Here is a 119,246-nt window from a genome sequence, read left to right as displayed (position 1 = left end):
TAAAGCAGCTTCCTCAACCGGCAGTCCAGGAATTGAGCTGTGACAAGGGAAACGTACCCAGAGACGCGAGTGGGGAGAGGTCAGGCTGGCAGAAGCACAGACGCCGAGCCGGCTCATCGGCCACTGGCCGCGTGTGCTGCTGGTTCCTCCGTCCCCTCAGCCCTCAGGTCAGGGCTGGGGGGCTTCCCATGAGACCTGCTCCTTTTTGTTTGCCCACACTACCAGGTCCGTTTGTATGCGGAGGGACCTGTGATGAGCAAACAGATCCTTTCTGGCCTGAACTAACATGAAAAAGACAGTGGTCACCCCAGAATGACAGGTGGGGAAAGGAGAGGAGATGAAAAAAAAAAAGGAAGAATAACTCCTGGGATGTTGCAGGAACTGTGCATGGCCACTGGTTATGTCTAGAGAGGGTTTTGAAGCCTTCCCTGTACTTCGTTCCCACACAGGTGGGCAAACTGCTGGGAAGTTCCCACAGGATATCAAACCCTAATGAGCAATTAATTGTTTAGGGAAATAAAGAGATAGTATTATGTGTCCTAAAAAAGAATTGAGGGTTCAAGTGCTTGCTGTATGGTCAGCAGACATCCTTCCTGCAAGCCTATGTTACCATGTTCAAAAGGTGTAAGATTTAACACCAGTCCCCTGCAGCCTTTGAAAGAAAACCTGGTATAGAAACAGGGAATAATCCCATCAGTGGTTTCTCCAGGAAGAGCCCATCCAGTCCTCTCTATCACAGTTGTGGCATTCTTCATCCCTGGGCTTGAAAAATAACAATAATAAAAAAAAATAATATTGTGATTTTTCACGCTGTTTCTGTCCTTACTGTCACTCTTTCTGGTTTAGCTTCCTGGTGCCAGGATTAAAATGGGTTTTTCTTGCCTTTTTAGCAGAATTGAGTGAAAAAAGCAAATTGAAACGAGCTGTTTACAGAAATTGTAGACTTTTACAAGTCAGAAGTGAAGCTGTACGTGATAATTTACAACAAAATAAGACACCAGCCCAATAACTGCAAAACCACTTCAAAAAAACCCCTTGAAGATGTGGAAAAAAAAAAGCGTCAAATTGAGAGAAGGGAACTGAGAACAAAAACAGTGAGACAGACCTAAACCAGAGCAGGATTCATGCTTTCATGCCTAGAGTCTAGTAGCTGATCTCCACTTGGTTATCAGTACAAATCCGACTGGGGAGAGATTTGCGAGAATCACTGTCAATAATGTTCTGCATACATAGGGGAGACTCAAATCCAGGAATCAAAGCACTTAAGCATTCAAAACCTTGATCAAGTGTTGCAGGCTCCTTCGAGGCATGAACAGTTATGGCTGCAATCAGTCTGAGATGAAACCGGGACTCGCTGGGTGCCTGCCCAGGAGAACGGAGTGCAATTACAGCTCGTTTGTCTGTCTAACATGATTAAACACCACACTTCTGCAGTACAGCAATTGCAGTTTATATCCAAGGTGCCCAGAGAGCTTAAAGGCAATTTCCAGCCTCAGCTGAAGTTGTACGAGCATCTGTTACAGCACTCACACCTGCATTTCTCTTGTCTAGGTAGGCAGTAGGAGTCACCGAGAACAGACAGCAAAGCCAAGGTTCGAATCCAGAATTCCTTCCCCTCCATCTCTAACTGCGAGAAGAATCGTTCCTGACAGCAGTGGGCTTATTGAACACCGCAATCGCCTGTCCCCTTTCCCGACAGGAAGCAATTTAGCAGAAGTAGTGCCGTGTATGTTATATGAGTACTGAATTAAAGATGTGGAGCATTATACCCAGTTCGGTGGAGATGCTACCGTGAGGCAATGCTAACAGGCTGAAGATGGTTTCTGCTCACGGTGAGATCCAAAACAATAACAACAAACACATTCCTAGTTCACGTGAGCACAAAATCTGTAATGGACTGAAGAGAGCAGTTTGCAATCTCATGCTTCCAAGTGCAATAGGTTTCCAAAGGGAGATACTGAAGCCTAATGACTGCAGTAAGCTTTACCTGCTACTGAAGAGGTGCTGCAGGTCACTGGCACACATCAGCTATCTCGCAGTAAAATCCTGGAAGGGCCTAGCTCTGTAGTTTTTAACGCAATACAGTTCAGAGACAAAAGAACTGGATTGTTTGTGCTAACTATTGCACCCACGTGTCATCTCCACAGCACTGCTTGAGCCAAAACACTAGTGCATCCTTGTTACTTTGCTATGAAATCCTGCCCTTCCTCAGCAGAGGAGACAGTTTGTGGTACAAAGCATTGACGTAAATGAAAGTTATTCAATACTTGCACTCAAAAATCCCAGAAACCATTACTAACAAACTTTGCACTCTGGATTAATTTTTTTTTTTCCTTAAGTGTATAAGGATATACTGATAAATTAACATGCATGGACAAAAGTGGATTAGTTAAATGGCATTAAGCCCACACAAAGACATGCTTATTCAGAATTAATGTGATCTTAAGTCACTGTAGCTTAATTCACATTGAAAGTTAAATTACTGTACCTATAAATTACCCTTATTGACTAATTGAATCAACTGTGGCAGGATTACTGAGCAGGGTCATGTCAAGTTATCCAAGAGCAAAGTGGAAATTACATCAGTTTGCCTGGAAAAACAAGTCATACCTGCAGTGAGAGGCAGACAGTTTTCCTTTTCAAGCAGGAGAAAACACGTGCTGGACTGGAAGATTCTTCCTGGAGCTTTTCCTATGATCAGCCCTTACAAACCTTTGCTGGTGCAAAAGTGGTTTTACACTTTTCTCTTTGGTCACATTTATCCAAGAGCAACTTAAACATAAAATCTAGGGCTAATATTTTAATTTCTGCCAGTTGTGGAGGGATGTGGCTTCAGATTGGTTCCATCTTCTGGTACAAGACATGGAGAGACTCACTCAAACCACCATCCAGCAGTGCTTTCATGCAGACAGTGCTAGAAGCCTGAGCCTTCCCCATGGCATATACCACCTAAAGCTTCACCTACACTCCAGGAAAGCACTTCTCCCCATTTCCTTACAAGGTTATCTTGTCTGTAAACAACCTTTCTCAGTGCCCCAGGCACAGGATTCTTCCAAGGGATCCCTTTGTCACAAATGAAGCATTTTTTGCTACCGCTTTTTCTTGTTAGAAAGTTGGAAGAAGAAAAGATAGATTCCAAGTTCTTTTTAATGCTTTTCATTTCTATTTGCCATAATCTATGTGAAGCTAGAAACCCATAACTGCCTCTCACAGTTGTAAACGGAGGCATGCAAGTAAGTCAGTTTGCATGCATTGCATGATGCATTGGCATAACCAGCAGCCTTACAAGGTGGGGGGAGCTGAATTCACAGCCTGGATAATTGCGTAGTTTGAAGCCCTGATCACAGTCATAAAAAACATGTGCTACAACAAATACTGCTGCTGCTGGGTGGCACTTACTAGATACAAAAAAAGAGTAAGAACTACTAGCAATTTGCAACCAAGGGTAAGACCGTGTGTTTTTCAATGTGTCTGCAGGCAGGCGGTGGCAGGGAGGGTAAGAGGGACTCCTGGTGGCAGCGCTCGTTCCAGCTCATCCACCTCGGCAAGCACATAACCTGCACCAATCCTCGTCTTGAATCGGTGATGAGGAGTATTTTTCTCAATATTGCAGCAGTTAGGACTGCTGGGAACGCTTTCCAGTTCAAAGGATGGAAGGAGAGGTAAGCAAAGGAGCAGAGCAAGGACAGTGCAGTCTTAACAGCCCTGTGTCAGCACAGGGTTTTTAGACTGATGGCCGATCTGAAGGCATTTTGTTTAAGTAGCCTTTGCTAAATTGAGAAAAAATCCAAAATAGCTTTTTTTTCTTTTTAAATGAAAAGCAAAGCCTGCCTAGCTGGGAGTTTAGGACAAAGCCTGGGAGGAAGAAAAGGAGAAATAAACCATCACTGACTCCTTGAGACAGGGTAGGCACAGAAGCTGGTCTGCAAGTGGAGTACTTATAGCTGGTGAGAAATGAGAAGACACACCGCGGGACAGGTGAGAGACCTCATCAAATGCCTGCTTTGAACTGGGCAGAGAGAGGGTCTGAACCCGGCTCCCCATAGCCCAGGAAAACATAGTGGTCATCAACACATCCCCCCTTCTCCGAAGCTCCCTCACTCCCAGGTTTATCGCCACACAAGTGTGCGTGTCTCGGGGTTAACCTCCCCTCGCAGGGCTCTAGACCGGCTCCACCTGCCCCGAGGTTAAGGGGGAAACAGGGTTTTCCCACTTCTGCTCAAAGCTGCTGTGCATCAGTGCAACACAATGCTTTGAAGGGCAGCTCCTCTTTCCTTCCATACAGCAAGCTGCCGTGGCCTCCCATCTGTACCAGGGTTTGGTTTTACTTTGATATTTTATCCCTCTAAAGCTCTATTAATCTGTTTTATTTCTGTCTATCATAGGAATAATCCTTTATGTAAGCACAGCTTCTACAGTTGAAGTCCTCACTTTGCTTGAAGCAGATTAGCTTTGCAAGACTATCCCGCATGAAGCACAGGTGATTATTTTTTTTTAAACCCTTGTTTAGTTCCTCCAGAAGCTTCCCCCCCCGCCCCTAAAGTTTAGCTGCTACACAAACATGAGACTTTTGTCTTTCACAGGAAGCTAACCTCAATCACGTATGTAGGTTAGTCCTTTGAAAGGGTATTTAGGTGCATAAAGCTCTTAAGAAGCTAAAAGTCCTCTGGATTCCTCTAGGAGTGAAGGACTTTGCCTGTCAAATTGCTTTTGAACAATCTCACAAGGTGCCTGGTTTGTATTTTAACATCTAAATACCTTTCAATATTTACCCTTTGGGGCCTGCTCCATGCTATGTACCTGTTGTTATATTTCAGTTTTGTAGGTCAGAAGGTTTTTGGGATGATAAAAATCTAACAGTTACATTAATGCAAAAAAATCCCCAAAACAAAAAAAAAACTTTAGAGCAATCTTTTTTAACCCAGGCTTCTTAATAACTTTTACTAAGTGTATTTTTGTGGTGAGATAAAAGCATATTTTTGAGAACTACCCAATACAGAAGAGAACCTTTGCCTACTTGATTTTACCTGCAGAACAAACCAAACAGCAAACAGCAGAGCCGTGGTGATGTCAGAGGTCACAAAGCATGAGTCAGACTCTCAAAAAAAGCCTGGTTTTTCTTGAAGAGAAAAACAAACTGAAGAAAACAACTCCCTCGCCACGATGCAATGTTTTGGATTTGCCTCTTCATTTCCTTGTCAGTCCCCTGTGGGTGTGGGAGACTCCCCAGCTCCCAGGCACCCCACGGGAGATGGCTCAGCCCCCCCAGAGGGGACCCCTGTCCTCTGCCTCCAGCAGTACAGGCACCCTCAGCGGTCCCCACACCACCCCGGATCACCGGCCTGCGCCCACATCTACCCCCCCACGGGAGGAGCCAGGGCACCCCCACCACAGCTGGAGGAAGAAGGAGCCCCAGGGGTCCAGGAGCTTGCACCCACTTGCCAAACGAAGCACACAAGAAACGGAGGAAGCAGACGGCCAACTCCAGCGAGCCCAGCAGCAACGGCACAACAAGCTGTTGGGCTGTATCTGCTCCATCTTCCTCGTGGGAGGGTTTCGGGTCCTGCTGAGGACCTCCAGGTGGGCGTGCTGGCTCATCAGGAGCTCCAGTTAGCTGCTCTCTGTCGGAGGCGTTGGTAGCCAGCGAGCCGTGGGTGTCAAGCAGGCATCGGGCTCCTGGTCCCGGCTGCAGCCCAAGGAGCAGCGGGGCTGAGAAAGGGCTGCGGCAGGAGCGTGCAAAGGAGCCGGGTTTCTCGCAAGGCCGGTCTCTTGAGGAGGTCCCTCTCCTGCACCTGGTCCCTGATGCTCATGTCCCTTGCGGGCAGCTCTGCCGGCACCACAGGGGCTGGTCAGTGTTCAAACGGTGCCTGCTGGGCATTTGTTCAGGAGGTCTTCATGTGCTCAGAGAAGATATTTTACCCTTGAAGATGACACCTACTCATTTGGGTACACACCCTTAGCTGCAACACACCCTGTCTTTGCCAATAATTACTGTTATTTACATACACCTTGAGAATAGGTAGCAGATGAAAAGCACAGACGGCCTTCAAAACCCAAGGCTGTTGCACAGGTAAAAGCTGTTGCACAAGCAGCGTTTGCAGCACCGGAGGTGCAGAGTCTCCTCCTGCTCCTGCACCAACCGACTCCACCTGAGCCCCTGTGTGGTCAGGCCCCCAGTCCAGGCAGCAGCTGGTATCATTTAAGAAATCAAAGCTTTATGTTGGCAGGAACAATCACTCAAGAAAATTATTTTTCAAAATAGCAAAATGCAGTAAATAGATCTTCAGATGTGTAGCTCAAGATGTAAAGCAATCTCTGTATTGTCAAAATGCTTTGTTAAAGGGAGCTCAGCTGATGGGAATACCACTTCCATTAGCTTCCTCAAGATGTATTTTTCTAAAAGCAATCCTTTTAATTGCTGGAAATGGAAACTCCTAAAATGCAGTTTAACTAGTACAACTGCAAGTGCTTAAACATAATAGCAAGAACAACTTGCTCACTCTTCCAAGAAACTGAAATTTTGAATTTAAAATTACTTTAATTTTTAAGCAGGTTTCACTGCTTCCATTTTTTAAAACCCAAATTAAGGAGCAGCCGTGGTTTCTGTTTCCTCATAAGAGGGTTCTTTTTGTGTCCACCTTTGCCAAAAAACACGTTAGTATCGGAACTCCTACTTTTACTTAAAAGATGAGGAAAATACAAGCCTTCCCACGTACGTATCTCATTGTGTGACAGTGCTCATCAGAGGAAGGCTGCCATTGGTAATTTTCTTCCTGATTTCTATTGTGTTTTGCAACAATCCTTTCAGCAGCAGTCACTGGCAGATAAAAGTGACCGCGTGTTTGCAGATGTGAGTAAGCTGTAACCTTGTCTGTAGGAATTGATTTGATTGTCCACATCTACGTTCTCCTTCAGCACCTGAACAGGCACGTTCAGATTTGCCCACTGGGGAAAAGAAGGTGCAGTGCAGAGCCTGGCACGCATTTGTTCAGGGGGGTGATAGTCTTAATATCTACAGTAAGCATTTAAATTATTCTCTAGAATTACACTAAATTATACTATTGCATAGAAAAACCAGCACACTCTAAGAACTAGAGCAGGCACTTGAACAAGGAACTTCCACTTAGCACCAACTGCCGAAAGGTTTACTTGGAGTATGAAATGAAATTGTAAACTATGAGGCAGAGACTCTGAAGAAGCTGTTTAGTGCGTGTACGAGTGCCTGATTTAATAACTGCTTCCAAGCAGAAATAAAGGCCCAAATCAGCTCATGAAATCTTGTGAACTCAGGGAGAATGCAAAACAGTTAATCAGCAGAGAAAGTTGGCTTCAGATATTAAGTATTTGGACAATTGCATCTTCCTCTCTGTGTCTTGCAACTATAATACTTTTTGTAAATTCCAACCTCTCAGCCCTTTAGGTAGGAAATTTTACTTGGCTTAAAGTAGCATGAAAATTATTTCTGATAGATTGGAGGAAAGTGGTTAAAAGCTCACAGGCAAAGAGACTACAAGCTTACTAATACTTGCACTATTTCCTCTACAAATTCTCCCATTCATTGGCTTTTAAATTCAACAGCCATGATCAGAGATCTTTCTAGAGAGAGCCAGCATTTCAGCAAAAGCTTAGAGCAACTCTGGAATTTTTACTTTGGTTTTCAAAGTGCTTTTGCAGCATAACTTTTTGTATGTAGTGTATTTCAGTAATGAATTCCTCGGTTTTATCCTCCTCTGGGCTTAAAATGGAGAACGGCTGATGAAAGCCCTAAATCAAATACAGGCATTACCTTAAAAGACAAGAACCAGACCACTGTAAGTTTAAAAAAAACAAACATGTTGGATTTTATTATTTTTAAACCATTTTAAAAAAAGACCAAAAGGATTTAAAAAACATTACCATCCGATATACCCACTATTCTGTAAAAACATACTAGTTTACTGAAGCATATCCATCATGTGTTCTCTTGTAAAGTCATGGAACGGCTTGTATCTCTTGTTGCAATCAAGTGTATTCTTTTCTTCAGTAGGGCTTCTGCTTATATAGGGCAAAATGTGGCCTTTTCAGTACATTTGTAGAGTTCCCAGAGGTTTTGGAAGCTCATGGCAAGCAAAACTACTATTTTTTACCATTTGTGCCATATTAGTGACTGCCTGCTCAGAGAACATGTATGTATTTAAATGCTCTCCTCCTTTGTAGTTTGCCATATCTCTGGCTGAGATCATACCAGGATATCATAGTAGCAAATACAGGAGTTAAATGGTAAAGAAAAGCAAAGACTGTTGTTGAAAAGAATCCTGCATCACAGAAAAAATCCCAAGATATGTGGTTTACCTCAAGAAGACTATACTCAGTCCTTTGGAAATATATCTCCTGAAATGCTGCATGCAGAACATGAGCAAGTTTTCATCGCTGTAGAACAGCTACTCTGTAAAACATAAAAAAGATTACACACCCCCCCCCGGACAAGTCTTTCAGCCTTATTTAGGAGCACTACTCTTGAGTACTTGAACGCTTTCTGTAAAAGCAAAGAATGGGCAGCTGCAGTAAACGTCCTCACTGGCAAGAACTGAAGCAGTGGTGGCAACACGTGCTAGACTGCTGTGGGTTTTTTTGGTTTTGTTAGATGAAGGAGATGCTCTAGGTGATACCAGTACAGGCATCATGTCTTTGCTTAATACTAATGTCAACTTTAAGACGCCTCAGTAACACTCTGACCTCTCTAGAAAGCAAGTGCCATTAACCACATTTCTCAGCTGTGCTACTTCATCAGCCTCCATGGCCACAGCACTAGCGTCCCAGCTGCAGACTTCATGCTGCACTAACCAGATGTTGGGGCAGAGGCAGCCCCTCAGTAAAGCCAGGTCAGGAGGGCTACGGCAGAGAGGTGACACATCCGCATCTCACCTCAGCCACAAATGAACAAGAAGGGCCTTTGAGAACAACTACATTTTCACTGTTGTCATGTAACTAGAAGAAAGGGAGAAGGCCTGATTTCTAATACAAAAACCAAACCCAATGCTTATCTTTCTAGGGAAGAAATCCCAAGCAATAGTAAGTACCTCTCCATATTGTAACAGCTGTGTTTAGACACATGAGGTTTTCTTTTCTGTCTGCTGCAAGATCCCCTTTGTCTCTAAAGGCCTCTTTATGTCGCTGTGCTGATAATCTGACATTATTAAAACCCAGTGTCCTTTGGAGACAATTGATACAGGCAAGGAAGATACAAAAGCCGTGTAGCACATTTTGAAATCAAAACAGTACTTCATTAAAAAGAGACACATGAAATGAGTCATTATTTATTCTTTCTTCTCACTATCCTCAGTGATAGGGTCTGCAGGAGGCTCTTCAACTGTCGCGCTATTGCTCTCTGAACCAGTGTTGCTATCACTGGTTCCCTCCTCTGCAGTGCTATCAACCCCTTCTTGGCCACTCTCCTTATCGTCTGGGGTAGATGTTCCTTCTTCACCGTTCTGCTGGTTTTCTGTGCTCTCTTCTGGGTGAGGCTCTTCTGTAATAAGATATGTCTCAGTGTCATTTACATGCCAATACATTTATTTAGGTTGTGCAATTAGAATTTAGGAAAAAACAGAATCTGTAATAAATCCGAGTACTCCACAGCAGTTATTTCTGTCACTTAGCATATGCAGTAACAGGCACAGCTCTGAAAGACCTCTCAGTGCTCTGGATGTACATGGTCCTGCCACACAGCATCCTTGAAAGTCACCTGCAGCTGCCTGTCCTCAGAACTCTAGCCACAAGAAAGCTATGTGCCTTGTTAAACCAAAAGCACTAGAATTCAAACTCCTTGGTCCCCTTTCCCTTATGCTCATGCTGCTATGGCAATGACTCACTGAGATATTAGCCACTGATTCTTTTAAACACAACAGTATTTTCTAATGTCACTGTACAGAATACCAAAAGCCTGCAAATCAGCTTGTAAGAGCAGCATGGAAAGAAGTGCTGTTCTATCATCCTTGCTAGACGCTGACACTGGGACAAGGAAACACTCTCAGTTGCTCCTAGCTAACCAATGTCTAAAAGGTGAGTTAGGTTTAGAAAGTGCCTTTTTTTTCCCCCTTGGGCACATTACACACAAAGCATTACATAGGGCTTTGTGGTATCTTACCCTCTCCCCTTTTAAAAAGGAGCAACTTAATGAGAAGCCAGCAAACACCTGTGGTCACCAAGATGAAGTTAATTCAGAACTATTCTGAATATTGTTCTTCTGAAGCCTTCCTTCCTACTAACAGCAAAAATACAGGGCACTCCTCCTGGCTAAGGCTGAGCGTCTACAGAGGTACTTTAATGCTGATCCTTTGAGGATTCTGAAGCTGGTCTTCGAATGCAGTTACCTGTCTCCATTGGAGCACTCTCCTCTTCTTTCTTCTCCTCTATCTTGTTAGCTGCCTGTTCTTCCTCAGCTGCTATATTATTTTGACTGCGTTCAGCTTGCTCAGCTGCTTCTTTTTCCCTTTCCTCCTGCCTCTTGCGAGCCTGTTCCTCAGCTTGAGCAATTTCAGCTGCAATTTTTTCCATGTCCACTTCCACCTTCAAACTGCATAACTAGCAAAAACAAACAAAAAAGAGAGCTCTTTTACTACCTCAGTTACATTGAAAAACAAAACATCAGTAAAACCCAATTATGAGTTCAGTATTTCTACAGGCAGCATAATTCTTTTTATTTGACAAAGTTTGTATTAAAAGCTTCAGTAACTAGGGAGGGAGATAGAAACATATTACACACACACAAAGAAAAGGGGGGATAAATAAACAACCTAAACTTTGTTATTTGCACACAGTCAAGGACAGAGCAGTATGGTCTCCATAGTGGCTTTAGGCCAACTTCCTTGTGCTGCTCTCTAGTGAGCTCAACCAGTCAAGCCTGAAGGCACTTTTAAACTGTACTGGCTGAATGTCACCACTAAAGGTCACTGAAGGAGTAGGAAATAATACAAATACCGCGTGCTTTCTAACACCCACATGCTAGGACACTGCCATCATCAGTTGTGTAATTATACATAATTGAATACAGAACTAAACAGAAGCAGGTAGAGCATTTGTACAAACGGGTAACTAGCAGATTCCTCAGAATAAGTGGAGAAAAGGGAGAGTTGTACCCTTTTAAGCTCGTTGTTAAAGGATTCTGTGCTTTCCAAAAACTTCCTCTTCTTTTCCTGGTGACGCTCTTCAATTTGCAGAAGCTCAGCTTCTAGTTTACGCTGGAAATGAAATAAATGGGAAGAACTTTACTATGCAGTCATCTGAAGAACTGGACAACGTTTACAGCTATGTACAAAATATTTAGACCAATATTTTAAAATGTACCCATATAATATATAAACATCCTTATGCCTGCCTTGATCCAATACCCAATAGCTAAGAAGTTCATATTGAAAAGTATGAACAATAAATGGGTCTATGCAGTAATTCAGGATTGGCTAGGCATATTATAAATGAAGAACAGTATGTACTTGAGGTGAACCTTCCAGCATAAAATCTACACATTTTCTTTCATATTATACACCCCATAGGTATATATACACACACAACAAATCAATTACATTCTCTAATGCAGAAAGACCACAGTTCAAAGGAAAGAAGGGATACCACTCCTGTCCATCCTCCAAATCTTCTTTTGTTAATTAAAAAAAAGCAACAAATCTCTATCTAATTCTGGTGTCTCAGTTTTCTTCACCTACATGTACACTGACTATACTCACAGGGTTCTTTTGTTAACATGCATGTTTGGAAAATACAGGCATGTGCCCAGTCAAAGCTAGGTGAAATGTGCAAGTGTGACCTCACTATATTTCCCTGTATGCATTTAACTTCCAATGAAAAATGTTACAATACAATTTACTATAATAAAGAATTGTTACAAACAAGATTATGAGTCATAAGCTAGCCAAAAGTCACAACTCTACCAGTACCTATTAAACAGAAGACTTACTGACACTACATACAGAAGGGTTATGTATAATAATGAAGAGCTATGGAATTAATACTTAAGATATCCTAAAGAACAAAATACAGTTTAACATTATTCTCAATAACAAAACAGCACGGAAGGTGAAGTCTTGCATCTTGCAACTCCCAAGAAAACCCAGAGATCAGCTATTTGAGCGTACAGAACATTGACACCCAACAAGAATAATCATGTAGATGATCAAATGATCCGAGACTTGGAGTACAGCCCAACACCATTATGTTTTAGCCTTCATATCATTTATCTTTACCTGATGAACCATTAAAGACTGAACCTGGCGTTTAAGAACTTGCATTCTAGCTGTAGTGACAACAGAGCGGACATCGGGCACCACACTTTCACTCAGTATCTCACTGATGAGACGATGGTTTCTTTGGAAACGAGCTGTGGCTGTGTGCTTCATAGAAAATCCATCGTCGTAATCTGAAACAAGAGTTTTAAGTGTAACTGCTTTAATTCCACAAAATGAATACCAAGTCTAAACACACTGTACCCACATTACTGCTAGTTAAAACCAAAATAAAAACCCTAACGCCAGTTGCTGTCATGTCACAATGTTCATACTAACAAATACAGAACATCAGGTGACCAGAAAAAAGAGACAATATGACAATAGAACACCATTTACCCTGGCATAGCTGTAACAGCTATGATTTCACATGCATTTCCCACATCCGAAATTTGGATTGACCTAGTTATTTACTGTGTTGCTTTACACGTTTCCAGAGTAAGAGTGACTATTAATACACCAAATAAAAAAACCCCAAACATTTCTGATTAATCATGTTACCAGAACAATATCTAGTGCAAAATACCAACAGGAGAGTGACTCCTTTATAAATAAGCTTTGTAGCATGGATCAAAAAGACTTATTTTTTTTAAACACTGAGGAATGAAAGCATGAAGCAGTGATACATGTTTACTCATCACTGAAAATTCACAGTAATGTACTAAGAGTATTCAATTTTTTTTAATTTTTTTTTTTTTTTTAGTAAATGCAGTTCTCTAAATAACAATTACTGAAAAAAAAAATACTCTTCAAGAGAAAAAGTACATAAACACACAGGTCAAGTGCTGGTCTCCTTATAAGCTTCTTGCAGAGAAAAGAAATTAAAGGAAGCTGAAAAGGAACTAAACTGTCTTGTCTGACATGCATCTAGAGGATTAACTACAAAGATCTAAGAATATTTCAGGTCAAGGATTTTTTATTCTTTCCAATCAAATTAAAAGAGCTTCCAATTTATGGCAAGATTCTGAACTTTGACAATTTTAATCTAGTCACAGAATTTAACATGAACTACAGCATTATGGACTGTACTAGGTACTCATTTTAGAAGTAAAATTCAGTTTGATGCTACAAAGCAGGACTAAATAACGTTTTCTTTCCTATATCTAGCAGCACTCAAAAAGCTTCCAGCCCACAGAAGACAGAAGTCTTCCTATTTTTTCTGTATTTCTTCAAAGAAAGCAGGCAAACCCTTTCAACATAAAAATCAAGACAGTCTGCACTTTTGGTATCAAGCACCTACTTACAAAACAGACTCAAAAAAATTCAAGTCAAACTAATTAGAATTTAAAGCACAGTAATTAAATAGCATTAAGTATTGATGAGGAAACAAACTTACAAGAAACTTCTGTGAGTATATTTCATATTTAGTTGAGTATTAAAATCAGTTAAGCAACAAGTATGAATGATCTTCCAGAATGATGTCATGAAGAAAAGCCCGGAAGTTGAATTAATTTTATATCAAGTCTTCTTAATGGAGATTACTTTCTAACTATTCACAGAAATCTTAAGGAGAATCCCAACATATCATGCCAGAAAATATTACCAAAGAAGATAACTAGTTTAATGAAAGTTGCTGCCTCCTTTATTTAAAAGCGTTATGTTCAATTTCTCATTCAGGTATCTGATTAAATGAAGCAAAAAGAGAAAAATGGTGCAAGATTTGCAAGAGACGAAAGTATTAAGCATATTTGTATCCTTAAAGTTGTGCCTTTGTCCTCTTAGTAAGATTCCTTTTATGCTAAAAGTTCTTGATCTTAATGACATGCAGGACTGGACAGAAGCAACATTTCTGTCACAGAAAATAACTTGCTGTTTTGTCCCAGGTGTAAACCAATGCAACTCAGGGCCTAGGGCTGCTGGTTCTGGCTGAGTTCATTTGGCCCAGGTAGCACAGAACAGAATCTGAAGTCCCAGAATGCCAGCTACTGGAACACTAAATATATTTACATAAATTTTGCAGTTATCCCACACTGGGGAAAGTGCTGTTTGTCATGAGCTTTATCTCAAGGGTGTGCTTTTACAAGGTGGAAGAAAAAAAAAGAAGGGTGTAACTGAGTACATTTTTCACCCTCAGGTTTCAACAAGTATTTGGTCATGAATTTAAAAGTAGACATTAGGTGCATGTGTCTGAGTTTTCCCACTGGGTGGGGTGCATTTCCTTGCACTCAAGTAAACTTTCAGAATTTTCTCATCAACTTGTCAACAGCAAGGGTAACTTACTTTCTAAACAATCTCAAATGACAGCTGTTGAACACGTTCAAAGTTCAGGTGCTCTTAATCATACCAGAACTCTACCTGTCAGAATTATGTGCTTCTGGTAATAAAGCACAAAATTCCATTCAAGCTGGATTAAATCACTCATCTAAGCCTTTTATAATGCGTATGTTAAAGCCATTACAGACCTTTAAGCAGACTTATTTGTTTTGAACTGTAAGCATTACTTCACACATAATTAAGGGTTGGAATAACTTTTGCCACTGGCTTGCCACCTTAGTTTTTGGAAACAAGACAAAGTCAGCTGTTAGCTGTATGAAATAAAATGTAGTAATGAAAATCACTATTAAAGGTACCAAAATAGAAAGGAAGTCACGTTAAGCATTGTGAAAATTGTACACTGTTAGTTTTCCGTATCTGGTGTCTGTTTCTCTATACTGTCAGTCCTGTAATGAGACTGTCTTACTGGATGTGCATACAAATTCCTTTCTGCTTACCATCTGGATCTTCTGCTGGCTGTATACTCATGTAAGGTTCACCCTTCTCCATGCGTGACTGCCTTTGTCGGCTTTCTTCTTCCAATGCAGCCTCAGCACGACTTTTTGCATTGATGTAGGCAAGGTATGCAGGAGAATTATGGTAGGCCTTCATGGACTCATTGTACTCTATCTGAAATGTGACCAATATTGTTTGATTGCACCATTGGACGATTTCAGACTTGACATAACTGTAGCCTGTATAACCCAAATTGTAGTTATACAAAGCTATTTTGCATCATCTGGCTGATACACAAATGACCATATTATCTCAGTCTTTCTTTTTACAAATTAGGACTTCTTCCATAGTCATTCATGTTTTAAAAACACTAGCTGGGCTTTTAAGTACATTTCAGCTTCAATACCTGGAAAGTCTTACGATAGCTTTGTTTTTTGAAATTTAAAAATCAAACACCTCAGAACAAGGTATTTATGATCAGATGAACTCTGAGAAGATAAAAAAAAGAGTTAACTTAAAATATTATCAATAATTCTCTGGAGTTCTAACTAGATCTTTGATTCTGATTTCTTCTCTTTCCTTATTCCAGTATGTCACGAATCAGTTTTCAAAATAACTTATGATTTTTCCGTTCTTTGATCCATCCCTGCACTGGGACGATACAGAATGCTGCAGCCAGACTACTGTCTCCTCCTGGTAGCAGGACTGCATCACTATTTTCACGTTCTTTGAAGTATTTTTCCCTTTGAATTACTTTCTTTAATCTCACTTTTAAAATTTTCCAAGTCTAGATTTTGTACAGTGACTTGAGATATTTCCAATGAGCAATGAGATATAATCTACAATATTGTTAAAAGTACCTAAACATCTTGTTTTCTTTATGATTAGGACTGGAATCCTTCTACCTAAGCACTGTAAAAATATAAACAAGATGGCCCCTGCCCCAAGGAGCTTACAATCTAAACATAATTACCAAGTTAAAAAATAGAATTCCTTGATTTTTATTTTTTTTCAACTAAGAGCATCCAGCTTTGGAATACTTCTCTATTGACTTTAGAATAAGAACAGCTTAGATTTGAGCAGGTTATACACAGCCTCAGATGCCTACCAGGTTTAAGCACAACACAGCAGCTGGACAATTTTCCCTTTGTACCTTAATATCACAGTAACAGTCTTGTAAAGGTCCTCAACACTTACCAACCCAGACACGAGGTAGCTGTCATCTTTTGTCATGAAGATCAATAAAAACAAAACAAAGCCACAAGAAAACCCTAAAAGTAGTAGCATTTTTCTATTAAGAAACAAAATACTATGCCATAGTGTGGAGTTACACCAGATTACACCATGAAAACCAAACCCTACGTGACTGGAAGTCTTTTATGAACACGTTCATGACAATAGCAGTAGTTGCAGAGCACCAGTTTTGAAAGAGGATTTTGGTGTTGAGACAATCTTTTCAATACTGATGTTGTACAATCAAATCCATTCATTAAACAGTTAAAATCGACAATTATAAATACTTCATTTTGAATTAGGTCTAAAAACTGACCAGTCACAGTTGATGTATAGTTATTTAAAAAAAAAAAATCTAAAAGACGTGTCAGGACATACTTCCATTTAAGTTACATACAGGGGTCTCGTGAATGCCTCATACACCACTGCATGGGTAAGATGAATTTTTCTTCTCAGACCAGTTCCTAGAAGAATCAGCTGTAATAAACATCCCAGATTTCTTCCATTTACCTTTTCAGCTTCATATTCATTCAAATACTCTTGCTTCTCTTCATCAGTGAGATCTCGCCACATTCCTCCAATAATCTTGCCAATTTCCCATAACTTCAAATCAGGATTGGACGCCTTCACTTGGTCCCAGACCTTAACAGAAACAGCTGGAGCTTTACTAATGATATCTAAATACTTCCAAATTAAACATTTTATATTGTCATCTCAGTGTTCTTTCTGGAATCACCATGAAAAACAGGATTAAGTTAGGAATGAGTCTGGCTAAACTATCTCGATTATTTTCTGGGGCAGGAAGTCAGTAGGAAGCCATCTACTGAAACAGGCAATTGCTGAAATGGCTTTGGTTTCATGAGAATATTGCCTTTAACCCTCTTAATTCTCTTCTTAAATGCACATCGCTGCATCTCTGGGAAAAAAAAATGCTACTGAGTAAACACATCCAGCAGTAGATTATGATAAAGAGCACTGAGCTTTTCAGATCAGAAAGTAATATTTCAAAATATTTTTCAGTCTTGCTGATCAATTTGAGTTCCAACAAGTTCTGACTCCACCAAAAAAGTTTCTAACTTTATAGGGAAAAAAAAAAAAAAAAAAAAAAAAGAGAGAGCTGCCAGTGTTATTTCTTGCTGCGCCACTTGACTTTTTTATTTTTGTTGATGGTTTTTTGCCTAAGACAGACATGCTGGTAAAGATACTTTACCAGAAGTGGAAGAATTTCCTTCTGGCTCACCCGCTTCAGACAGGCTGACATGCCCTCCCCATGCCCCATCAGATTTCAGACTCCACAAGAGTCTCTCTCCTACTTTCTGTCAAACAGTTCATAGAATAGCGAAGTAAACGTTGCCACAGGCTAGGTTGGTGAAGGAGAACATGCAAAGTCCACTCATTGCTACTCTTCAGTCCAGCTACAGCACTGTACCAAGCCCAGTATACCGCAAGGAATACTTCCTTTATATAAAAAAGTTCTGTCAGTAAGTCACAGGCACTTGCTGAATGTGGCAGGGTGGATCCTTGTCAGCAGAGACAGTGGTAGTAATTATCATTTTAGAGAAAACTTTTCCCCCCAGAAATTGGCAACTGTATGAACAGACTACTGCTGCCTTTATTCTGAAGGGCAATGCATCTGTACTTTACAATTCCCTTAAAGAATGTGCAGGCTGTTAGAAGTAAAAGTTTAGAAGCTGAAACTAAGATAATAGCAATTAATTGTTAGCACATATGAACACTAACTTTTATTATTACTTGTTTGACACTGTATACCCACCTTCCGGCTGTACCTCATGTAGGGCATCAGGGGCTTGTCTGGGGGTTTGGGGGGCTTTGGAATGGTAATACCAGAGGAAGCCTATAAAAGAACCGAATAAATCCATTCATTAATGTGATCTCTGGACAGTTTCTATACACGCTAGTTTTGGAAAACACTCATTCTTGTGCAGTTAACAGAAACAAACCACACACACCCCGCCCCCCCCAAGAGAAGCAAGCAACATCACCAAAATACCCAAACTGTGAACAGGTACTAACTAGAGCTGGTCCTCATTACAGTAATATTTTTCCAAGTTAATTTTATCCTTTTATCTGTAAGTTTACAGAGTAGTAACTAGATAAATCTTCCAAAGCACTCCATATTTTTAAAACTGAATCACACAGCTTACAAATTTACATGGGAACACCAATCCCAGCAGGCTGTTTTTCTCACTTCTGATGAGCAATTTATTTTACCCGTTTTGACAAATTTAATGTGGCTACTTGTACAGGTGAAAAAAAGATAGGGAGAAAGTTTAAGATCATGAAGTTAGAGACATATTTTCATTTTCAAATCATTTTAGCAACATATTTGTCTGCAAAATTTGTCAGTGGTAATTTGGAGCCAAATAAACTACTTATCATAAAAAGAAAACAACTCTATGCAACTGAGCTGTAAATGTGTGCATTATTTGTATCCCAGCTATACTTAATTGTCTAAATTAGCTTGTAATAATCCTTCTGTGCTCTTATCTTCCTTTAGGTTTGCATGCTGTCAAGCACATTGCTTGCACTAAACAAAAGGACACTGAGCACTAACTGTTGCTGATGGAAAGCTGCTGCATCCCATCTTATCCCCTCAGTCTACAAAACACCTGACAGGGTTTTCTCCTAAAATAGTGCAGTAACATTAGACCCTGTCAAAGGCAGGTTCTGAAAACCTCCACTCTTCAAGCACTTATACATGCGAGGAGTTCTATAATTTAAACTGGGAGCATTTTCATAAAAATATAAAGCAGTTTAAAGATTTTTCAGGACTACGGCCATAGATAAGCAAATACTTGTATTTGGCCAAGAAGGCTCATGTTCAGTATTCAGCTTTCAGATTTTTCCTCTTGGTATTTTTTGTTTTGCTAAATTTATGGAGCTCTATGAAACAATGCATACAGAATTGTGTATAAATAATGTACATGAGGTATATGCATTACCAAAATGTATACATATATACACATACAGATGGATTTGAAAAACATTAACGGAAATTGTTTAATGCTTTTAAATTAACACGAATTTAAAGACACCATACATATATTGATATATGCATGGCAGAGAAGGCTGTGTATGCTTATGACATACAGAAACAATGAAAGTTCTCAGACAAAACCTGATTTATTCTTGTATAAGGAAAAGAGTGTATGTTCAGACAGTACGTTCAGTCAAGTTCCAGCTTGTATGGGGAAGGTCTTTTCTCTAAACTTTTTAACAAACCAGATGAACTTCATAGATGAAGTTTGAAAGAAGGTTTGAGAGGCATAAAAAGAGTACACTTCATTAAAAGTACCATGTATTTATTCCTTGAGAAATCTTTATATCATGTTCCAAACTAATCAGATGTTTTGAGGCAGAAAGTTTTACATGAAAAACCTTAAAGTTATGAGAATTATAGAAACTAAAAAAAAAAAAAAAATCAGGGATTTATTCTATTTCTGTTGTGTTACTTATGAAAATGTTACACTTCCACAGTCTATTTTTGTTTAACTACATCCAGTGCTCAGGACTTTATCTGTATTTGAAAGCAGCTGTCACCTCTCTCATCACTTGACTCCATCTCACTTTGTTAACTCCATGAAAAATGAATGTAACATCCATTTTCCACACAGTGACAGAGTACATAAGATATGAAAGGATTCTATTTTACTATCATCACACTTTTGTTGAAAAAATAATTTCTGAACTTGGGAGTTTGCAGATATTACCAGACTAAGACTGGAAAGAAAAATAAAGGCTTGCATCTCTTGTATGGCTCAATAGTACGATGCAACTACTATCGACGATCTCCAGTTTGCAAAATGTTCTTCCTTATCTCTGTGCCAATAAACCTCATAAAATGAGCAGTTCCCTCCCTCCAAGAATTTGTACCCACGGTATAGAACTTTTCCCTAAGCATGCAGTGGTCACTGAAGACCACAAAGTCTGTCTTTTTGGAGTTCTGCATCATATGTGATTACCACATTTTTTTCTCTGCTGAGTAGCAGTCCATTTTCCTGCAAAAGGTTTCAGAGTGAAAGGGAAAGGGGGTAGGGGTGGGGAATAAGAATCAGAAGTAATTTTTTGTTTTTATAAAGAAGTGGCAGCAGCCAAGACTCAGAAGAACCTAACTCTAAAGCCATTTCTGGTCAATTCCTGTTGTTTGCTGGATGATGTAATAGTTGATTCTCCTACCGTGACCCGGCTGTTGGTGCCCGGGTTCCCTCCCAGCCTGTAGTTGTTGTAGGCCAGATGGCTGTATGGATTGTATCCCACAAACCCTGGTGTGCTGGGCATTTGCTGATGGAAACAAATGAGACAAAAACACGAATGAGAAATGAGCTCAAACGAGGAAAACACAGAAATGAAAATGAACTGCAATATGGCATGCAAAAGCAACCAGAATTTAAACAAGCAAATGAGGTGTAGCAGTTGGTATCTTCTCAACACACAAAACTTACTCCAGTATAAACCTATTAAGGAAACAGGATTTTTAAGCAAATGTGTCACTACAAATTTCTGTCTGAAGTTGGTGATTTTATTTCCGTTGTGTAACTCATTTAAACAAGTATTCTCTAAATCCAGCTCATGGCTAATAAAATTTTCCAACATAAGGCACCAAGTAATTCAGACTCTCATATCCAAAGCGTTAAGCTTACAAGGCAACGCAGCACACAGTAATTGGGCAGGAATCGCCAGTATCAACATTTACTATATACCAGTGAAACCCCCTGTCTGCTTTTCTTCCCATCATTCTGCCTTCCCAACAAACATTATACTGTCAATAAACGGGGATGGGGTGGGTGGTGGGAAATCTCTCAAAGCACTATCTGTGCACCACTACCAGTATCTGAAGACTTTTCTAGTGGTTTGCAAAATCTAAATACTTTGGGGAACTGGGATTAGAGAACTGGGAGAGAAGAAAATTCACAGAGATATCCTTCTGTTATGAGGTAGGCTGCAGACTGACAGAGTTGAGGAACCACTGCAGTAAGATCTACAGGTTAGAAACTACAAACAAGCCTTAACAGATCACTGAATCCAAGACAATTTAAGAAGTTAACCAATACATCTTCATTCATTCTTGGAAGTGGATCGATTTGTTCTCACCTCAGTAACATAGAAAAAAAATCCAGTTTCTTTACAACCCCCTCTTACCTATCATCTACATACAATCAAGTATCAGAAGGTTCACTGTATTCCCCTCCTCACATAAATGTCTCTCCTGCCTTTTTCCATCATCCCCCACTTCCCAATCGAATTTTGTGGGAAAAAAATTGATCAACTATTTAATAGTAATTATGATCAAGCCCTGACTGGGGTGATCCTATCATTCCATTAGGATTCATTAGATCCTGTAGCGTATCTAGACATTTAAGTGTTATCTGCACAGCGTCCCACTCTTTAGTAGCACTTTGGCCCTAGTAAGAAACACATATTTAGATAGTCTTTTAAAGTGATTTGCTGACTGGACCCATCCTAGATTACAGTTACAAAAATTCTACAGATAGGTTCAGGAGTCTAAGAACCAAGGTATGACAAATACAGACACCGAACAAAAATAACTTATAAGCTAAACTACATTAACTTGTGAAGCTTTCAAGTATATGTAGACACACTGTAGTTAGTTTATTTCTAAACATACAAAGTAAAATTATGCTTTAACAGTCAGCCTTCAAATATATATTTTATTGCCAAACTTTTTAAGCTCAGTCACAGCAGTTGACATTTACTCAATCTGTATGCCTGTGATCATGACATACACATTCACTATTTAATAAGACGCCATTTTACTATAGTTTTCTGTATTACCATAACAACAGGTTTTGAATATGTTGGACTACACCTCTTCAATAAAATCAGATGACAATTGTAATCTCCGTCTGCTTAATTCTTTATTTCTGCAAGACAGGATTTAAATGTTACAAGGGAACTACCTTGCATTACATGGAGAATTTTTACTTCAGCTGTAATACTGTAGTTACGAGAACTACTGGTATTTTGTTGACTGTAGTAACTGGAACTGGCTGTGGAAGAACAAGCAAGGTTATTTGTCTACTTTTATAACTTGCATTAACAGAGCACAGACTATCATCTCAAGGACTGTATAAAATATAATACAGAAGATGCTTGAAAGACAAGTAATGCATGTCACTAGTTGTGGTTTTGAAGTTTGTTTCAGTTACCCTTCTGAAGACTTCTAACTTGACTAAAGAATGTACCACCACATCAGTATACACCATTTAACAACATCTGTATTCATGCTACATCCCAAGGGAATCACACACACATGTGCACAGGTCTCGATGCAGGAATCCAGTTGTAAGAGCAGATGCCATCATGTTCCTTTTAATACTGGCACAAATCTATTAAGTTCTGTGCAAAATGAAAACTCTGAACAAACTATACAAATAAAGTTTTATTTATGTAAATTTATAAGAACAAAACTTATATTTATACGTTATATAATTTTCAAACCTCTTTAAATGGAAAGTATGGCACAATAAATTTGAAACATCACATTTCATCTAAATGCCATCCTGCAGTTTTCATCCCAGACGCAGAGATCAGGGACACTCTATTGGATAACAGTTTTCAAATTTTCTTTGGTAAAAAAATTTCACTATAGCATCATTGCTCTTTCTTCTGTACAAAAGATTTGTATTTTCTCATGTGAATATGTTACTCCTAAAATGCAAGCTATTTAGAAATGTGAATGCTGCAAAAGAGGTGCATTTGCTTTCAAATGCTTTCCTGACCACAGCATACTGGTATTTCAGTACCTTTTTATACATGCAGGAATGTAACTTGGCATGATTCAAAGCTACTGTTCCTGTTTTCCTCAGTGTCATTCCATACCATTTTACTAGAAAGTGTATTTCTCATGCCATAGACTCCAAAATACCAGTGATTTCAAGAAATTTGAATAAGACTGGCATCATGAGTGTTTCATTATTCTGACCCAATATAACAGCATTTTGTGTACTCCTGCATGTCACTGAGAATCAGCTAGGTACAACAGAAACATGAAAAAAAAAAATGCACTGTTTCCCCATGATTTGGGCACAAGTTGAGTGGGAAGTTTTAGAATTAAATGTATCAGTTTGTTCTTAAATATTCCAGTATACTGTTGGAACCCACTGTGAATAATTTTAGACCAACTGACTGCTTACAGAAAAGTATCTGCAGGATCTAGCCTTAAAGGTGAAACAAGTTTATTCAGCTTCTCTTTCACAAACTGCTTAAAAAAAAAAAAAAAAAAAAAAAAAAAAAAAAAAAGAGAGATTCATTTAAACAATGCATATCACGTTAATAATGAAATACAACTGGTTTGTGTTTCCAATAGAGGAAAGTGATGTGAGTCAGTAATTATTGCTCCGGTAAGTTATTAAAGGCTGTATTACCAGCTCTGTGTTAATGAGAAAAATCACTATACTTACGGTTGCAGGAGCTGGGGTAGGAGGTGGGGCATAAGATGGCCTTTCTGTTAAGATACAAATGTAAGCAAATTTTTTTTTTTCTTGTAAATTTGAACAAATTCTTTACAAGGCATCTGCTGTGGCAAACATTATTAAGCGATTTACAAAAACAAGACAGAGATCTTACTCTCAAAGACCGCATATTGCCACTGAAAAGCATAAAGCAAAGAACACAAGAGAAAAAAGAAAGAAAAAAATTTAAGACCACACCATTGCTATATTGCTAGCCTTTTATTCAGGCGTAAGACTACAGAATATGAAATCCGTTTATGTGCACATCAATTAAAAAGAGGGTAAGCAAAAATGCAGCAAAACAGTATTTAAGAGAAGCTGTGATATTTGGATTTCCTATGAAAACAACATGCCAGAAATCAGCCACAGCAAGATTTAAGGCCAAGAGTTTGGTCAGAAATGACTACACTTCGTATCATTCCTTTTAATGTAAGGAATAATAGGATTATCTCACAAACAGGTTCTGCTGAACCAGATCTTTAATTCACCAAGTTAAAAGAAGAAAAAACTGAAAACTTACTTGACATTTTGATAGGCAATTTTTCAGCCACCTGACATTATATTTGTACTTCTGAAAGACAAAAGAATATCATGCTATTAAATATTATGCCTTTGTTTCCCCGAATCTTTGAAACTTCAATTATTAGTTACCATTGAATACCAAAAAGCTTGCCAATTTTAAAATAAAGACAGAAGAGTGTCTCTTTGAAAAATGAATATACTTTCCATGGAATCTGGCCTTAAATAGCTGTGAAATAACACTCAGGTTTATGCCATCTTCATATTAAAGGTTTTCAGTATATATATTTTTCCCCTTAAGAACTAAGAATATACCCCATTATTTTACTCTGTTTCAGAAAACTGGTATTCATGTATAAATGACCAAACTAAATAGTGTCTCCTTTACAAGTTACAAAAAAAAAAAAATTAAAAAAAAAAATCACCAAATACGACAGAAGCACCATCCTAGGCCACGGGATGCGAGCACATTTAACCTTTTTAGCAACAAGCCCATCAGCGTGTAGGGAAATAGCGCTATAACAAAGCAGTATTTTTTCTGGCCTTTCTTTTCAAGTGACTCCACCGAAGCGGCAGCAGAAGCCGGACCTCCTTTTGAAATTCCTGATTAACAACGCGCTTGGCTTTGGACTCGCACAAACTCTTCGACACGAGACCGCCCGTGAAGTCCAAGAGGAGCTTGAACGGAGGCGGGCCCGGGGGTGCGCGGACCAAGGGCGGCTCCAGCACCGCTGTCGTGTCCCCCCCCGCCCCGCCACGAAAACACCGCCCGCTGCGGGGGGTCCCCCGGGGTCGTCCCCTCCCCGTGCTGCACGGCAGCACCGCGCTCCCGACGCCGGTGAGCCCGCGCGGAGGGCCGAGCACCCCGACCCGGCAGCCGCTGCAGCTCCGAGCCGGCTGCTGGAGACCCCCCCCACCCCACACACACCCGCTCCCCGGGCGCGGCAGCCCCTCGCCCCGCCGTGACCGCCCGCGGAGGGGGCAGCCCCCCTCAGCCCCAGCGGTCGCTAACGGGGAGGGGGCCGGGGCCGAGGCCTGCCCCCTCACCCTCCCCTCACCCTCCCCTCCTCCTCCTCCTCCTCCTCCTCCTCCTCCTCCAGGTAGCCTGTTCCCTGGGCCGCGGCGTGCCCCTGGGCCTGCCTGCCTGCCCGCCCCACAGCTGCCGGGCCGGGCCGGGCCGACTCACCCGCTCCGGCGGCGGCCGCGCTCCCTTTGTTCCCCACCAGGCCGGGGCGGCGGCGAGGAGGAGGAGAGCGCCTGCGCGCTCTGACTCCGCACTTTCGACACATCGCCCCCACCCTCCTCCAGCCTGCCGGCAGCTAGGCTGGTTTTTAAGGGGAAGGCGGTTCGCCTGCCCTGCTCGCCTCGGAGCTTTCGACGGGCCGAGACCTTCCCCGCAAGCCGCCGAGGACGGCGGAGGCCGGACGGGGTTGTGGCGAATCTGCGGGACGCAGGGGGCAAAGGCGATCCGGGCGCTGCGTGCGGGGGGCGGCCCCGCCATTACGGGGAAGGAGGCGCCGCCTCGCCCGGCGTGGGGGGGGGGTGTTACCGGTGCTCCCGAGGCATCGTGCTGGCCGGGCCGTCTCCGCCCTAGACTCCCAGTCTCCAGCACCGGGCTCGTCCCCGTCACCCCGCGACAGCAAGGGGAAGGTGCGGGCGGGAAACTGCCCGCCTTCACGTTCTTGTCAGCACTTTCCACAGGGAGGCTAACCCGCTTCCCGCCCTTCCGCCGAGCCGGCTCCCCGCTGGGCAGCCCCGGTCGGTGTTAGCATACCCGCAGGGCCCGGCCGGGAGGAGAGGCAGCGCTGTCTCCCGGTGGCGAATCTGCGGCGGAGAACAAGCAGGCGGGGGGGCCGCCGGGGGACGCCATTGGCGCCTCGCGCCCACTGCCGTTTGGCGCCTTTTTCCTCTCAGAGGGAGCGCGCGGCGGCGCCCTGAGGCGCTCTGGTCCCCGGGCTGCTCGGGGGGCGTCTGGAAAAACGCTGCAGTGTAGTGCCCGAGCCCAAATAAATCCCCAAAAGGCAGGCGATAAAGTCAGGTGAACAGTCCTGGCAGTGCTGGGGAGCCCTTTGGCTGCGTAGCGTGCGCAGTGCCGAAACGATGGTTTGGGAATGGCATCTCTTCGAAAAGAGGAGTGGGAGCAGGATGTGGACCTCAGTCTGGTTGTGCTTACCGTGCTGTGAGGAAAGTGGGGAAGACGCCGGTGTAAGGGTGTGCACAGAAGAAGGCCCAGAGGAAGCAGGTCAGCCTGCAGAGGGGTGTGAAGGAAGGCTGGTTGTATGGGCTGCACGGAAGACCCTGGGTTACAAATCTGTGTAGGTTATAATTTTGAACCAAATTAGACTGACCAACTCAAACACTTAGTTGCTGAATCACAGAGGACTATGAATTGGAGAGTAGACTGGGAGCAGTGGAATTATCCAGAAAAATTTATTGCAGAAAATTGTGAAGATATCACACACGGAGGTAAAAAGCTGGCAAATATAAACCACGGTACACCGTGTGGCTCTGAGTGTCTGAGAAAGATGAAGAATTTCAGACCTAAGCATTCAGCGTAGGAGTCTTTTGTATAGTGAAAATTGTTAAAAGTCACTGAATTCAGTATGAAAACTTAAAGTTTGGCATTGAAATGCTGTCATATGGCTAATAAGATAAATTTCTAGACATCCATCCATCCATGGTGGATCTGGTGAATGTGGCAGCTGAAGGAAAGCCAAACAGATGACACCTACCTAACCCAAAAGAACGGTAGAAGGTGAAAAGAAGAAAAACTGAGTATGATACCGGGTTGTTGCAAGTTAGGTCCATTTCTTCTTGATGCCTACACTTTGTCTAGCCCAGTTTGCTTTCGTTCTTAAATAAGAATATGAACAAGTAAAGATACAAGAACTCTGCCCTCATCTGCTTACAGTGTGCTATCTGTGGCCACAATAGAAATTTGTTGACATGCAGCAGAATGATATGTGACTTCAATTTCATAATTAAAAGAAAGTAAGAATTGAAAAGATTCCTCAGTCAGCCAGCCAAATACGCCTTTTTAGTCTACCAGTTTCACCTGGGCAGAGTATTTTTAAAGAAAAGGTGAGAAAATACTTGTTAAGAGGTGAAAAAATAACCTGGTTTTTCCCTTGGTTTTGACTGCTTTGTGCGTTCATCTCTAGTTTATTAATAACATGGTTTTGTTGATAGTGTTAGAATGCATTTAATGTTGATAACATTGAAGTAAATCCTAAATTTTCACAGCTTATTGAAATATTATGGTCTTCAAGTACCTTTACTGATACTCACTTGCCATGCTAATAGTTCTGAATTATTGTATGTGTTTTCAAAGCCAGCAATGTATTCCTTACTTTGTTTTATGTTGTTTTTGTTTTTTTACTTTGCTATTTGCCTGATTTCCGTGTTTTGATAGTGAAAGGTTTTGCCTGTGTACACTTTTTAATACACCATATGACATAAGTAGTTTTCCTGGTTTAATAGGATTGTTTACACTGCATCATACTAACCAGGGGGCTCTAAATAGTTAGCTCTTATCCTACTGTTTTAATTAGCAACAGTTTCATAAGCTTTGTAATGAGGACATATATTCATTGGAAAGTAGGTTGAGACAATGAAACTCATTTTTACATCAGACGTTTGCAGGTATTAGATGCCACTAGCTCAGCTGGTCTGAATTTAATTAGCACAGAAATGAAGAATTCTTTGCCATATTTTCAAGCTTCAGTGTTATATTCTTAATTCAGCTTTAAAGTGACCTAAAATCAGGGTGAGATGTTATTGTGAATACTTCTTTTTTTCCTATGCCCACATGGAGTTCACACTGATACTAGTGGAAGTTCAAGTGGTTGATGAACAAGAGAGTAAGCTCTTTACATTTGAAGAGATGGAATTTATGAATAATACAAAAGATACACATGTACTGTAAGGGGAGGAAACGTAGTTAAAACCAGGATGCACACTTGAACCAGGTCTAGAGTAGCAGCAATTCTTAATGCAGCTGATGAAGTCAGGGTTGGGAAGTCGCACGTGAAGAAAATAGCCTTGAACAGGCAAGAGTGGGCTGCCTGCAGAATGTTGTGTGTTAGCAAAAACAGCTATTAAACTGCAGTCTTTTTTTTTTTTTTTTTTTTTTTTTTTTTTAACTTAGAGCATCAGGTTTCATGATCACAAAACAGTATAGCTGGGTTTATGCCAGTTGTTTCAAACTTCAAACAGAAGCTGTATATTTCATGAGCAGTTGAGTCCGGTGTTGAACAACAGCAAAGTCTGTGGGTAGAATAAATTTCTCATCACAGGACAGCTCAGGGTGTACTTGTGCTGTCGCTGGGGTCAGGGAGATGGCTTCAGAAACCATGAGGTCAGGCTGTTATATGGATGAAATAACATATATGAAGAAGGTCAACATTTTTTTCTAGTTACGTAGTATCCCAGACAATGTTTACTATAGATACACAGTAATTTTTCTCTTCTAAAACAGTATGGAGGTTGTATTGCAAGGCAAAGTCAGGTATGTGTTCCATACTATGCTGGATGAGGTTTCTATCATTAGGGAAACAAAAAAATCTAGAGTTACGCTAGAGAAGATAATACCCCAAGAAGTACCGTAGGTGAGAGAATAAGCCAAACACCCCCTGGTTAAAGAAAAAAAAGTCTCTGTGAGTAAGACTATTCCATTATTGTTTACTGTAGAGATGGCAGTACCTTCCATGTATTTGTATAGTAATTTTTATATGCCTGTGCAAGCTCTTCCTGCATGAGGAAGTCTGCCTAAGCAGTTTTAAAGGTATGTGCGTTAAGCTATGTTTCTGTTACATATTTGCTTGCTATTTATCTTTTCCTGTCAGCTTATCTTTTAGATTGTAAACTATGTGTGCCAAATGCTGTCTTCTGTTCTTTCTTGTGCACTACTCAGAACAAGGGACTTTAGATCTAGTCAGGGTTACTGAATTTACCAGAAAAAGAGTAATTTTTATAGCAGGAGGACACTCACCTTACATGCTATGATAAAGATTCTTAGGGAATTTGTGTCTTTCTAATTGTAGAGGAGAGCTTAGGAAACACTTGGTTGCAGCGCTACAGGTTTTCTTATCTACAACTTTTATTTTGTATTTGTTACTTCTTTCCTTTTAAGGTATACACATTAAAACTCACAAAATATGCGTGGACAAACTCAATTTTAATACTTTTTTTATTGTAGTACTATCATTTACTTTGGTAAATTATTATCCCTGTTTAAAGTGCCTTAAAGCAATTAAAACTTAGTTTAAATTCAAGTATTGTAAAATGTACAGAGTATAAGCACAAAAAAAAAGCTGCATAGTGAAAATACTAGAGCAGGCTAATACATTCAGGACGCCAAATACTCAAGTATTAACAACACCAGATCAGTATTAAGGTTAATGATAATTAGCCAGCTTCATACAGTAGATATAGAACTGTGGGCAATATAAATGCATTGTTCTTACCATTAACAAAAGATAGAAGCATAAATTAACACTGAAAGAATTTGTAGTATTGGGTTTTGTAACACATGCCATAAGTAATAAGGTGAATACTGACACTTAAATTAATCTTTGACATGCTGCTGTGAATCCAGCAAATATGGTATGTGGTTTTTCTAGATCCTGAGCCCCTGCAATCCCAGTGATTTCGGTGACAGTTTCTGACATCCATGCCGCTTTAAAATCCTCGTAAACCATCATTCTTATCTTAATAAAATTTTGTTTGAATTTTTGTTTGAAATTTGTCTCAATGTTATAAAGAAGTATGTCTGAGTTTGTATTTCTGGTTTTTTTTGTGTACAGATGCAAGGTCACCTACTGTACTTGGTATTTGCCCATAGCTACTTTGAGTAGTAGTGGGGGATACTTCAGGGGTGTGGTAGAATTTTACCTTGAATATGTAGCCCTTACTTTGTCCGTTTGATTTGAAGCTATAGTATTTGTACCCTGGCATGATAGTGACTTGTTATGTGTACTAGATCAAGAGCATAACTTAGCTATAGTATTTGTCAAAAGAGGAATTTGTTGAAGGTATTTTAATTCACATTGTTACAATAAGCAAAATTAATTAAAAACCAGCATTAAAATGGCTGGTTGACTCCTTACATTTGAACAATTAAGGAGTATAATTTTACTTGCTATGGCTAAGAAAGTTGTAGTAGAGATATGTGTGGACACATAAAAAAATGATTGATTTTCAGTGGAAATTACTGCTTCAAAATCAGTGGAACAATATGGCTAAAATATTATTGGCTTGTAACAACACTTTTAAAAATGTGCGTATAATTATGTAAGGGAAAGACATTTTTGCTCAGTTGTTGCCTAAAAAAAATAATTTAAAAATACCAGCCACTTTTAAAAGAAAATTCTTTGTTAATAGTTTATGTATTTTAAGAGCATCTTTGTATGTAATTTTTAGAAAGAGTTATTTTAAAATATATTTCAAGAAGTATGACAGTTGTGATATAAATTATTACAAGGATTCATCAGTCATTATATGTATGCAATATTGAATAATTAAGAGAATGAAATATGCATTTCTCATTTCCAGAAAGAGAAAACAACTTCTCTTTTACAAAGGCAGAATATGTCAAAGTATAAAGTTATAGTTTAATTTTTGTAACATTTGGTGAAATTCTACAAAACAACAATAATGAGAAAATTAAAGGGCTGCACCCAGAGTATAAAACTAGTAGAAGTTAGGTTTCTTGGAATCTTAACTCCCTTGCTCTTCTCCCTTTCTTTTGAAAGACTTGTATGTTTTTATTGTATTAATCAAAGTACTTAGTAAGATTTTGTAGTTGTAGCAAGATAGCAGGCTGTGTAAGTCCATCTACAGTTTATTTCCAGAGCCCATTGGAGATGAACTTTGGGTTAATTTGCTGTAGGTTAAGGTTTGATGGAAGGAATACTGCAAGATCTCCTCATTACCAGCCTGACTTCAATGTCGGGAAGAGTTTTCTTTTTAGTGTGTAAACATCCTTCATCCGTTGCTGCTAGGTGGAGATCAAAGCGCAATGAAACTGATTTTTTCCTTAAGCGAGGGTTGTCTTTAAAGAAAGAACCTTCCCATTCTTTAATGACTTCATCCACTTTTTCTGTCCTGAAACAATAAAGCAAATGTATTTATGATCCTTTAGGCAATATGAATTGTCTGTCTTCAGGACTGCTTTTTAAATGTACAGAGAAATTGCATAATAAAGCATCAAGTTAGTTTAGATGGGTACTGAGAAACTAGAATTTTTCTTTTTTTTCCGCAGGTTCATTCTCCAGAAAAGCTAAATAAAGGGTGAGGGTTCATTATATTCTTGGTTTTGTACTTTTAAGTGGGCATGGATACAAAACCACTGCTCCAAACACATCAGGCAGTTTGTTTCCAAGGAGAAAGTTTGGAATCCAAGTTCAAAAACTTTGCAAGAAATCCCTGTACTATAGTGGGCAGGACAGAATTCCTGCATCTGAAAGCCTTCAAAATAGGGAGGAGAAAAATCTAGTTCAGATCTAAACCTCGGAATGTAGATCTACATTAACTTAAAAAATAAAAAAAGGGCAGAAGTAAAATACAGAAAATTAAATCTCTAGCTGATTCTATAATATTTGGGCACCCAAATCCGACTGATTTCATCCTCTAAGTATGTGTCAGGATCCAGATCTAAAAGTCTGACTTGGGGGCCTTACTCAGGTAGAGTAAACTACCCAGCCAAGCAGGCCCATGCAAATCTGTCAGACTGTGTAAGATGAAAAACTCTCATGTATGAAAATAAGCTTCAGGTATGGAGTGTGTATGGTGGACCATATAATGGCATTAATTTTTAATCCAAATTTCTGCATGTTTTCAACAGCTGATTACAGTTAAGTATTAGTGACATGCTATGCTGCAGTTTGTTTTAAATGTAACGTTAAATGCTAGTCTACAAAAGAGCTTAAAGAGCAGCAGAAAAAAAAAGAATGGGGCAATCCAATACTATTAAAGTAATTTGAGGTGCATAATGCATACTAACAGACTTTCATAAATCCATTTAGGAGCCAAGCTCTCCGTTCCCTGTTTGGTAATTGGTGAAATGTAGGAGTTTCCAAATAGGAAGGTAGAGAAGCCAAGCCTGGATTTATATGCATAAATATGCCCCAGAGGGACTTTGCAAACATGGTATGGGCTCTTTTGCTTTCAACCTTAACTAGATGAATTATTCATAGTTTCATTCTTAACAGAAATAGAAATTACAAATCGGAAGCATTACCATGATATTGTTAGCTTATGAAGTAAATGCTGATAAAAAGAACTTTAAAATTTAATGTATTGTTAAAACATGCCATTCAATATACCTTCAAGAACTATCACTGTTATTCTGGAGCTTCTTGGCTGTATGGGCATGATATGACAGATACTAAATAAAGGAAAACTCAAAGCTATTGAAATGTAATGCCCACCATTTGCTTTCAATTGTTATTTTTTTAAATTCATGTTTCTCTTACTGTACAGTGCCATGAGCTTCAGCACTTTCCTTCATAATATTTCCATCTAGGATTGCTTGTTTTGTCACCAGTTCCACCTTCTCAGTTTCATGCTTCTTTACACCATCTGTAAAAGAAAATGCAGATATACTAAGCATGCAGAAGAGTGAGGACAGGATACAGGACCTAGAGATATTTTTTCCTCCTGCTGCATTGGAAGAAGATCCTTTTGTAATAACCAGTAATTTGTCAGTAGTTAGGATCCTCCTTTAGGGCCATAATCCCCTAAAGGGAAAGTGTCTAAAAACTCACTTGAAGGCAGTGTAAAGGCAATCTTGCTAGTGGTAGGCTTTTTGTCATCCTTCTGGTCAGGTATAGAGCAATGAAACCTGCAAAAATAAAAATTATCACAGTCATCTAGTAATACTGAATTACTTTAATCTAAAACTTGTCTTATGAACAGCTATGAAAAAATTAAAAATATGAGAACCATGAGAAGTTCTGTTTGATTGTAGCAACTATTTGTTTGGATTTCTCATTCTGAGTATAGAACTGAAGAAAGTTACTGAAAATATCTGTGCAATTTCTTCATTATTTTTGGACAGTTTTTCGTCAGTTTGCTGCGTGCTAGGAAGAGTTATTTAATTTTATTGATACTGAATTGTGTGTATTTTCAGAGCTAGAAGCATTAAATCTGAAACTGACTCCCCTGTCTGGAATCTTCTTATGCAAAAGTGTGAAGTTCCAGGACTGAAACTCTCCATTTTCTGTAGAAAGGACTGAGGAAGGCAATGTTCCACTGAAAGATTTCAGAATGGCATGCCTGGTTTTGTTAAGATACCAGTGCTGAGTGCAAGATGTGATATTTTGCCTTTTCCTTATCCTCCTCGTTGTTTACATTTGTATAGCTGCGTCTCTCATGTCTACGTTTCAAACTACTGGTGTTTGTATACCAGGGAAAGGGCAGACATGAAGAGTTACAACCAAGGCAAAATGTCACTGGAAGGTGTATTCTGAAATAGCATCCTAACGTGTGCCTTAAAACGCTTTGAATGATAGCGAGTAGTATGAACTCCACATGCAGACGGCCATCTGTCATGTGATGAGACATGAAGTTCTCTCCCAGAACTTCACGCGTGTGGACTTGCTTCATCAATGGTCTGAGACAGAGAGAACCCACGTCAGGCAGCTAATGGGATACGAAGTCTACATCAACATGCAGTGCCTCGAGTGAGGATGCAGTAAGCATGCTATTATCTGCAATGGATTGTGGAGACACTCTGAGCTCCAGAAAGTGTGAAATCAGTGAAGTTAATTTACCATATAACCATTTCCAAGGATATTATACTGTGATTTTTTAAATGATTCGTTCATGTATTTACAATTATGATGATTATTTCAATGACATGTTCTGAAATGGAAGATAAATTTGAATACTTTTTGTCTAAACGACGAGTACCTGTTCTCTTCTTGCTCAAGCAGACTGCGATATGTTGCTATCTCCTCCTCCAGTTTCATCCTGGTGTTCAGGAGAATTTCATGCTCTTGAAGCTGTTTCTCAATACCTCTTCTCACTTCCAGTAGCTCTTTCTCTAAGCATTCAATCTCAGCTTCTAAATTTTGTAGTTGCATGTGGTACTGCTGCTCTGTGGCACGCAATGAACGTTCTAAACCCTTTTCCTGTGAAATTTAACTCATATTTTAAGATTTGGAAAGTATATGTGTAAAGATGTTATACGTACTTTTCATTAACAACCTGTGTATTTTTACATCAGTTCTTTTAAGAATATTCTCTAGGAACAGGAGTAAAGCTTTCAAGATAATACTTTTGCTGAGAAATTTTCCAGTAAAATCTGTAATAATTTAAGACAGGATAAAAAAATGTAGCCGCCTGTTGTACCAGAAATCCACTACCATTGATTTTACAGATTTCTGCTTTTATCTGTATGGTTGAAACGATATCCAGCTTAGTACTGTATGAAAACTGAGTGGTCTGTGTTCTCTCGTAGCTTATCTATATTACTGAATTCAGTAAATTGCTGACATATTTTATCATGAATGAATTGATAAATTTGGTCCACAGATTCAAAAAAAGTTATAAACCTGATGTGAATTGGTTAGGCAGAATGACTGGGAACTTGATGAGGGAGTATTATGCAAATATTTGTCTGGCAGGTGTGAAAACATGAAAACACGTGTATATTGAATGGCAGATCCTGAATCAAAACATGTGATACTCTTAAATGTGACCAATGACTGGGTTATTACTTGTTGGTTAGTGCTCTGTATGATGAGCTGAAAGTCCACCGCAAAGCTATGCATTTCTCTGTGTGTTGTATTTCTGCTGTATACAGGATGTGATTGTTCATAAACAGAATAGTGGAATAGTTTATGCCAGGAAAAAGATTTTTTTTTTCCCCAGAAGATTTCACGTTTCATTTTATGATGCTTACCACAGCGTGGAGAGATTCAATTTCGATCTGCATGTGGTGCCACTGCCGTCTCGCTTCACAGAGTTCTGCTCTGGCTGCCTTTAATGCTTCTGCATCTTTGTCCATTCTTTTAATTGTAGCTTCCTCTAGCTACCGGGGATAAAAAAAAAGATAACAATATTAAAAAAATATTCAAATAATGAAAATAAAGTAGATACATAAAAATACCTAGTTGGAATTTTTTGAGAGTCATATAAATTTGTTAAAGGTAACAGTGATGAGTAAATATTTTATGTACCATTTAGATGGGAAGCCCTTATACTGCTATGTTTGATGGCAAGTAGCTGGCCGCATCTTTATGCCTAACATATTTGTTGTAGAGGAATTCCCATACAAATTAAGCAGTTGTATTGAGACCTTATTCACCTCTAGAGTAAATGGGCTTAACTTCATGGAAATAAGAGGAATTGCAGTCAGTTCAAGCTTCCAGGTTTGAATAAGGTTCTTTGTTTTTAATGTATTTTTTATTTCTAAGAACAGCTTTATAGAGAGGGAGCCCTTTTGAGTGGTTGCATGAATATATCACAATTGACAATTGCTGTAATTATGTTTTTGCCTGATCTAGTCATTGACTGGATTTCAGATTCTCATTTGAGGGCAAGTACCTCCATCCATTTAAACATGAGTAGCATCGTTATCCAAATCTACAACTTTTCCTTGTCCTGTAAGGACAGGTTATTTAAGATTTACCTATCACAGGAAGGAAAAAATTGGCATGTTTTCTGAGTGTATGCTGTCACCCATGTTAAATGTGACAATTCAGAAGTTAAGTGCTTGTTCTAAGCTTAATCCTGATCTAAAATACTATTTGAGATAATTTGCCATCCTTAAGGCTGAAGCTTATTCTTAGAAAAAAGTAAATAGTCAAACAAGCACTGTATTGTGTTTGCAAGAAAATTAGGGTTTTTAAGCCAATCTTGAGCATGTGTCGGGTCATTTTAGATTTAGGCTCGTCTTTGATTTAGATAATATGTTCATGCATTTAACTTCCAAAATAATTGTTTTGCTTATGAAAGTTATTTTCCTTTCAGATTCTGAGTTTTACTGCAAGTGGTGAAGATGCCATAAGCACTTGAAACAATATATGCTCTTTTGCATATTTTACTGCTTTATGTAGGTTCTTATGATGCCATCAACTCTAAGAAAATAAAGTCTTTAATTCAGGTCTTATGAAGCAAGTAAAATAAGCTTCTCCCCCCCTCCCCCCTCCCCCCATAACTTACTGACCTATTGTAATTTTACCATGCCATTGTTTTGATGAAAAATCTATATTTGGCTAATCCACAAGTGAACACTCAATATTCTTTGCTTACCCTTTTTTGCCTGGGTACTGCAGAATTTATGTGACGAGATTATATCAATATACATTGGCTGCTTTGTGCCAAACGCAAATATAAACTTAGTTTAACTATCTAGTTTATAGCTGCTGTGTGTCATTGGATTACTGTGTAGATCAGCCAGATTGCAGCAGTAGTCTGGCCTGTGGTTAAAATAAACCTCCAGAATTTCTGCAATGCCTAAGAAGTACAACAAGGTGATACAATACCTAATTTTCACCCTGAACTTCTTCATGTTTGATGTCCGAAAAGTGTTTTACAGTTTTATTTCAAAGTTTAGTTGGGTTTTAGAGATGTTTTGTATGTAAATCTAAAATAGTAGCATTGTGTGTTGATAACAGTTAATCAATCTGTATGAAAGAAAAAACTATATTTGCTGAAGAGTATAACATAGTTTTACTGTGAACAATATAAAATAGTTCCTGAAAAGGTACAGTTTTCTTTAATATAGGTGCTAAAAATGGTAAAGCTTTCTGTAAATAAATGGATTCTTTACATTGCCTTTGATTTTCAAGATTCTCTTTTCCTCTGGGATAACTAAATGGTGCTAGAGGTTACCATGTTACAGCATATGTCATCATTTTTAAAATCACAACAATATCACTGTTGCAGGTACAGAAAAACATCCAGATGAATTACACAGCATTTGTTTAGTGTGAATTTCATACCCTAAACAAAATCTATTTCCTTATCTTCTAGTTCACATCTTACTGCAGTAAAATCAAAATCCCTTCCCCAATAATATGCTGCATTGAAAAGGAAATACTGTACCTCATAGAGGCTGAGGGAGGAATTGTATAGACAGGGATTGTCTCCTTACTCTGGAAGGTGTATGTCTGTATGAAGTCATTACCTGGGTCCTTGCTGAGATGATGGTCTTTATCTGATTTCTGGTGGTGAGCGTTTCATACTTTGCCCTGATCTCATTGAGGAGCTGGGACAGTTCCATTCTCCTCCCATCCTCCACCTTGGCTAACTGAGCCTTATTGATAGGATGAGCCGGCTGCTGCAGAGCCTTCCCTGCCTGCAGTGAGAGGAGAGAGCGCGTACAGCCAGATTTTAAAGCTGCAGAGCTTTATTTTTGAGGAAGGACTGGAAGGTCAGAGGCCTCCAGTCATTTCTAAAAGCAAGTTAATAAAGCAAAGGTCTGTCACTTTTGCAGGGATTAAAATAATGATTCCTAAGTTGTGTGCTGAAATGAATATATACAATGTCTTTATGTTTTTGTTACACTATAACTGTGGTTTTTTATAACCTTAGAAATGTGAGGTTAAGAGACACAAAGCAAAGGACAAAATTACAGCTGCACAGCATGAGAGTGCAATTGCAGAGAGGAAGGGAAAGGAACAGCTTCCCAGCAGTACACCTGTATTGGTGGCAGGGCTGCTGGAATGGGCCTTCACCAGGCAGTTGTGCAGCACTGGAGCAGGTTATTTAGGGATGTTACAGAATTTCTATTCTTGAAGGTTTTTGAGAGTCAGTGAGGCAAAGCCTCAGGTGGCTGACCTGATCTGGTGTTGCGGTCTGTCCCATTTGGAAAAAGAGCTGGGCTCCTGGACATCCTCTCACCCTACATTTTGGTGTTTTTATGGGCAGAAACACAAAAAGAGGGAGAGGAGCCAGCACTACTAGTGGTAAAGAATGCTTGTGCCCCTTGTGGCAAAGGGTTTGGCTCCTCTTCTGCAAGGTGCAAAGTTCTGGTGAATTAACACTTCAAACATAGCTAACTGCTGTCAGAAAAAGTGTCTGGTTAGTCTCTGAAGGTGTTTACAATACCTCTGCCATGTGTAAGTGTGCTCAGTTCACAGAATATGCAGATTATGTAAGTTTCTTTTACCTTTCTTGACAGCTACCAGGGAGGTAGGAAGTATAGGTTGTGTTCTGTGCTGTATTTTCTGCAAAGAATTCTTGATTTCCTGGCTCACTGTAGTTACTATATGATCCCAATGATCTTGTCTGCTAAGAACGGCTCTTACCTATTTTTCAAAGTTTTTTCAGTAATGCACAATGCCAGATATTTAGGAAAAAAATTCAGATTTCAGTAAAAAATAAAAATTCACTAGATAGAATGCATTTTTAGGCTCCAAATAAGAATATACCTCAGTAAAATGAGAAAAAAGGCAGTAAACTTTTACAAGACACTCATCTTTTTAGAAGTCAAAGTATTATACCACTTAAGAGTCTCCTTGTGTGCATAAAGCTTCCTTGTTCTTGGCTCTGTCCGCTGGCACATGTAAAAGGATCCTGTGTTCTGATTTTATTTTTCTTAGCTGGCTGTTTTTCAGCTGACCTGGACTGAGATGAGAATGTTTTGTTGTCCAATATCTTTTCTACAAGTGTCTTAATTATTCTAGTTTTATGTAGTTCTAAAACCAAAATATTGGCAGTTTTTCATTGATGGTACGGGAACAATCACATAATAAAAACATTAAGAATCCATCAAACAAACATAAGATATTATACCTTAGGAGAGTATAAACATTAGCAGGAAAAGCCTATGTATTTAAGCAAATAAGAACTTGAAATGTAATTTAAAATCTTCCTTTTACTTTGCATTGCAATACCGATTGTTTACAGTTTGCTTTCAGTTCCCTGGGACTCAGAACATCTTCTGTTTACATCAGGTGAAGTCAAGGCTGTCTAGCATCCAGAAATGAATCCAGAAATGTATAAGTTTGAAATACAATATAGAGGTTTGCAGGGATATTGGATTTGGCCACACAGACCAAACTTTATGCATCAACAAGCATCTATGGATGAATCTTCACATTACCAGGAGCTAAACATTTGTCAGTTGATACAATTTTTAAAAGCTTTTAAAAAAGAAATTAGCACTAATGCTTTCTTCTTCTGTCTTTTTTTCAGGTGTAAAGGGAACATCCGGCTACAAGATCCCTGAAGGCTAAAGGTAGGTAGGTGTAAGCAGTTGTATCTTCACTAGGATTTATGTAATTTTGAATTGTAGCTACTTTCAATGTTCATATTCTATTACAGTTATTGGATTTTATTTAACTTTATAGTTCAGATACTGTGCAACAATTATTTGGATTCTGTGATACAAGGTAATAATGCTATAGTGATTGCAAACTGCTTTGGATTACCATTGTTGCTTTCTCACAAGACAATAGCTAGAGTGGTTTCTAGATTTTTATATACATCTAAACTGCACCCTAGGCAATTCTAAGTCATCTTTTAGATCATAATGTTAAATTCAGGATTAATGTGTATGTAGGTAAACTACATGGTTATGGAGTGGAAATCTACACTGAATGATGTAGGGAGTAATGATTTTGCAGCAATCACAGTTGCAGTCCTTGAGGTATGTACATTATTTCATATTTCTTTGTATACAATTATTCTGAAAGTATATATGTCTTTGGAAGAAGAAGACAAAAGAGACATGTTTTTCTCTTTGGATTGGAAATGCTGTCAATAATGGGGAAGATGATACGGTTTCAGGTTTTCCACATATGAGAAGAAAATTATGGATAGGAAAGAAAGATGATGAATGCTGTCCTGTCTTAGCTAGAGAAAAAATTTCCTTCAGTCTATAATCTTAAAGTTTCTCTATAATGGTACTCTTGGTAATCATACACAAGTACATAAACAACCTCAATTTGTCTATTTCTGATATAATTATTCTAATTTATATTGTAATTATTTTAATTAAAGAAATGTAGTCTGCAACAGTAAAAAATATTATTGAAATACATCCCATGTAGGAAGATTCTTTTCATTTATTTATCAGCACTGGTTTTAAAGGGTGAAAAAAAAGAGGTACACTTGTGTTCCATGCTTTTAGAAAAGACATTACTTCTTTAAACTGCTGAAGATGGTGCGTTTACTCAAGAGATTTTCAAGTTCTTCCCTCTTTGTACTGGCATATATGGAAGATTCTTCCATTTCACTTCTTTGGGTTATTTATCACAGTGCTTTTTCTTTAACTGAGTGGATTTTAGATGTGGCGATTCTACTATGCTGATTTAGTTCTTTGACTATTGTTTTAATTACCCTGGCCTTTATTGGTTCAAAGCAGGAAGCAGAAAAAATGCTAGTAGGGGGTTTTACAAAAGGCAGAATGGAAACACAGTATGAAATCTGTGCTCCCATTAAACGTCTGGTTTCGGTCAAGCATTTAAGGGATGTGATAGAATGTGCAGAACGTTTGTATTCTAGAGATGCAGTAAGATACATGTACAAGGTCACAGTAACTTCTTTGTCTTATCTGAGAATCACACAAAAATTGTCAACGTTTTGGCTCAAGAGCAAAGGCTTAGGTGTAAAGTGTAAGGGGACTGTATTTTTGTTCATTATTTGGTTTTGGATGAGATTCCTTTAAACAGTTCATTTGAATTGGTCATCTGGAAGCCAAATTCAGGATTCTAAAGATCACATGGTGCTCCCACCAGATGGCACTCCGGGACATGGACCCACCGCTTCATGGCTGGGGTAGCTGCGTGCTTCCAAACCAGGGTACCCCTCCTTTTCTACTACAGTTGCAGTCTCTACAATAGGTTGTTCTGTTTGCAAAAACGTCTCTCTTAAATTGATAGCTTTAAATTTTAAGTTAGCAAGTATTCCTTTAATCTTACATTTGTACATGTTAAAAAAAACCTGTTTATCTCCTAGCATTGGATTGATTTCTTTAAATTAATGGGGAGTACTATACCCCACACATAGTATATGGTAAAGCAAGATACCCAACAAAATGGCAAATATGGATCAGGAGCAGCAGTCCTAAATGAAGAATAAAGGGAGACTAATATCTTAAAGCTTGTTGAGTCCTTTTTATTAGTTAAGAAAACTGGAAAATGAGGTTAGAATAGCAAAATTATTTTATCTATTAATTTCTAAAAATTATAAAAAGGCATATCTAATTAAATGCCTAATGTGTACACCATATTTCTAGTTATTGAACAAAGAATTAGTGATACATTTGAAGAACACTGTGAAAGTAATACAGGCAGTACCAATAGACAGAAGCAGAAAATATATTGCATGGCTGCTAAGAATGAAAATGCAGGCTTTGTTTTATGTAAAAGAATCTTAGTAAAAAGCCAATCTATTTTTATCACTTCACACAAAAGAACAAAATTATTTATCCATTTTGGCTTTGAAAAAACATGGAGAGAACGGTTCCTTTGCAACATCAGGTTGTGCCTTATATCTGCTCTTCAACTTCCTTAACATGGGATGCAACAACTTTTCCATCTACCACTTCTTCGACAATTGTCTTGATCTTTCTAGTTTTGGTAGGATCTAAACATCATAAACAAAACAAAACAAAATATTTATCAAAGTGTTAAAAATTATAAAACAGAGCAGTATGTGTACATGAACAGTTACATCCTTTTCCTTTCAAATTGGCTTCTTGTTATAATGAACTCTAGGATGTAGTTAAACAGAATAGCATGTATTATTTTATTTATAAGAATGACTTTAGAAACAAAGTTTTATTCAATCATGTTCTACATACCCTGAGAAGAATCCAGTGATTGCGTTTGTGATTTGGACCCTGTCAAGGATGAGCTCTCAAATGTTACTCCCTGTCCTGTGCTCCTAAAAGTGAATCAGAGACATGCAATATGGCAGAATGTTTGTCAAGATCAGTAGAAATACCCTTTTCATGTTGGCATTGATAGATTACTTTAAATATGGAGCAAAATCATTCGTTCTCCTCAGTTAGAGTCTATCGGTATTATTTTAGAATCCTTGTATGTGCCTTACTGTCTTTTGGTGAATGTACCACTTGTTTTTACCTCTTTTTTACTGGAAAGGATATTGCTACAGGAAATAAAACAAAGGAGATATTTCGTGTAAATTAGTTACTTACACAAACTCGCCATCCAGCAAACGACGATAGGTTTCAATCTCCATTTCTAGGCGAGTCTTGATGTCTAGAAGTTGTTGATACTCCGCATTCTGGCGCTCCATATCAGCCCTGACCTGAAACAGCTGAGACTCCAGATTCCCAATCTGAAGTTGCATTTGTGAAAGCTGAGCACAGTAACCTCCTTCTGTTTCTGCTAAAGTGTCTTCAAGGGATTTTTTCTGTGTAAGAAGGATATTAAATAATCTCTGATTAAGGAAAAAAAAATTCTTTACAAAGACAAAACCAACAGAAATAGTTTAATGGGAGTAAGTATATCCTCATTACTTTGAGATTTTTTTTTTTTCTTGAAATACCAGTTTGAAAACTGGCCTTTGCTGCTTCACTGAATGTGAACATAAAAGTTCATCTGCTTTGTAACACGCTACTTGCAATCCAATTATATATATTACTGCTATTTAGGAACTAAAAGAATGCAAGATTTAATAGGAAATAAATGGAAGTCTTAAATCCTATAGAATAGTATAAGATCTAACAACACTTTTGAATTTGGAAAATTTACTCTGACTAGTTAGCAGCTTCCTTAGAACATACCATGGCAAGCTGAGATTGTAGTTCTATTTCCAAGCTCTGGAGTGTCCGTTTTAAATCTGTGATCTCACTCTTCCCTGACTGAAGCTGCTCAGTATTGGTGGAGATTTCCCTTTTCAGCTCCCCACTCTGAAATGTCAAGGAAGAATAGAGTGTAATTTTACTGTTCCAAACATTTAACTCATTTTTACATGCATTTAACTGAATTTGCTGTCTCTGGTTGTTACTTTTTCATTGAACCATGCTTCAGCCTCTTTACGATTTTGATCAGCAATGACTTCATACTGTCCCCTCATGTCATTCAAAAGCTTGGTCAGGTCAGTTCCTGGAGCAGCATCCATTTCAACGCTGACTTGGCCAAGTGCACTGCTTTGGATTCCCTGAAGCTCCTGGAGAGATTTAAAATAAAGTTTCTGTTAATAAAAGGCAAAATAGTTCTACCAAAACTATATGTAAAGAAATATATATGATATAAATTCTGTTTCAATGAGAATCCGTAGCTTGCGTGCCGATTTCTTTCACTCTTTCACTTAGTAAACTCAAAAAAGAAGAGCAAACAAAACAAATAATGAAACCAAGGAACTCCCACTGGCATAAATAAGGGAATAATTTGATATTTCACAATTCCATCTGCCTTGTTATGAATTCACAAAGAAAAAAAAAAGTACCTCTTCATGATTCTTCTTGAGATAAGCCAGTTCTTCATTCAGGCTTTCAATCTGCATCTCCAGATCTGCTCTTGTCAAGGTCAGCTCATCAAGAACTCTGCGCAGACCATTGATGTCAGCTTCCACACTCTGGTGAAGAGCCACTTCATTCTCATATCTGTAAATAAAGTAATTACATATGATTTTTCACATGGTTAATGAGGTCAAATGCAAACTATTACTATGTACTTATATAGCTTTTAATATGGAATCTTAATACATGTAATTATTATAATATTGATTAATAATTACATTAAAGTATTGTACAAGGAAAGAGATTTTTAAATACAAAAGAATTTTTTCCTTAAAATATTGGTAAGTTTTTGTAATACTAAGATGTACTTACTTCAGTCTGAAATCATCAGCAGCCAGTCTGGCATTATCGACCTGCAAAATGATTCTTGCATTGTCGATAGTTGCATTAATGATCTGGAATACAAACAATGTTCAGAGAATTATTTTATAGCTCAGTGGCTTTGCAGCTGTTAGACTCTTGTATAATTTACTATGAAAATATATAGGACAGATTTTCAGCTTCTGCAAATCAGCATGCTTCACTTAATGATAGAATACCAGTTCAGATTCTATGACTAGATAGTTTATAATCTCTGAAGACCTTGCCAGGTAGTCTGTCTATTTCAGGAATTGAATTCTTGATGTAAGAAATTGTCGTGGTTTAACCCCAGCCAGCAACTAAACACTATGCAGCTGCTCACTCACTCCCCCCCACCCAGTGGGATGGGGGAGAAAATCGGGAAAAGAAGCAAAACCCGTGGGTTGAGGTAAGAACAGTTTAATAGAACAGAAAAGAAGAAACTAATAATGATAATGATAACACTAATAAAATGACAACACCAATAATGAAAGGATTGGAATGTACAAATGATGCGCAGTGCAATTGCTCACCACCCGCCGACCGACACCCAGCTAGTCCCCGAGCGGCGATTCCCCGCCCCCACTTCCCAGTTCCTATACTAAATGGGACGTCAGATGGTATGGAATACCCCATTGGCCACTTTGGGTCAGGTGCCCTGGCTGTGTCCTGTGCCAACTTCTTGTGCCCCTCCAGCTTTCTCGCCGGCTGGGCATGAGAAGCTGAAAAATCCTTGACTTTAGTCTAAACACTACTTAGCAACAACTGAAAACATCAGTGTTTTTAACATTCTTCGCATACTGAACTCAAAACATAGCACTGTACCAGCTACTAGGAAGACAGTTAACTCTATCCCAGCTGAAACCAGGACAGAAATATGAAACTTATTAAAATTTATACTTTGTAATCTACAGGATTTTGTAGAACTGGATTCCATCACTGCATTCTCCTTTATTCAAATTAGACCAAGTCACACAGCATTGTGTGATATAGCTACAGAACTGCCGTTAATATACAAGAAAAATTCAACACAAGATACTAGTGCAATGTGGCAGGTTATTACAAGCGTTGGTACTGTAGAATAAATTTGCTCTTGGTTTCTGAAAGGAAAATATTTTTATCCAAAATATTATCAGGTGAATTACAAATGTAAAGATACGTTAAGTACATTGCTTTGCTACCTTGTTTCGAAGATCTTCAATTATAGGATAGTATTTACTATAGTCATTCCCAGATCCAGGGATACCAGCGCCAGGGCCGTTTTTCTCATACCACTCACGGATTTTGCGCTCCAACTCAGTATTGGCATCCTCCAGAGATCGTACTTTGTCCAGATAAGCAGCCAGACGGTCATTGAGGTTCTGCATAGTTTCTTTTTTTGAGCCAGAAAGAAGGCCAACATCCCCAGCACCAGCAGTGCCAAAACCACCTCCAAAACCAGATCCTGAGCTGCTACCAAAGCCACCTCCAAAACCAGATCCTGAGCCACTACCAAAGCCACCTCCAAAACCACTGCCTGAGCTGCTGCCAAAACCACTTCCTAAACCTCCACCAAAAGCACTGCCTAAGCCACTTCCATAGCTACCTCCTAAACCACTACCAAAGCCTGCACCAAAGCCTCCACCTGAGCTACTCCCAAAACCCCCACTGAAGCCAGAGCCTGAACCAAGCATAGAAGCAGCACCAAAACCTCCACCAGATCCACCACCAAACCCAAGTCCACTGCCACCAAAGCCTCCTCCACCACTAGAACTGGACATTCTCAGAGATCCTCCGCCAAGTCCACTCCGAGAAGAGAATTGCCGGGATCCACCACTTGTGCGCACAGAAAGGGCCATGGTGCTCACGGTGCCCTGATCTATTATGTGAAGCATAAAATACAGAGCAAGGCTGATCAGAGAACAGTTTAACCTTTATATGGGGAAGGCAGTGGGTGTTGCAGTAGTGGTCCCCACCTCCTAGGAAGATCTTTAATTCTTTCTCTCTCTCTCTTGTTTGGAGGAGAAGTCAGTTTAGCATGTCCTGACCAAACTAAATTATATGTGTCAATCTAAATTGCCAATGGGAGTGGAAATCTGGTGCCCTCCAGGTATTTGCTGTATGAAGGGAAATGGGTGGAGTAGAGCTAAGACATCACGATAATGTTTTGCCATGTGCAACGGAGCACAAAAATTTCTTTTCGCATTTAAATCCTTCCTAAGTAATTTTTTTGTCATTACATACTCATTGCTTTCTTGGTTTGGGGCTATTATTATAGGAGTATGCTTAAGTCAGTGGAGTGATCCCTATCATATCATACTTCCCAGTGTGTGTGTCAAAAATGTGTTTCTTTTCGTAATACTTTTCTGGCATGAATGTCTGCCAGATTAGTGCTCCTTGTATGTTTATTAAGAAGTAAGAAAAGTGATCAACAAAAGTTATGAAGAGGCATATGGACATTCAGTGATCTGCAGGTTGATCATTAATATGAAAACATAAATATACTTGATTATACTGAATATATTGTGTTTTCTGCCCTAAACCTTTCATCATTGAAGTATCTCTGTGTAATATGCATAGCCTATACCAACAGTTTATACTTTTGAGCTGAAAACTAACCATTGTTTCTTCTAAATTATTGCTATTATCTCAAAATAAGGAAAATGATTTCTGTATTTTGTGCTTTTTATAATATAAATCTAAAGATTGAATATAGCTCTTCTGGTTGCAGGTTTAGGCATGGACACACTTCAAAACCAATATACTTCTCTTTTGAAGTTATTTTGGTAAACAGAAAATTGTTTTTTCTTTGTTCTGGCTTAATTATATCATTGGATTTGTCAACTGAAATGTATTAGTTTTTAATTTATCTACATCCAGGAGCATAGGTGCTTCTTTGGGCAGAAATGTATTGTGAGCAGTAGATCAACGGTTTAAGTAAAGCATTTATGTAGAAATTAATTGATAGCCTGGTATCAGTGACTCATGATAGTGAAAGCAAAGGTTTATTTTCTTTGGCAGCTGTTTATGTACAGTAAATAACACACTGGACAGGTGAGATTTCAAAAGGAAGAGTTTTTTGTGTTTATGTTGTCAAGAGGAAAATGTAGACTCCTTGGACTGAAGATCTGGGTGTGGTATAGGAGACTTAACACTGTATGGGGAAGGGTACGTGCAGTTATTGGTAGAAAAAGGTTTAATAGAGATGGTGGTCTTTTTATTTCTGAACTGAAAGGCAAAATATATTCTTATTGATAAAATATTTTTGCTTGCTATGGTCCCTGGTGATATAAACATTGACAGAGAGGTCCCTGGTGATATAAACATTCACAGAGAGTGAAAAATAATAAATAGGCTTCTTCAATTTATTTGTTCACTTTAATTTATTACGAAATGCAAATTGACACTTCTTATTTATTTGAAAATCAGCTTTTGCTGAAATGAAGCTGCATTACATTTGAATGGTAGTTCAAGTTCAGAAAAGGTGCATTGAATCAACATTTTAATGCATTTTTAAAAACAAATCTACTCTAAATGTGCTACTACATAACAGAAAAAATAGATTGCTAAACTCTGGATTCCAATGAAACTAACATATTTGATAGAGAGTGTATCATCTGTATCTGGTAGATTCTTTTTTGTAAAGTTTTGATGAGGTGTCCTTCAAGGTGTCAGAAATAGCAGCTCTCTTCTAAAAACTTTTCATTTATTAATATGTTGAAAGTGTGAGAAAGCTTAGGGCACCAGCTGTTGAAGTGAACTGTCTGAAAAAATGAAGCAAAAATTCTCATAGTGCTTTCAGAAAAGTCCATTACTATCCAGAGCTTGTTAAGCACATGAGCAAATTTTGTCCCATTTTGTCTTCATCTAATGACTTTCACCAGCTTAGTGCTTTGAAACTTCAACAGTAAACATTTTTTTCAGTATTTTTCTAAATGTAATTTAGAGTATTTTAAAAGCTATAGTAAATTCATGCTAAAAGTAATTTGACTTTCTAATTTTTACTGAGCAAGATCTTAATGTAATTTTAAGACTCTGATGTAAGTAAAAATAATACTTAGTTTTTATCTCTCTTGGAAACAATTATACATTTATAACAGGCTGATTTGTGTTTTATTCATCAAGGTATTTAGTCACTATATAAGTAAACCCAAAATCTTGTACTTTGTAACTTACTGATTTCTATTAACACTGACACACACACACACACAAAAAAAAGAAAAAGATTGTTTGAGATTTGATAGTTTGGCATTTTTCAACCCCTCTGGGTTTTAGAGAGAATTAGATTGGATACTTTATAAAGTTTAATCTTTCAGTTTTGGCATCAGCTCCAAGAAGCTCAGAGGCCGTGTCCTCTCTGCTGGTGCCATTTACAGCTTCTCTTCGATCTCTTCCACCTTAGAGGAGACAACCTTGCCATTAACCACCTCTTCAACAACTGTCTTGATCTTCTTAACTTTACTTGATTCTGGTAATGAAATTGAACAGAGAATTAATTAAATGCAATGTATATTGACAGAGTAATATTACTGTAGTACTAGCAGCAATTCCACCAATGAGAAAATAGATAAAGGCATCTTTTCGATGTACAGTTACTGTGAAGTAAGCTTTTGGGGTATACAGGATATGGTTTCTCTTCCTTTGAACATCCTGTATGTTACCCATAATATTATAGCGGACATCGTGTTGAATAACTCCCTATCCCTCCGGGTAGTTTTGCTTCAGTTTAGCACAAACATGTAGACCTAAAACCTAGGAAAAGTCTTACACTGAAATGGATATTTTTGCTATTAAACTAGATAATTTATTTAGGAGCCTAGTCTCCCTGTGTAGTCAGTGGAGAGAAGCAGATGCTTCTGAAGTCCTCCAGAGGGTAATTCAATAATTCTCTGTCATTCTCTTGGCTCTTTGAGGAGTCTGTGATTTTACTTTGGGCGTCTGAATTACATACATAAAAACAGGCTTTGTATAATCCCTATAGGTTATCTATTCATACAGTTGATTGCTTTCTTGATGTAAGATTCCACTGGTTATTTGCTCTGAAACTGTGTTGTCTTCTATCAGGCTACTTAGTTCCGTAACATTTCAACAGGCAGCCATCAAAAAACAAGGAAGTTGGTGTGACATACCTTTTTCAAGCTCTGCTGTAGGTACATCCACTTGGAAATGTCTGTTCAAATTATAAATTAAAAAATATAAATATATGACACCTAACATATTGAAGAAACATTGTTGTATGTTTCCTGTACATTTAATCAAGACAGGTAATGTCCTTTCATCAAGACATATAACCATGTGTTTAAATGAATTTTCTCTGTTAAAGTAAAACTTGCTGAGCATAAGCTGTAGGTGAAATTAATCTGCAGACTCATTTCTACAATGCTATGACTTCAGCTCATGCAGATATGCCCAGTCTAGTTCCAGAATAGCTGAACAGGCAGAATCTTGGGGGGGAATTACCACTCTCTGCTTGCCCCGCTTTCATAGATGTCTGTTCTTTTCACTTCAGAATATGGGATACTGGACTAAATGAACATTTTAGTGTCAGTTCACTTGGACCTCTTCAAATTTTTAAATAGCTTGGCTACTAGTGACACAGGTAGAGCAGAGCATAATCCAGTGCAGGCTGCAAAACTTGCCATGGACTGCAAGAGAAGATTGATATGCTTTTGCTGAGTGCCTGCTCTAGTATGACTAGGTGCTGTGGTGTCTAAACCATGTTAAAAAAAATCTAGCCCAGGTTAGTCCAGGCCTGCAGAAGCTACAGTCATTACAGTTATGGACAAGTCAATCCCACATTGAATTGCTGATGCTTATGGAGCGTGAACATCTATCCAGCTACTCATCTTACAAAGAGTAACAGTATACACCTATGCAGAGGCTGAGACAAACTCAACCGACTTCCACAGCAGCTTCTGAAACCCAGCACGAACTGCAGCCTCCTCTGAATCTACAGTTGAGAACTGGGCAACAGGCTTCTCCCCCCCAACCCCCTTCCCAGTTGGAAAGTGGCAGATTTTACACTTCCGCCTTCCATGAATATAGACAGTATTTGCAACGTTGTTTGCTGTCATACGAAACTAAACCGACAAGCAAAGTGCATGTATTTCCTCACCCGCTGTCCTCTCCTTCCAGCAGACGGCGGTACGTGGCAATCTCCATTTCCAAGCGAGTTTTGATATCCAGTAGTCTACTGTGCTCGTTATTCTGACCCTCCATGTCAGCTCGGAGTTGCCTCAGTTGAGCCTCTAAATTGACAACTGCTTCCTGTATTTGGGTTAGCTGGTATCTATATTGTGCTTCAGTTTCAGCCAGAGTATCTTCTAAAGGCTTTTTCTACAGCCAAAGAAGAGAACAGAGGTGTATTATTCAAGAGGGTACATTTTTGTGTTAAAATAACATTTTGATTGAAAAGCCTCTCAGTTTCTATATTTATCCATGTAACTGTCTACTAAACGCAGTCCTTATTTCAAGTACTCTTTATTATTTACCATGTTAAGCTGGGTCTGTAATTCTAGCTTCAGACCCTGAAAGATCTGTTTCCGGTTGGTGATCTCTCTCCTTTGGCCTTGCAGCTGTTCAGTGTCGATTGCTACTTTCTGGTTCAGTTCTTCTGTCTGAAATGCAAAAATGGAGGGGCTGTAAACTGCAACAAGACATGACTGAGGTTCTTGCTGATGTTTAAGTAATTGACCTTACCTGCTTTTCAAATCGTTCTTTGGCTTCTTGACGGTTCTTTTCTGCCATTTCTTCATATTGCCGTCTCATGTTTTCCATAATAGCTGCAAGATCAGTACTTGGAGCAGCATCCACCTCTACATTAACTGGGCTGCTCACCTGTTTGCGCAGTCTGTCGACGTCCTACAGCAATGAGGACTGTATTAGCATCAACTAAAGGGAACTTTCAATCCTGAATACTGGAAGCAAATCAAAATCTACAGACATAGCAGTAATTCTTAAATAGCACCTCAGGGCAAGATAACTTAATCACCTTGTAAATACTGTTTAGTGCACCTCATGTTAGAACATTTTACTTATTTTGTAGCAATAAATGCTATATCATAGATAAACATTATAAAATGATGATTTCCTCAGGACCAGATCTATGGAATAAGTGTAGAAGTCATGGTTCCCATTTGTATACTTTTGTGGGGTAGCAACTCCTAAACCACAAATTATTCTTAAAGAAAACCTTCACTCCTTAGTTTCTGGAGCTGTTCAGTCTTTGATGCCTAATAGCTTGGATGTCAGTTAGTGCCACACACAGAGAAACGATACAAATGCCTCAGTCCTGCACAGCACAGTTTTAAGTGGGTGGCTAGGCTGGCTGTTTTTCTAGGTTGGCTCTTTCTAATACAGTGCTTAAAGAATGCATTTTCTGCAATGTGACGAGGAATTTACAGTTTTGAAGTTGATAATATGACACTAAGAGGGAAACTTGGGCATATCCCATAATTGAGATTTTGTTAAGAGTAATTTTGAATTTAGGATTTCAGTTTGTGTCTTTACTTGAAAAGCGGAAATAAAAAATGGTTGTGTAACATTCTTACTTTTGTAGGTCTTTGAAACTATAAATGTAATGCTAACGGTGAGGTTCAGTTTGAACTTAGACTCCCAGGAGGTACCGAGTACACATATCTAAGTTGTAGGTATCTCTGCATGAGCCAGAGTTCCTGTTGCAACCAGTAGAGGCCAGAGAGTCCCAGCTGACCAGCCAATAGGTGTTTGCTCTACAGTGATGAGAATCACTCTCTACGGTATGTCTGTTTTATTGACTGTCTCTCAGTTGATTGTAATAGAACCATAGGCACATTCACAAAGGTAATATATGAATAGGTACCTAAATTTTGATATGCTAATCCGGAGCTGAATCCCACCATAGGTGTAATATCCCTTCAGATTAACCATGAAGATTTCATTATTCCTAGTGAGGCTGAGTTTATGTATGGCACTTAAAAACATCTCTCCCTGACAGTGTTTGGCTGCTCTCACCTCCTCATGGTTCTTCTTAAGAAAAACTAGTTCTTCATTCACACTTTCAATCTGTGACTCCAAATCAGATTTGATCAAAGTCAAGTCATCATAAACTCGGAGCAGTCCATTAATGTCACTCTTGACACTTTGCCTGAGCAGGTATTCATTCTCATACCTGTAAAATAAAGCTTGTTTTGTCATCATGAAAATGCAACTGTTTGATGTAAATGTTAGAATCAGTAACTACTATAGCCTTAGTTGTAAACTTTTTCTTTTTATTAAACTTTTATGTTAGAAAATGTTTACTTCTCAGCTTTGATACTAATAACTAGAAGCTTTCATGAATAAAAGGAGCATGAAAGAGAATTTATGAAACGATCATGGAACTTACTTCAGTCTAAAATCATCAGCAGCCAGTCTGGCATTGTCAATCTGCAAGGCAAGCCTTGCATTTTCCAGCTGTGCAGCACCAATCTAAAAAGGAATCGTTGAAAAGGGATGAATCTTTGAACATAAAAGCACACTTGCTCCATTTCTGGAAATTAATACTGCATGTGGGCTTCATCTCGCTTAACTTTAGCTGTCTACTAGTCATCTAGGCTTAAGCTAAGTTCCCTTTGAAGTGCACAGAAGGAATTAGGGTTCTCCAAAAGGCAAATTATCCTGTCATAAAATAGGTATATAAAATAGTTGGGATGAACTGCTCTCTGAAAGGGAACTGCTTTTAAAGGATGGGAAATTGAACTGGTGAAAAGTAAGAGGGGAAAGATTTAAGGAAGTTCACTGGAAACATAATTTGACAAATCTATCAGCTGATTGCTGTGGGAGTATTTTATTGTTTATAATGGTAGTTTACTATTTCAAGTAGTGATCTATTATTTTGTCTGAGCATTTGGCATTCTTTTCTGAAAAAACACTTTGACAAATGCTAAACTATATTTGAATATGTAAATTACCATCAGTACTTTCACTAATTAAAATTACCTAAGGCAAATATAGGAGGATTAATTAATTTTGATTCAAAGATTTTTCATGTATGAGATTACTCACATCCGCAGACATATATCTAGTATTACAAATTATGTAAAATCTGTCGCTAATTTGTATCTGATCAAAATAAAGCATTAATTTTTCTTAGCTGAGACAATTGCAATTTGGAAAAGTTCATTTTCTACAATAGATTATTGTCTATCTCCCCGATAATTGCAATTCATGTATTTATAGATGGCTATATGATATCTTACCTTCTTCTGGAGATCTTCAGTTGTTTTAAAGTATGAGCTATAGTCATACCTTGTGACTGTGGTATTCTTCTCATGCCACTCCTTGATCTGCTTTTCCAACAGGGAGTTTCTCTTTTCTAGAGAGTGCACCTTCTCCAGATACGAAGCCAAACGGTCATTTAGATTTTGCATAGCTGATTTTTCATTGCCAGTGAGCAGCACATCATTACCACCAATATTAAGCTGGAAGTTCCCACCAAAGACTTGTCCATAGTTGATGCTGGTAGATACGCGGGTGCCATAGCCACCAGCTCCCCCATAGACGCTAGGTGGCTGAATCTTTTGGATGGCCATTTTCTTGGGGGTTGCAACACTGACACTGAGTGCAGTAGATTGGAAGCACTTTCTTCTATCCCACCGAAGGTTTTGGTTACAGAGCGCCATTTGTGTTCTTTGTCTTCTAAAATGAAACGGCTAAACCTACACAGATAGAGAGAGAGCAGCTGAAGTGAAAAGCAGTGCGTGCTCTGTAAACCTTTATACTGTGTTTCAGAGAGGAAGCACAATAGTTATAAACCTCACCTCTATTGACGCATAATAACTGGTGTCAGCACAAATAGCACACAGCACATTGCCCCCACACTCTGTATTATGTAAAGGGGTTTTCATCTGTTCCTCTGTGTTTGAGAAAAACTCCCCAGGTAGTTTGGCTTGCTTTGTTATTATTTTGAATAAAAGATAAAACACAAATGAACTGTTGAATCATTTATAACAGTATACCTGCAGCCATGCTCTCTATAGTCCTTTTGAACAAACAAGTACATACTTACCCCCATGTGCAGTGTATGACATAAAAATGAGAGTTGACTATATGTGACAAGAGACTTAAAATATTTATATTTGCAGTCAAGTATATATTTCTGTTGAGTAAGCCATAGTTTGGGCCTCAGGACAGTCTAGAACAGTGTGTAAATTATTAGAAAGGAGGCATCTGTAACTACCATGTTAATTAATTTTATAGTAAGCACAAAACAATATTCATACTGTAATTGGAAAGTGAATGTTGTTGTAGTTGGCTTGCATTGAATATGCATTCGTTTAGTATTAGAAAACTGTTACAAGTTGAACTCTAGCTTTCGATGCAGTTGAAGTTAAGCAGAAAGAGTATTGCTTTGTCCGTAAATAAAGTAATAGGAACAAGAATACTGGAAATCTTCATTGCCCACTTTCTTTATTTCACGTTCAAGATGCTGAGGTCTATGGTGTTGAGATCAAGCTTCCAGCCTAACTAGCTTCCAGCCCTACTGTGTGGCTAAAGTTAAAGCAAAACAAGTATCCCTCCTGCCTCATCAATATTCTAGACAAAGAGACTACCAGCTGATGAGTTCCATGGCTGGGCCTTCCATCACAAACCTGGGTGTTACGTTCATTAACAGGAAATCAGCTGCCTTTGTTCAGCGCATGAAGAAACCCAACAATCCTACTTCTAATCGTACTGAGGTTCCTAAACTGACTATAGTGTATACTTTTGGTACAGAAAATGCAGAGATAAAATGGAAAGCTAGGGAAGAAACTGCTTCCTGAGGGCGTTATTAGTGCTGCAGGAAAGCAGGTAGCAGGTGTGCATTGAGACAGGACGTAGGTGTAGTTCCTTGGGGCATTGCACTGACAGTACTTTAGTGTATTATTAATGTACAGGTAGTCAGGTAGAACAATTAACACATATTGCTTGTATTAGTGAAAACAGCTGCTGTACATACTGATCTTCAACTCTGGAGCAAGGAAATTGGTGAGACACTAAGCTTTGGAGGCATTAAACTATATTTGGAAGCATTAGACTATATATTGGAAGCATCTTCAGGTTTCTGAGAACACCTAACCTGGGCTATTACGGAATCCTAAGTACTGCTAAGTTTTTTAAGTTACTGTGCTACAGCTTAGTCTAAATAGTATTGGATCAAGGCAAAGAGTTAAGCTGTCATACTTAGCTATTCTGAAAACATGCATCTTCCAAACCAAAGTGATCAGTGTTCAGGGCAGAACTTTTTTGCAGGAGGATGCTGTGAATTGTCTTTGGACCTTGAACTTGTCTTTGGGTGTAACTGGTAATGGAAAACATTTATGACAGTTGAAACCAAAGTACACTAGCCATATCATTTAGACTGTCACTATAGAAACTCAAGGTGGGTTGTCTTTTGTTCATTAAAAATATTCAGACTGAGTAAGAATCAATGGTGTTAGTAGGGCAGACCTTACACCTTTAAAGCTGTAAAAGACATACAGCAAGAGATCCTCTACAGTTACATCTCTTGGTTATATATTTTACTGCCTAGACTTCTGACAGTATTTTGTGATAGTCTATTTAAGAATAAACCTTCTGCTTTGTTTTCTTAGTATTTATTAAAATCAGTTTCCATGTTACCTTGATGGTATTTTTTCTAAACATCACTTGAAGATTCCATTTTTTCTTTTATTGAGCAAATGACAAAGGTTATTTGTTAGCTTTCATGCTTGCCTTTAAATGCAACAAGCTGTCATTGAAGGTCTTGGCTTTTGTGGGTCAAATTCTTAATCTTTATATTCACAACTATCCCACCTCCTTGTGCAGAAGCAGCTACATAGTTTAAATATCAAAAGCTAATTGTGTGTGTTGTCAAATTAATGTCAGGTGTTTGAAATTTACAGAAGCTGTATACTATTTAGAAATGTAAGAATAATATAAAAATACATTTCAGATTGATAGAGAAATAAAATTCACTGATACATAAAAATTTCTAAACTTTTCTCTACCTTCACCTTGTACAATGATCTGAATTAAAGTGGACATCAGGATTAAGTCAGACATTTGCCTTGTGTTCTAGCTCTGCTATTTTAGGTCAAGCTGAACTTTCAACAATTATTTTTCTTTTTTTCTTCCAGAATCCTCTTGACTATTAAGCAAAAGCATTCAAGGCATATGCAACTAGAAGCATAGAGCAGTAGCATCGTGCAGACCTAGTATGAAAAGATACTGGGCTGAATTTTCTTAGTGTTCTTTTTCTTTTCTTCTCCAAATTGTTTACTGACAATTTCTCTGGTCTTATCATTTTATATGTGCTTCTATTTCAAAAAATAAGCTGGAGTATTTGCAAGAATATTTACTAAGATCAGGATAGGTATCAGTCATACCAGAGGTGGATTTTGCTCCTGTTTTTTGGTTCAATATAGTTTTTTTAATGGAATATATCTTGAACGGTTGTACAAGTCACTGGAAACTGCAAGAGTGAACACAAAGACTCTACCTATACCAGTAAATGAAACAAGGGCAAGGCCCATAGACTGGCTGAAGGGCAAGTGGCTCGTCATGGCTCACATCTACAAAGCTGTACAGCTCTCAGTTGGGAGTGGTCATCAGCCTCCACTACCTCTTGAACTATGCCCAGGTGTTATCTAGAAGAATATGGGCTGTCTTATTTTTAATTTTTTTTTTTGTTTTATTGGTTGGAACAGTAAGTTATCTAAATAGATGTTGAGCAATCTAAAAATACATTATCTGATATCTGCCATTTTGATCAATGTTAAAGAAGTGCTGTTAACACTTTGCTGATGCTTTAGTTCAGCAGTGCAATTTCCAACTCCAGACTCAGTTGTGAATACTCTATAGAGGACAGTCTGTGGATTCACGTGTAACACTTCCTTTCAGTAACATGCTTAGTCGAAATGGTTTGTGTGTAGTCATAATGAAACATTCATGACAACACTAATAAATTGTTTGATTTCATGAAGAAATCACACCTGTGTGACAGAAGTTTAATGTATATTAGAGAGCAATGAAGATAAATCATGCAGGGTTATGATAACATGTGCATGCCATTTAGTATTACTCACCTTTACTAACCAGTCATGGGTAACCAGTCTTCAGAGTTCAAGGAAAAAAGACACACCCAGCTTTGGTTCTGCATTTATGCTGCCCTTAGGTGGAATATATGCTTTTCCTTAGGCTGACTTAAAGATTTAAATAAAGTCTTTTAGTTCAGTCTTTAGTGATGATCCATTCTAGGAGTGAAATCCAATGGCCGTTTATTAGTCCCTGTAACTATGTTGCTGATCTCAGTTTGGATTTTGTGTCATAAGAATTTGAATCTGAAAGATCTCATACAATACAGTCCTGAAAGGCCTTCCACTGTACAAAGTGCATTCAAGGAAGAGGATCTCCATGTTCAATATTCCAGCCATATTCCAGTATTCAATATTTCTGTGTCTGAGAAACCCCCCTCTTTCTCTTGTTAACCTACTTGTGAGAAGTTACTTCCTGATTTATGCCATACAGCTGGTTTACAACCAAAGGAACAGTTGTAAGATGAGCTTTCAGGGGAAAATCTGAGTAAATTTTTAATGTATTTGTGAGCCAAAATCAAGTTTTAAATTAAGATCTTTCTGAATGAGTGAAAAAAAAGTACTCAGGACAATTCCCCACCCTGAAAACAAACTATCTTTGTGCCATTTGTTAATGCAAAGGCTGCACCCTTGAAGACTGCTCTCTCCGAAGAGAAAAGAAAGATGTTTTGTGTTTTGCTGAATGTGATCAGATGAGAGAAAGGTCCAGATGATGTCACTAACTCAACTGGATTCACTTAAGCCCTGAACATTTGCAGCACATTTTACACTGTCTTCCTCACATACATATTTTTTCCTCATTTCCCTCTCAGTTTATCTTTTGTCCCATGAAAATATCTTAATCATCAAATCACTACACCTTATTTTTTTCTGCTTTGAGCTTTTGACCAGAGAGGTAAATTTAAAACATTACTTTAAATCATATGGTACTTAAAGAAGTGTTCCAGATCGTGGAATAGTGCATAAGACAGTGTGTTGGTTACATCCTTCCCCAACAACAGGTTGAAAATGAAAGTCAGGAGCTGCCTTTCCTGTCTTAGCTGCTCTCCTTGAATCAAATTAGATTTCAGTGCCAGCAATAACAGCTCCAGGCAATACAAATGAACCTTCTCTTTTTTCTCCCCTAAAAGTATCATTAATATCAACTCTAATATAATCTAAAAGACTACCAGGTGGAACTTTTTCCCTTGTAAAAATTATGTGCAACTGAGGTGTCAGTGGAATGAGAAAACCAGTAAGCTGGAGAATATTTCAACTTACTGGTTTTCTCAGTTCCATAATGCTGGAATAGTTCAGTATCCATGAGAAAATATTATCTATTTACATGATTCAGTGAGCAAATATGATTTTCATGGCCCTGTGCAAATATATGCACACACTGATAGTATGCCATAAAAGATACGTACAAACACACTGTATTGCATGTATTCACATTTGTGTAGATTTTTTTTGCTAGCTTTTAAAAAAAATAATCCTTGTGGTTTCAGGGACCTGACTTGTATCATGCTTGGAACCCCCAAACCAGGAGAAAAACTTAATTTTTTTTCAAGGGTATAATTGCACTCATAACTCTCAGGAGTTGCCTGACTCAGGAGTTGCAGTTCCATGACTGCAGCTTTTTCTTTGGGGACCACTCTGGTCCAGTACATTGTAGTGACCACATGGCATCCCCTCTCCCTGTATTTGTATAACCAGAAGCAAATTATGGGTTGCTTGCTTTGTAAAGAGAAGCAACCTGAGATACTATCCCAGCCTCAGGATCTGTCAGGCAATCATGTATCAAAAAAAAAAAAAAAAAAGCAAGAATGAAAACAGGACGAAAATATATATCAGTACTCCCTTAAGAAAGTTGTGCATTTTTAGGAATGTCCCTTACACGAATACTTCAACAGAAATTTCCAGTTAAAAATTGTTCACTAGCCTTAAGAGTCTCACAGAAGGCACAGATATCAAAAGGAGTGGTTCCTGTGGTAATGCTTAGTCATAGTAGTCTCATTTGCATGCCATTTGGAGCAGAAACATGATGTGTATATAGCTGTTTGTCACTAGAGGCCACCACATGCCTTCTTAAAAGAGTGACATGTAGAAATGTACGTATAATTTGCTGCAACGGGAGAACCCATACTGGAGCCTGAACATGGTTAATGAAATTCACATATTACATAACAAAATTTCACATATTACCCACTTTTCTGGTCCTATATCCAGAAGAAAATTTTTTTGCATAACTCTTGTGGCCAAATGTTTAAAGTTATATTTATCTTCACAGCCACAAGCTGTAATTACAGGAGTTTAGCGTTGTGTATGGCACTGAGTTTGTAAGCAATGGCAACAAGTATTATCTATCTTTCTAAATCTTGAAAGCTGAATTTTTGAGGGCAGGAATATCTATTATCCCTTTGAATTATGCCCCTTTATGACTGATGCTTGAGTATTTTAATTTTTAGACAGCAATAAACTCTAGACATTAAAGAAGGTTTCTTTGTTTTTACTTTTTTTTTTTTTCTGCATAGCAGCAATGTTATTTCCAGTGGAACATGTCCATTCACAAAATGTCTTGGTAACTGGCTTGAGACTGTTCTGTGGTCAGATTAACTAAGAAAGAGAGCCTGGGCACTGAAATGGCCTCCAAAAATTGATAATTTGTCTCACTAATAAGGAATGAAAAAGTGTTTTTTTTCCTGCACTGGTAACTTTAAAATCACAATTTCTGTCTATTTGCAGCAACATTACATATTTCCTTCTTTGAAACTGCTCTGGCAAGAGTTGCCTGCAGTGTATTTGTTTTATGTATTTTACGCTTTAATTTCTTGTAAGCATGATTCAGAGCTGTACATCTGGGGCAAAGCTGGTACTTTTTCTCTCAAAGTAGCAGAGTATTAACTTCTACTCTAAAGAAGTACTGTATAGTTTCTCAGCTACTTCAGCTTGTTTGTTTCTCCTTTTCCCTGCCTGCTGCAAATAATTATTCCTCTAAATTGAACTACATTTTTCTCAAAATATATTCCTCATTTTTGTTGCTTTCTATAGAGCCTAATAACAGCCTATCAAATTAACTCCTTTTGACTGTCCTTAGGATGCTGGAAAGCAGAAAAATTTACCCCTGAAGTCTAGATAGTTATTGGAAGTGTCTTTACCACAGCTGATGTTATGGTTTTATGCCTTTAAGCTTCTGATGCATATTCAGACTTTCAAAAGGCAAATTAGTATGTCCAGAAGAAGCAGCCATGCACCTGTTTCACCATTAGGTCACGGCTGGTACTTTGTCAGCTATGAGCTTCTATCATAAGGGCAGTCCAAACTGATGCTTATGTTTAATGTGATACTTTTGCAAACAGTTCTTTTATGGCAACCCCTAGATGTGTGGCTCAAGTAGGTCATTTCAATATAGTCATACAATTAAAAATACCTCAAAAATACAACTTGAAAAGAAATGAAAAAATTTTACTGAGGAAGGAATTATGAAGTAAAAAATTACTTGTGATTTCACAAAGCCAAATGTACAAGTAGAGTCAATAATTAAGATGCTTTTGCTGTATAATTCAGCACGGGGGGAGGATGGCGGGGTGCAGGCCTCTTGAGCATTATTCTTTCCTTGCTTCCCAGTTTATGGATCCTTCGTTTACTAAATGATTCATACACAGAAACAAGCATCTCCCAGCAAAATCTTAGAAACCTTTATAGGTCAGGGTGTGGACATTGTGAAATGTTTTACCGGCTCTTCTACCTATTCTCTCTGCTTCAGTAATAGCATGCAAACAGTGTTTTTAGCAGTGTTATAAATGCTAGATTTTCTTTTCTTCTCTTTCTGAAATTACTTCATTAATTTTGCATCTGTATTAACAAGGTAGGCAGAAAGCAAAATTTTGCATTCTACAGAAATGTTTTGTTCATAAATAAGAAAGAAACCTGCCAATGTGTGCCCAAATCGCCCGAAAGAATGTGTGATTAATAGCACAAACCATTACTACATTACCTCATTGCAAACTTCTTCCAGAGGATCAACAATTCACTTACCAAAGCTGCGTATTGTAATACACCTTAATAAGTTTTAACATTTCTACAAGTGAAATGAGCTATGACTCATACACATTCTGGAGTGCATTCAAGTCTGTTATAAATCACGTTGGAGGATTATTTAGTGCAGGACTTCCTTAAATGGCAGGTGAAACTGCAAGAAGTGATTTGTGAATGCTGATGGTTTCAGCCTCCTTTTATAGACTCTGTGAGTTCCTGTGTCTTGTTAGTTTGCAAAAGTGTTGTTACATCATTCACTTAGACTTAGAAATTACATACTGTCCTACTGATCTTTTTATACTATCCTATTCCATTTACGGGAAATAGAATATAATCACTTTGAGTGTGTTATTTTTTATGATACTTCAAATTTTTAAAATTGCAGTTTCTTTGGGCCTGGGTCAGTCAATTCCTTGATGTTGAAACAGCACTTCTGTGTATATTTAATACTGAAGTGGAATAAATACTATCTAGAGAGTTCAATCAGTTTTAATAAAATAATTTTTCAAGCAATACAGTGTCACACTCCTGAACATTTCCTTCCCTTCAAGACACTGATCTGAGACTAAGAGAAAGAAGCACGTATGCCATCTCTTTTTAAAGTTTCCCAAATACTACAAAATCACCAAAGACACCCAGGCATAGTGTTCTGTACAGGACTAATTGTAGTAGGGCTATTGGCACACATAAATTGAAGAACATCATCAAAGTATGTGCAAGGTCTTGACCGGCAGTACACACTTGAAATGAATCAATTGAATTATCTCTTCAGTGTGATCAGATACAGAAAGTATTGCTGTAACTAGAGAATGGCTCTTTGCGGAAATTCTATTATCTAATAGCTGGGTAAGTAGAAGCTGTGAAATGATGAACTCTAATTTAGTCGCTATCAGTGACTTTCTCTGCAGCCTTGAGCAAGCTGTGTCATCTCTTTTTTCCAATTTCTCTAGCAATAAAATGGGAATGATAATACTACCCCCATTCATTATCTCCCTAACTTCATCTCTCAGTGTGTTGTGAGAATATAATGTTAACAGTGCATGCAAGTGGTAAATATTAGTATCATTATTTATTATTTAAAGTGCAGACCTACCCTAAATACATTTAGAAATGCATAGCTTATCTACCAGAACACAAATTCAGAAATAATGAATAAACACTAGATATAGGGCAACATATGGCCAGTGACACAGTATCAAGATATTCAACAAAGAGAAAATCTGCAATTATACATAGTATTCTAAAGCCATGAAAAATTCTCCAGAAATAAGCAATTTTTGCCATAGAATACTTGCTTTCATTTAGAAAACAGAATGTAGTGTAACTAATATTTATACATTTTAAACTGAAAGAGGGTAGATTTAGATTAGATATGAGGAAGAAATTCTTTATTGTGAGAGTGGTGAGGCACTGAAACAGGTTGCCCAGAGAGGTTGTGGATGCCCCATCCCCGGCAGTGTTGAAGGCCAGGTTGGATGGGGCTTTGAGCAACCTGGTCTAGTGGAAGGTGTCCCTGCCCATGGCAGGGGGGTGGGAACTAGATGGTCTTTAACGTCCCTTCCAACCCAAACCATTCTATGATTCAACACTTAAGGACTAATTGGTTTACTTCACTTACTAAAAGACAGCAACTTGAATGGCTCTGTTAGAGCCATCGATGTGTGATGATGTTAGTAAATGGAGTGAACTATGAGGTCAGTGTTGTGAGCTGTACTTGTCTGACCGTTACAGAATGCAATGACACAGTTGTTAAAAGAATGTTAAAATCATCAGAATGGTGGAGAGAAATGGGAATTCTGCTACGTCTTAGTCTCATTTGGACCATAGCCGTGCATAACACAGGAATGCAGGCAGTGCATCTCTCACCTGTGCATGAGAGGACACTAGGACACAAGTAAAGCCAAGGCATTGCTCAAGAATGTGAAATAAGGACAGGCGTGTTCTATAAAGTACTTCAATTATTCATTTTTCCTTCTTCTTTCCTTGTAGTTCAGCACAATCAAAACCTAGCACAAAGCATAGATAGTTAGAAGTTTTTATAATTATTTGTATCACAGCAATGCGGTTCTGCTCTGTAAATCTGAGAAATGAATATAGCTTTAAATAACACAGAAAATTGTTCAAGAAAACCTGGGCACATTTTGTCCGGATGCTACAAACACTAGGTCTGGCTTGCTGGATCTGGTAAGCCATAAGGAAGGACATTGTTAATTATCCAAGAGTTACTAATCCTGTATTACAAGTTTTACCCAATTTAAAGAAACCATTAGGTAATCCGTTCAATGCATTTGGGATCTCTTTGTGCAACAAGGGTGGAGAGTTGGGGGGTGGGGGGCAAAGGGGAATCATGAACTGGTCCTAACGTGCCAGTAAGAAAACACTGTATTATAGAGATGGACTTTGTTTATTTTAAATCTGCATTTTCTTTGAAAATTTCACTTTCTATTATGAGCCTTGTTTCAAAGCAAAGCAGGTAACAGGAATCCTTTATGAAAGTCCCTTATGAGTAGGTATGAAAGAGTACCATGACAATTTCACACATGAATATGAGACTGCCCTGAACACACTGTTTTATATGCAGACGTTGACTTTGGAATGCAAATCTGTACAGACACTGATTATGCTCCATTTTGTCTCTCTTCGTTCTCCTTTACGGTCTTCCTTGTCTAAACAATCCTAATAATATTTCTCGTTTTCTCACTCAGTTTTTAGCTTTGCATATCACTGGAAATTTTCCTATTGCTATTAGGGTCTCCTGCTGAGTCAGTGATTGGGCTGATGTGAGAAAGGGGAAGAAGCTTGGATTTGGCTAAAGAACTTGGGCCTCTCCCCTTACGTTAGTATGCATTGCATATACCAGTCTATGCTGACTACAGAACCCATCAACAAAAACAGTGAACATTAATATGAAAGCAAATAACTGAAATGGTTTTTTGAATTAAATGGGTCACTGAGAAAGAATGAGAGTATCTGGAAAAGGACTTACAATCTTTGAAGGAAAGCATGTAAAGACAGTTAAAGAAAATTTCTCTAAAGCTGAAGAATGAAGAAATGTTTCTAGGGTGACTATCTTAGTAAAGTGTACTTTACAACAATCCTACTAATAATGCTGTTTTAAACGGTGACATTGAAAAGTTGTATATAGGGAAGTCTAATAGTTTTGCTTATGTAAACATCACCTGTAACTTGTGTCACCTCTTTTCTTCTTTTTTGTGTCCTTCCAGTTTTATACCTCCTGAAACAATGTGACCTATGTCAGTAACGCTGCCATTTTAGGCTGGTGCATATGTAAGAAAAAGCAAAATCAGAAATTCAAATGACCAGAACAAGTAATGGAAAAGAATTTATTGGCTGCAGTGAGGTATATGATGAGAGACATAAGACCAGGAGAAAAGTTGAGAGATTATTCACTTTAAATTATAGTTAATTTGCAGAGCAATAAATGAATCACAGATGGAGATTCATGCCCCAGTGAGATGTGCATAATACATATATTACCAGCTCAGCTGGTCATTTTCATTGAATAGCTTTTCTTTGGCGTTTTCATAACTAAAAGCTCTTTAAACTAACAATATCAGCTATACCTAGCTCTGTATGGCAGTTTTCATTATTAGGCTGCAAATCATTTTAGGAGAGTTCACTGTAGTATCCCTATTTTACACACAGGGAGACCAACATACAGCACACAGTTACACAGAAGGGTTGCCAGAGCTTAGTCCGCTGGGAAAGCCAGTAGTTAGCAGAACTTTTTACTTCATGCTTGCTGGTGGATCTCATTAATGGTGGAGGATACCACCTGCCCATTCACACTGTCATGGACAATTGCTTTGATCTTTCGATTGGTCAGCCCAGCATGTTCTGAAACAAAAAGAAAGGTTAATTAGACAAGAAACAATGCTGAGACAAGATGATGCAGGGAAAGCTTCATTTACAGTAATTTACCAGCTACCTCCTCAACTGAATTATCTTTACATGTTTCCCTTTAAGCCAATACTTATTATTGCTCTTTGTGAAATGTACTGCCAGAAAGTCACCCTGAGTCTTGCCCAGGTCAGGGCAAATGAATAATACAGCTACATCCCAGCCAATGCAAATCTAACTTCAGAGCAGATTATCCTAAATGTCTGTAGGTCATGCTCATGCCAGAATATGAGTTTCCAGACATGCAGATTTTCTGTTTGCTCTCAAGCCCTAACACTGTTTTAGTCTCTGTGTGTCAAATGGAGTCTCTGTGCCTCCTCATATACCATGAAAGCTTTAGTCTTGAGTCTGAGCTTTGGACAACGTGTTTGACTAACAGAGGTCAGTCTGAAGATAGTCCATGAGTGGGCAGACACAGCAGAATGTGCTCTGAAGTGCAGCCTTTCACAAGACTGATGAATCACTGAAATTAGTCTCAAATATGGCCTACACGAGAATTAACTGCCATGCAAACCTTTCATAGTTCATTCATGTAAGGTTAAAATTATTCTGAGTAAAATTGGATTGGAAATGACAGTAAATAAGAGTCACTATAGAGAACAAAATAAGGGACTTTTACCTTTAGCTTTTGATTCAGATTTTCTTGCTATCCTGTAAAGATAATAAAACAGAGACAAAATAATGATTTTACTAATTTCAAGAAGTTATTCATCCCCTTCTTTTCACTGATTCTAAGGAGACCTCATACCACTATGAAAAGAGATAAAATTTAAAAAAATAAATAAAAAAGAATGATGCTTTTATACCACGAGAACTTTTCCTCTTCGGTAGTCTTAGGTACAGATAACTCTCACCTGAAACTGTTCGTGTGTACATTCATTATTGCTTCTACCGTGGACAGTTGCATTGTTTCTCATGTGTTCTGAGTTGCTCAAGTTGGTCCCATTTTGGCTTCTGACAAATAACCCCATACTTGGTGCCATACTGTCCTGCCTCCCTGAGATTTTCAGTTGTAAAGGCTGCTAATCTTGCTTTTTCTGATTTTGTATAAATAAGACATACCCTGTATATAAGATGAGAGAATGAAGAATAGAGGCCCAAAGATTTCTGAATGGAGAGATTTCAGACAAGGCAGAGATGGGGAAACCAAACAACCCATCAGCAGAGGGGCATACGGTACAGATTTTGTGTGCTGGTATTTGTAACTGCAGATGGCTGACCAAAAAAGATCTAAACTTGTCTCCAGGCTTCTTTTTGATCTAGAACTTGTTTTGAAGATAGGAAATGAATATGAATTTTACTGAAATGGGCATTTTTTCCTATGCTGAGGTAGGCATGCTGTGGGAATGTAGAATTTTTTTTTTTTTTAAATAGTTATATTAATTTAGGTAATCCAAATTACATGGATACAAGTTTCTCTGTATACTAAGTGGCTCAAGCTTTTTATTATGATCCAGCACATTAAAATACCAACCCTTGATGTAGTATGGAACTCACAAGCTTTGATTAAGCATAAACAAACAAATAAATAACCCAAATATGAGAACTCTCTTCTCATCTATTCCAGTCAGGGCGGCTTTGCCTTACCCGTCAACATTCCCTTCCAGCAGCAGGCGGTAAGTGGAAATTTCCTTCTCCAGGCGGGTTTTGATCCCAAGAAGAACCTTGTATTGGTTATTTTGCTGCTTAATGTCATGACGAACCTGGCTTAGCTCTTCCTCACATTTGGAGATGATCTGCTGCATGTTTTGAAGCGCAACAGCATAGTAATTCCGAGTGTCAGCCAAGGTGTCTTCCAGCATGTGTTTCTGACAGAGCAGATAATACCAATGCTATGATTATTATTCATGTGGAAGATATAATGCAGAAATGCCAGCAAATTTGGTCTCTGGCTAGAAGATTGCAAATTAAGACTGTGGTAATTTAAACACCTATGCATTTGCATGACTATTCATGTGAAGACAGCAGAATCATGAAGCTGTGTTGTGTGTGCATAATGAGAGGCAAAAACTGAGTAATTTATCCCTTCCGTATTCTTTCTGCTCAAAAGCTGTGCTCCTGTAGCTGTTGACTCTTTTTTCAGTTCTGCATTTACTGTCCAGAATTGCTCTAAAGTCTCCACATCATGGGTACATGAGCTTTAACCTGTACAAGAGCTGAGTAATGTTTTTGAAGATTCCCCACCAACATTTTTCACAGTTCATGTATTTCATACAACCCCTATTATAATGCAAATATGAAATTTGTATTACTATCTGTCGTCTTGGACATTTTTTCTTTCTAGATCATGGAGTCAGCTATCCCATCTCTTCTTTTTCTTCTCCCCATACTTTGTTCTAAGGAGAGACATAAATTTTTCACTTCTTGTTGATGGTTGCTGAATCTATTTTGCATAGTCTGGCAAAGTCAAGCATGGTCCAAATTCCAATTTCACCGATACTTCAGTAACTACAATAAAGTCATGCTAGGCTATGGATTTAAATGAAGAATTGGTCCATGACAGTTTCTGAGAATATATGAAGTAACAGTGACCAGCCAGAGGTGTCTACAATAGATACCTTACTCATCTGTGCCTGCAGTTCGATGTCCAGGGACTGTAAAGTACGTGTTAGATCCTTGATCTCATTCTCATTGCGCTGTATCTGTTCTGGATTAGGGGTTGCTGCCAGAGACATAGCTGCAGTCTATGGAGCAAAAGCAAGAGAAAAGCTTACTGATTCTGGTCAGTCATGTACAGTAACAGGCTCTTTGAAATGAGCAGAAAATGGCTGTTACCTGTTCTTTGTACCAATTGTCCAGGCTTTGACGATTCTTTTCAATTATGGCTTCATAATCTTCTCTTATTTCTGCTAGAATCTTGGCTAAGTCTTCAGGAGGTGCTGCATTTACTTTTACATTGACTTTGAAGTCTTGCGATGAGCGATTTGCTTCCATATCCTGTTCATATATTAGTAGAGGAAACAAGCAAACTTGTTTATGAAAGTGGAAAGTTTTCGTCCCTGTCTTGTTTTCCTCAGTTCCATCCTCTCACAATACCCACAGTATTTTTTTCATTATGGTAGGTTAATTCTTATATACATTCAGTTAACACTATTTGGAAAATCTATATATGGATAATACTATGGTGTGACTTAAACCAGTGACTTCTATCTGTTTCTGTGGCAGAACTGTGCTAGAGAACTCAATAAAAAACATGTGAGAAGATCTTTTCATATAATGTTTCTGGAAGATATATACTTAATGAAGAAGCACTGACATTTTTTATTTATTCATCTATTAGGAACCCAAAACCTTTGATGAAAATCTAACAGTAATTTCATCTTTCTTACACTGTATGTTAATATTTATGGAACTATAACTAAGTTTACAGGAGAGTAATGTAAAAGTTCTATGTAATTGTTAAAGGAATAATTGGATTAAAGCGTATAATTACTGTGTAAACAACATAATTACAGGACAAGTCAAGCAGGTATGGTAACATTCCTTTTGGTGTAGCACAATCTTATGTGCTAGGTACCATTTTCAAAAGTGCCCAGGCAAAGTAGCATTTCAGGGTATGACATCATGACCTCCAAAATGCAGATCAACTGGACTTACTGATGTCTCTGTTGGTTGCCCTGCTTCCAAGAACTGTTTTATTATAGCTGCTCAGTAGTATCCTTCGCTGTAAGGGGATCAGCCAAAGATAGCTTCACCTACTGCAGTGTAACCCTTGTGTTTCTATTCTCCATTTTAATAGTTGACAGATACTGAGTAGGATGTTTGGTTCTGCATTAGGTCATGACTGAAAACATCAGATCAAGCAAAATGAAAACAGCGAATTGTCAAGCAGTGGTATTACATATGTGGCAATAACAGAGACAACTGTGGTATAGCTCTGGAAGAATTCAGAGCAGCATGTTTTTTGACAATTATTAAGTATTATCTAATTATTGTGCTTAGGATTTTGCAAGAATAAGTAACTTTACTTGACTGCACCAACCATTCTTTTTAATTTTGATGCTTCAAGAATTCACAGGTTGTTCAGTTCAGGTTAGCCTGCTCCAGGTGACCCTGCTGGAGCTGCAGGGGTGGACAAGGTGACCTTGAGAGTTCCCTTCTAACCTCAAACACTCTGTGCTTCTGTGAAATGATATAGCCAGAGTTGAGGGAAAAGTCTGTGATGAGTAAAACTCAACAGCAACCAGTAACGTTTCCTGTTTACTTGTCTCTGTGTATTTATATCTTAAGTATTTCTGAGAATATTTCTGTTGAATATGTAAGTTACTATTAGCTATGTATGACAGATGGGTACGTGACTAGAAAAGAGTGGGAGAAAATACAGCAATTTGTTATCCTTTCTGAAATCTCAATTTAATTGGTAAAGTAGTACACAAACTTTGTGCCTCATCTGACTCTCATTGGCTTGTTTAGCAACATGATTAGGTTCTGAATCATCAATCCCATTTATAGATTGTGGCTCTTACTAGAGTTAATTACATGGTAGCGAAGATTTGTGTGATAGGATTTTACCAAGTGGAACTTTTTCTACCTCCTCATGGTCTTTCCTCCTGAGGATGTGCTCTTCTCTCAAGCCTTCAATTTCCATTTCCAGATCTGTTGTAACAATGGTCAGGCCGTCGAGCTCCTTACGCAGGTTCTCAACGTCAAGCTGCACTCCCTGCCTGCGAAACTTCTCTGCTTCGTACCTTTATGAGGAAAAAGAAGATAAAGCATGCTTGTTGAGAACAGACTGCTTCTAGAGAGAAGTATACTTAAGTCCTCTATGTAGGGAACTAGAGAGAACAAAAACCCAAGGAAACAAATTCTGTTTCTAAAATATGTTCTTTGAATATTCTTGAATAGTCTTAAATATAAGATGGGTTTCATTATTGTTTTTCACAATTTTCACTCCTCCTCCTAAATGGTATGAAATAATTGCTCTTTCTTTCATTTTCCTTTTTGCATTTTAACATTCACCAGTTTGAGAAAGCTTTGAGAATATGATTCTCAAAAATTTGGCAATAAAGGTGTGAAATCAGTATCAACAATCAATGCTTTCTGTAGTTTTTCCAAAATGATAACTTTTCAGTCCTTCAGAAAACAGGAAAAATGTCACAGAAGCCAGGTTTTAACATTCCTCTCTAACCTCTTGCAGTTTGCCATCTGTAGTGAGCTAGAGTCAGAAAGACACTGCTGTATCTTCCCTTGGGCATATGAAGCACTTTTGCTCCTCAGAATCTCTCCCTTTACTTCATTTTTTGTGGGCTCTATTGATGTTTCTACATTCAATCCATCAGACTCATGTTATGATTCCATTCTCTCAAAGTAGTTCCACTGTTTCCTTTTATGACAGTATTGAATGATAAAGAAAGGCAAGGCTAGATAAGGCCTACAGTGTTCAGAGTCTTTAAGTTTATTACAATATTACCAAAAGCTGATATTTTTTTTTTAATAACTGATGATCATCTGTTGAAAATAAGAGAAATCTTCATGATTCCTAAGAAGTCTAACTTACAGAAATGTAAATTCCTTTCCTTTGCAAAGATCTGCCTGGAAGTTTTCTGTCCAAACATTTTGGTTTTTCACTGGGTCTGAGAACTATCTTTCAACAATGTACTGAAAAATCAAACTGCATACTGGTAACCAAGGAAGCACTGGCCCATTTACTGTGGCAAAACTTACGAGACTCCAAAGCTGAAGATACTGAAGGACAGGTATTTCCTGCGGAGCTGGACAGAAGAGGTGATAAGTATGGGAAATAGATTTGGGCTGGACTGGGGAAGCATAGTGCAGAGAAGGGTTAATTTGTATTCCCAGATGACAGTTTTAAATGCCTTTTGTCACAAGTATCAGGTGTCTGCTGTAAAACCTGCTCTTCAGGACCTGAACTAAGTATCATAAACAGGGTGACTCAAGATTGTTCAGCAATCATTTGTGGTTTTTACATCCTTTTTATCCTTTCTGGTTTGGTTTTTCTTCTGTTCTACATCGGTTTTATTTATCTAGTATCAACAGAAAACCTCAGTAAAATTGGTTTCATATTGGATTATCAAGAAAAAGCAATATTTTCTTAATCCTCTTTCAAACTTAATCAGGAAACCAAAGAAGAGCTTACTTGAGCCTGAAGTCTTCAGATGCCATGTTAGCGTTATCAATTTGTAAAAGGATACTGGCATTGGTGATCTTGCCATCCTCAATCTGGAAAACAGAATCCAACAGGAGACTCAGTGTTGCCATATGGTGATGGTGAATAACCTGTGCTTAGACCCCCTGCTGCTTTTAGGAAGCATCTAAATAGTAGAATTCCCATGTTAAGGAGAGTACATGAATAAAAGAAGCTTAGTTTCCTGATTCACTTAGATGTTTCTGCAATTTTTGTCCATTAACTTACTTTTTTCTTTGTCTTACTTTTCTGGATATGAAGCAGGAGGAGAGTCATCTTATTCCTGGCCAGGTAGAGGATATGAATAATATTACACAAACCTCATGGTATATTACAGAATAACAATCACTGTCTTCCTCTTTTCTTGTGAACTGGTTTTGAATCTGTTTAGCATTGCTAGAAAAGCAGCTGTCGTGGTTGAGCAGGACCCCTCGAGTCCATCATGTGCTTCAGTCTAGAGTTGCATGGATTGTCATTTTGAGAATAACACTGGCATCTAGTTGTCATGGTCCATTCAGTTATTCACCTATAACTGTACTGAATTGTCCAGCAGCATGGCGTGATTAATTCATGTTTCAGATTTTCCTTTGGGATATTGAAAATTGCCCTAAAAGGTGCAGGAGAAAGTGCACCGCATCATTCATTTAGTGGACTCAGCATGTACTGAAAAGACTTGTAAGTCCCTGTTAACATGAAATAGCTTTGAACTATAGATCTGAATATGAAAAGGTCAGTATTGCATTCAAAATCTTTGAAAGAATTTTAGCAGGGACTCATACATAATTAGCAGGAACTAATCATTGTGGGACTCCATGTCCTTTTCTAACAAAGAGGAAAGGGAAGCATCATTGCAATTACAACAGCTGCCTTCACTCAACACTTAAATAGCAAAACAAGGTGCATTATGGCTGTACAGAAATCATTAGCCATTTACAGAGCTCTCAGCACCTTGAAGTAAAACTTCCCACACCTAAATGAATCACAAAGAAACGAGGAAATGACAAAATTGTCCTGAAGTGTCAAAAGTTTACCTCTCATAGCAAAAAAGAAGATGCCTGTGGAGTGTTTTAACTAATCTGTTAACAGACTATACATTCTTGAGCAATTAGCAGCACACCTCAGATACTGCCCTGGGACATGACCAAGGCCAGCTGCAGAAGTATAACGATACCCTAAATGTGTGGCTGCCTGGAATTTGTTGTCAGAGAAGCAGCAGTTCTTGGATCCATCCTTAGAGAATGGTAAATTTTACTATGGAAAGTAATAAGGCAATGAGAAAGCAACATACGAGTTCTTCAACTTTGCCATTTCATAATCATGCAACACAGCAACACATTTATATAAATGCTTTATGACTCCTTCTGTGCAATCTATACAATTGTCAGTGTTTTGCCAACTGCTGTACGATATTGATTGCTATGCCAGTTAGCAGTGCATTTCAAATGTGGGCATTTATCTGTTTATAATTATACAGAATTCTTCACTACATCCATCATGAATATGGGTGCATCACTAATATCAACCTGCAAACTTACAGATACCTTAATTAAGAACTCACACATTTTATACATGAAATACACTCAAATTCCTTCTCAAAACAGATGTTTTTTCAAGAAGGCTTCCTGCACTGACTTCTTCCTCAGCATGCCTTGTGTCCTTTGTCCAACAGCATTGATCCTGTATCCTTGAATGCTCTGTAAATCAGTTTGCTTATTTAGCGGTACAAGATGTTTGAGTGAGACATTTACCTGAAGAACTGGTGCTATTTTCTTTGTATCTGGGTTAGAATGGAGTCAGGCTGGAGCAAGGCAACTTGTTGCTCCATCTGGCATGTTCATCCAGAATTCAGGTATCCAGGGAAGAGTGTGGTCCAAAATGTAGGACCCAAACAGTTATATGCCTCCAAGTTTAGACAGCCTATATCATAGACTGTCTGGGTTAGTGGATATAGGATCCTAAATTTTGTCTAAATTTCATTTTAGCTGCTAAATTAGTTTCACCTTTTTAATTAATGGTTAATTAGTTTAATTATGGTTAATAATTAGATGCTATATTTTCACTCATTTTACTGGCAGTCATGGTGCTAATTGCAATAATTTATAGAGAAAGTAAAAATTCTGGGTTAAATCACTGATTTGTCGCCTGTAAATAATCCTTTAACAGCCCTTCCTCCCCAGTATGAGCACCACATTCAGTACATACTGGCTGAGACAGTCATTAGTCTAACAGGTGCCTGTAGCCAGTGATAGCTATTTAAGTGGTGAATGTTAAAAATAAGTGGTTTGGGTACAACCTAGTCCTAAGTGAGGGCTTTACCCCGATCAGCATTATGTTTTTAGTCTTACTGTCTTCCTAAATCTTTCTGATTTATTAATTCCAAATCAATGTGAACACATTTATATTCTTGATGAACAAGTTTTTATCTCTGGATCAGTTAAAAAAAAAAAGTGCTCAAGTGATAGGTCTGGAGATGGATGACCTTTCTTTATCCTTAAAACAGAAATAGGTGATGACAATTCTGGCTCTCCTTACATAGTCTGTGGTCAGAGTGCCTCATCTTCTGCCTGGAGGCAACACATTTAACAGTGAGCAGGGAGTTTGATTAAGTCCCTGGCCTCACTCAGCAAAGATGTTGGCTAATACCATTTCCAAGCCCTTTTGAAAAAAATTTTTCAGGGTCTTAAGAATGTCAAGTAACTGTATTATAAAAAGTGGAGGGAAAACTACATTTGGAATAGCTTTGGGTTTTGCCCCATATGGCTATGTAAAGTTAATTACACTGATTAGTCACACAGATGGTTACAGTGCTAAGTAAGTTCATTATGAATACAGATTAATATTATGCTTAAATTTGAAGACACGTGAGTCTGGGAGATTGAAAGAGTTACTGTTGAACATTAATATTAACTACTGGCAGGAACCAGAAATTCTCCTTTTAATTATAGTGAAAACATCCACAAGGAATTTGTCACTGCTATTTTCTTAATTACAATGAAGTATTTTTCCATCTGATTACATAAGCTCATTGGACCCAAACCTCCTGTAGTTTCATTGACTGCTACCATAGGAATCAAAGCAATGAAATGCAACAGTATGTCTAAAGACAGCATGCATGAAAGAAGGCAGTCTCTTCAGTTTGCCTGCTTTGTAATTTGTTTGAATACATGTGCAGTCAAAAAGACCAAATTCTGCCAGACATAGTTACTCAAACCACAGTTTCATGTACAGAAACGAACACTTGGCACCAGACAAATCTCTTTATACTACCAGTCTTTGCAGAATCCCCCTTGTCTCCTTCCAGCCTTTCTTTCTTGTAGCCCATTCTCCTTCTTGTGAACACAAAGACTGTTTAAGCCCAGGTCCTCTAACCACTTTCACTAGTATTTCTAACATTTAAAAGGTTTTATTTAACTTTCTTTAAAGGAAAGCCATCAGCATAAATGAGTACCCAGATTCCTTAAAAGAGCATAGAATGACACAGCTCTGACTTACCTGTCTTTGCATGTCAGTGACGTTTTGCTCGTATTGGTTGAAGTCATGCCTCTTTCCGTGAGACTTTGTCTTGTGCCACTCTAGGATGCAGCTTTCCAGCTGAGCGTTAGCTGCTTCTAAGGAGCGGACCTTGTCCAGGTAGGCAGCCAAACGGTCATTCAGGTTTTGCATAGTCTGTTTCTCATTCCCACCCAGGAAGATGCTTTCCCCATGGTGCTCGCCGAAGCCTCCCCAAGGTGCCTCTCCTCCGGTAGCCAGCCAGAGGGGTCTGGCAGAGGAGAAAGACATATGTATGCTGCTGGCACCACCATCTGCACTTGAAGGTCTGTAAGAAGTTCCCTGCTGGGCCAAACCACACCCTGAACTACCCCTGAGGGACCCAGAAAAAAATTGAAAAGGGCCTTGGCTGGTACTCATGTTTAGCTCTGTTGTGAATCTAACCCAATGTTTGACTGACTAGCACTGAGCAGCTTCTTAGCCTTCCCTAAGCAGCTTTATGCCTTTTCCTGTGGGAGTTTCCCTTCGATGAATGACTACAGCAACAAGATTGTGTCATCGTGAAATGCGCTTCCTCTTGGTCAATTCTGAAGCATTTATGAGCCTGCACGCACCGTTGTTGTTATTTGGAATCACAGCCACATACCAGATTGCTTTCCTTTTGGTTGTTCTGGGATTTTTTTCTTTTTCTTTTCATAATATAATAGTGAGGTGTGGCTAAAATCAGTAGGTGTGGAACAGGATCAGCTCTGCCACAGACTTTTTTCTAACCCTGTAGTTAATATGTTGTATTTTCCTGCTTATGAGGGGAAGAGTATTGCCCATTAGAGAATAAATGGAGAGCTGGGGCAGGAATGGGTCTCTCAAGATTCTTTCTTTCTGTTGTAATTCTCAGGCTTTAGAATTACAGCAGTCTGTGAATCCTGAAATGCAGCATGCCCTATCAAGCTGTCATTAACGTACCAAACAGCTTCAGCCTGTATGAGACATGAGGCTTTAATGAAGTTATCTAACCTCTGTCATTTGACTAAAACTCCAGTCCAAAGTGAGTAAGGCCTAGCTGTTCCCTGCAGCTGCTCATTTCCAGGTGAAAAACATGAGAATTAGGTACTTAACAATCTTTTCTACTGATTTTTTCATGAATTCATGAGGTGCAGTCATATTTCAATAGTCTTGTTGAAATAGATAGTAATGCAGGAATTTCTTGCTGTTACTAGTATTAATACTGTTAAGATATTTATATGTTTAGCTACAGAAAGTATTTAGAATATGAGTTTGTAACAACACTTGAAAAATTCAGGTGATTATTTAAAGCTACCAGCCCTAAAAATTGACCTGGCAATCATGCAAAAATAGTCTTTCTGAAAAGTTTCGGTAACCTTCTGTCGAACTTCTTCCATCAAATATAGAATGGGCAAGTCTGGCTTCTGCAAAGATTTTCTTATTCCTCATGCTGATAAGTAGGTGGTAAATTGTGAAGCATTCCCATGGCAACAGCTGGGGTTATTGGGTTTACCTTGTCTTTCAGAGTAGTGCTAGGCTGCGACTGATGGATAGGATAGAGGAAGAAGACTTGGGAAGAGGTGGAAAGCTGAGAGGGCATGGGCTCTCTCAGAAATGGTGCAGCTGTTTTTCCTTACAGCAGTTGAAGGCTCAGCTCTTTAACTTGATCTTACTTAGCACTGTTACACATTCTGAATAGTGGGGTCGGAGAAACTGTACAAACCAGAATCACACTATCCTGGAAGAAACCTGAAGGAATCTTTTTTTCTCTGTTTCGTTTGAAAATTTCAGTAATAATGAATTGCTGCACTTCATCCTTTCCTGGGATGCCTCCTCGGCCTCTTTTTCAGCCTAGGGCAGGTTTTGAGCTCCTCCTTGTGGCTCTGTGTCAGCCCTCCTCAGCACCTGCTGATTTTCTTTTTACCGGTTACATTTCCATTGAGTACATATTCCTTCTTATTCCTCATGCACTTCATTGAATAGAAATGCTAACATTTTTAATTGTTTGGGGAAATTAATCATTGAAGATACAGTTTTCCAGTAAGTACAAGGTGTGGCTATCACAAAATATTCTGATAACAGCTACTATTAATAGCTACAGTTTGGTGTCAGCCCTGCTGCTTGAGAGTGAGAAGAGCTTGAAGCACCAGACAAAAAATGAAGGCCTAACTTGAAAAAAAAACCCAAATCATAATAGAACCAATGATATCCTGCTGTTCAGTTCATCTCACCAGAGATTAATTTCAGTCTGAATTTTCTAGCCTGGCAGTTCAGCCAGCTAATGTTCTATGAAATATTACATGGAAATATAAGTACATACATATGTACATAATATTACGTGAAATAAAATGAATCTTTTGTTTCACATGAAATTACTTTGTGAGATTCACACCTTGCCTGGCAGCGAGGCTGACAGTTTGTGAGACAGAATAGCCTCTGGTTTACTCCCTGATAGTTTCATGGAATATCATACCATCATGAAAAACAGAATTGTATTTTTTCTGGCAAGTAATATAAAACAAAGATGATCTGGCATATAGGAAGTGTTTCCTCTGAAGTTCAGCCTTTTCAAACTGGAAAACATGCCACATAGTTTTCATCAACGCATGCTGATGATCCATGGAAAAGACAAAAAAACTTACTTCAAAACCAGACACAGCTCTCCATTGTCAGGCTGGCACTATGGGACTTGTTTTTAGTCGACTATTTAATCCACAGAGTACAGAATGAAAGGATCAGAGTAAGAAAATAAAACCTTGTCAGCAGATGGCACCATTGGACGGTGGCTGTTCTTTGTTTCATAGGCAGGCCCAAGCTAGCAGGAACTGAGGAATGCAAAGTCCCGAGTTGCTTTATTTGGGAATTGGAACATGAAGAGCAAACTGAACTGAATTTATAGGCTGCAGGTTAAGTATAGGCAGAATATTTTGACACCTACATTGTACAGGTAAATATCCTGCGGCCTCACTTGTTGATTCAACTCCTCCATCTGAAATACAAATGGATAGCAGCCTTTGGCTGTAGAATTTCTCTCTTGCTGAGTGATAACATATAATAGTCACCTGATTTCTGGATCAGGAAGGAATATCATTTCTACTGTTCGGTCTTTCTTTTCTGGTAGATTGTGATGTTGCTTTGCTGAAGTTTGCGAGAACCTCTTCTCAGTTCTTTCCAGTGAGAATACCAGTGCTATGTATGTTTCTTAACAGTGGTATACCAATGATCCTGCAGCCTCGTTCATGGCTAAACTGTGCAGCTGGTGCCAGCAGTGTAGATTTTTTTTTTTTTAAATGTCAGTAAATAGAACACAGAAAAATAGTGGCTCTAAGGAGGTTGGAAGGAAAATGAAATATGTAATTCTAGAAATCATACTGGTTTTGTAGATACTACTATGTGGATTGAAATACCCAGCGATGAGGCTAACAACAAATTTTCCAAATAGGTTATGTTAGCAAAATACAGCATTTATGTAAATGATTTATATGCTTCTGAAGTTGGGATTTAGTAGCCTCTTAAATCTGTATTAAGCAACTCCAATTACACTGGTGTAAGTTTGCAGACTAACTTGTTGCTGAGAAAAGGCAGTATTGCTAATACAACAGCTACAGTAATGATGCAGGCTGGTGAGTTTCTTCCTTATGTATGAAAACCAAAACAGTCACAGCAAACTCTGCTTGAACAGTTCATTTCACCTGGACCTTGCCTAGTGCTTCCTCCAGAGCTAAGGGAATTTGCCTTTTTGCTGAAGGAAGTGCAGGAACATAAATAGATATACGGAAAAATACTAATTTTTTTCAGAGGTGCATTTTATTCGTGCATGAATTGTAGTCATGTTGTGCACTTTGAACCCAGAACAAAGAGTTTAAGGGTTTTTTGCATTATCTTCTCAGTTTTTTTACCGATATTAGCTTCAGATTCCTGGGAGAATCTAATGGCACTTTATATCTGTTCGTCATCATCTTTATTATTATTATTAAAGTTATTACTGCTATTGTTGTTATACATTGAGCACCTCTTGTTTTGGGTTATAGGAAGCACTGTGTTAGGACGGGTGTATGGTCATGTGTATGGCAATGCCATACCGACTTCAAAAAAACAACATTAGACTGGACATATTTGCACGAGCAGAACAGAAACTTTATTATGTAGGTTCTTTCATAAGGAAACTATATAGCTACTGGCAGAAAACAAGGTTGCCATCTCTGACCCATAGAGCCAAATGATTGTGTGAAAAGGGAGAGCATATTTAAGGAAAGACATCAAGCTGTTGCACATTCTTGGATTACATTCTTGTGATTTGGCGAAAGTAAAAGGATATTTCTCCTAGCATTAGTGAATGTGTAGTCTGCACTGGTTTTATATGGTGTCATATGCACGAAGGGATTCAGTATTTCTTTACTGGAATCTCCTTTCATGAGTAGAAACAGGTTTTCCACCATCTTCCATGCCCATGCGAACTCTTCCACTGCTCAGAGGTGCTGTTGTAGGAGAAAAAAAAAAAATTCAACTAGGGAAAAAAAATGCACTGCTAACACACTGAAGAGCTGTGTGATGGGGTTTTTTTTGTTTGTTTCCTCACAAGATCTTTTTCTCATATCAAAGGGGGAACTGCCTTGACATCTTCTCTTCTCTCCCTACTGGTCCTCATGCAGTAAATCTTAACAGTGCACATAACATGTCGGTGTTGGATGTATCTTGTATGTTGTGTGAATCAGCAGAGGAGCTTAGGAATCTTTGGGAGATTTTGGTATTTTAGAATCCCGTGAGTTCACGCAATCATTTTGGCAAGCTACTGGTTTCAAAAGTGCACATGAAATAAGATAAAGTATTATATTTTTGTCTCTAAATGATAAAGAATGTGGTCATTGCAGAGAGAATGCAATCTGCGTTAGTAAGAGGAAATCCAAAGCAAAAAAGATAGGTTTATTTAATCCTATTTTGTCAATTCATTTCAACCCCTCTTTAAATCAAAATTTTCTTACCATCCTTAGGGTTCACTCCTGACATCCTGCAGAAAAGAAGAAATATTTGATTAATGACCATCACCAACCCTGTCCACTGAAACCATTGATCTATTTAGGAACCACTGCGTGTGAATAGCCATGATTTCACACTGCTGCTTTCAGTGTGTTGTTTCTCAGGTGTGTGGTTACTAGTGTTATTGTTAAGGTGCTTTCTGCTTTGAAGGCCACTCCTGTCTACTCAATAGGAAATATGAACAGCAGTCAGACCTGTTCTTGGTCCTGATAAGTCTCTATATACTTCTCTTCTCAAAGTGGCATCATCTAGAAACAATATAAGGAGCTGATTCCTCCTCAGAAATCAAAAGTAATTCCATGTGTAGATCAGATATGGGAAATGGGCACTAAAACATAGACTTTAGTAAAGTAAGCTGTGGTCTGTACCAAGTTCTTTTCTAGTTGGGAGTACTGGTGTATGATGATGAATATTTTCACCTCTGTGCACAAGTGTAGAAAACCAAGAGCTAAAGAAATACTGAGAACAGGTTTTTATAGGTTATTTCAGGCTGAAGGCTATTATTCCAGTGCAACAAGAGGATTATGTAAGACATACATATGGTGCCTGGTGCCTTCTATAATTCATTGTAGTCAAAATGGTTGCATTTATATTTTCAAATCATCAGCACAATTGTTCTGGAGATTCAGCTTGAGTTATAGCAACACCTGGGATTTTGCTGGGCATCTGTTTTGCCAGTACTCTAAAGGCTGCGCGTGCAGTGAATGTAATTTAGTAATCTGGAGTCAGCTAGCAACCACAAATTACTGCTTTACAATGTGTCATGTTATTAACCTTATCTAATCATCATAGGATTTGTATATAGCAACGTACTGAGAGTCCTGGCCCTCCAGCAACTGGCGGTACGTGGCGATTTCCTGCTCCAGGCGACTTTTGATGTCCATGAGCATTCTGTACTCCTGGTTCTGACGCTCCATGTCGCATCGAAGTTCACTCAGTTGTTCCTCAACACTGGTGATGAGGGCCTGAATCTGTGCCAGCTGTGCGCAGTATCGTCCTTCTGTATCTCTCAGGCTGGCTTCCAGTCCAGCTTTCTAAAGCAGAATAATGTCAGAATAGGTTAGCATGCAGATTTTTCCCACAGAGGGGGAGTCTAAGGAGAGGCAAGATAGGGAGGGAGGAAGGGGAGAGTGTAGTAGTAGTAGTGACTTGTGATGTGCTTGGGATAGCTCCGTACCATGCTGAGCTGCGACTGGAGCTCAATCTCCAGGCCCTGGAGCGTGCGTCTCAGTTCTGTGATCTCTGATTTGCCGGTCTGTATCTGTTGTGTATGGGTGGCTACTTCACGGTTCAGCTCATCAGTCTGAAAGAAAAAAACAACTGTAAAATCATGCACATATTGTATAAAAAAATTTCAATTATTTTGAGCAAGGGAGGGCCCATCCTATCTGCTGGGGCAGTAATAATGGGACAATGCATCAGTTTGCTGTTTATTGGTGTAACTATACCTGAGTGAAGAACCAGGCCTCAGCATCTTTACGGTTCTTCTCAGCCAGAGCTTCATACTGTTCCCTCATCTCGGAGAGAATTCTGGTCAGGTCGATGCCAGGAGCCGCATCCATTTCCACGTTGACTGTTCCACTTAGCTGATTTGAATACTCTTTCATTTCCTGGACAGGCAGAAGGCAGGGGACAAAAAAGATTAGGCTTTCTCTTCTCATATACTTTCTGCCATCAGCAATCCATGCAGTGGTACGCAGTACTTTTATTATCAAGTATCATAGGTGGAACACACATAAAAAACGTTTATCAAATTTTATCTCTCATCACACATGCTTTTCTATGCTCTGTATACTCACACACAACACACACATATTTACATGTGACTTATATGTATGTTTCTTTTACTCAGCTTATCTATCTCAGTGACCTGTCGTGCTTATGAATGTCAAACTGAAATGAATAGGTCTGAACAGTTTGGAATCAGATAAAAGCTTCTCAGGGCACACTTTGTATTCTTTTAATATCAGTTTTCTTCTTATTAAGCTGCAATGTTGTCATTCTGGGTTTTTTTGTTTGGATTTCCCCCTCCCCACAGGAGAGGCATAAATTCCAAAGGGAAAAGTAATTTCCTCTCTGTACTGATACGGACTCTCACCTCCTCATGGTTCTTCTTTAGATAAGCCAGCTCCTCCTTCAGTGTTTCAATCTGCATCTCCAGGTCAGCTCTGGACAGAGTCAGCTCATCCAGGACTCTGCGCAGGCCGTTGATGTCAGACTCTACGCTCTGGCGCAGGAACAACTCATTCTCATATCTGCAGTTTAAAAAAGAAACAAGCACTGGAATATGTACGAGTTTGTATTCAGTAGAGCTATAAAACTATGAAATTTTATCTTGAATGTAGGAGGAACAGTGGGCTATAAATGAAAACATGTATATTGAAAAGAAGTGTAAAGGGAGTAAAGATGTTTTTTCCAACATCCAACTATGACATGTGAAACTACATGCATTGCCATCTGATTTTTTTCTTGAGGAGTACCTGACATTTCACTTTGCAGAACCTAATAATGATTATCAGCATCAATAGAGAAGTTGTCACACAGGACAGTCCATTTGCAGTGTCCTCTCAAATTTGGTGTGAAAGAAAGCACAGATTGCCTAGTTCTGCCTAAGACAATAGAGGAGAAAATACAAACCTGCAGGTACATCACTGCAAGATAAATCAGTTGTGCAAGTATCTTTATCATCTTTTCAGCAGTGTCTGATGTACTGCTGAGTCCATAAGCTGGATAAGCCCCAAATTACTCTTTGTCTTTCTTTTCTAAATTTCAGACTCTTTGAGAGAGAACTACTGCAACTGAACAGCGATCTCTTCATGCCACTCGGTTCTTTTTAAGTGAAAATCCCAACCTATTCCTGTCGTCTCTTCCCCTGTGATTTAGGCTAGTAAAAATAGTTAAGAGCATCACTAAAATACTCAGACACGAACTATAATTTATTATGTAAACAGCTCAGTGATCTGGATACTGTGTTCTATCAGGTTTATATTCTGAATTGATCCTTCATCACATTGATTCTGTTTGCCAGGGTTTTTTTCATGAGAAGTTATCGAGGAAAAATACCTATCCATAATTTTGAAATGTGTCCTTCAGTGACTGAAGAACTTTATTTTCTACATAAAAAGTAATACTAAACTTCAGAAAACTGTTTTGAGAGAGAGACAAGGAGAGAGAAGACAAATGTGCTGCAGGTAAACTTACTTCAGTCTGAAGTCATCTGCAGCCAGCCTGGCATTGTCAATCTCCAGAATGACTCTGGAATTGTCAATCGTAGCTGCAAGGATCTGGCAGTTAAGAAACACAGAAAAAGGTTCCTGTGAATAATGGTGAAATATCATGGTCCTGAGTACATAGTAGGCAGTTATTGAGGCTGTAAACCATCAAAAAAGGTAGAAAAAAATGGACCTCTGTTGTGATGTCACTGGTTAAGCATGCTTTTTGGATTGCAAGAGCCATTTCAATTTATTATGTTGCTCTTTGGTCACACTGTAATTCTTACAGCTTTTATAGAGAAAAACCAAAAATGCTAAGCTCTTTTCCACAGTCCATATGCAAATAAGAGAGATGAGATAGATACCCTTGTGTAATATTAGAAACATGATTAGAAAATACATTTGTACAACACCCGATCTTATCTGTAACTAGGAGAATTATTTTTTCAGCCTTTGAGGCCTACCTTTTACATTCTTTACTATCTGATTACTGAATAAATATATTGATAATTCTAAACACATTTTGCCGTGTTTTGCTAACTTTTAGTGCAATAATTTTAATATCAACAAATGTCACATTTTCAGGATAACATATTTTGTTTTTAAATTGAGAAAAAGCTACTCTTTTCTGCTAGAATGCTCATAACCACAATATATTTGGGGTTGGGGAATTCAATATTTATTTTGTAATTATTTTAGCGTATTTTGAAGAAGTGGAATATGCAGTTCCACAATTCTAATGCATTCTTATAACTCCTCTACATGTCAATGTCATACCTTGTCTCGGAGATCTTCAATTATCTTGTAATAATTACTGTAGTCCCGGGCTGGGCTGGTGGGAGCTTGCTTCTGATACCAGTCTCGGATTTTAATTTCTAAATCGGAATTTGCCGCTTCCAGTGCTCGTACCTTGTCCAGGTACGAAGCCAGACGGTCATTCAGATTTTGCATAGTTATCTTTTCATTTCCAGAGAGAAGGCCATCACCACCACCAAAGCCACCACCAACTTCAAAACCTCCACCAAAGCCAGCTCCTCCACCAAAGCCATAGGCTGCACCACCACCAAAGCCAGAGTAGCCTCCTCCATAACCACTGCCAAAACCAGAACACAAACCACCACCATACCCACCTCCTACAGAGGAGACATACCTAGCTGAAGAGATGGAGACACCCCTGCCACCAGATCCCCCATGTATGCTTGGAGCTCGGCAGGTTCCTCCTGTTCGGACTGAGGAAAGGCGAGAGCTGCTGCTTCCACCACCCCCAAAGCCACCACCATAGGTAGAAGAAGAGCTCTGCATGAAGGAAGTAGCCATAGCTGCAGCACAAGAAGGTGCTAAGGTCAGTTATTCAGCTTGGTGTAGAAGAGGAAAGTATGTGTCTTCACTGCCCTGGTGCTTCTTTTATATCCTCAAGATAGGGTGTTAGGAGAAACCCAACCTGCAACCCTCCCTCCAAAATTTCTCCTCCCTAGAGGTGAGGCCAATTATGATGACATTCCTCACAGAGCTGGCTGTACATCTCAGGGGCTAGGGCTTGGGTTTTCTTTTTAATTAAACAAAAGGGATGATTCAGATGAGTGTTTTTTCTTCAGGCTATAGTTTTGAAACTTGGAGTTTACTTCTCTGACATTTAAGAATGGAAAAACAAAGTGAGTCCAACCACACCCACTTACCCATTTACAGCAATCACCTTTTAAGAAAATTAACTTTTTCTAAATGAAGTTTAAGTAAGACTCTCCTTTCATTGAAAAATGTACAATCATCAGTTCATCTCACCATTATTTCTTCTTTTTTATCCATTTTTTTTCCCACTGAAAATTTGGAATTGAATTTTATGTGTTCTTATTCCTGTTCTTTGCTTGGAACTAATATTTAGATTTTGGAGTCTGAAATTTTAGTACAAAAAGCATATAATCATAGCATTGCGTGAGGAACAATTAGCATCCATCAATGTACAAGGAAGAGTGGGCACAGTTCATTTACTAATGCTTGTGAAATAGTCAAGAAGGGTAATACAAGATGGAAATAATTCAATTAAAAGAAGAAATGTGGGAGGACTAAGTTCCTGTTACTTTTGGAAAATGTAAACAAATTGGGTTTAAGATGAAACTGTTCAGATAGCAATAACTGTGTTTGATGCCAATATGCACTATGAAATGAAGCAATTTTTGAAAATAAGATTTGAGAAGCACTTAGAAGAGTCATCTTAATACCTCATTTAAAGTGGGAGTCTGAAACACCAGTATATTTCAGATGTAAGAATTTGCTAGTGAAATTCAAAAGGCAGTAATTCAGTAATGCAGCTCTGTTCAATAGTGCATAATTATGGGAAAACAGATTTGGGAGATTTTTAAGGAAATATTAACTGCTTGTTTACCCTGCTGGGGTGTGTCACTGGGGATAATGTGTGTGTGGAGAGTGTAGCAATAGTGTGGAGTTTGAAGAAAGAGCCCCATTCTCTTTGCACAACAAGGTGACATTTTTCAGATGAAAACCACAAGTTGCAGTTGAAGAAGTAGGGGTATGGTAAGACAATAAATTGGTACTGAGGCACATAATTGTTTAAGGAAACAGGGAGTTGAGAGGAGGGAGAAAAGCAGGGACAAAGGGAAGGTGGGAGGAACTTTCTCTGGTCTCTGGTTTGGAACCACCAAAATTATTTTAAAATAAAAATTTGAAATAAGGAAGAAAAATGATATGTTTGCTAACAACATAATAAGGAGAACGTTGTTTTTAGTACAGTTTTTGATGGTACGTATCAACAGAAAATGAGCTTAGAATTCAGGATGGGTGATTGCAGATAAACTGAGGCTCATACCAGTTGTTGGAATACTGAGGCGTTTTCTGAAATTTACAGTTGAGACTTTAATGCAGCCTCAGGGAAATGTGCAACCTTTTTAGTAGGGGAAGATGTGTACTTGGGAAGAAAGAAACATCAAAAATCTAGCTGTGGTACGCAGCTTAACAGCCTGGTTCTGAGAATGTCCACTCATTCTTCAGCTGATTAGAAAAGACAGGGTGTTTCACAGTTGTGGAAACATGTTTCAAACTGAACCTGGACCTCTGCCACCACAGTTCAGTTCTGTGTAGCTTGCCAAATCTGTGTATATCCAAGAGTTAGTATCTCAGGAAACAAGTTTAGGCAAACTTTCCTAAAGATAAAAAAGTTTCTTTAAGACCCCTGTAATTTAAATATCCTAAGGTGTGCAAGCTGCTAGGGTCTGTTTAACTCTGAGTGATCCCACAATAAGCAAGATCAAATTCCATTTAAAAAAAAAAATAGCAAAATCACTTATAGGAAACACCATAAACTTTAACAGGAAACTTTGGGGATTTTTCATTCAGTCTTCTTTCACTCAGTCTTTATAACTTCTTTGGAAGCTTGCTGGTGAAACACACTTTGTTGCTTTTTAAAATGCCCTGTGTGTTATTCTAGATTGTTATCAGATGAACACTTACAAAAAACAGGTAGCAGATATAAAGCTGTTTCTTTCCTGTAGAATATTTACTATTGGGAAAAATTAAAATAAATCAAGCAGCCAATACAGATTATGTCCAATAACATAATTCAGAAAACCATAGTGGTTGGGATTCTGTGGCTTTTTCAATTTTCTGTAAACCATCAAACTCAGATCCTTAGGGTGTGTCCCCCATGATCAAAAGCTTGTAAATGCGGAGTGCAGCCCTTGCAGACCTGAGGCTTATCCCTGCCTTCATTGTCTTCGCTATTTGTTCTTTCATATTAAACAACTACTTCTAAATAGTTCCTAATATTTTACTAGAAATTGTCAGTAGTATTTTCAAACCAAAGGAGAATCCAAGGAAAGGTGCCTCAATGAAGCACTGTGAAATTTGGAGGTGGTCGGTTATGGATCATTTATTTGCAGCTTGCTTCAGTTGCTGTGTTTCACAGGTATTTTCCTAAAGAGAAAAAAACTTCACTTTTGAGAGTTTACTTATGAACGTTGGCTCTTCTGGTGAAAGAGAAATGGTAAATATGTCCATACCTGTACACTGAGAGCAGATTGCTGGCAAGTGTGTGTGTGTGCGCGCCTGAGTGTGTGTTCAGAATTCGCTAACTCATGCTATTTATTTATATAGATTTTGTTGTTTTATTACTGTCTCCACATTGAAGACTTCTATATCAAAACCCACATGCGTTATCACATTTTATAATAGACTATGTAAGGCAAAGCTTCCTTTGGTGAAAATTAGTTACAATTTGGTATTTACATTAGTAAAAGTTTAGAAATCAAAAGTGTTTTGATGAATCTAATTTCATATCTGAACTTGAACAAGTATGTGAAAATCCTCTGTCTTTAGCTGAGTTCTCGATCTAGGTATAATTCTACATACAGTCATATTCCTCTTCAATTATTTTTTCTGCATTTTAGCTATGTTTTATCTGTCATTTAAAAAAAAAAGCAGTTACATTTCTCTAAATTCATGAGGTTTGGAATGCTTCCAGATTCAAAACCTCTTAGGACTTTAAATGAACATCTAAAATCAGTGCTATCTCTGTACTGGTAGAGATCTGTGTTGCTCTGTTCATTCTTCATTTAGCTCTTTTCTGCAGCTGGAACGTGAACTTCAACCTACAAAATTTTCTTCTTATAGTCTATACAAGGAAATTGAAGCCTGCTGAAGTAAAAAAAAAAAAAAAAGGTATTTCAAGCTTATGCCTTTATTCTGTTCTTACTAGCTTCACTCGAAGATTTCTTATCCAATGCCTTGACACACAGTTTCATCATTTGCACAGTACTCAGCATTGTACTTGTGGTGCATAAGCTCCTTGGTTTGTCATGCTTCCATGGATCCTTCCTGGAAGACATCCCCTGACATGTCTATGCTTTACAAACTCTTTTATTACTTCTGTTACGGGATTAATGGAGTTGACACTCTTTAGCCTCTCCTTTCAGGAGGACAGAGAGTTCCATTCACGAAGCAGCTTGTTTATCATCTCAGTCTTTGCTGATAAAACCGTCATGCAGACATTACATACCTTTAGAAAACACTTTTTTTCTGAACCAAACTCTAAAACTATAGTCTCTGAGTGATTTTATATTTAACATTTCAGCAGAAATCCTTCATTACCCTACAAATAGGGGACAAAATCAATAAAATTATAAACTGAAATTAAAACTGGACTATAAAAACAAGAATTCCAGCCTTTTCAAGATTCTTTCAAGTCACTGAAGCCGCCAGTTTTTTTAGCAGGGTTTATGAATTCATTAAATTCTTGGCACTTTTAACCTCTTAAACACTGTTAAGCTGTTAACCTTTTAAACATCTTTTTTTCTAACCATGCATTTAATTCAGTCTTTGAAAATAAAACTCTTTGGTCAAAATATACATTTGCAAAGTGTCCTTATAACTTATAGTTTGCATTCTTTGAGCACGATAATTTCTTATCAGGCTTTTGCATTTGTGGCTATACAACACAAGAAATCTGCACCAGTAATCTCATACTCTGACTGGTTTTGTCACAAGAACTCACTCTCAGGGAGTGGGATTTGTTAAAATTAAAAAAGAGACCTGGAGTTGTTTGTTCTTTTATCTGGGAGGGATTTCACGTCTAACTGTTGTAGGGAATAATTTTGCTACAAAACATTTATTAGAAAATGTGTCAGGACTGAGGAACAGCCTGTACTGAAGCATTTAATGCACAAAAGCTTTCTTCTTCTCTTCCAAAAGCGGACACCGTATAAATGGGTGAGCTTCTGAAGGACCACTTGCATCTCGTGTATGCCTGTGCTTTTCATGCCACTGCTCCCTCTCAGTTCTGCACTTGTTTGCACCAGAGCACCTTAGTTCCCCAGTTCTTCCCATCTCATCCTGTTCTCTGTATCCCTTTGCCGATTCTTACTTTTTGTGACTGTTTTTCTTTCCTGTCACAGTTTTTCCCTGTCATAGTGAAGCCACTGCCTAATGCTATCATGCTAGATTTCCAGAGGCTAAGCTGGGATTGTCTGTGTCAGTACCTGACAACTGATGTTGACAGGTCACCTGAGTCACTGCTGAACCAAAACAAGCACCAGAGCCTCTTGATTGAAGAGGATTGCCCAACCTTGATAGAGGAGGTCCATAGCTTTGATATGCCTCTTGCTATGTGAACACTCCGTTAATCTGTTATGAACATAGAGTTGTGGACAAGAGTGAAATAATTATTCCCTCCCAAGTCCAAGGCGACAAGTGCTGAGGAATTTGATGATGTCTTCCTGAAGCACAGGCTGCAAGATGATCCACTCTGGGGGAGTGCAGTATTGGGCTACTTTTAGTCTGGGCATACTGTTGTTTCAATTTCACCCTCAGTTGATGAGATAACTATGTGCCTTTTGTACTAGTGGGAGGTGGGAATGTGATAGGCTATAGCCATGATTTTGTTTTAGCACAAACCCTGAAAAGTTTCCTTGGCTGTGGGCTTGCAGCGGGATAGTTGGAAATGAAATTACTGATTACATGTAGAATTTCAGCTAGGATAATATCCTTTCAATGGCATGAGAATGTAGGTGGCTAAAAGTGGTGCTAAAGCTTTGTTACCTCCTTATGAACTGGGAAAGTAAGTGAAGAAATCTCACAACAGTTCTCACTCCTCTTTGTTTCTGTAGGAGTTACATTAAAGCCATTTTAACAGCTTTATATTTTACCCTAACAAAATGTCTCCTAGCTCTTGCTTCTTACTGGAATCACTTAACATCTCACTGTTACTGCTCTTCAGAGTGCACAGCCATAGTAGTCAGAAACAGAAGTCATTCCTGTATTCCCACTCTGAGGGGCTGAGGATGCTGTTGCCTCCATATTCAGAGCTCCTGCCAGCAAGAGGAGCTAGAGAAATAAGAGATGGAGCTCAAGCCACCAACAGACATTGTGAGCATTAACCTGTCAGGGAGGCTGGCTAGCTATGTCCTGCCTGATTAAACCCAAACTTCAGTAACAGTATCACAATAACTCAAAATAAGTTAAGATTGCAAGAAGATGATCATCTTTATTAGAGTAGATACAGCAATTCAGTACATGAAAGAACTAGAAATAATTGAAAAGCTAACCCAATTTGCAAATTAATCACCACTAAATGGATGAATCTACCTAAACTTTGTGTGGACAAGGATTTTCTGTGCTTTAAGATAGTAATTTCCAGCAGTTTAGAGTGATTCCTCTCCATTTCAATTCCTGTGTGTTGTCTGCTTTTTCTCATTTTGAAGATGACATTTGGAGGACTTTCAGTACTATTTTCCACCTGCCACCGTGTCTCTTTTGTCTACAGTAATATGGAGAGAAAGAACAGCAATTACTTAAGTATAACACACATGAGACCACTCCACAATGGGTGCAGAGCTTAGTTTATGTCTTGTGTCTCATTCTGTTCTCTCAGAAGTTTTCTTCTTCATAGCATTGATTTGAATCATACATCACTTTTACAATACAGGTGACCTTTAAAAGCTCAAGGCAAATTTTACTTGCATGTTCATACAATTCCCCTGAGCTGCCCAAACTTAAATTTCTTGTATCCTTTCATCTGGGGGAATGATTAAGCATTTTGTGCTTTACTTAGCCTTTACTGTAGCATATTCTGAGATTTTTTTCTGATGTCTTAATGTCCTTTAATGGCTGAAATTTGTTAAATTCTAGCCAGAGTCATCATTTGTTACTTATTAGATTTTTTTCTGTGACACAAATCAGTACAGCAGCCCAGTCTCTAGTATGGACACAACTACCATAATATATGTATATTTCCTTTTAGAAAATAAAACTTCTTTCACTCCTAAAGGTTTCCTGAAAGAGAAAGAATCCTTACCATCACTTCCAGAAAGGGAGCCAAACATCCTGTAAAACAAAGAGATAACAGTTGAAAGGAGAGGTAACACATCAAATGCTGTGTGAGATGAGGATGTATGAAAGCAAATTCTCTATTAATCAGGTACATTTTGTACGTAGTCAGAGAAGAGATAGTCATCTCCTTGCTCTCCCTCTCAGCTCAGGAGAGGGAATTGTTGTAGTAAGTATATTTTTAAACAACTGCAGTGGGAAAAGTAAATTATGGAAAAGAAGGAATAGAGGAAATCAAAACCTTTCAACTCACACCTCATGTTTTTTTGTTCCAAGCTATGAGATATTTTCGTCCTTGAGGCTATATGTGAAATGACAGATAGCTGTGTTCCCATGTGGGAGGTCACTTAATGGCTGTCTGAAAATAGCTAGCTTGTCTGCCTTCACTTCTCTTCAGAATATTTTCTTCTGCGCTGATTCCTATGAGGCAAGAGCTATTTAACTGGTAACAGGAAGTTTATGGGAATTTGGTGTTAATCCTTATATTCTGTAAAACATTACTAACTGCACTATGTGTCCTGAAGGTCAAGCAGCTAATGATTAGTTATCACTTTAACTGTTAGTTGCATTTAATCTCTTGTACTGTTTGTCAGTTTGCCTTTTTGTTTAGAAACTCGTTGAGGTACTCACTTAATGTAAATGGGAATCATAACATTTCTAGCTCCACCATGGTCCAGAAAAATCAATTTGTTAAAATTTTAGAACCCCAGGAGTATTTGAAGTTGTGTTTACTGTGGTGCTGTGGCAAATGAGCATGATGGCATGGTCAAACTTTATGAGGCTAAGCAAAAAGGCTTCTGCAGCAAGCAGAGTTACTTACTGGGACTCCTGGCCTTCCAGGAGTTGTTGGTAAGTAGTGATCTCTTGCTCCAGTCGAGTCTTGATATCCATGAGGATCTTGTATTCGCTGTTCTGGCGCTCCATATCAGCTCGGAGCTCAGCCAGCTGCACCTCGATGCTTCCAATCAGGCCCTGGATCTGCGCCAGTTGGGCACTGTAACGCCCTTCCGTGTCTGCCAAGGTGCTTTCCAGCGCAGCTTTCTGAGAGCAGAGAGGTTGAAGGGGAAACCACAAAAAGGTTGCCACCAGATGCAAGACTCCTTGTAGGGAGGGGAATATGTACCCATTTCACTTGGGGTGGGGTGGGGGGTGTCATGCAGTGCAAATTTTAATGTACCATGCTGAGCTGGGACTGAAGTTCTATTTCCAGCCCTTGGAGCGTGCGTCTCAGGTCAGTGACTTCGGACTTGCTGCTCTGCAGTTGTTCAGTATTGACAGCTACTTCACGGTTCAGCTCTTCAGTCTGAAACAGGAAAAACATTACATGAGAATTATGGGGCCTTTATAAGTAGAGGTCATAAGGCTTTCACAGCAGTGTTCTATGTATTATAATAATTATTTTGTTTCTTTCATGGATTTTTTGGGGTAGTATTTGTATAGTATGGAGTTTTTTCTACCTTGCTGTGGAACCAGGCCTCAGCATCCTTCCTGTTCTTCTCAGCCATATGTTCATACTGGTCTCTCATATCAGCCAGGATCTTGGACAGGTCAATGCCTGGAGCAGAGTCCAGTTCAACACTGACTCGGCCAGCAACTTGCCCTCCCAGGGCACTCATTTCCTATGTGGACATGGCAGAGGAAGACAAAAGAGAATACAATCATAAACTGAAAACATTATGAAACTTCCATTCTTTCTTCAAGGGCTAAGGTCGGACTGACTCCCTTTAAATACTTGCAGGGGGTATTTTTAGTCTCCCAGTCTACACAGAAATCTTTTCTTCACTGTAGGAGAGCTCAGGACAATCCTGAGGGACTCCAGATTTCCACACACTGTTTTTCTGATGTCACTTTCAAAAGCATTTCTTGGGGTTTTTTTACCTCCTCATGGTTTTTCTTTAAGTAGGCCAGCTCCTCCTTTAAGTTTTCAATCTGCAGCTCCAGGTCTGTTCTAGCCAGGGTCAGCTCATCCAGGACCCTGCGCAGGCCATTGATGTCGGCCTCCACACTCATGCGAAGAGCTTGCTCTGTTTCAAACCTTAAAAAAGCAAAACAAAACTATTCAGGTTAGCTGATTAAGTCAGCCAACCATGAAACATTATTTGCTATAAATGTGTCTGGTTTTGTAGGATTTTATGATGTAGCAAATGTTGTCCAGCATTAGACTTTTCTCCACATATTTTACATGATATAAAATTTTCTGTGGTACAGATGGTGCTTTCAGGAAATACATAAAGGGCTGAACTGCAACAACAGGATCAAACTAGTGTTCATATAGAGATTTTATAGGCATTCCTTTCTTTTTTCACAGCTGCTGCCCTTTGGCTCAACAAGGATTTTTGCCTGCTCAAGAGACCTTTTTCCTTTCAGAAATTACTCACTTGGTTTTGAAGTCATCAGCAGCCAGCCTGGCATTGTCAATCTGCAAGACGATCTTCGAGTTGTCAATAGTGGCATCAAGGATCTACAAACAATGAGAGTTCATTGCTGAGGCTGAAACAACTATGTTATCTTCTTTCCCGATCTGAAGATAAAAGAGTTAAGATTCTATTTCATCTCTACCTACACCACATAGAAATGTATTTTATTTGGTCTCAGTAGGAAAGTATCAATGATCTATAGCAAATATGTAGCACAGATTTATCACAGTACTTTTGCCATCATTGTCCATTATGGATAGGTCCTCTTACTCTTGTCTGGCATATGAAGTGGCTTTTAGCTAGAAGTCCCACAGTGAGACAAAACTGCATGCTGTCTTAGAGGGAGAGGACTTTGGTGAGCCAGGGAGTAGGTGATGTTTTAGGACGGAGGCAAGAAACTTATTTCCTGGAGAGATGCAAAGGAAGCAAAGTCTGCAGACCCCTCTTGGCAGAATTTGTTCTCATTACACATTTCCTTAACAGTAGGAAGTGATTACAAGGTCTGTATGATTTTAAAATAAATGACATGTTTGTGTTTCGTAAACAATATGGGTTCATATTGCATTTGTGTAGTCTTTGAACACATTTTTATTTCCTGGAGTATCCAGGATAGTGTTTATTGATTCTTCTAATGCTTCATGAAAGCCTGTAAAGGAAATTTTGTTTATTTAGAAGTGATGCCTGTTAATTTTTATCTAGAAAACATGTCTTTTTTGCCTGCCACTTTTAAAACTCAAAAGGTCATCCACAAAACCAGCTGGAACAACGTTTTCTCTCCCCTAACTAAGGGGAGTAAAAGACAGGAGGGAAAAGAATACTAAAAGGATAAAATATAATTGCCATTTCTGCCTTTACTGGAGCTCAGTTTTTGAAATCAGGAGGGAATGTGAATGGGTTGAAGCAAAGAGAAAGTAAACTGCGTGGGAGCGGTCATGAACTCCAAGCTGAACTGTGAAAACTAAACCTCAAGTTTTCTTTCATTTATTTACATAGTTTAATCAGCTACTACCTATGTTTTCCGGGGTGTGTATCATCTCAAAGTAATCTGTTATCAGGTACCCATGGGCTATTGGGGCAAATCCTGCATTTATGTATGGGATTTATTACTTCATGTCTGCTACTTCCTTTTTCCATAAGCCAAATCTTTCAGCACTCTTATTTCAATCCCAAGCTTAAGTAAGTGAAATGTGAAAGAAAAATAAATGTATGGTGATGAAATCTTGAGCTGCTATTTTCACATTTACAAAATTGTACTTAACCAATTCTTATTTTTACTGTTAAAGCAGTGTGTATGTGCTTCTGAAGCTTTTCAAGCTATATGGCAGGTAACAGATTACAGAGATAGGCAGGTTGCTGTCATTGTTTGTCTCTCTTTATATTTATTAGTGTATATATATGGTCATATATATATTGACTGGTCATATAGGTGTATATGACCAGTATGTGTGTGTATATATATGTGTGTGTATGTATATATATCTGCTTTGTTAAAAGCAAACGTTATCAGAGAATTAAGTACTAAGGCATCTCAGACTGACCGTTTTGTACATTCTCTTAGCTAACATTTAAAACAGTAGATAATTCCAAATTGATAATTTTCTTTATCCACCCCACCCAATCATTGCATATTCATTTCATCTGCCTCTCCTTTTCATAAACTGCAATGTCTTCTGGGTATTTTCCTGGTGAAGTTTTTCTCTTTGGGTTTTTATGCTTCCTTCTTAAGTGCAAATTAGGATGATTTTTAATAAATATTAACACCTACCTTGTCTCGAAGGTCTTCAATAGTCTTGTAATAAGGACTGTAATCCTGAGCTGGGCCTGGTCCTTGTTTTTGATACCAGTCTCGGATTTTAGTTTCAAGATCAGAGTTTGCCTCTTCCAGTGCACGCACTTTCTCCAGATAAGATGCAAGGCGTTCATTCAGGCTTTGCATAGTTGCCTTTTCATTTCCTGAGAGGAGGCCATCACCGCCACCCAAACCACCACCATAACCACCACTAAAGCTGCTGCTAAAACTACTTCCATATCTACCACCCAGGCTGCTTCCTAGGCCAGAAGAGACAAATCTAGCAGAAGAGACTGACACACCCATGCCACCAGATCCCCCATGGATGCTTGGAGCCCTAAAGCAACCTCCACCAAAACGGACCGAGGAGCCACCAGGTCCCCCTGCCACAGAAGAGCTAGTTTGCCTGAAGCTGTAACTGGCCATGGTAAGAAATACCAAGGACCTAACCCAAGCTGCAGCTCACACAGTTTCTGATCCTGAGGCAGGAGTGTGTGCTCCGTTCCCCCACCCTACCTCTTTTATGCCTGTGACAATGGGAGTTGTCTCCAGAATGTGTTATCTGAGACCCGTGGAATTTATCAGCCTTAAGCCTTCTGCCAACACGGCAATTCCTCTTATTGGTCAATTGCTATGAAGTGGGCTGTGTTTCTTTCCCAAATACCTTCACGCACAGGAGCTGATTCCCTCCCCCGGACCGTTGCCTCTTGAAGCAAAAGGTGGGATTCAGAGGAGGTGTCACCCTGCTGAGGGGAGCATTCATAAGTCTAGTTATAGTTTACCTATATGGAAGCAAAAGGGCTGGGAGCACACAGCCCTGCTGCAGCCAACGCTGTGTCCATAGCAAAGTCACACAATGACTTTCTTCATGTGATCTCAGGAAAGAGTTTTAATACAGAGTGATTAAGTTAGTGAATTGGTAGACTCATAACAGAGCTTGAAAGGAGCCCAAATGATGAACAGTATGTGTGGACCTTGACAAAACAGGTTCCCACCCCTCTTGTTTTCCTTATTTCCATTGAGAAAAATTCTTTCAGAAGTTAAGATTTTAACTGTTTCTTTGTTCTCAGTTCCTTTTGGGCTGACAGTAGAAGAGAGGGTCTGACAGAGAACATGCCTTGTCTGAAAGAGTCTTGTTTTCTACAGAAACAAGAATCCTTTTCAAGGAACCATAGCTATAATTGTAGCAGAGATAAGCATTGAACTTCCCTGAGTACCTGGGGAGTGAGCAACAACAGAAAAAAAGTACCTGATTATACATTTAGTCTTTTCATTGCTACTGAAAAGGAGAAGTAAACAGAAGAAACATAATCACTCTTCTGGTCTTTGAGTTTCATGAAAATGTTATTTCTAAAATGTTCAAGTCCTCTGTTATCCAAGACAAATTTTTAAAAGCAATGTTGCTTTTGTTACTGCAAGCTCCTCCATGAGCATCCCTAACATACAAGTGGATATTCACATCTTTTCTTCCATTCTCTTTCTTTCACTTGCCACCCCTCACTTCCTCCAAACCTCTGGGACTCCTCAGGAGAACTGCTTTAAAGAAAAAAGGAGTAAGTTGGCCTACCAGCATTTGCAGCTTTCCAGGAACAACAAGGCCTGGGCAGGAATTCTGCCACCTACAAGTGCTTCCACTAAACAGAACCTTTGGAGCACAAGATGCATGCTGTGATGTGTCAATGAGAAATCCATTTAATACTAAAATAAAGAATTAAAGATAAGCCAAATGAAATGCATACTCTGTACGAGGGCCTGTCTAGTCTTTCTATACCCATAAAAAATGCATCAGTTATTTTAGACCACACATTAGGGCTGTACTCACTTTGTACAGGGAGAAATGTCAAACTGCAGGGCAAATATAGGGAGGATAAAAGAACAAACATACAAACTGGAAGCTGGCCAAGGCACCTGTATCAACAGCCCCATTGGTCTGTATCTGATTATGAGGCTGTATCAGAAAGAGGAATTCTGCAGTGACTCAGGTACAGAATATATCACTTGGCATATATGTACCATACTTTAGCTGACTGTGATGCTGTAGCCTAGGGACATCACAGCTGAGTTCTTTTCTTTCTGTAGAGACTGCTGCATTCACACAACTCTCCAACTTGCACAGTGAAACTGTACAGCCTTTCCTAAGAGATACAGAGGGCACTTCTCTCTGCGAAAGACATGCTGATCATTCCTTCTATAGATCTGAATGTCCTGTTTAGCCCTGGGTAGTAAAAACCTGCCCAGCAGGTAACTGTTCCAAGTCCTGTGAACAGGTGAAATAATAGTATCAGAAAGTTACAGTCTGCCTGTAGACCAAAAGAAAGCTACAGAAGAACAGTTATTTTATTGTTAAATATTAAAGTCCATAGTTAGAGCATAAAGAACCTAAGTCCATGTGCTTTTCTTCACTGAACAGAAATGTAAGAAACTTAAAGGAGAACAAATACTGGTGTATTCTGGTTTGTCTCCTGCTGCAAGGAGAGAGGAACATCCTTCTCTCTAGGTACTCCTTCGTCATTCCCTAGACTCCCATGTCAGGACCTCAAAGCAGTGAATTTGGGGGTTTTGCAAAATAAAATGCACATTTATGATACTGCATAATATTTTATGATCCAGCTCATGAAAATTGGACCCTGGAAGGTCTCTGCATTCCCTGTGAAACCCCTTGAGTAAAAGCAGCAATCATCATATATTGTACTGTTAGAATATTGATGATGTACTGCAAGCAGGTTAGGTTTGCTTCAACATACTGGGAAAAAATTCCCAAAGAATGAACTGCAATTCTTCATGGCAGTTTGGAAGTATATCTGAAAGTGTCAGGAGAGGAAAAGCTGAAGAGACACTGTCAATTAGAGTAACTAATCTTAGTTATACCACCAAATATATCATAAGCTTCTACTATCAAATGAGTCCCTCCTGCAGCATTTTTACTAAAACTGCATTCTGAGTTTCCATTAAGGTTTTGTTTTCCTTTTAACTTTCCATCTCTCTTCTACTTCAATGGCTGCACATATCTGTTTTTGTTGGGACTCCCTTAAGGTGATAACGTGCTTAAATGCTTGGAAAAGCCTTTAGTATGGCAAAGTATTTGCTCAAGAAAGAAGGTGCTTTTATCATTCTGCACAGGCCTTTTTTTCTCCTACTACAATAAACCTAATTTATTGTAGGGTCAACTTTTCCCTAAAGGAAATATAAGGAATGGTCAACAAAGGGAATTTCCTTTATCTGCAACTTATCTGAGGGTAAAGGACACACATTTATTAAAGTGAAGTCATCCTGTAGCCTGGTGCAAACAGTCCACGCCCAAGCTCCTGGCTGAAACCTCGTTCTGCTTTACCTTTATCTACTCTGCTTTACTAGTCGCTACTGCTTTATAAAATTGTTCATATTGTTTCAGGGTATTTTTATTAATTCTCCTGTAAACCATTTTTTTATTGCCCTTGAGTGACACTGGCATATACTTTACTCTTCTCCTGCTAGATTTGCTTCCAGGGATTGCTAATGCAATTACAATTAAATGAACTCTGTGAACATTTTAACCTATTTATTGGTGCCTGCAATTCCATGGATGCTTCTATGGATGAATGAGCAAAGTCAGGTTATTATTCTGAATTTACCTTTTAAATCTTTAAGTGTTTGTCCCTTCTGATAATTCTTCCTTTCCACCTCTGCTTCCATCGGTGAAAATGTGCTTCTTGACTCTTTTGTATGCAAATTTTCAGTCTTAATCTCTTCTCTTGCTCCTCAGAACTTTGGCCGCCCCACCCTACTGACCATGTCATATGCCCTCTTAAAATCACAACTTTGTAAGTTTTTTTCTCCTATTGAAGTTCATAGTCATGAAACGTTTGAATCTCTTTAATTCAAACACAAAATTTTCTATTTTTTCTTTAAACTTCCTTGTGGGAAGAACCAATGATAATAAGAACTGATCTGCAGCTGGTACTAAAATAACTGTGTTGAATGTCTGCCTAAGATACAATTCTTGGCTTTCTTGCTTTTATATCCCATCGTTAATCTTTTTTTTAATCCTCACAAACCTTGCATTGCCATATATTTACTGAATGTGCCAACAGATTCAAAGACAAGAATGTTTATGTGCTGAAAAGGCAGGTCCTAACACATGCACACACAGCTGTTAACAGTTATAAAAGAGGGTAGATAAGAGCGGAGAGCAACACTGTTAACTTTCTCAAAACTACTATTTTTGCAAAGTAGAGGGAATGTGATTTGGTGAAGGGAAATGCACGTGGGTGCCCTGATTTCTGCATTGAAAGAAATGAGAAATAAGGTCATGTAAGGGTTCAGTTCAAAAAGAAATTGCGAGAGTAGGATGCAGGACAACTCGTTTTTATCTGGGGGTCTAGTTCTTTCATGGCAGAAAAGAAAATGACGAGTCAATGATTTGAGCTGAACTTGAAAGATGTGGATTCCTCTTCAGCTACAGGCTTCTTTAGTGATATTGGGACATAATTTAATTTCTCAGTGTTTGTCATTTATATAATATTTGAATAGATTAGTGTGAGGAAAATACATAAAAGATCATGAAGAACTCAAACACTTAAATAACTGGGAGCAATGTAAATACTTGGCAAATACTTGAAACTGGATGTGTTGTGTGCTTTTGGAAATACCTCATTAGAGTCTCTGTTTCCCTAGAAACATAAATAGCTTTAAACTCGACTTCTCTATCAATCCAGAACTATAGTGACAATGCACATCAGGGAGTAAAGTACCTGAGACAGGAAAATAAAATAGATTTTCTTATAGCATGATTAAAAATTGTGGGGGAAGAAAGGATGAGTTAGAACACCAAGCCCTGATGAGTGAAAGACAAGTCACTGGATATATTTTTACACTTCCTTTAATCTGTTATCTGGTTGGTAAATCTCAGCAAGGTATGATGGGGCTGGAAACTATTATTACAGTCAAATGTCTAACTGACGAGACGATGTGTTCCAAAAGTCAGGTTTCTGCAGGCAGCAGCAATAAGCAACTTAGAGGCCGCTGCCAAAACCAAATAGACTAAACCTGTCCCAGGTTGAGAGGAACCAAGTACATGTTGAATGCTTGCCATGTCAGCTGCAGTTCTGCAGTGATTCATGCTGAAAGAGGAGGCCTAGAGCTATTCAGAGGACATTTTCCCATAGGCCACATGGAAAATTCCTACTGAAAAAAAAATCCCAGGCTAGGTAGAAACACAGAGTAGATGAGTTTCATACCACAGAGAGATGAGCTATTTTATTCTGCTCATGTCTGTAAAACATTTGGAGAGCATATTTGTATTTGTATTGTTTATGTTTATGTGCTCATAGATTTATATATTTGTATTTATATACTGATATATTATTATTTCTCTTGCTAATTTTATAAGAATATATTCTGATCACAGTGACAAGCCACGGCTTCCAGTGAGGGTAGGGCTTTCACTGTGCGAGCATTAAACACATGTTCTGGATCAAATTAGAGAAAACAAGGAGCTCTGTCCCCTGCTGATGGATCCTGTCAACTGCATTTGGGCTTTCCTGATCCCACAGGTGGTTTCACACTGGTTTTGGCTTGAGATAAATTCTCAGAGTCTCCAGATCTCTGTTAGGCTCAGTGAGAAAAAGAAACTGTATTGCTCTATGAGGGCAAGTCCTGTAGCTACTAATTTGAAAACCTACTGCCAGGGAGGTGTTTTTAAAACAGCTTGTTCTCATAGCAACTATCAGCTCACGGAAACCTGTTCTGCAGCCCTGGTTTTGTCTGCCCAGAATGACTGCACACCTTTAGGGAAAGAAAAGGGTATTTCTAACTACTTTTAACAGTTTGCTCTGTTTTCAAATAGAAGTAGTTTATAGGCAAATTTCACAGTATTTGTGTGTATCAGGTGGGTTACCTTCCGGGACAGTCCTGGCTATTAACTGTTACGGAGAACCATGATTTTCCACCAGCCTCTGACACTTGTATTCAGCTTTAAATCTTCTTTCAATTAATCACTAAGGTTTGTGCCAGCTGTTCAGATATTTTGGGCTGCCCACCATCACCAAATTAAGTTGACTGAAATACTTACTGAGTGCCTTTTCACTCTTTTCTGATGGATTCAACTTTAATAACTAATAAAAACTGTAAGGTTCTCGTGATATGCATTTTCAACAGAGAGCAGTTGTCAGCATTTGTTTAAAATCTTTACGTGTGTGTAATCACTATGAACTTTTTGGTACTGCCATAATTTTTGACAGTCTGATATCGGGTTCTGGGAAAGAACTGAACTAAGATTAGAAACTTTGTGAGAAAACACTGATTAATAAGACTGTAAGTGCCTTTGATCCACAGTTGCACTCATGCTGCCAGGGCTAGTTAAGCACAGGAGTGCATGCCGGTGGAAAGGTGTTCCCTGCAGCCAGTCTTTGCAATGCATCTCTGAGCGTGGGCTCATTAATAGTGGGTTATTAGCAGTAATTGCAGTGTGCATAAACTTCTCTTTAGGCAGTAATAAGTTAGTTATGAAAGTCAGCTCCAGTGCACGTGAAATTACATGTTCACTGTATCAACCATCAGAGACCATTTACCCTTAATGTCTGTCATAGTGTGAGAATACTTAAAGAAATTCAGAAGTTTATTGGGATTAGCACTCCGAAATGTTATGTATTACATGAAACTTAATAGAAATATGTTACTTGGAATACAGAAAGAATGGATTTTCCTACAAGAATTTTTGTATTTGCTTAACTCGACTGCCATTATTTTTCATTATTATGGTAGGCTGGTAAATGTGAGAAGTATCACAAAAGTAGCTGCCTTTCATCTGATTTTTTATCAGAGGCACAGTGAATCACAGATTTTCATTTTTGATTACTTGAGACTGGGGGAGGGGGGCCCCAACAGGGAAGTCTACCTTGCAAAAGGTTGTCTGAAGTGAAAGGGCCTGGCGAGGCTGCAGGCAGCAGGTCCTGCCTCACTGATACCATTTCCTTGTAGCCAAGAGTGCAAGAGACTGGAAAGAGTGTGCACAAAGCTGCAACACTTAGAAGCAATGGGCTGTTGTACCTGTCCATACCTGACAGCTGCTTTTGCAATTGAAAACATCTGCTGCGGGTCTAGATCCTGCAGGTACATGATAGTTCTGATCCAGCATGAAGCCCCTCAGAGAATTCAGTCCACTAGTTTCTGGTTCTTGTTTTGGGTTCTTCTCTATCCAGCTATTTCCCCCTCTCATCTTCATCTAACCTCTTGAAAATGTCATATTATGTAGGTGGAGATGATTAATTTCCAGAACTAAGAAACTCAAAGACACCCAAAGATTATAATGCACAATAACTTTGGTTGCCTTTGGAAATAGTAACAGTACAAAATGTCAGTATCTCCACAGTCCCCCCTACAGGCCTGTTTTTTTAAACACAGCACCATTTAGTTGAACCTCATTCTTAATAAAATTCTTCTCTTTGCTTGGTAATACCAGGCTCCCTGTCTGTCTGTGACAGCCACTGTTGCTACTAAATGAGTTGAAAACAGAGACAAAACAACTTCAATGCTAATTAAACACATGCAAGAACAATCCAGGAGGTTTTGACTTAATCTGAATTTGCTGATTTCATATGGAATTACCTCAAAACCTTCAAGCAAAATTATGCGAAGCAGATAGTTCCTCTCTTTCTCTTCCCTGTCCTTCATAATGAATTGATTTCTAACCTTTTTACTGTCAATCTATTAATCTGGTTTATTACACCCCCTGGTATCACAATGTTACCCCTGTGAAAAACATATCGATTTTATTATTATTTACGCTGTTCTTTCCTTGGCCTAACCGTTTCCCAGGTCTGAGGCTTGAATTTAATTTTGAGAATATATTGAACAGTTTCTGTCACAAATCCTATTGTATATTTTCTGAATTTGCCACTAGAGGATGCTGTGCGAACCGACACGCTGTATGGTCTGACATGCTGCATTGTCGGCTTCAAAAAAAGCCTATCCCTTGTACCAAACTGTAGGACATATTTCTGCTCTGTGGTTAGCCAGAGGAACAGCACTGTACTGAACCACAAAAGAGCAGACTACAATATTCCCTTGTGTTGACACTGCAAATATAGACTGATTTCAGCTCACCCCGTCTTGTTTTGATGGGCTTTGATATTTCGATGGGCAGATTATGCTCTGGTAAGTCCTGCCTAAAAAGTCCATCCAGCAAAGTCAAAGGGAAGCCAGATCTGGGTGTGCTTGGCTCGGCTCAGCTCAGCGGTGGACGCACCCTCAGTTCATTACCCTTAAAATGCTCTGCAGAGGCTGAGGGCAGCACACCCAGCACGGAGGTTTCTCCCCTTTCCCACTTAAGAGAGAGAGCAGAAGGGAAGCAGGAGACTCGAGAATGTTCCTGACAGCCTAGAACACAATGGCTTCTTTCTGGGATCAGAAACATTCTTTATATTTAAACTGTGGTCAAATAAGGTATTTCATCCCAAAGTCCATTATAGCTGGCTAATGCTGAGGTTTGGACCTTTTTTTTTTTTGAGGTAGTCAGCACTGGTTGATATGAGAAGTAAAATGGAGCATAAGGCAGAACATGAGTCTGTGTTAGCTTGTACAGGAGCATGAGAGTCCCATTGTGACTCAAGGGAAAGGTATTTTTGCTTTGACTTTACAAATCTCCTTTGTTTTCTAGGGAAGTAGTTTCTCTGGCTCATCTCTTTTTTCTGCTGTGCTGAGAATTCAGCTTTGTATTGTAACATGTAGACAGTTTGATGCCTTATAAAATAATATTGTTATCCAAAAAGATGGTATTTTACCTGACCTGAATCTGTTTGCAAACCAAAGTGCAAGTGCAAAGCTGTTTGACAGAATAAAAAATGTTAGTGATTTACTGCTGTTCAGAGAACAATGAAGGCTTGTGAGACCCACCCTTATTTGTACAGGGAGGCAGTTGACTCATTCACCTGAGATGTGGTAGACCCTGTTCAGCTGCTTTCTCAGCCCACTGCAAATCAAAGACAGAAATACAGATTTGTGGGTTTTAAATGAGTGAGATATTTCACTATTTTTTCTTCCTCTGGCAAGCCCAAGTAATGTGTGTTACATGAAGTGGAGCAGTTTTAGTAAGAAAGATTGAACTTTGCCTCCACCCTGCCGTCCTCCACCCATCCATCCAGAACACTGTACAACCATGGAGCTAGGAATACTGTCTTATGAAATAAGAGACCACACTTCCTTTATTTTGAACCACCAGATAAAAGACCTGAGCCCAGATCTTCCAGCATGTCAGAAGGAATAATCCTAACAATTGAACTTAGTGTTATAAGGAGAACTTCTTTGCGTACTCATCACTCATTTCCTGATCTAATCCTTTGCTTTTATTGAACAAGATTAGATAGACCCCTCATCTAAAAGCTGGGAGAGAGGGCTGCCTGAATATGATTGATTTCTCGTTCAGTGACCCAAAGGAAAATGTTTTTGATTTCACAAAATTTTCATTAAATTTTGGGTTTAATTAATTCTGATTGTTTCAGTGCAGCTGCTGAACTGGCAAATCAACTGCTTGCATATCCCTTGCAATGTACGCTATGAAAAAGGGTTTACCCATCCTTTTTTCTTCCCTATAGGTGTCACTCTTGAGTTTAATGTGAATGTATTAATTCATCTCCAGTATTTTATCCAGACATCATCTGATTAAGTTAGGATACACAATTTTCTTTGGGGCCATATTACATAATACACCCAACCTTAATTTCTCTGTGAAGGTATATCTCATTGTTCCACCTAAATTTAAATACAATATTAATATACCAAATAGATTGTTGGGGACACAGTTTTCTTTGCATTGCAGAAAAGTAAAGTTTTATTAGAGGCATTGTTATCAGCAGAAAGTAGATCAGCAATTGCACTGCAGGTAAGTGTACATAGATACAGTGATTGCATATGAAGAACAGTATAAAAAGGAAAAAGTAGATCATTTTAGGAGAGTCCTAGAAATTATTCATCTCAACTTCATGAATAACATTTGTAAAGCAATCTGTGCATTGGGTAGGTACGCAGTGCATGTGCTGTGTGTATTATCACGTTGTAGACCGGGCTGCTCAGATGGCAATAGGTAGTTCAGGGAAGACCAACGCATCAGTAGTATCTTAACACACTCTTGACTGCCCTGTGGAATGAAAGAAGAAACCATTACTCTGATAGGGAAATCAAGAGTCTCTTGCAGCACTGACATTTCAGATGTATCCATTGTTTAAATGTCCATCTGTGTTAGCAAAAGCATGGGAAAGGAGCTTACCCTGTTTCTGTAACTGAAGCTAAGGCACCTTGAAATTAAGAGATTTGATTGTGAATGGTGTAATCCCTCTTGCAATTGCAAATGTGGAAGTCATATCACAAGGGATAGTATTAACAAGAAAAGAGATGAAACAAAATATGAAACCCATGGGGACAGGATAAATTAGGATCCACTTTGGAAGTTGTTTCTTACCTGTCTTGTCACCGGATTGACCATGAGAATAGGAAGTAGAAGAATAAGAGTGGGAGGATATTCCCCCTCCTTGGAGAGCTCCTTGAGATGTTCTGTGTAAGGAAAGGAGCTTTAATGAAGGGAATGATAAATACATTCATAAACAGACATACTGTGACATAATGTGCAGTGCATGTAACAGCTCGGCTTTTCCTGGACTTTGCAAGTATTTCTTTATATTTTTTTGTTTCATTCCCTTCAGCTATATTTTCCTAGAAAGCTGTAGAAGCAGAAAAAACAAATGGCTGTAGAAGTATAATTCTTATACTCTCACAGTCCAGCTGTGCTTGCTCATCTGCTGACAGAAGGCAAGAGATTACAGTTTGGTTTTGCATGATGGTTCCTCTCATGGAATTCACTCTGCACAAACAGGCCAAGAGGAACTGATTAATTGAAAATATGTCAGTAACTATATGCTCTGTGTTTCCCTCTGTGTTTGATGTGCTTATTAAGTTTATGATGTATACATTTCAGTGCAGATACTGTAAAAAACCCTGTGTATTTAGATTTCACCTACAGACTGGTGGGTGAAACATTCAACTCTGTCTTCTGTGAGTCCCAACAGAGAAAAGATTGTGATAGAATTTATACCCTTATTTGCAAACAGAATACGTACACAATGTCTTGCTGTCCCTCCTGCAGCAGTGCCCGGTACTGAGCAATCTCCTGCTCCAGGCGGGTCTTGATGCCCAGGAGCATCTTGTACTCCTGGTTCTGACTCTCCATCTCACAGCGGATGTTGGCCAGCTCCTCCTCTACAGCGTTAATCTGCCCTTGGATTTGTTGCAGCAGGCAGCCATAGCGAGATTCAGTTTCTGCCAAGGAGTTTTCCAGAGAGTTTTTCTGAAAGTGGAAATGCAGGAGTTTAGGACCAGAGCTCTACCCCTCCCTGCCCATTCTGAGGAGGGAAGGGCCCTCAGCGATCCTGCCCCACGTACCGTGCTGAGCTGCGCCTGCAGTTCGATCTCCAGGTTCTGCATTTCGCGTCTCAATTCAGTGAGCTGGTGGCTGCTTGTCTGGATGTCCTGGCTGCTAGAAGTGACCTGCCGATTGACTTCTTCAATCTGCAGGAGTCAAACCCCAAACACACTTTCTGAGTGAGAAAAATCCCCTCAGGGAGCAGATTTGCTGACTGAGAACTAAGATAGCCAGGGAGCCTCTCCCTTTCATCCTGTCCTCATCGAGGACAGCCTAGTCACTGCTCCGTACACCCTGACGTTTGAACCCCCTTTGCACATCAGACCTGGCCTGCTCCCTCTCTGCCACTGCAGTCTTTCCCCAACCACTTTTTCCTTCCCGTTCCCCCAGCTGTGCAAGTGAGGTACAGGTGAGCAGTCACCTCCTTTTAGCCAAAGGCATTGCATGGCCAGTACCAGCGTGTCTGGGTTTTGCCACAGAAGGAGACTCCACTTTGTGCTTTGCTACGTACCTTGACTTCATACCACTGCTCAACCTCTCTGCGGTTCTTCTCGATGATCTGCTCGTATTCGTTTCTCAGGTCGTTCAGTATCTTTGTCAAGTCTTCACCAGGGGCAGCATTGACCTCCACGCTCACGTCGCCACCGGTCTGAGACTGCAGCTGTCTCATTTCCTGCAGAGAGAAACAAAGGAGCACAGGTCATTTCTTGCGTTGGCGACAGCGGACGAAGCAGTATCAAGGTACAAAGGAATGACAATCACATGACATAAGGCTGAATTGACTTGATATGTAACTTTGGGAACCCTGAAGAAACGAAGGACTATGTCTTGGACACACTATGTATCATTGGATCGTACCTCCTCATGGTTTCTCTTAAGAGCAATCAGCTCATCCTTCAAGGACTCTAGATCGGATTCCAGTGAAGACCGAGTGCGAGTGAGATCATCCAGGAGATTTCTCAAGCCATTAATATCAGCCTCCACAGTCTGACGGATGACCAGCTCATTCTCATACCTTTACCAAAGACAAAAAGCATTACACATTCATTTCATTACAATGTGTAGGCTTGGTCATACCACTTGGAACAGGGTGTCATAACCTGCATTCATGAATCTCGTAAAATTCATGACATGAAAGACGCAACGTTCACAGAGAGGTACTCACTTCATTCGGAAGTCATCAGCAGTCATCTTGCTGTTATCGATGTCCAGAAGCAGCTTGTTATTGTCCACAGTGGCAGAAATGATCTGCAAAAGGTGAAGTTGGAGAGGAGTCTTTCTGTGTTCTAGACATCCAGGACAAGAAGAAAGAAGACCTAAAGCTTTGGTAGGGCATTGTTACAGGAAGTTGTTGAAAAGCCATGCCACAAGAACTGGTGTGTGCAAGATTTTGGCTTCCAGAAACATTCTGATGAAAGAAAATATTGATGAGGGAAAGAACAGAAGAACGTTTATGCTGGGAGATCACCAGCACCTATGGGTTTCTGCACTCTGGGTGTGTAAGGAAGTGTCGTCTTTGTCCCTGATGCTGTAATTCGTCTCATTATAAGAAAAGCCGATTGTAAGGGAAGGCCTTGGTCCTTCCAGCTGGTATATGTAGAAGTGTGCAGAGACAAAGGGAGTTCAGATCTTGCAGTCCAGGTGCTTTGGCTTTGTACTCCATCCAGCTGGACTGGGTGGGAGGAGAGGGAAGGACTGGAAACCACACATGCCTGGTTTGGAGCCACCTGTACAATGTGGGATTTCAGTTACGTGCGCCAGCATGTTTGGGCCTGGTGGAGCACTCCTTGACGCCTCAGGCTGTGCCCCCACAGCACAGCCCTTTCACTTTTGGGGTGGTGTGGGGGTTTGCTTCCCCAAGAGATGGGAAGTGCAGCTCAGCAGTTTTCTGCCTGCGGTACCACCAGCAAAGGCATCCAGTAGCTCCCTCCCACCCCTTTTAGAGCCAGTGCCAGAGGGAAGGAGGAAGTCCTTACAAAGGAGAAGAGCAGGCAGGAGATGGAGCCATGTTAGTCGGGGCTATCCTACCTGATTTTGGAGCTGTTCGATGGTCTGGTAGTAGGAGGTGTAGTCCTTTGAAACACTGGGAGCTTGTTTCCTGTACCACTCCCGGATGTGGTGCTCAAGCTCAGCATTTTCTTCCTCCAGCCTTCGTACTTTGTCCAGGTAAGCAGCCAGGCGGTCATTGAGGTTCTGCATGGTGACCTTCTCATTGCCGCTTAGAAGGATGTCTCCCCCAGCACCAAAGCCTCCTGCAAAACCACCACCAAAGCCTCCCGCCAGGCCACCACCAAAGCCTCCTCCCAAGCCTCCACCAAAGCCACCAGCAAGGCTGCCAGCGCTCATGCCCCCTCCATAGCCAATGCTGCATGCTCCCCCACCATAGCTTCCACCGCCTATCACAGAGGAGGCATATCGCCTGCAGGAGACAGAGGAACTCCTGCCACTACCGCCACCGCAGACGCCTCCACCTCCACCGCTCCTGTAAGAGGTACTAGATGTTCTCTTGATGCTGCAGCTCATGGTGGAAGTAATCAGATATCCAGCCCCAAATGCAAAGCCTGGTGCACAGCTTGATGCAGAAAATCAGACTGCAGTCTTCTGTCCTCGGTGATGGCTCTTTATACCTTGTTGGGTGGGTGTCACCTGTAAGGCAGTCCAGCTTCCCATGAAGTTTGCCAGCCTTAGTGCTCATGCCAAAAGTGATGTGCTAAGGGAAATTTCTTTTGGGGCTTGGGACAGCCCTCCCCATTGGTATTGTGTTTGCATGCTGATTCACCCAAAGCATGCACTATAATTTCAGGTAGGTGGCTGTGTGTTAGATTTTGTTTCAGATAGTATGTTGCTGGCTACTTAGTGAGTGAGACTCATTTTAATAGTTCTTCTTTGTTCTTCATAGTCATTTTTTGTCCTGAAAACAGGTGGTGAAAGGACCATCTACTTACTCTGCTTTAATTTCAAAGTTGGAGAAATACAAAGTCAGGCACGCTCTGTGTGATTCTTTTTTCACTTTGCCTGCAGAACTGACAGTAACTGACACTTCTGGAAACAGAATCTCTAAGAATATAGGTCCTTTCCTACAAAGAAAGCTCATCATGGGTACTGTCTTTCAGAATGCTTAGTGGTGAATCTCAATAGAATAACCTTTAAAGAAGCAGTGATATTTCTGTTTTCACCAAACTCTTGTAGTATCACTTCCAGGAAATAATCGTATGTCTTGCACAGAGCAATGGACATGCAGAGATGTAATTTTAAAGTTGTTATTTTTTAAAATTTTGTGCAAATTTCCAGTCACTCAAAGAAACTGAAATAGATGTGTAGAATCTATAAGGTATCACTGACTCTGTCTTGGGAGAGGAAAGCAAAAGGATTCAGCTTTTCAACTCAGCAAAATGGAGGCTAAGATGATTATCAGCTTGCCCTTGAGAAAGGAGATACCATGGCTATTTAAAATAAAGGACAATCCTGTTGTCCACATAGGAAAGGGCATAATCTGGTTTTGAGTGTATTTGGACTGGAAACTAAGGGGAGCTTTTTATCTATGGGAGGCATAGGGGTCTGGAAGGTGCTTCTGTTGAGGGAGCTTTGGATGGAAAAGAGAAACAGTTTTGAGATTGACCTTGATCAGTTGATGGTAGGGGTTTTATCCTCATATAGTAGAGACAGCTATGATAACCCTTTAGTTCCCCTTGCCTTCTATCTTTTGTCTCTCTAACACTTGCAGAGGTCTCTAACACTGCTGCACAATTGCAGCATTTCTGTAAGAGAACAGGATATGATGAACCTTCCTTTGGAAATGAAATTTTGCCTTTAAATAACTTCTGGAAAACATACATTTTAAGCCTGAAAGACAAGGGGCCTCTTTATGTAGGAGTTAAACATTGATGGGAATTAATTTCTTTTTGGAAGTTAAAAATTACTAGTTCATTTCATTGTTGGTTTCTTCATTTACTATCTTACTTATACACAGTTTGCAGTTGTGGCTGGAGCAACATTTCCTCTCTCAGCCGTAACAATTATGAGACCCATAAAAGTTACTAATGCGTGTTATGGCTGACTGAAGAATCATGGAAAGCCATTTACCCTCTTTCTTGATACCCATACACAGATTTTCATAGATATGCTGAAGATAATGTAATACTTTGATCTTCATAATTATGATTGTTCTTTTATTGGTAGGTCTCTAATTATCTGCACGTTAGAACCAGTTTCTTTGCATATGTTATTGAGACTGAGTCATCATTATTAAAAAATAAAAATTATTTTCTCACAGGGTGTGATTCCTTAGTCATATTTTCCTCATTAGATTGTTGAAATGCACCTTTATTCTTCCCTATGAGATATTTATTGCTGATTGGCATTAATGCCAGAGGTGTTGATTTTATATCTCCTTCTCGGCATTGTTGCATCATAACATCTGACCCAACAATTTCAAACATTTCCCAATGCTGTAATTTCATACCATCAACAGATGCCTTTTCTCTGTCTCTCTGTCCCTCTTTTCTTTTTTTTTTTGAATAGCTGATCTAACTATGCTTACTGCTGTAACTGTGTCACAAATACTTAAACTTTAGATTTTCTATTCTGTAACTCATGGGTATTTCCATGTCTCCTATGCATTTTTGGTCCACCATCCTGTGGACACAGCTCTCACATCTCTCTGAGACGGCTGTTGTGAGTCAATGGGGACATACCAATTTACTTCACAAGCCAAAAGAGCCAGGTCTCTTAAGGTCCATTAACAGTTGTAATTCCTGTGATGACAGAAAAAGGTCAGACATTTTCTGTTGTAGAGGGTATAGAGGCTCCTTAGCCATTTGAAGAGACTGTTAGAGCTTTGAAATCATATCTTGCCCTGGAAGACTTCTTGCTCATAATGCACTCCATGAACCTCTGTAGATCAGAAAAGTTTGTTTGAAGTAACAGTGCTATGAAGCCTTTCCAAGTGCTATTTGCTCACTGGTGAAACTGGATGCAGAGCCACAAACAGATACTCCGAATTGGCAAAAACCCCAAAAGTAGTCAGTGGTTTTCACAGAAGCTATGATGCTATTACTGGGTATATGTCTTTAGTCACACAAGAGGGAGAGGACAACCTCAGAAACAATTACTGGTAATTAATTGTTCTACAACAAATGAGTCAACTGTGGTCTTGGTAAGGAGAGTGCTACGCCCGTGAGTCTCATCAGGAACTCCATCTGTGCATTCGTCATCCGTCACCCATCAACTTTCAGCATCACTTACCTGTGCATTTCTTCAGTTTGTTCAGAGGTGAATGATTTCCATAGCCCCAGATACTTTTCTTACTTTTCTCTTATGTGACTCCCTGGGTTGGACTCTTATACCTTGCACACATGGAGACCTAAAGAAAACCCTATTAAATGTGAGCTATTTTAATTCTACAGTCTATCGAAATTGTTAGTTCAGTAGCCCTTCCTACCACTGAAAAAGGAAAAGTTTAAAAGTAATTCCCAAGAGAAATTAAGCTCTTCCAGTGTAGCAATGCTTTCCTATTCTCTTTCTCTCTACCTGCTAGAATATGCTGTTATTATCAATGATGTTAACTAATTGGATTCTAAATTCCTCCCTGCCAAAGCCCTTTTTTGTCTTTCCTGTAGATCTTTTCAGAACATTAAGCAACCGTATTGCTTTTTCTAGGAACCATGGATGAAGTGAAGTGAGTGCCAGGAGCAGACAGTGATATCGAGATACCTGACTGAACATATACAAGGTGACTGGAGCATCTGCCAGCCTTAGATGGAGGCAGTGAGGCATGCTGTGCTTTTGGCACACCTATGGCATGTTCCATGTGTTTTCCCCAGGACAGCCCTTGCCTCATTCTTAGATGGAGGTTAGTGCCTCATGAATCAGTGGTGATATGCAAAAGGTGTTGTACTGTCAGCAGCAGGAGGACTCCACCAGTGACCTAATCCTGCTGCAGTGACTGGCAATCTTGCAGTGCATCCATTCCTTTCAGACTGAAGATTTTGCATAGCTTTCATTTTGCAGATTTAACTTAAGACTCTTCATAGTGCTGCCTATTTCACAAAGACCTTGCATTCTTACAAATTAGTTCAGAAATGGGGAAAGACATACTGCAGCTATGGTGTTCCCTTGAGTTCTCTGGATGTGCAAGACTGTATTTTTGATCATTCTAATACTTCTCTGTACTTCTGGAAGATTAGAAGGAAGCAAAATAACTTTTCAGTACTTATTTATATACACTAACTGTAGTTCAAGTTTCCATAATACTGCCTCAAAAAAGATGTCTTAAGCTGTTTTGGCTATGTTAAGTACAGCTGAGATGTGAATTCTGGCAGCCTTTGGAGATGAAAGTCCTGTCTGCATTTGCTTTACATCACTTTCTATACTGTTAAAACCTGAAATGACCCTTTTTTTCTTTGGAGGAGTGCTTTTGTTCATACAAATTCCTGATGCTGGCCTGAAAAACGTCAGTTTGGAAACCTGGTTTTTCGACATGAATAGGAAGTATCTCTTCTTTGTGGATACTTACTGCAGACTGCAATTACAATAGTGTGATAGCAGAGCCAAGCCACATGATTAGTGAAGGAAGACCTAACCTAAATAATACTCTTGTAAGTTGTTTATGATGAGAAAACCTTTCATTCAATTACCCTAACAGAATACCCTCAGTCTTAAATGAAACAGCAAATACTAGAGACCAGATTTGATAGGTGGAGAAGGGAACAACAGGCACTTATAACTGAATGAAACCTGGCTGATTTTGTGCATCTGATGCACACAGAGATTGAAAAGGGGCTTCACTGTCATCTTCAGAAAGCAAAATATTATAAAATAGCTGTTCTAATGTAGTATTGCCCTCTCATCTCCAATTTTATTGCATATTTTGTCTTCTTAAGCAGAAAAATAAAGTATAGAAAATACTTTCAGTGGATGAAGTATGTCTCTCTCTCATTCCTCTTAAGGCATAGTATCAGCCAATTGAGTGTACTGACAAAAAATGGGTTCTTGGTATTATATTTGTGTTTGAATTGAAATTTCTATCATAAAACATGGGAATGTTTTTGGTGCATGACACTGAAGGAAACAGGCACATTGCCTTGTTGGCTGTATTTCCTAACAGAAGTTAGCAGTATGTAATTCTCTGCGTAGTCAAAGGTGTAGAAATACTTGATGTCGGGAAACCCATATGTACTGGAACAACCTATACTGAGTCACACCTTCTCACAGGAACTCTAGCTATGATGAGCTGAGTAAAGCCAAAGCTTAATGGACTCAGATGAGTCATAGTAGTGGCTGAACACAGTTTAGTACATTAACAGTTAATTAAATAATCTTCAGAGCATTACCCATCATTGGTATTTTCTTTCTCCTTTCACTCACATCATTCAGAGCGTCTTCAGTAAAAAGCAGCGAGGCAAGGGGCCAGAAAGTAATCTGTTAGTGGCCATTAGAAAACAAAATGGTAAATGGTTTGTAATTTCACAGGAAGGAGAAAAATTGTGTCAAGAATGGATTTCTGTTTTCAACCTATTACCCCTTGTTTTTGAGCAGAGAGTTCTGACAGTCTCACCTGACTGACAGTTCCCATAGGCAGAGCTTGGAAGACGTCACACTTCATACAGCCTTCATACAGCCATGCTCAGAATTAGCGAATTTCCTTTTACTCAGTGATATTATCTCGGCATGGTGTCCATTTTCTTAGTACAAACCAGATTTTCCTGAGATTATGTTACAAAGTATGATAGGGCAACCTGTATTTGATTGGTTAGCTTGATAAATACCTGTTCAAAGTTTGTTAAATTAAATTTCTCAGACACGCTGGTTTTATTTGCATTGCAGAAGTAAAGTTTTATTAGAGGCAGTGTTATCAGCAGAATTTAAGCCCTTAAACAAAGAACCAATTGACAAAGACAAGTTGAGCAAGACAAGCATTGCAGAATGAAAGAAGGGGTGATGAGGCGGGTGACCAGGCACTCCTTCCAAATTGTTCCAGTTGCATCAGCTGTACTGCAGAAGTGCTTCAGTCTCTCATGGTCCAGGTTCAATGCCTCTTAGCTGGAGGTTGCCAGCATCACTGCTATTGCTCTAGCACACTCTTGACTGTCCTGTGTAAAGACAGAGCAAATCATTGCCTTAAGGGGAAATCTAATCTTTCCTGCTGAACTGAATTCTTTCACCTAACATGCTGCGTTAGCAAGAGAAGCTCAGAGGCTCCAAGCCCAGCAATACCCTAGGCGCTTTCTCAGAACTGTATTTTTTGTCATTCCAATAAGCAAAAAAGCATATCCCATTCTGTAAAGTTTATAATCTGTATTTTATATTTAGGTAGAGGGAAGGGCGAGACTGTATTTTAACCTCATTCCTCTGTGGCAGAGTCAGTGAGGTTCTCTCACTCCTGTGCTACTGCACCTAGGAATCTTGCCCAGCCAAAAATATAAAACTTTTTTCTGACAAATACATTGTAGTCTTTGGGGCAGGTGTAACCCACTAATAAACAAATCCTTACAAAGTGTTGTCTTACCTGTCATGTCACCACACTGAGAATGAGAGTAGGAAGTAGAATATGAATGGGAGGATTTACCACCCCCTTGGAAAGCTCCTTGGGAGGCACTGTAAAAGGAAAGTAATTAATTCACCAAAAGACACCTGACCACTGGATATTCGGTCAAAAAAGATGTTGTAGCTCCATGGACAAGAAGTATCTATTAGCAATTAAGTACACAGGATTTCTTTTTATTTCCTTGCTATAGTATGGAATACGTACACAATGTCTTGCTGTCCCTCCTGCAGCAGTGCCCGGTACTGAGCAATCTCCTGCTCCAGGCGGGTCTTGATGCCCAGGAGCATCTTGTACTCCTGGTTCTGACTCTCCATCTCACAGCGGATGTTGGCCAGCTCCTCCTCTACAGCGTTAATCTGCCCTTGGATTTGTTGCAGCAGGCAGCCATAGCGAGATTCAGTTTCTGCCAAGGAGTTTTCCAGAGAGTTTTTCTGAAAGTGGAAATGCAGGAGTTTAGGACCAGAGCTCTACCCCTCCCTGCCCATTCTGAGGAGGGAAGGGCCCTCAGCGATCCTGCCCCACGTACCGTGCTGAGCTGCGCCTGCAGTTCGATCTCCAGGTTCTGCATTTCGCGTCTCAATTCAGTGAGCTGGTGGCTGCTTGTCTGGATGTCCTGGCTGCTAGAAGTGACCTGCCGATTGACTTCTTCAATCTGCAGGAGTCAAACCCCAAACACACTTTCTGAGTGAGAAAAATCCCCTCAGGGAGCAGATTTGCTGACTGAGAACTAAGATAGCCAGGGAGCCTCTCCCTTTCATCCTGTCCTCATCGAGGACAGCCTAGTCACTGCTCCGTACACCCTGACGTTTGAACCCCCTTTGCACATCAGACCTGGCCTGCTCCCTCTCTGCCACTGCAGTCTTTCCCCAACCACTTTTTCCTTCCCGTTCCCCCAGCTGTGCAAGTGAGGTACAGGTGAGCAGTCACCTCCTTTTAGCCAAAGGCATTGCATGGCCAGTACCAGCGTGTCTGGGTTTTGCCACAGAAGGAGACTCCACTTTGTGCTTTGCTACGTACCTTGACTTCATACCACTGCTCAACCTCTCTGCGGTTCTTCTCGATGATCTGCTCGTATTCGTTTCTCAGGTCGTTCAGTATCTTTGTCAAGTCTTCACCAGGGGCAGCATTGACCTCCACGCTCACGTCGCCACCGGTCTGAGACTGCAGCTGTCTCATTTCCTGCAGAGAGAAACAAAGGAGCACAGGTCATTTCTTGCGTTGGCGACAGCAGATGAAGCAGTATCAAGGTACAAAGGAATGACAATCACATGACATAAGGCTGAATTGACTTGATATGTAACTTTGGGAACCCTGAAGAAACGAAGGACTATGTCTTGGACACACTATGTATCATTGGATCGTACCTCCTCATGGTTTCTCTTAAGAGCAATCAGCTCATCCTTCAAGGACTCTAGCTCGGATTCCAGTGAAGATCTAACCAGAGTCAGGTCATCCAGGAGATTTCTCAAGCCATTAATATCAGCCTCCACAGTCTGACGGATGACCAGCTCATTCTCATACCTTTACCAAAGACAAAAAGCATTACACATTCATTTCATTACAATGTGTAGGCTTGGTCATACCACTTGGAACAGGGTGTCATAACCTGCATTCATGAATCTCGTAAAATTCATGACATGAAAGACGCAACGTTCACAGAGAGGTACTCACTTCATTCGGAAGTCATCAGCAGTCATCTTGCTGTTATCGATGTCCAGAAGCAGCTTGTTATTGTCCACAGTGGCAGAAATGATCTGCAAAAGGTGAAGTTGGAGAGGAGTCTTTCTGTGTTCTAGACATCCAGGACAAGAAGAAAGAAGACCTAAAGCTTTGGTAGGGCATTGTTACAGGAAGTTGTTGAAAAGCCATGCCACAAGAACTGGTGTGTGCAAGATTTTGGCTTCCAGAAACATTCTGATGAAAGAAAATATTGATGAGGGAAAGAACAGAAGAACGTTTATGCTGGGAGATCACCAGCACCTATGGGTTTCTGCACTCTGGGTGTGTAAGGAAGTGTAGTCTTTGTCCCTGATGCTGTAATTCGTCTCATTATAAGAAAAGCCGATTGTAAGGGAAGGCCTTGGTCCTTCCAGCTGGTATATGTAGAAGTGTGCAGAGACAAAGGGAGTTCAGATCTTGCAGTCCAGGTGCTTTGGCTTTGTACTCCATCCAGCTGGACTGGGTGGGAGGAGAGGGAAGGACTGGAAACCACACATGCCTGGTTTGGAGCCACCTGTACAATGTGGGATTTCAGTTACGTGCGCCAGCATGTTTGGGCCTGGTGGAGCACTCCTTGACGCCTCAGGCTGTGCCCCCACAGCACAGCCCTTTCACTTTTGGGGTGGTGTGGGGGTTTGCTTCCCCAAGAGATGGGAAGTGCAGCTCAGCAGTTTTCTGCCTGCGGTACCACCAGCAAAGGCATCCAGTAGCTCCCTCCCACCCCTTTTAGAGCCAGTGCCAGAGGGAAGGAGGAAGTCCTTACAAAGGAGAAGAGCAGGCAGGAGATGGAGCCATGTTAGTCGGGGCTATCCTACCTGATTTTGGAGCTGTTCGATGGTCTGGTAGTAGGAGGTGTAGTCCTTTGAAACACTGGGAGCTTGTTTCCTGTACCACTCCCGGATGTGGTGCTCAAGCTCAGCATTTTCTTCCTCCAGCCTTCGTACTTTGTCCAGGTAAGCAGCCAGGCGGTCATTGAGGTTCTGCATGGTGACCTTCTCATTGCCGCTTAGAAGGATGTCTCCCCCAGCACCAAAGCCTCCTGCAAAACCACCACCAAAGCCTCCCGCCAGGCCACCACCAAAGCCTCCTCCCAAGCCTCCACCAAAGCCACCAGCAAGGCTGCCAGCGCTCATGCCCCCTCCATAGCCAATGCTGCATGCTCCCCCACCATAGCTTCCACCGCCTATCACAGAGGAGGCATATCGCCTGCAGGAGACAGAGGAACTCCTGCCACTACCGCCACCGCAGATGCCTCCACCTCCACCGCTCCTGTAAGAGGTACTAGATGTTCTCTTGATGCTGCAGCTCATGGTGGAAGTAATCAGATATCCAGCCCCAAATGCAAAGCCTGGTGCACAGCTTGATGCAGAAAATCAGACTGCAGTCTTCTGTCCTCGGTGATGGCTCTTTATACCTTGTTGGGTGGGTGTCACCTGTAAGGCAGTCCAGCTTCCCATGAAGTTTGCCAGCCTTAGTGCTCATGCCAAAAGTGATGTGCTAAGGAAATTTTGTCTGAGGTAAGTAAATTGCATTACCATTCTGTTCAAGTATGTCTGTGTTGATTCACCCAAAGCATGCACTATAATTTTATGTGGGTGGCTCTTTGTTGGATATTTTGTTGGATAATACAGTATCTCATAGCTTCTATTAATCTGGCAATATATCACTAGTAATAGGAGTTAATGAAGGCTCCGCCTTGGTTGTCTGTCTCCTTCAGTCTTCTGTGTGGCGAAATTCAGTATTTCAGCTTTCATCTTCCTCCTGTGATCACAGACAATGATTCGTAAGACCAGCAGCCTCCAAGGGACTCTTCATTCATTAATTTATTCAAAATTTATATTAGCTATTTAGAAATCTACTTTAATTTACTGAAATAAATTATTAACTTTTAAAATTGCATTCCCATGTCTGTTATAGAGAGAACTTTACAATGAATTCTTTACTCTCTTGTCACTACTTATATGGAGGAAGGTCCTTCTGGTATTTAACTTTTTCTGAAAGTGCAGGATGGTGATTGCAGTCTTTTTTCTTGTCGAAGAAAACTGGGTGACAGCCACAAAAGTAGTATTTTGCAAAGGAAAACATATTCAATCTTTTCCTATCAAACAGCTATTAATTTTATTTTAGCTGTTTGAAATGGACTCAGAGGAAATTGAGGGGAGAAATGTTTGATATTTCATATTTTGATAATCATATTAAAAATAGCCATTTCTCAGAACATGTCCTTGAATTATATAATGCTATAAAAAATAAGTCTGATGAAAAGTTACAGTGCCAAAGATTAGACCTGAAAAAATACAGTCATCATCTGAAGCTGTTACAGTGAATTGTGTTTGCCAACCATGAGAGAGCATCTTGCAACACAAAACAGAGTAAGAAACAATTGTGTATTTTTTTCCACTGCCTATGCAATATGGGATGTTCAGTGAGTTGCTTTTTCCATCTTTACTAATCAAGCTTCTATGAAACTGAGAAAAGCCTTGAACAGAAACAAATTCTCAGGTTTCCAGCTGTTTATTATATATTGGCTCTATAACTCCGGCAGAAGAGTCATTTGGCTAGTACAAAGGAAGCACAAGGAGCTGGTGGAACCTGCTGTGAATTACCACCTCAAAATCAGTTTATCCACAGTGAGGGAGGATGAATTCAACCCAGAAGTATTTTAGGAA

The 119,246-nt window shown here is 39.2% G+C and overlaps 9 protein-coding genes and 2 long non-coding RNA genes across 15 annotated transcripts; 2 read left to right on the top strand and 9 right to left on the bottom strand.

Annotated features, from left to right (window-relative positions):
• Window positions 1-3,375: 3,375 nt before the first annotated feature.
• LOC121233462 lies at window positions 3,376-18,814 on the top strand. The gene is made up of 3 exons (XR_005932927.1): window positions 3,376-4,480; window positions 5,034-5,580; window positions 18,736-18,814. It is a non-coding gene; the product is annotated as an uncharacterized LOC121233462 (long non-coding RNA).
• On the bottom strand, window positions 9,281-25,501 carry SMARCE1 (SWI/SNF related, matrix associated, actin dependent regulator of chromatin, subfamily e, member 1). Of its 4 annotated transcripts, XM_041125065.1 has the most exons (12): window positions 25,416-25,481; window positions 24,231-24,281; window positions 23,660-23,703; window positions 22,032-22,120; window positions 20,415-20,519; window positions 17,992-18,072; window positions 16,728-16,859; window positions 14,987-15,158; window positions 12,237-12,409; window positions 11,118-11,219; window positions 10,353-10,563; window positions 9,281-9,508 (listed from the first exon to the last, which is right to left on the bottom strand). In XM_041125065.1, the coding sequence occupies exons 4-12, from the start codon at window positions 22,032-22,034 to the stop codon at window positions 9,297-9,299; spliced, it is 1,191 nt and encodes a 396-aa protein (XP_040980999.1). In that variant the 5' UTR covers window positions 22,035-22,120; window positions 23,660-23,703; window positions 24,231-24,281; window positions 25,416-25,481; the 3' UTR covers window positions 9,281-9,296. The 4 variants fall into 4 exon arrangements, with proteins under 4 accessions (XP_040980999.1, XP_029877569.1, XP_040980998.1 ...); XM_030021709.2 differs by lacking the exon at window positions 22,032-22,120 and having other exon boundaries at window positions 25,416-25,501; XM_041125064.1 differs by lacking the exons at window positions 22,032-22,120; window positions 25,416-25,481 and adding an exon at window positions 24,706-24,728.
• Window positions 25,502-25,779: 278 nt separating this feature from the next.
• Window positions 25,780-94,444, top strand: LOC115344443. Its single transcript, XR_003924523.2, has 3 exons — window positions 25,780-27,310; window positions 39,377-39,419; window positions 93,027-94,444. It is a non-coding gene; the product is annotated as an uncharacterized LOC115344443 (long non-coding RNA).
• KRT222 (keratin 222) lies at window positions 30,827-37,529 on the bottom strand. 2 transcript variants are annotated; one of them, XM_030021714.1, is made up of 6 exons: window positions 37,365-37,529; window positions 35,136-35,264; window positions 34,142-34,362; window positions 32,995-33,071; window positions 32,704-32,809; window positions 30,827-31,333 (listed from the first exon to the last, which is right to left on the bottom strand). In XM_030021714.1, the coding sequence occupies exons 1-6, from the start codon at window positions 37,458-37,460 to the stop codon at window positions 31,120-31,122; spliced, it is 843 nt and encodes a 280-aa protein (XP_029877574.1). In that variant the 5' UTR covers window positions 37,461-37,529; the 3' UTR covers window positions 30,827-31,119. The 2 variants fall into 2 exon arrangements, with proteins under 2 accessions (XP_029877574.1, XP_029877575.1); XM_030021715.1 differs by having other exon boundaries at window positions 37,283-37,482.
• On the bottom strand, window positions 41,673-45,850 carry LOC115344421 (keratin, type I cytoskeletal 12-like). Its single transcript, XM_030021689.1, has 8 exons — window positions 45,194-45,850; window positions 43,986-44,068; window positions 43,601-43,757; window positions 43,160-43,321; window positions 42,936-43,061; window positions 42,351-42,562; window positions 41,988-42,070; window positions 41,673-41,770 (listed from the first exon to the last, which is right to left on the bottom strand). Exons 1-8 carry the CDS (start codon window positions 45,848-45,850, stop codon window positions 41,673-41,675), a joined length of 1,578 nt encoding a protein of 525 aa, XP_029877549.1.
• LOC115344440 (keratin, type I cytoskeletal 20-like) lies at window positions 48,132-53,581 on the bottom strand. Its single transcript, XM_030021719.1, has 8 exons — window positions 53,210-53,581; window positions 52,357-52,439; window positions 51,984-52,140; window positions 50,691-50,852; window positions 50,483-50,608; window positions 50,107-50,327; window positions 49,121-49,161; window positions 48,132-48,459 (listed from the first exon to the last, which is right to left on the bottom strand). Exons 1-8 carry the CDS (start codon window positions 53,540-53,542, stop codon window positions 48,362-48,364), a joined length of 1,221 nt encoding a protein of 406 aa, XP_029877579.1. The 5' UTR covers window positions 53,543-53,581; the 3' UTR covers window positions 48,132-48,361.
• Window positions 64,412-75,134, bottom strand: KRT23 (keratin 23). Its single transcript, XM_030021704.1, has 8 exons — window positions 74,640-75,134; window positions 71,100-71,182; window positions 69,534-69,690; window positions 67,778-67,939; window positions 67,561-67,686; window positions 66,590-66,810; window positions 65,622-65,653; window positions 64,412-64,939 (listed from the first exon to the last, which is right to left on the bottom strand). Exons 1-8 carry the CDS (start codon window positions 75,054-75,056, stop codon window positions 64,836-64,838), a joined length of 1,302 nt encoding a protein of 433 aa, XP_029877564.1. The 5' UTR covers window positions 75,057-75,134; the 3' UTR covers window positions 64,412-64,835.
• LOC115344425 (keratin, type I cytoskeletal 15-like) lies at window positions 78,656-84,283 on the bottom strand. Its single transcript, XM_030021694.1, has 8 exons — window positions 83,666-84,283; window positions 82,878-82,960; window positions 81,775-81,931; window positions 81,125-81,286; window positions 80,854-80,979; window positions 80,490-80,710; window positions 79,622-79,647; window positions 78,656-79,117 (listed from the first exon to the last, which is right to left on the bottom strand). Exons 1-8 carry the CDS (start codon window positions 84,203-84,205, stop codon window positions 79,035-79,037), a joined length of 1,398 nt encoding a protein of 465 aa, XP_029877554.1. The 5' UTR covers window positions 84,206-84,283; the 3' UTR covers window positions 78,656-79,034.
• Window positions 89,851-95,469, bottom strand: LOC115344433 (keratin, type I cytoskeletal 19). The gene is made up of 8 exons (XM_030021707.2): window positions 94,901-95,469; window positions 93,097-93,179; window positions 92,597-92,753; window positions 92,176-92,337; window positions 91,896-92,021; window positions 91,539-91,759; window positions 90,687-90,715; window positions 89,851-90,149 (listed from the first exon to the last, which is right to left on the bottom strand). Exons 1-8 carry the CDS (start codon window positions 95,348-95,350, stop codon window positions 90,118-90,120), a joined length of 1,260 nt encoding a protein of 419 aa, XP_029877567.1. The 5' UTR covers window positions 95,351-95,469; the 3' UTR covers window positions 89,851-90,117.
• Window positions 95,470-104,700: 9,231 nt separating this feature from the next.
• Window positions 104,701-108,906, bottom strand: LOC115344428 (keratin, type I cytoskeletal 13-like). The gene is made up of 8 exons (XM_030021700.1): window positions 108,342-108,906; window positions 107,479-107,561; window positions 107,172-107,328; window positions 106,825-106,986; window positions 106,334-106,459; window positions 106,012-106,238; window positions 105,357-105,448; window positions 104,701-105,035 (listed from the first exon to the last, which is right to left on the bottom strand). The coding sequence occupies exons 1-8, from the start codon at window positions 108,834-108,836 to the stop codon at window positions 105,016-105,018; spliced, it is 1,362 nt and encodes a 453-aa protein (XP_029877560.1). The 5' UTR covers window positions 108,837-108,906; the 3' UTR covers window positions 104,701-105,015.
• Window positions 108,907-114,120: 5,214 nt separating this feature from the next.
• On the bottom strand, window positions 114,121-117,911 carry LOC115344429 (keratin, type I cytoskeletal 13-like). Its single transcript, XM_030021701.1, has 8 exons — window positions 117,393-117,911; window positions 116,530-116,612; window positions 116,223-116,379; window positions 115,876-116,037; window positions 115,385-115,510; window positions 115,063-115,289; window positions 114,820-114,908; window positions 114,121-114,403 (listed from the first exon to the last, which is right to left on the bottom strand). The coding sequence occupies exons 1-8, from the start codon at window positions 117,885-117,887 to the stop codon at window positions 114,384-114,386; spliced, it is 1,359 nt and encodes a 452-aa protein (XP_029877561.1). The 5' UTR covers window positions 117,888-117,911; the 3' UTR covers window positions 114,121-114,383.
• Window positions 117,912-119,246: the final 1,335 nt, after the last annotated feature.

This window comes from Aquila chrysaetos, chromosome 8, assembly GCF_900496995.4.
Source record: "Aquila chrysaetos chrysaetos chromosome 8, bAquChr1.4, whole genome shotgun sequence".
NCBI classification, from domain to species: Eukaryota; Metazoa; Chordata; class Aves; order Accipitriformes; family Accipitridae; genus Aquila; species Aquila chrysaetos.
This window is presented reverse-complemented; position numbering and strand designations above follow the sequence as displayed.

Coding starts and splice junctions, on each gene's coding strand:
- SMARCE1 (XM_030021709.2), bottom strand. Junction 20,520..23,659: donor CTACCCCAGCTCCTGCAACC/GTAAGTATAGTG, acceptor TGTTTCCATCAG/CAAATGCCCAGCACACCAGG. Junction 18,073..20,414: donor GCACCAACAGCCGGGTCACG/GTAGGAGAATCA, acceptor GTTCTTTTATAG/GCTTCCTCTGGTATTACCAT.
- KRT222 (XM_030021714.1), bottom strand. CDS start 37,460: ATGGAACTGTCCCAGCTCCTCAATGAGATCAGGGCAAAGTATGAAACG. Junction 35,265..37,364: donor TCATCTCAGCAAGGACCCAG/GTAATGACTTCA, acceptor TATCCCCGGTAG/CTAGAGGAAGCTACAATTAA. Junction 34,363..35,135: donor TTGAATCTCTCCACGCTGTG/GTAAGCATCATA, acceptor TAAATTTCACAG/GAAAAGGGTTTAGAACGTTC.
- LOC115344421 (XM_030021689.1), bottom strand. CDS start 45,850: ATGGCCCTTTCTGTGCGCACAAGTGGTGGATCCCGGCAATTCTCTTCT. Junction 44,069..45,193: donor TTGAAGATCTTCGAAACAAG/GTAGCAAAGCAA, acceptor TTTGTATTCCAG/ATCATTAATGCAACTATCGA. Junction 42,563..42,935: donor TACAATCTCAGCTTGCCATG/GTATGTTCTAAG, acceptor CTTCTTACACAG/AAAAAATCCCTTGAAGACAC.
- LOC115344440 (XM_030021719.1), bottom strand. CDS start 53,542: ATGGCCATCCAAAAGATTCAGCCACCTAGCGTCTATGGGGGAGCTGGT. Junction 50,609..50,690: donor AAGAACGATTTGAAAAGCAG/GTAAGGTCAATT, acceptor TTTGCATTTCAG/ACAGAAGAACTGAACCAGAA. Junction 48,460..49,120: donor TACAGCAGAGCTTGAAAAAG/GTATGTCACACC, acceptor TTTCATTACCAG/AATCAAGTAAAGTTAAGAAG.
- KRT23 (XM_030021704.1), bottom strand. CDS start 75,056: ATGAGTACCAGCCAAGGCCCTTTTCAATTTTTTTCTGGGTCCCTCAGG. Junction 67,940..69,533: donor GGAGGAAAGACCATGAGGAG/GTAGAAAAAGTT, acceptor ATATATGAACAG/GATATGGAAGCAAATCGCTC. Junction 67,687..67,777: donor ACAATTGGTACAAAGAACAG/GTAACAGCCATT, acceptor TTTGCTCCATAG/ACTGCAGCTATGTCTCTGGC.
- LOC115344425 (XM_030021694.1), bottom strand. CDS start 84,205: ATGGCTACTTCCTTCATGCAGAGCTCTTCTTCTACCTATGGTGGTGGC. Junction 81,932..82,877: donor GCAGATGACTTCAGACTGAA/GTAAGTTTACCT, acceptor TTTAAACTGCAG/ATATGAGAATGAGTTGTTCC. Junction 81,287..81,774: donor TAAAGAAGAACCATGAGGAG/GTGAGAGTCCGT, acceptor CTGCCTGTCCAG/GAAATGAAAGAGTATTCAAA.
- LOC115344433 (XM_030021707.2), bottom strand. CDS start 95,350: ATGGCCAGTTACAGCTTCAGGCAAACTAGCTCTTCTGTGGCAGGGGGA. Junction 92,754..93,096: donor GCTGATGACTTCAAAACCAA/GTGAGTAATTTC, acceptor TGCTTTTTTAAG/GTTTGAAACAGAGCAAGCTC. Junction 90,150..90,686: donor CTCCCTTTCTGGAAGTGATG/GTAAGGATTCTT, acceptor ATATTACTGTAG/ACAAAAGAGACACGGTGGCA.
- LOC115344428 (XM_030021700.1), bottom strand. CDS start 108,836: ATGAGCTGCAGCATCAAGAGAACATCTAGTACCTCTTACAGGAGCGGT. Junction 106,239..106,333: donor TGCAGGCGCAGCTCAGCACG/GTACGTGGGGCA, acceptor TTCCACTTTCAG/AAAAACTCTCTGGAAAACTC. Junction 105,036..105,356: donor TCAATCCGGTGACAAGACAG/GTAAGAAACAAC, acceptor TTCATTCCACAG/GGCAGTCAAGAGTGTGTTAA.
- LOC115344429 (XM_030021701.1), bottom strand. CDS start 117,887: ATGAGCTGCAGCATCAAGAGAACATCTAGTACCTCTTACAGGAGCGGT. Junction 116,038..116,222: donor TTAAGAGAAACCATGAGGAG/GTACGATCCAAT, acceptor TTCTCTCTGCAG/GAAATGAGACAGCTGCAGTC. Junction 115,511..115,875: donor AGCAGTGGTATGAAGTCAAG/GTACGTAGCAAA, acceptor TGACTCCTGCAG/ATTGAAGAAGTCAATCGGCA.